The sequence below is a fragment of the Equus caballus genome, chromosome 26 (genome assembly GCF_041296265.1).
Source record: "Equus caballus isolate H_3958 breed thoroughbred chromosome 26, TB-T2T, whole genome shotgun sequence".
NCBI classification, from domain to species: domain Eukaryota; kingdom Metazoa; phylum Chordata; class Mammalia; order Perissodactyla; family Equidae; genus Equus; species Equus caballus.
Genome location: NC_091709.1, coordinates 34,210,314 through 34,354,492, shown reverse-complemented (window position 1 = coordinate 34,354,492; position 144,179 = coordinate 34,210,314). Strand labels below are relative to the sequence as shown.

At 37.1% G+C, this 144,179-nt stretch overlaps 7 protein-coding genes, 1 long non-coding RNA gene and 1 pseudogene across 12 annotated transcripts; 6 read left to right on the top strand and 3 right to left on the bottom strand.

The window, feature by feature from the left end:
* Window positions 1-1,901: 1,901 nt before the first annotated feature.
* LOC100065192 (keratin-associated protein 13-1-like) lies at window positions 1,902-2,802 on the bottom strand. Its single transcript, XM_014736486.2, has one exon. The coding sequence runs from the start codon at window positions 2,750-2,752 to the stop codon at window positions 2,234-2,236; it is 519 nt and encodes a 172-aa protein (XP_014591972.2). The 5' UTR covers window positions 2,753-2,802; the 3' UTR covers window positions 1,902-2,233.
* Window positions 2,803-12,624: 9,822 nt separating this feature from the next.
* LOC100065223 (keratin-associated protein 13-1-like) lies at window positions 12,625-13,429 on the bottom strand. The gene has a single exon (XM_001499263.5). It carries the CDS (start codon window positions 13,362-13,364, stop codon window positions 12,849-12,851), a length of 516 nt encoding a protein of 171 aa, XP_001499313.3. The 5' UTR covers window positions 13,365-13,429; the 3' UTR covers window positions 12,625-12,848.
* Window positions 13,430-31,541: 18,112 nt separating this feature from the next.
* Window positions 31,542-32,325, top strand: LOC100053456 (keratin-associated protein 13-2-like; annotated as a pseudogene).
* Window positions 32,326-34,323: 1,998 nt separating this feature from the next.
* Window positions 34,324-126,885, bottom strand: LOC138920960 (uncharacterized). Of its 5 annotated transcripts, none has more exons than XR_011433082.1 (5): window positions 126,814-126,871; window positions 117,697-117,779; window positions 98,661-98,818; window positions 37,281-37,446; window positions 34,324-34,667 (listed from the first exon to the last, which is right to left on the bottom strand). It is a non-coding gene; the product is annotated as an uncharacterized lncRNA (long non-coding RNA). The 5 variants fall into 5 exon arrangements; XR_011433078.1 differs by lacking the exons at window positions 34,324-34,667; window positions 37,281-37,446 and adding exons at window positions 94,607-95,118; window positions 123,682-123,836 and having other exon boundaries at window positions 126,814-126,885; XR_011433081.1 differs by lacking the exons at window positions 34,324-34,667; window positions 37,281-37,446 and adding exons at window positions 94,607-95,118; window positions 123,660-123,836 and having other exon boundaries at window positions 126,814-126,883.
* LOC100065250 (keratin-associated protein 13-1) lies at window positions 49,222-49,944 on the top strand. Its single transcript, XM_001915935.5, has one exon. The coding sequence runs from the start codon at window positions 49,273-49,275 to the stop codon at window positions 49,789-49,791; it is 519 nt and encodes a 172-aa protein (XP_001915970.2). The 5' UTR covers window positions 49,222-49,272; the 3' UTR covers window positions 49,792-49,944.
* Window positions 57,955-58,797, top strand: KRTAP27-1 (keratin associated protein 27-1). The gene has a single exon (XM_014736485.3). The coding sequence runs from the start codon at window positions 58,045-58,047 to the stop codon at window positions 58,663-58,665; it is 621 nt and encodes a 206-aa protein (XP_014591971.2). The 5' UTR covers window positions 57,955-58,044; the 3' UTR covers window positions 58,666-58,797.
* Window positions 84,575-85,508, top strand: KRTAP26-1 (keratin associated protein 26-1). Its single transcript, XM_001495932.4, has one exon. It carries the CDS (start codon window positions 84,683-84,685, stop codon window positions 85,235-85,237), a length of 555 nt encoding a protein of 184 aa, XP_001495982.1. The 5' UTR covers window positions 84,575-84,682; the 3' UTR covers window positions 85,238-85,508.
* Window positions 113,258-114,048, top strand: KRTAP25-1 (keratin associated protein 25-1). Its single transcript, XM_005606228.3, has one exon. The coding sequence runs from the start codon at window positions 113,301-113,303 to the stop codon at window positions 113,937-113,939; it is 639 nt and encodes a 212-aa protein (XP_005606285.3). The 5' UTR covers window positions 113,258-113,300; the 3' UTR covers window positions 113,940-114,048.
* Window positions 120,160-121,810, top strand: KRTAP24-1 (keratin associated protein 24-1). Its single transcript, XM_014736333.3, has one exon. The coding sequence runs from the start codon at window positions 120,195-120,197 to the stop codon at window positions 120,954-120,956; it is 762 nt and encodes a 253-aa protein (XP_014591819.2). The 5' UTR covers window positions 120,160-120,194; the 3' UTR covers window positions 120,957-121,810.
* Window positions 126,886-144,179: the final 17,294 nt, after the last annotated feature.

Here is a 144,179-nt window from a genome sequence, read left to right as displayed (position 1 = left end):
GGTCACTTGTCCCATGGTCAAGTTTTGTATCTCAACCAGGTCCAAGTGGTATCCGAGGAGCTGATTTTCCAAAGATATGTTAATTCTCCACTGCAGATTATAAGGTCTTGTTCTACAACTTCAGTTGCCTGCATTGGGATTCTCCCACTGGGGTTTGCCACAAACTTCACTCTGCATTTTTTTTGTACCACAGATACCATCAACACCATATCGTCTGCCAGATTGTTTGGCATAACCAATGGAGCTGCTTGCATGTGAGCCCAGACCTACAGAATCCTTTCCTGCCTCTGGCCTAACTAAAGCTGTGTATATAGGCCAGAGAAGTATTTCTAGGTGGGGAGTATGTTCATTCCAGAACCCGAAACACCTACCAGATGCTCTGCTTCATTATTTGTAGTAGAGGATATAAGAGTTTGTTTATTATATATGTTTATATTATGTTAAATTGTGTTCCTAATATGAATGTTGATATAAAATAGGTAAATATAACAATACATTATTTTACATAACATTTAACAAAAGCTTTATTTTATAAAGTATTTAAAAATGTTTAAACAGGTAGAAAATAGAGTGAATGCGATCAAGCAGAAAGCACTTTCAATAGTATGAATAAGAGAAGATGAATCCCAAGACTAATGTGATCCCAAACTCAAGATATCCAAACAATGAAGTGACAGGTACCTATTAAACATCTCAGGCCTGATTTGCCATTGCTATGCCATACGAATTGTAACTTGATTTCCAATAATTCCCTGAACACAAGATCTTTATGCCTCTCTGATGTGTTGATTTTATTTCATCTTCTCAAAATTCTCCTTATTCTCTCCCACACTGCTTGTGTCTTTGCTTCTTATATTAGTCCCCATCTGTCATGAAATCTTGGATCCTGATTTCCTTATAGGACTGGGACCTATAATCAAACCCTTGATCCACTTTGAGTCTTCATTTCATTGAGTGTAAAATAACTGTAGTTCTTGGCATGTGTGTTCCTCATGATTCTTGTCGCTATCTGAAAATTATTATTTGAATAGGAAAATTCTTTGAACGTTGCTCTTTATCTCTGTATAAAGATACTGGTTTTTTGTTATCAGCTTTAAACTTTATCAACATATTACCCATTTTAGCATGTTATTATTTTCTGAAATATTTGGTCTATAAAATATCAGAATATCCACATAAAACCAAGGGGTCTGCAAATGTGTGTTGAGATATGAATGAAACCATTTCTGTTGATATGAAAGGCTTGTTTCTTTCTGCCACGTTTAGTTTGACTCTTAGATACAAGAAAGTGAAACACCACATTTCATGAACCTAATTAATTCTCACCAAGGATAATTGACTTCCTCCTTATGCTTGTTAAGAAATTAATTACAGGGCCAGCCCTAGTGGCCTAGTGGTTAAGTTTGGTGTGCTCTGCTTCAGTGGCCTGGATCTGGTTCCTGGGCGTGGACCTACACCACTCTGTTAGTGGCCATATGAACTTTGCACACAGCCTATAGTTTTTCCCACTCAGTTGTATTTTCCAAGTTGCTTGTTTTTCTCCTTTGGTCAGCAAACATCAAGACCTCATATCCTTTGAAGGAAGTGTGCTCAATACTCTTCCTGAGATTATTATTCACATAAATAATTATTATTCACATAAAGTCTAAAAATGCAACCTAAGTATTCCATAGAACAGCGGTTTTAACAAGGAAATGTTTAAAATTCCAAATAAATCGGTTTGAATCCACTAATATATTAGGTTTCCAAAGTTTACTCACAGTGGTATAGTGAAATTTAATCTAAATACCCCCCAAAAAGCAAAAACATAAAATAAAACTTAGCCAATTAAAACTAACAATAGAATTAGCAGCATATTTGGAAGCCAGAATGAATGAGTTTATTAGATTGTATTCATTTGTGTTTTTATTTATATTGTGTATAAAATTAATTAACATTAACATTAATTAATTAGCATTAATTCATTGTTCATTAACATGAATTTGATTAATTGATTTAGTAATTTATTTCATCAATTCCACCAATTCCATTAATTCACCCAATAGAATTAATCATTAAGTTCAGTATAGGTTAGAGGCAGTTTTTTGGTCAGTTTTTGTGGCTGGAAAGATATTGAAGAGCGCCTGATCAGATAGTTTTTCCCAAAGATCATGAAAGGCTCTGAATCTGATCATGAGTAGACACTGCTTGGAGATTAGACATATTGCTCAAAATTTCTGAACGCTCAGCAAGTTTATTGATAGTAGCTGGATCCACAGATTGGTCTATAACATGATGATTGGCAGCTCCTGGAGGCAAAGTGGGTTGGAAAGCAGAATCTTGATCCATAGCTCAGGGAAGGGAAGCCACAGACTCCATAACCCAGGGGTCTGAAGCCACGGGATCCACAGCCCAGTGAGTAGCAGTTTCTAGATCCATAGCCGAGAGAGCAGCAGCTGCTGGACCCAAAACCCTGAGACCTGGCATAAGTTGACCGGCAGGGACTGCAGACTGTGGAGATCCTTGGACGGTAGCAGGACCTCTGGCAGGGGCTGGACACCACATAGGAGGTCTGGTATCTTGCGGGCTCCCAGCAGGTCTCCCTACAGCCACTGTAGAGAGAGGAGCCCAGCTGGCAGGTTCTGGGAGAGCAGAAATCAGTGCTGTAGACCAGGTTGCTGGGGTAGGAAGAGCCACAGGAGAAGCGTGGGTAACACAGGTAGCCCCCAAGGGAGCGGGAGGAGAATTTTCCAGAGCAGCAACTGTAGGACATGTTGACTGGAGAGGTGAATTCAGATGAGTGACAATGAGAAGATTCTGAGATTTAATGTCACCTCCTGGCTTGGGGCATTTTTATACTCTCAGCCATGGGTGTGGCATTCTAGAAAGTCATCTTTCTCATGCTTGGAATTTGTCATTTCCATATGTGTAATTCAATAATATTTTCTGTAATTGAAGATGAATAATTCCTTCCGACTCATATTTGTGTGTAAATTTATCATGTTGTTATAGCACTAAACCAATGAACTATTCCACTGTCAGAATTCTATGACTATATGTCATTAATGCCATCTAATCATGAGCAGGAAAGCCCCTACTATTCTCCTTGGCCGAGACTCACTGTGCATTTGCCTGTATATTGGCTGGGGGATGCTTAGCTCTAAGGGCAGGGATTGAGGTGAAATCATTTTTTTCCTATGTCAGTGGAAAAGAGACACCTTATTTTTTTCTAGGCAGTCAATCATATTTTTATATTTATTTTATTTCATTTTATATTTTTTATAACATTTTATAAATTTCAGGTGTACATCATTGTACTTTGATTTCCATGAAGATTACATCATGTTCACCACCCAGAGACTAATTACCATCCATCACCATACACATGTGCCCTGTCATCCCTTTTCCCTCCTCCCTCCCTGCTTCCCCTCTGGTAACCACTAATCCAATCTCTATCTCTAAGTGATTGTTTGTTGTTGTTTTTAGCTTCTATTTATGAGTGAGATCCTATGGTATTTGACTTTCTACCTCTGATTTATTTCGCTTAGCATAATACCCTCAAGGTCCATCCAGGTTTTCACAAATGGTTGGATTTCATCATTGTTTATCGCTGAGTAGTATTCCATTGTGTATATATACCACATCTTCTTTATCCATTCGTCCCTTGATGGGCACCTAGGTTGCTTCCAAGTCTTGGCTATTGTGACTAATGCTGCAATGAACATAGTGGTACATGAATCTTTACACATTCGTGTTTTCATGTTCTTTGGATAAATACTCACCAGTGGAATAGCAGGATCATATCATAGTTCTGTTCTTAACTTTTTGAAGAATCTCCATACTATTTTCCATAGTGGCTGCACCAGTTTGCACTCCCACCAGCAGTGTATGAGGGTTCTTTTGTCTCCACATCCTCTCCAACACTTGTTATTTCCTGTCTTGTTAATTATAGCTGCTCTGACAGGAGTGCCGTGGTATCTCATTGTAGTGTCCCTGATAGATAGTGATGTTGAACATCTTTTCATGTGCCTGTTGGCCATCTGTATATCTTCTTTGGAGAAGAAGATCTGTTCAGATCTTTTGCCCATTTTTTACTTTGGTTGTTAGCTTTTCTGTTGTTGAGATGTACTGGTTCTTTATATATTTTGGATATTCGGATATACAGTTCGCAAATATCTTCTTCCCAATATTAGGCTCTCTTTCCATTTTGTTGATTTCCTTTGCTGTGATTTCAGGTCTTACATTCAATTCCTTAATCCATTTGGAGTTAATTTGTGTGTATAGTCTAAGATAATGGTCTACTTTCATTCTTTTGCATGTGACTGTCCAGTTTTCTCAACATCATTTGTTGAAGATACTTTCCTGTCTCCACTGTATATTCTTGGCTCCTTTGTCAAAAATTAGCTGTCATAGATGCGTGGGTTTACTTCTGGGCTTTCAAATCTGTTGTATTGATCTGTGTGTTTGTTTTTGTGCCAGTACCAGGCTCTTTTGGTTACTATAGCTTTGTAGTATATTTTGAAATCAGGGGGTGTGATATCTCCAGCTTTGCTATTTTTCTCAGGATTCCTTTGGTTATTCAGGGTCTTTTGTTTTTCCATATAAATTTTAGGATTTTTTGTTCTGTTTCCATGAAACCTGAAATTGGAACTTTGAGAGGGGTTGCATTGAATCTGCAGATTGCTTTAGGAGGTATAGACATTTCAATTATGTTAATGCTTCCAATCCAAGAGCATGGAATATCTTTCCATTTCTTTGTGTCTTCCTCAGTTTCTTTCAAAAATGTTTTATAGTTTTCAGTGTACTGATCTTTCACCTCTTTGGTTAAGTTTATTCCTAAGTATTTTATTCTTTTTCTTGCAATTTTAAATGTGACTGTATTCTTAATTTCTCTTTCTGCCTCTTTGTTGTTAGTGTCTAGAAGCACAATTGATTTTTGTATGTTGATTTTGTAACCTGCAATTTTACTGTGGTCATTTATTATTTCTAAAAGTTTTTTGGTGGATTCTTTAGGGTTTTCTCTATATAAAATCATGTCATCTTCAAATAGTGACAGTTTCACTTCTTCGTTTCCAATTTGGATCCCATCTATTTCTCTCTTTTTTTGCCTGATTGTTCTGGTTAGGACTTCCAATACCATGTTAAATAAGAGTAGTGAAAATGGGCATCTTTGTATGGTTCTTTGAGGTTCCTTGTCCTTGTCTGTTCTTTGAGGGATAGCTTCCATTTTTTCTTTACTGAGAATGGTATAAGCTGTGAGTTTGTCATACATGGCCTCTATTATGTTGAGATACTTTTCGTCTATACCCATTTTATTTAGAGTTTTTATCATAAATGGATGCTGTATTTTGTCAAATGCTTTCTCTGCATCTATTGAGATGATCATGTGATTTTGATTCTTCATTTTGTTAATGTGGTGTAACGTTGGTTGATTTGTGGCTGTTGAACCATCCCTGCATCCTGGAATAAATCCCATTTGATCATGATGTCTGATCTTTTTAATGTATTGTTTTATTCGATTTGCTACTATTTTACTGAAGATTTTTGCATCAATGTTGCTCAGTGGTATTGGCCTGTAATCTTTTTTTCTGTTGTCCTTGTCTGGTTTTGGTGTCCAGGTAATGTTGATTTCATAGAATGAGTTTGGAAATTTCACCTTCCCTTCAGTTTTTTGGAATAGTTTGAGAATTTGATAAGGATAGATACTAAGTCCTCTTTGAATGTTTGGTAGAATTCACCAGGGAAACCATCTGGTCCTTTCATATTTTGGGAGGTCTTTGATTATTATTGTTTCAATCTCCTTACTTGTGATTGGTTTATTCTCATTCTCTTTTTTCTTGATTCATTTTTGGAAGGCTGTATCATTCTAAGAATTTATCCATTCTAGATTATCTAATTTGTTGTTGTATAACTTTTTGTAGCATTCTCTTATAATCTTTTGTATTTCTGAGGTGTCCATTGTAATTTCTCCTCTTTCATTTCTGATTTTATTTATTTGAGCCTTCTCTCTTTTTTCTTGGTGAGTCTATCTAAAGGTTTGTCAATTTTATTTATGTATTGAAAGAACCATCTCTTAGTTTCATTGATTTTTTCTTTTGTTTTTTTTTTAGCCTCCATTTCATTTATTTCTGCTCTGATTTTTATTATTTCCTTCCTTCTTCTGATTTTGGGCTTTGTTTGTTCCTCTTTTTCCAGTTCCCTTATGTGTACTATTAGCTTGTTTATCTGAGTTTTTTGTTTGTTTGTGAAGGTAGGCCTGTATTGCTATAAACATCCCTCTTAGAACTGCTTTTGCTGAATTCTATAAATTTTGGCATGTTGTATTTTCATTTTCATTTGTCTCCAGGTAATTATTGATTTCTCCTTTGATTTCTTCATTGACCCAATCATTGTTCTGTAGCGTTTTTTAATTTCCACATATTTCTGGCTTTTCTGCTTTTCTGCTTTTCTTCCTGTAGTTGACTTCTAGTTTCATACCACTGTGGTCAGAAAAGATGCTTGGTATTATTTGATCTTAAATTTATTGAGACTTGTTTTGTGGCCTAATATGTGATCTATCCTGGAGAATGTGCCATGTGCATTTGAAAAGAATGTCTATTCAGTGGGTTTTGGATGGAATGTTCTGTATATATCTACTAAGTCCATCTGGTCTAATAAGTCAATGAAGACCAATGTTTCCTTATTGATCTTCTGTTTGGATGATCTCTCCATTGGTGTAAGTGGAGTTTTAAAGTCCCCTACTATTATTGTGTTACAGTCTATTTCTCCTTTTATGTCTGTTAATAATTGCTTTATATATTTAGGTGCTCCTATGTTGAGTTCATACATATTTATAAATGTTGTATCTTCTTATTGGATTTTTCTCTTTATCAGTATGTGGTGCCCTTCTTTGTCTCTTGCTGCAGTTTTTGTTTTAAAGTCTATTTTGTCTGATAGATGTATTGCTACCCCAGCTTTCTTTTCATTGCCATTTGCGTGGAGTATCTTTTTCCATCCCTTCACTTTCAGTTTGGAGTGTCTTTAGGTCTGAATTGTGTCTTTTGCATGCAGCATATATATGGGTCTTGTTTTCTTATGCAATTGGTCACCCTATGCCTTTTGATTGGAGCATTTAATCTATCGACATTTAAAGTAGCCATTGATAAGAACGTACTTATTGCCATTTTGCTACTTTTTTTCAGGGTGTTTTAGTTGTTCTTCTCTGTTCCTTTCTCCTTCTCTTGCTCTCTTCCCTTGTAGTTTGATGGCTTTCTTTAGTATTACGTTTGTGTTTGTTTTTCCTTAGTTTTTTATGTGTTCATTATAGATTTCCTTAGTTGCTTGTGTATTTATTATAGGTTTCTGGTTTGTGATTACCATGAGATTTATATTTAATAACCTATGTGTATAGTAATCTATATTAAGTTGATGGTATCTTTACTTTTTTTTTCCTTTTGAGGAAGATTAGCCCTGAGCTAACATCTGCTGGCAATCCTCCTCTTTTTGTTGAGGAAGGCTGGCCCTGATCTAACATCCATGCCCATCTTCCTCCACTTTACATGTGGGACACCTACCACAGCATGGCTTGCCAAGCAGTGCCATGTCCGCACCTTAGATCCAAACTGGTGAACCCCAGGCCGCCAAAGCAGAATGTGCGAACTTAACCGCTGTGCCACTGGGCCAGCCCCCATGATATCTTTAGTTTGACCTCTTGCTAAAAGCTCTACTCTTTTCTCCCTTCATCCCACATTTTATGTTTTTGGTTTTTTATTTTTGGAAGAAGATGATACCTGAGCTAACATGAGTGCCCATCTTCCTCTATTTTATATATGGGACACCTGCCACAGCATGGCTTGATTAACGGTGTGCAGATTCGCACCTGGGATCTGACCGGTGAACCCTGAGCTGCTGAAGCAGAGGGCACGAACTTAACTGCTATACCACCAGGCGGGCCCCCACATTTTATGTTTTTGATATCCTATCTAACCTCTTTTTTATGTGTGTATGTCATTACCCTCTTGTCATGGAAATAGATAACTTTTGTACTTCTGTCTTTTGATCTTCATATTATCTTCATAGGTGGTTGTTACTGTATATTTGCCTTTCCCAGTTATTTTATTGCTTTTTTTGGATATTTTTCTTATTCCTATTTGTGGTCTTTTCTTTTCCACTTCAATAAGTCCCTTTAGCATTCTTGTAGGGCTGTTTTCTTGGTGATAAACCCATTTAGTTTTTGGTTGTCTGGCAAACTCTTTTATCTCTCCTTCCATATGAATGATAACCTTGTTGGGCAGAGTATTCTTGGCAGTAGGTTTTTTCCTTTCAGCACTTTAAATATATGATGCCACTCCCTTCTAACCTGTAAGGTTTCTGCTGAGAAGTCAGCAGATAGCCTTATGGAGTTTCCTTTATATATAACTTGTTGCCTTTCTCTTTTAGTTTTTAGGATTCTCTGTCTTTAATTCTTGACATTTTAATTATAATGCTTCTTGGTGTGGGCCTCTTTGGGTTCATCTTGCTTGGTACTCTCTCTGCTTCCTGTAACTGCATGCCTGTTTACTTCCTTAGATTAGGAAAGTTTTCAGCTATTATTTTTTAAATAGATTCTCTGCCCCTTTGTCTCTCTCTTTTTCTTCTGGGACTTCTATAATATGGATGGTAGTACAATTGATTCTGTTCCAGAGGCCCGCTAGTCTGTCCTCGTTCTTTTTAGTTCTTTTTTTTTTTTATATGTTCAGCTTGGGTGATTTCCTCTAGTCTTTTGTGATCTTCTTCTATATCATCTACTCTGCTATTGAGTCCCTCTAGTGAATTTTTCACTTCTAGCATTGTACTCTTCATTCTGGTTGGTTCTTTTTTATATTTTCCAATTCTTTGTTGAAGTTCTCACTGAGTTCATCCATTCCTCTCCCAAGATCAGTGAGTAACATTATGACATTTTGTTTGAACTCTTTGTCCAGTAGATTTTTTATTTCTGCTTCTTTTAGTGCTTTTTCTGGGGTTTTGTCCTATTCCCTGATTTGGAAGGTATTCCTTTGTCTCCTCATGTTGCCTCTTTCTCTGTGCTTATATCTATGCATTAGGTAGTTCAGCTATGTCTCACAATCTTGGAGAGGTGGGCTTGTGTGAGTGATGCCTTATGATGCCCAGAAGTGTGCTTTCCTCTCATCACTGAGACACCCTATTTTTCTCCAGTGATTTTTTTCCCTAAATTTGTTTCATACTCTAAAATTATTTCCCATATATTTCATTATATAATATACATAATATGTATGTAATATATATATATAATTCTCAAATACTTTGAGAAGGGGAAAATAGATAAGATAAATTTAATGAGAAACATGGTAGGTCACAGAGATAAGCCAGGACAAATGCTTAGAGGCAAAATGACCAAGGAAGACTAATCTGACACAGACTCAGTGGATATGAACTTGTGCACATATGAAAAGATTCAGTGAGTCAAATGTTCTTGAGATGAGGGGAGACAACTAGTGACTCTATGGGTTTTTCCATCTCTTTGTAATTCAAATTAAAAAGTTCAAAATTGGTACAATTTATGACTTTTTGTATATACCCTGTCATATTTGTCTTCTATGTTTACAATTTGTCTGGGGAGCTTTCTCTTGTAGAATAACTCCCATCGAGCTGTACTTTCTGGACATTTTTAACTTCAAATTATTTCATACAATTTCCTCCTTCATTGTAAAACATACTTTTCCCTACTCTACCTCTTTAAGCTTATTTTTTCACTGTAAAATTTCCAAATGTCCTCTTTTTGTAGAGCTCTGCATGTCAGGCAAAGCTGAGGAAAAAGAAATGCTGAAGGATTTTCTCCAGTTAGATAGACAATAATCTCAGAAGGAAACTTAGAATTGCAAGTGGGAAAAAGAGGACTGAAATATAAGTGAATTATGTCTAAATACTCACTGTGCATAATACTAACAAAATGGTTTGTGATTCTTAATATGTAGGTAGAAGTGAACAGTAATAAATTAAGAATGATCATTAAAAATCTCTTAAGAAATTGCTTAAAAATTAAAAGCTTGGAAAAAATAATAACTTAAAAGAGTAAAAATGTAGCATTAAACCATTTTATTGCCTTCTCCCAAAAGCATGAAAAGAGATAAAAAGGGACATAGAAGATGGATCAAATAATAATAAAATAGTAAATATGTAGGCAGAAACTTGAATACATCAATAATTAAGTTAAATGTAATATGACTAAATAATCCATATAAAAGACTTAGAATATCATACTGGGCTAAAACTCAAAACTATTTTCTACTTATAATAGGTTTTCTTAAATATAAGGAAACAGAAAAGGGAAAAGTAAAAAAGACATATCAGGCAAAAGAAGCAAACAGAAAATGCTACTTCTGCTTTATTAATCTCAAAGTTTGCTATATGATAAGAAGTGTATTATACATAAAGCAAGATACTTATTAACAATCATCCTGTCAGTCTTCCAGAATAACACACATTATTTTATTACTCTTTTAGAAGTCACTCTAAATCCATCCAATAGAGTGGCCACTAGCCACATATATCAAGTTTTATTTACAGTACTTAAACTAAATTAAAATTCAGTTCCTCAGTCATATTCACCACGTCAAGTGCACAACAGACACATGTAGTTGATGGATATCAAATATTGGGAGGTGCAGATAAAAATATTTTAAGTATCACAGAAAGTTCTGTTTGAACAATACTGTCTTAGACATTGCAGAATGCGTTGCTGATTTGCTAACGTATATTAATACTTTTACTGTTTCCTGTACAAGAATGTCAGAAATCTTAAGGCCATTTATCATCACCCCAATATATACATTACTATGTTGGGATTTTTGGTACTTTAATTTCATATATGTTTCTGTATATTGATATCTATTCGCTCCATGTTTTGATAGGCAATTTACCGAGTATATATCTTTTGTTTACCCTTCATTCCTTCCTACTTCTTTTCGCTATATTCCAGGATCATTTTGCTTTTGACTATGTATAACCCTTGTTATCCATTTTAGTGCTGGAAGCCTAGTGACAAAATCTCTAAGTTTTTGATTGCCTGATGATGTCCATGTTTTCCCTTCATTTTTGAAAGATACTCACAAGTCAAGTGTTCTAGTTTTCAAGTTTTCTTTCTTTAGAAATTTGAGTATATTTAATTGTTTTCCTATCTTCCTTTTTCTATCTTTTTAGAATTCAATTGCCAATCTTACTGTTGCTTTTCTTCTTTTACAGATTGGCACCAGAGCTAACATTTGTTGCCAATCTTCTTTATTTTTTTATTCTTTCCCCCAAAGCCCCCCAGTACATAGTTATACATTCCAGTTGTGAGTGCCTCTAGTCGTGCTGTGTGGGTTGCTGCCTCAGCATGGGCTGATGCACAATGCCATATCTGTGCCCAGGATGCTGCTTATTGTTGCTTTTTTGAAGGTAACTTGCATCTTTTTCCCCCTCTCATTGCTTTAAATTTTTCTCTTTTTCTTTCTTGTTTATTAGTTTTACTTCAATGCACCAAGGTGTAGGTCTTTCCTCGTATTTTTCATGCATGAGTTTTGTAACAATTTTTGAATTTGTGAATTAATGTTGTTCCTCTATTGGAAAATTCTCTCTGTATCTGTTTATATTACATGTTACTTTTCTTGGATTTGGTGATATCTTGACTTGTCAATAGCTGTTCATTTTCCATTGAATATATATACACATACATACACACATATGTACATACACACACTTACACACACACAATCTTGTTTCAGGACTCCAATTGAAATTATGTTAGACTTTTCCACATTCTCTATGTTCCATATTCTCTGAAACTCCATTCAATATTCTTACAGTTTTCTTAATTTTTTAGTTTGAACAAATTCTAGGGAATAATAACTAATTCTCTTCTGATGTGTATAATTTGTTTTTAATCTATTCACCAATTCTACATTTAATTTATTGCATTTTTCAATTTTAGAATTTCTGCTTTGTTCTTTTAATATGTTCCAGTGCTCTGCCAAAATTTTCAATCTATCCTTTTATTTCCTAAGCATATCAATTTTAACTTCTATGTCTAATATTTCTATTTACTGAATCTCTTGTGAGTTTGTTTGTACTACATGATACATCTTTTGGATTTAGTCATTTCTTAACTTCTTGAGGTCTGGTAAATTTTCCTTGGGTATTAGGCTATCTATGTCTATATCTCTATCATCTATATATTCATCTATATTTATAAATTTATCTATATATTTATCTATATCTGTATCTATATATTCACCTATATCTATAGCTATATAAAACTATATCTGTAATTATGTCTATCTGAGGACACACATCTTATGAGGGACTCAATCTAATTCCTGATTTTGAGATTTTAATTCATAAAAGCCTATATATTCAAACAATAGTTTTCCACTATCTATAGTTTGAGTCAGAAAAATATCTGAGGTCTCCCAAAATTAGTGCAAATCCCCAACTTCTTAGGATTTCAAAACTTATTTCCATGTGCATATTGGTCTTTTCATAATATCTCTTTCATCTATCAGAATTAAAACTCTAGTTAATAAACAACTAAAAACAACAAACACAGTTGGATATCAGAACTAATAAGTTTATTAGATTATAATGATTGAACCTTTCAAACAATTTTGGAATAAAAACCAATAACATGAATTCCATCTCCAATGCAGACTTTAGACTTTATTTTGAGTTAGTATATTAATTATAGAATTTTTTAGGGAGACCTTTTAGCCAGTGTTTAGGGCAAGAGACAAGGTGAAAATTTGACAATCAGAAAGTAAGAGGATAATTCTTTCTGTAGATGACAAAGGTAATGACGTTTATGAGTCGAGGCATTGATGGTATTGGATAACAAGATTAGAAATTTAATAAGATGATTAGTAGAAGCCAGATCCACAGGTTGGTCTGTAGCAAGAAGACTGGAAGTTCCTAGAAGTCAAGTAGGATGGGCGGCAGAATCCAGATCCATAGCTCAGAGAAGGGAAACCACGAACTCCATAAACCAGGGGTCTGAAGCTACTGGAGCCACAACCCAGTGAGTAGGAGCTTCTAAATCCACAGCGTGGGGAGCAGCTGCTGCTGGATCCAAAACCTAGAGATCCAGAATAAGTCGTCAGACAGGGACTGCAGAGTGTGGAGGTCCTTGGGTGGTAACAGGACGTCTGGCAAGGTCTGGATACCACATAGGAAGGCTGGCATCTGATGGGCTCACAGTAGTTCTCCTGACAACCACTGTAGAGAGAGGAACCCAGCTGGCAGGTGATGGGAGAGCGGGAGGCAGTGCTGTAGAACAAGTTCCTGGGGTAGGAAGAGCCACAGAAGGAGCCTGGGTAGCTCAGGTAGCCCCCAAGGGAGCGGGAGGAGAAGCTTCCAGAGCAGCAGCTGTGGGACATGTTGACAGGAGAAGTGAGGTCAGCTGAGTTACGGTGAGAAGATTTTGAGTTTGAATGTCATTCCTGGACTGTGATATTTATATACTCTCAGCAATGGGTGTGGTATTTTATAGTGTCATCTTTTCCATATTTGAACTCCCTCATTTGCATACACGTAACTCAGTAATCCTCTTTGTAGTTACAATTAGCTAACAACCTTCATCTTACATTTATGGGTGAACTCAGTTTATTTTTATAGCTCTATGTCAATGAATTACATCTATGTTACAAATGCTATGAAGGTATGCAATTAATGCCTAGTCCATCATGGCCAGGGAAACTTGTCTTATTTTCTGTGGCCATGACTACTTGTACATCTGATCCTGTTTTGGCTAAGGAATGTTTTATTCCTAGAATGGAGATTTCAATGTAGTCCTCTCCTTATAGTGCCAGTGGCCAAGAGGCAGAAATCTGGTCTTGATGAGGAACCCTCTGAACATTGCCCCTATATCAAACCATTGATTCACACTCTCCAGTGTAAATTTCCATCTGTTAGTTACTATTAGAAATTCTTACTATGTCTAGTCTAAAGGGAGCATATAAAAGTAAGCCAAAAGGATTGAGAGAGATGACTAGGAATGGGCATGATGCTGAAAAAGAAATTTTTTAATTTAGTGTTTAGAAAAATGAAATAAAATCTAAAGCAAGAAGAGATCAACATGGACACGTGAATAAAAACAAAGTGGGAGCCCTACTGAGATGAGGTGAGGAAATAAATGACAGTGGTGGAGAGAGGGACAGAAATGTCAGGATTTTCTTCTTCCCACTGGACGACCTATGGATCCTCTACTTCTTAGATCAATCAAATCAAAATTGTTTCAAAATGAACTTATTTCATGGATTTTGTAGTGTACATTTATATTTGTAAAACATCCTGGAATCTACCCTCCTATAACATCTCTAGGCCCCCCACCTCAAAATTTTGAATGCCTTTTGAGCATTTCCAAGGTCATGGAAGATCCTGTTTTTCTCTCTACTTGAGGTACACTATTCTGTCCCAACTGTCTTACTAGAGGTGGATCCATGGTCTGAAAATCTTGATGTTTATAATTTTGGGGGTTTTCTTTAAGAAAAAGAATACAATATTGTGAATAGAATAGTAGATGTAAATATGAATGCCAATTAAGAACAAAAATAATATTAACGAATAAAAACTTACAAGTTGACAAAAAACACAAATGTCACAAAATCAAGACAATAATATGATAGCAGCGTCATCATCTCTAACATTTCCCTTACACTTTTTGGCTGCAAAGTCTTTGATCACCTCTACATATGACACTAATTTTGTCAACATGATTTTCTGTAGAAAGAATAAAATATAAATCAGTCTTTCCTCTACAATTTTATATAAAAAATACTTAAATTATTTTTATATAAAAATACTTAAATAATTAAATTATTAAATACTCTCAGCTCCATTCATATGGGGTGTGCTCTCTATAATTCCCTACAGCTCCAACCACTCCCCTTTTTTCCCAGGTCTGAGGGCAAATTTCAGTTGCCATTAGTCATCAAGCTTGAGCCATTACTTTGTTGTGTTAGTTAATGTCACTATCATAAATGGGAGAATGAGAGATGAATTGAGAGGCTTTGGGTTTTAAGACAGTCTGTGATAACAAACTCCCTTGCACACTTGAAGGATGTTCTTCCATGTTTAATAGGAAAATATAATGTGTCTATGTTGATGGATTGAAATATAAAACACCAATCATGACATAAATCACAAGTCAACTGGACCACATCACTTATGTTTATGATCCTTTGACTTAAAATACTTTATATGCCAGCAGAACTTGAGTTGGTTTTTATATACTAGGCAAAGGCTTAAATCAGTGGTGTCTTACTTCTGAATACGCAACAGAATTAACAAGGGGTCATTTTAGAATATACAAACCAACCAGCAAATAAATAAACAATTATAAAAAAACAGATGTTCAAACTCCTCCTGAAGGAGCTCCACATGTGATTCTGATATGCCAGCAATGGTTGAGAGCCCTCTCTTCAGTTAAAGGGTTAACATCCAGCCAGGAGCCCTCAGGAGATGCTCATAGAAATCATTCTACATGCCTGACAATTGTAATCACCTCTGTACAAGAACTGTTTTTCAAAGAATATAAAGCACAACATTAGAAAGAACGAAAAGGAAATCTATTTTCTGTTTATAACATCATAATTCTGTTGTAATGGGTAGTTCTTGCTAATAATATGCCGCGCCCTCTCTTCATGCTATTGCGCAGATATAATAGCTGTTATGAATGGTGTTATTTGGGAATGTTGAAGATGGATTTAGTAGCATTAATATCCATCCTGCAAGACGCAGCATCTTTGGGTTTGAACAAAGGCTGCGTGTCACTACCCAGTGACAGTGTGCAGATGGCCTCATGATGACTAGGAATGGCTCACTATAAATATGAGAGAGAAGAATAGCAATTTTGACAGATTCTGATAGCTAAAATTGGGAGGCAGAATAAAAAGAGCTTTGGAGTTAGAAATCAGATGAATGGCATGTGGAATATGTGGGTGGAACTGAAACAGTCCGTGGCACTCCACAGATACATGTCGTTTGAATGAAAAGGGAAGCTAGATAGCAGATGTCTTAAACTAAATAACGCATGTATGAAAGTTATGTAAATAGTGACTGCATTTTCTTTGTTCTTTCTTTGATTGGGCAGCTGAATGAAGGTTGGCTATATCTCCAACAGATCTGGAAGGTTTCTGCCCAGAAGTTGGAAGCCTCAGCATTGGGTCAGAAAAGACGCAGGGGCTTGAATTTATCCAGCTAGTGTCAAGTCCTGGCCTAGTGGAAAGAGTGGAATAAGAGAAAAGAACATATGCTAGAAGACATGGGAGTGTGAACAGCTTTCTTCCCTTGACACTTTGAGGAGGTCTGGCCTCTTCCTGGTCCTGGTGCCTCCCTTTCCTCATTTCCTTTTTTCCAAAGTCTTTGCTGATGAAGTCGTGATGAGTGGCATACGGAAGGCAACCCCATATTTACTCTGCATTTGTTCATCTAACCTCTGGAAAGTAACACAGGGCTGGGCGAGCTTTCTGTCATTGAACTCCCTCCATCTCTGGTGAGGGGATGCTATGGACAGGAGAGCAGGGGAAAGGAAGCCAAAGAGGAACAGGTTATTTCAAGGTGCTTCTGGATTTTCAAGGGGTTGAAAGTAGAGGATACTTGAGGTTTCTTTGTTTCCGAGGCTTGTGTACCTTTATAATTAGTCAGGAGCCATAGACAGGAATGGAATTGGATTTTCTTTCGACTAGACACTGTTAAGTAGTGCTCAGTTGGCTGAGCAGTGCAGTGGGTGGATATTCGGAGGCGCAGATAGCAGAGACGATGATATCCCAGTGTCTGTTAGAGACAACTGGAGGCGCTCCAAATCTGGGAAACCCAATTTGGGATTCTTGTTTTGGTTTTCTCACTTACTAGCAGTGCAAACTGCTTAACTCAGTTTGCTCATTTTCCCATTTTATTGCTCAAATTCTATGATGCTGGGATATGGTGCCCAGAGAGTAATTCCCTTGCAAGTTCTGTCCCATCCAAAGTAGTCTAAGGTTTTGACGAGGATGTTTAAGGGCTATAAAACATAGTTGAGCCCATCTATTCCTAGGGAAGTGTTATACACAGAGTTCCTTCTTTCCTGTTATCTTTCTTGATATTGACTTTTTAACCAGCCTAATACCAGGATTTGATTTATTTTTAAAGATTTGGAATTTAAAACAAACAAATAAGGTAATCTCAGGGTGTTGTGGAGTGGAGCGTGTTTGATCGCTCAGGATCTTAAACTCTGGTGAGTTTAAATTGTGCCTGTAAAGATGTCAGAATCCCACCAGCACAGTGAGCAGTTTTGAGGAGGGACCGACCATTGTAATTGAGGGACTGAAGGCATGGGCTCTGCTGTCAGAGCACCTCAGGGCAAACCCTGGTGCTGTCTTTTCCAGCTTTGTGATCTTGTGCCACTGACTTGAGTGCTCCATGCCTCACTTTTCTCATCCGTGATGTAGGGATAATAGTGCCTCTCTCACTGGGTTCTTATGAGAATTAATCAGGTAAAATATGTAAAGTACTCAGAGTACTGCCTGGCAGTTAGTAAGGAATACATGTAAATCTTTGCTGAAATAAACAGACGTTTCCCAAGTGATGCCGAGGTATCAAATTTAAGCATCTCTGCTGCAAATATCTTAAGTACATTTTTATTGTCTGGGCCATTCTTTGGCAAAAGAGCAAAATTCTTATAATTATATGAGAAACCTGGGATTTCAAAAAATACTCTTACTTAAAAATAAGAGCATAACAACCTTACCCCAATATAGAAAACCAACTGTTTTGAACCTTTACAACACCAATCAGCGTTTCAAAACCAGTGACAAATGACCTCCTAACTTAAGGATTTAATGTGCTCACAGGCTGTGTTTCTTCTCTCATCCTTCTTCTCTAATTTCCCTTTCTTTCTCATTTCCATTCATCTCTTATTTTCTCTCCCCCCCCCTTGTTTATATTTATTTCGTGAACCATTCACCTTTGTTTAGCTTTCTAAACTGGTAATACTCTCAAACCAAGGAAGGTTTTCTATTTGTTTCATTGATTTAGTAGAATTAACTCTCCTCTTCTTTTATTTTTCAAAAGCAGTTAAGTATTTCTATTCATTTCTTTTAAAATTCTCTAAATTTAATTGGTTTTACTGGTATTTTATTTAATTTTACGTTAGAAATCATTGAATGACAAGTCTCCAGCTCCCATTTTAAATTTTGAAATCTGTGTTATAATGTCTGTTTAATAGAATATTCCCAATGGCAAACAATTCCAAGATGACCTGCAACTGTAGTACCAATGAAAATTTGTTCATGATTGTATGTATCTAGCCTCCGTAGCAATTAGCATGTCATTCCCATAGAGTGCTTTAGGAATCTCCAGCTTCGTACGTCTCATCTTAATCTACCAGACTGAAAGGACCTAGATGACAGGGATGACATCCTTTTTTCAGTTTCTGGCTCACAGTGGACTTTCAGCAATAAATATTGCATTAAAGAGATGAATGCAGGCATTCTTCATATTGACTTTACTATTTTTATTTGTTGACAATTGAAAATATATGATTATCAATTCATGAACTGAGATTTTACTGCCTGGTTCCTTAGGAAACGGAAATAAAAGAGCATGGTATCTTGTCAATGTGAGATGGGAGGGAGTGGGAGGTGGCGAGGATCCTACTGAGTCGCATGGTGATTACCGGATTATTGACCATGAAAATAGCCACCTTCATCCTATATATAAGAAAGGAATTATGTGTCTCTTAAGTAAATGAATAAAACATACTCAGCCATGTCTGTGAAGGGGGGAAATCAATTTCACTTTAATTAGATAATTGATTAGTGAAATCCCAGAAGCCTTTACCAGGATGTTTTCTTCATATATCACACCCAATGGTAAGGGTTTATAAAGTTCTTTAGGAGAAAATTCATTCCAATTCCTCATTAAACCCTAAGAAAATTGCAGTTGGGAGACAATATCTAATCAAAGTCTAATGTGCCTCTTTTTCTACTTTTAATGACTGCTTGCCTCTTGTCATGAGTTGAATTGTGCCACCAAAAAATCATATGTTGAAGTCCTAAACCACAGTACTTCAGAATGTGACCTTATTGGGAGATGGGGTCTTTACAGAGGTAGTCAAGTTATAGTGAAGTCATTATGATGGACTCTAATCCAGTATAACTGATGTCATTAAAAGGGGAAATTTGAGCACAGAGATAGTCATGGATAAAAGGAAAAAGATGTTGAGATATGTAGGGAGAAGATGGCTGCCTATAATCCAAGGAGATCACCCTGGAGCTTCCCTCCCAGCCCTCAGAAGGAACCAACCCGCCAATACCTTGATCTAGGACTTCCAGCCTCTAGACCTGTGAGGCAATGCATTTTTGTTGTTTACCCAGTCTGTGGGATTTTGTCATGTAGCCTTAGCAAATAAATAGATCTTCCATCTTTCAGAGGGGAGTCCTCCCTTCACAGAAATTGAGTGACTGCATTGACTCCCTTTGCGCAGTGTCTGCTAAGTTTCTGCTGGCCACCGGTGAATCTTCCAGCCATCCTGTGCCCACTTATGAGCACCCTTCCTCATCAGTCTATCCAGAGGAGGTGACTATGAGCTTAGGGCTGTAGACTCTGTGGTTTCCAGTTTCTGTGCTGTGGATCGGGGACTTTCCTTACTTCTAGGAATGGATTGGGCTCTTTCAACTCTCCTATTATTTCTTCAGAAGAGGTCAGTCGCTTTATTCCTAACCAATTTGTGTTGAGAGGTCTACAAATCAGCATGTTGCATTTCTAAAATCTCAAACAAATAATTTTTTAAAACTTTATTGCTAAGGAAATTCTAGATCCACCAACTCAGGAGCTGCCTATCAATTTCCAAGAGATGAGAACTTCAAAAGCCATCTTCCATCACTAACTGACGCTTTTTATTTCACCAATAACCTATGCTACAACTAGAAATCTGAAAGTTGTTACTTCTGAAATTCTTTCTGTCTCTCTCTCTCTCCACTCCCTCTTCCTGTCTCTTTCTTAGAACACATTTTATTTTCCCTACCTTCTGGATCACCTCTTTCCAGTATGTCACAAAGGAATAGAAAGATGCCAGCTTATTTTACAATAATTTGCTTAACGTAACATAGAAATCGGGTTCCTATTTCTACTTATTTATTTCAGTGTGTTCTGTGGGCCTTTAGTTAGTTTTCTTTGGCATGAAAAAGCATTAGTCCTGCTTCCCTTAAGGAACAACATTTAACTGCAAGCTACAGAGTGTCAGGAGCATATGCAAGCCAGGTGCCCCAGATATTGGAGTCACTGCTATAGTTAGATTTTTAATTCTCTCTCTTTTTTCTATTTTTTTCTTCTCTTGGTCTCTATCGAAACTTGGAGCCCCAAGCAAGATTTTTTTAAAAAGCCCAAGCAATGATTAGCTTCTCCGCATCCCTCAAGACATAAAGCAAAGAGTACAACTTAAGAAATGTGCTGAGAAATGATCTTTCTTTTGTGTTAGCTGTTCCATTTGTGACCTAAGCATTATCTCAAAGAAGCAGAATCTAAATTCAGCCTAAGGTCAGAAAATATAGTTCTTGTCATCCAGAAATGTATTTCAGGCTCCTAACAGAGTCATAGTTGGGAGAATTCTGGGACAGATTTGGTACTAATAGTTCAGACTGTTGTGACTTCATAGATTTTATTAATTTGCTCATTTGTTTATGTATCTATATGTCAACCCATCTGTTCAAAGTTAATAAATGCTTATTTTGTGTAAGAAACTCATGCTTATGAAAGCAAATGGAATGAGTAGAATGAATAAGTGAATTAGTGAATAGAAAAGAATGGAATTTGGAGTAGGACAAAGCTGAACTTGAATCTTAATTCCATTACTCACAAGAAGTGACTTAATATAAGTTACTAATTTTGTCTCTGCTTCTGCATCTGGAAAATGTAAATGATAATGGCGTGGATATCTTAGGAGAATTAAGTTAGTTTGTAGGTATAAAATTCCTGGCATAGTTTTTTTTTTTTAAGTAGCTATTGATCCTTCTACTTTCTTTCTTTTCCATCTAACTCTTGTGTTACTCCATATCCTTTGTTTTGATCTCTCTTTACCCAGGAAGACTTTTTGGACTAACCTTTCTCAACTTCTTAGTATTTGTGTTGATGCTGTCTCTTATATTAGCTTGCTTGTGATTGTTAGTAGTCCTGAACTTGTCTTTTTATGGCTTTGTATGCTCCTAATCTATGACACATAAACTGGAAATTAAAATGAAGTAATTTTCAGGGTAAGCTCAGAGAATAGTGTTAAGTTGATGAATATCCTTGAACCAAAGGGATCTTGTCAGAGAAAAGCTAGAACAGGCTCCATGAGAAGCATTGTTTTAGGTGGATCTAAAGTTCAACTCTTTGGAGTTTAGATGAGCCAAAAGAAGAGGGAGATATTCAGGAAAGATGCAAGGATTTGTAAAAAGTTAGAGAATAGAGATGGAAAATTGTGTTTTTCCTTTTGGAGATATAGAACATTTTTGATATCATTGAAGCCTCGGGTGGTGCATCAAGTTGCAGCAGACTTTAGGTATTGTTTTTTCTGGTTTGGGTTAATAATGCATAGATAATAGTCTAATTAAAATTTCTTTGCAATAGAATTGGATACCTGGGGCAAAAACCAGGTTCCTTATATGCTCCAACTCTAATTATTACAGTATTTATTATTTATTCTCCTAATATTTCTTCATTCCTTACCCTGTCTCCAATCTTTCACTCTCTATCTTCCCAACCATCTGTATCCATCTTCCTTGTAACTGAGGCAGTATGGTTAAGAGTGTAAACTTGATAAAGTTAAGATGGTTACCTAGTCTCTTATTCATTGTAGCTAATCTATAAGGGGATGGAAATTATTGTAGAACCACTGTGAGTTAAATAGGATAATTTATGTACGATGTCTCATGCTTTGCACAATGCCTGGTCCATATTAAATGCCTATTAAATAATGTCCACTATCATGATTTTATTAAGAGAGAAAATTAAGATTCTGCATGTGTTCCAAAATTAATCATTAGACTCTCTAACCTATTTGACCTGCATATTTAAGAACTAGGAATGCTTTTAGCTATGTTTCTAGTTTCAAAGAACTTTCTAGGGCTTTCACACTGCTTGAATGAGTTAACAATAGTTAATTCAGTGATGTCATGGTTAAGATATTAATAATTACAAGGATTGTGAGCGAAAATTCACATCCTACACCAAATGGCAAACATACTTTACAACTTTAAGTGAACAAATACATCTTAACAAATGTGGCTCTCTATAATAAAGATCCATAGTCTCATGTGTCAAAGTCAAGGGTTCATAAAACTATTACAACAAACATTTCAATATTATAGGAAGTCAATTTGTAAACTTTTTGGTAAATAAATATAAAGAACCTCATCATTATGATGAGGTATGGAGTAGAGTTTGTGACTATTTTTAAACATTTTTTCTTACACGTACAAACAAGACTAAAATCTTTCTCAGATGGTGATTTACCTTTTCAGAAACACTTATGTTGAGAGCTTCTTTTTTTTTCTCTTAAGTGCTGTTGAGATTTCAAAGCTTGTAACTTTAAATATAACTTAATCTGGGATGATTTAAAGATACTGAGATTTTTGCAAGTTCCATATTACTAATACTGTTGAAGTGAAGAAGTAATAAATAAACGAAAGGTGTAGAGTGACAAATAGTTATATTTTTCTGATTAAATAATTGTTTTCGAACACTGTTTAATGCCTGATATTCTGATATTGCTTAATATCTTCATAACCATCTGTAAGGGTTACTTTAATGTTTCCACTTGGCTAGGCTTTGGTGTCCAGTTGTTTGTCAAACACCAAGCCAGATGTGTTTGTGATTATCATCTAAATCAGTAGATCCTGAGTAGGAAAGATTCCCTTCCCCAATGTGAGTGAGCCTCATGCAGTCAGTTGAAGGCCTTAAGAGCAAAGACCGAGGTTTCTTGAAGAAGAAGGAATTCTCAAGGCTGCAGCGTAGAAACCCTGCCTGAGTTTCCAGCCTGCTGTCCTGTGGAATTCAAACTCAAGACTGCCACATCAAACTGGATTTCCAGCCTGTTGTCCTGTTTTTCAGATTTCGGACTTGCCAGCTCCCATGTCACATGAGCCAATTTTCAATAATAAATCTCTGTCTCTGACTATACACACATCCACATATATCACATATATCATTGGTTCTGTTTCTCTGGAGAACTCTAATACACTCTTCAAAGAAATAATTTCCTTAACGTTTTCTCTCAGAGGTACTCTCTCTAACCCAATCGTCCTTGTGCTTCTTGAAGCTTGCTTGAAGTTCACTAGGGAGGGAATGTACTTTTTCCTTCACAACCAGCCAAAGAACAAAAAATAAACAACAAAAGGTAGTCATGGAAACTCATTATAGAGACTGAATTATCAGAACACGAATTTTACTTTGGAGTCACAGAATTTTGCAACTGTCAGGACCATCTACTCTTGCCTCTGACATATGTAATAGCCTAAAGTAAACTGCTGTAACTCAGTGTTGTTTCCATCATAATACACCAAAGCTCGTCTTCATCAGTGTAAGAAATCAGACATTGTAATACATTTGTTTCACACATTAGCGTTTCCTTGGTAGGCAGATATCTAATTTTATGAGATATTTCTGTGCTTTACTCAATTCCTAGTTAGGCTCTATTTTTGTTTTGTCTACAGTGTTGAATTCAAACAAACAAAAGAATAAGAAACATGGAAGTTCAACACGATACTGGACTCCTTTTCTTGTGCCTTAAGATTTTTTTCTAGATTATGCACATCTTTGAAAATTTTTAAGATGAAGATTTGAGGACTATATTTGGAAACAGAAGAGGAGTTGGATATTTCCCAATCCTTTTAGAAGAGTCGGTAGTGTTTATCAACTGACAAGTGAACTGGAGATCGAGGACTTCCACTAGCCTCCACCAGATAAATGATCCATCCAGTACCCAGGGAATAATCTTCACTTCAGATGCAAGGTGAAAACCTATCACCACAATCTGCCACCTTAGTAACACACTGCTCAGTGAGGCACTGAAAGCAAGGAGGGAGAAAAGGGCCATGCATGTCCACGCAAAATGATGGAGAGAAGAAAACTGGGGCCTCTGTTCAACTGGAGCATGTATTCCATTTTGAGGAAATTGAGTTTCATAGGATTCAAAAGATGTTTGATTTCTTTAAAATACTTTGAATAAAAAAAGCAATAAAATTTTATTTGAATGAACACCTGAGAGAGGACAGATATATTAGTACTGTGGCAGAAATGATTGACATGAAAATAAGACGAAATAGAGTGAGATAATAAATATGAGATTGTTGGTTTCATCTCTCGTGGATTCAGTTTTTGCTTCAACCAATAGCATCGAACCTGCCTTGCTTTCTAGCCAAAGTGGTCATCAATGGCTTATGCTGTCCTTGTGGTTATGAGGCAGGTGGCCACAATTTCTGCCTTTTCTACAGCCCCAGCAAATTCATGTGACCACTGTTGCTGGACTCTGAGGTTACTTGCAGGGATGCCATAGAGGAAATGGGAAAATCCTTTGACAGATACAAACTACCAGCTCAATCAAGAATATTAGACAGGCTGGATAGGCTTATACCTATAAAAGAAATTGAATTGGCAGTTAAAAACCTTCCAGTAAAGAAAATTCCAAGCTGAGGTGGCTTCACTGGAAAATTATTCAAAATATTTTTAAAAAAACTCAATTCTACATAAAATATTTCAGAAAAGAGAAGTATAAACACTTCCCAACTAATTTTATAAAGTCAACATCACCCTAAGAGAAAATCAGACACAGACAATATTATAAGAAAATTACAAACCAATATCCCTCATAAATATAGGCATAAGAAAAACCTTAGAAAAAAGTCAGTAAATCTAATCTAGTATTGTATTAAAAGTATAATACATCATGATCATGTTTTTCCCATGAATGTAAAGTTGGTTTAATATTCAAAATCAACCAGTGCAATTTATCACATCAACAGGATTAAAAAAACAACTATGTAATCATCTCAATAAATACATAGAAAAGCATTTGGAAAAAATCACCATGCATGCACTCGTGGTAAAACCTCTTGGCAAACAAGGTTTAGAGCAGAAATTTCTCGGTCTGATAATTGGCATCTACAAGACCATGCAGGTAGCATCATAGTCAATTAAAAAAGACTGAACGCTTTCCCTCACTAAAATCAGGAACAAGGCAAGGATGTCTGCTGTGATCACTTCCATTCAGTGTTGTACTGGAGGTTCCACCCAGTACAATGAGATAAAAAGAAAATAATCGCGCATATTTTAAAGGAAGACAGAATATTGTCTTTATCTGCAGATGGCACAATAGCCTATACAAAGTACCTGAAATAATTCACAAAAATCTACTAGGACTAATAAAAAAATTTAGGAAGATTTCAGGGTACAAAGTCATGTACCAAAAAAATATGTAACTCTCTGTAAACGTGATGAACAAATAGAAATTACAATTCTAAAATACCATTTAAAATAGCACCAAACCCCACAAAATATTCAGTTATGAATCTAATAAAACATATGCAGGATTTGTTTAGTAAAAACTACAATATATTGCTGAGAGCTACTAAAGAATGCTTAAATAAATGAAGAGATGCATCATTTTGTGGAACTGAAGACTCAATACTGTTAAGATGCCAATTCTCCGCAAACTGAATGTAGATTTAATATAACCCCAATCAATATCATATCAGGGATTGTTTTAATAGAAATTTGCAAACTCATTCTAAAATGTATATGGAAATGCAAAGGAACTCAAATAGGCAAATAATTTTGAAACTAAAGAATAACTTTTGGGAATTCACAATCTGACTTCAAGTCTTACAATAAAGCTATAGTAATTAAGGCACTGTGGTGTTGGCCTCAGGATAGACATATCCATTAAGGGAATAGAAGAGTGATTCCAGAAATGGGTCTGTTCTGTGCACATATGATTAATTGACTTTCGACAAAAGATTCTTGGTGATTCAGTGGGAAAGGGTAGTCTTTTCAACAAATGGTGCTGGGGCAACTGGGCATCTATATGCCAAGAAAAAAAAAACAAAAAAAACAAATCCTTGACCCATGCTTTGCAAAATACACCAGAAAAATTTTTTCGTGAGGAAGATTGTACCTGAGCAACAACTGTGCCAGTCTTCCTCTATTTTGCATATGGTATGCCGCCACAGCACGGCTTGATGAGCAGTGTGGATTGGCTGCTGAAGTGGAGTGCACAAACTTAACCACTATGCCACCGGGCTGGCCTCCAAATGTTTTTGATAAAGTGGACTGAACCAAAATTAAGAATATCTACTCTTTAAAATTTTTGATAAGAAAATGAAATGCCAAGCCCCAAGCTTGGGGATAATAGTTGAAAAACCCATATTTGATAGAGGACTTGGATTTAGGCTGTGTAAAGGGCTCTTACAACTCAATTGTAAAAAGAGAAACAACTTAAAAATGATCCAAAGATTTGAACAGATACCACTGAAGGAGAGATATGGAAGGCAAATAACACAGGAAAAGATGTTCAATATTATTAATCATTAGGGAAATGAAAATTGAAATTACATGGGACACCACTACATGCCTACCAGAGTAGGCAAAGTGATAATAATAATAAACGCACAGTGCTGTTGAGGATGTGGAACAACGGAAACTTTCATACACTGCTGTTGGGGATGCAAAATGGTACAGCCACTGTGGAAAACAGTTTAGCAGCTACTTATAATGCTAAACATGCAGTTACCATATGAACCAGCCATCCCACTCCCAAGTAGTTATCTAAGAAAAAATGAAAACATATGTCTACAAAAAGATTTGCATGTAAATGTTTATAGCAGACTTATCCATAATCATTCGAAGCTAGAAATCATTTAAATGTTTGTTACCTGGTGAATGATAACATCCATACAGTGAAATGCCACTTAACAATAAAAAGGAATGGACTACTGAAATATACAACAACATAGATGAATCTTGAAAGCAGTTTGCTCTGTGAAGGAAACTAGGCACAAAAAGCTATATAATGTAAAGTTCCATCTACAGTGCATTTCAGAAAAGAAAAGACTATAGGGACAGAAATTCAGATATGAGGTGGGAGGAGACTGACACAAGAGGGCACGAGGAAACTTTGGGTGGCAAAGGAAATGTTCTGTATTTCAATTGTGTTGGTAGTTACATGACTGTGTACATTTGTCAAAACTCATTGAACTGTACACCTGAAAGAGATGAATTTCATTATGTGTGAATTGCACCTTGATAAAGTTAACTTAAAAAAAATAGTCAACCAACTGGAGAAGTGTATTTGAAACATATGGGAGACAAAGGCATAAGATAAAGAATACGCAAAGAACCTCTAAAAATAAAATTAAAAGGAGAAATGACTCTATAGAATCATAGTGAAAAGATAATTATAAAAGAATAAACTTGAATGGGTCCAGGTTCTACAACCGGTAGTCGGGATTCAAATCCAGCCAGTCTGAATCCAAAAGCCATGATTCGAATTACTACACTAAAATTGAAATTGCACATCCCTAGCAATTTTACCTCTAAATGTATACCTGAGAGAAACTCTAGATATGGACATATGCTCAAGAATGTTCCGTGTCACACAGTCTGTGACAGTGAGAAATCAGAAATAGGGCCGGCCCCATGGCAGAGTGGTTAAGTTTGCGCACTCTACTTCTGCAGCCCATGGTTTTGCCAGTTCAGATCCTGGGCATGGACATGGCACCACTCAGCAGGCTATGCTGAGGTGGCATCCCACATAGCACAACCAGAGGCACTCACAACCAGAATATACAACTATGTCCTGGGGGGTTTGGGGGAGAAAAAAAAAGAAGATTGGCAATAGTTGTTAGCTCAGGTGTCAATCTTTAAAAAAATAAGAAAAGAAATCAGAAATAGTAAGGAAACAGATAAATGAAATGTGGTATTTTTGTTTGGTAGAATTCTATAAAGTTGTAATAGAGAAGAAACTTTATATGATAATAAAGTGGTTATGTCCACAAACTCTGACAATGGTGTTAGTATTTGGGTTCAACTCCCATCTCTGCTACTCACTACATGAATGACCTTGGGCAATGAACTCAACCTGTCATTGTCACAGCTTCATCATCCACGAAATAAGAAGAATAACAGAGTAGGACAATTAGGAAGATTAAATGAGCTACTATTTGTAATAAAGTGCTAGAAAAGTACCTGGCACTTAAAAGTGCTACTAAAGTAATTATAAAAAAATGCACAAATGTATAAATATCAACATAGATTTATTTTTAAAATAATTTTTAATGTCAAAAGCAAATTGTAAATATATGTGCAATCAGATTGCATTCTTATAACTTCAAACAATAACAACAAAACAATAAACTGTATAAATCTATAAATATGCATCAAGAAAGTTCCCTGTAAGGCCATTCAAAACTGAATGCATTACTATTATGTCTTTAGAAAGACAGGAAGGAGAATGAGACTGAGGTTGGCCCACAAAGGGATTATATCTGTAATGTTTTATTTCTTTAACTGAGAGTGAGAGAGAGAGGAAGGAGAGAGAGAGAGAGATGAAGCAAATATGATGAAATGGTAACAATTGTGAATTTAGGCATTCCACAAAAACACCCTAGAGTTTGCTTTATTACTCTATATAGTTTTCTTTATTTTTTCCATTTTTGAAATGAATTGGGTAAATGCAAGTGTAAGAAGATCAGAGAGGTCTGTAAGCAGAGTCCTTTAGAAATCAGCGACACCAGCCTTTGCATTTAAAATAAAAATTATGGATGATGCGGTTCTGTAAGCATAACATGGGTGAGTCTGAAGCAAGGAAAAGCTGCAGGGATACCAAAGGAATGTCAGTGCCCAGATGAATCTCTAACAATGGACAGGTGACCTCTGGGGAACAGCAGCCCAGGCCGACTTGCACCAGTGCCTGGGAGAGAGGCCAGAGCAGACGGGTAGAGTGGTTTCCCTCAAGTCCTTTACCCACAAATGAGTCTTTCAGCCCACTGTTAGCAACAATGTTTAACAGACAGATCACCCCCTGGGGAAGAGAATTTGGAAAGTAAAATCTTACCAAAGAACAGTCGTTATGAAGAAGCATCTTTGGGGACGGGGCAGTAGAAGACCCTGGCAGGTCTAGAGAAGATAGTTTTGAGGATGTAAAGAAAAGTGAACAGGAAGGAAAAAATATCTAGCCTGGAACATATGGACTTCTACTGTTTTGATTACTCCCTAAACTATTTGCCTAATATGAAAGGTATTTAAATATCTCCACAAACATTGCAAAAAGAGACTGTCAACTTGAAGACTGAGCTGCAAGAATAAGGTGACCTGGAAAAACAACCACTGCTCAAGGAACTCAGATCATAGACTGCTTGTGTTTAGTGGGTCCTCAAATGTAGTGGTGTGGGTATTCCTCAATTTCTAAAAGAAAAAAAAAAAGTTTTCCCAAATCACATTTTTCCTCTGACATATCCAGAGAGTGATTTTTTTTTTCCTTATAACACGTTGACTGTGTATATAGAGTACACAGAATATTTTATTAGTTCCAGGATCCACTTCTGAACTATTAAAGCGACTCTAGTTTTGTTGTGCTTTTTCTTCCCTTCAGAGGGAAACATTTATTAGCATTGATGAGTTATTCATTAGCACTTGTACAAAGTGCACAAATGCATTCTAATGAAAAGTGTTCACCTCATTAGGAATGGACTGGGGGAGTGTTAATTGGAACTGACTTGTTCCCAAGTTATTTTAATATTAATTTCCAGACATAGGGAGCTGGCCAGGAAAAGCCAGAACTTGTAGATGTGAGAAACTCTTTTTTTTTTTTTTTTTAACAGAATCAACTTCGAATAGGAAGAGAGAAATATCACCCATTCTAAAGGAGTTAAAGGCTGGCATCATAAGAAGTCCCATGTGTTGGGGATGGCACATACTTCTTCAGTAAATTTAATAGGTGTCTATTCATAAAGCATAGCTTACTTTACTTCAGTGAAACAGAGCGATGGTTTAAGTATTGCACAAGGGCACTTCATGTTATGCATACCACACTTTGGATTCTGCATGGGAGAGATAATCATAAAACAAAGTAGCTAAGTGCTCTGAAGCAGTGTGCTATGAAATAAAGCAAGTTAATTTTCAGGTAGTTAAGGAGCTCTGTCTTCAATGACAATTGTGAATGCCATTTCCCTTAGTTTTGCCAAATAAAACGTCATATTCCAAAGAAGACAAATGGGTACAACCAGATAGGAAGAACTTCTTTGTCTTCTTTTTTCCATTAATCTAAGTATAGATTATCCAGGTTCTTTTCTCTTTTTTGGGCTATGAAAGTAAAACAGACTTTAAACATATACAGATCAGTGATACATGGAATTCTCTTCTTGAACACTGTTCAATGCAAATATTCCTAGGAGAAGTAAATAAGCCTTTATTAGGCTTTTGCATCTTAGTATAAATAAGCTTAATAGATTCTTTTAGGAGACAAATTAAAACTGAATTTTCTTTCTTGTATTTGAGTATCTGAATCTTGACTGCATAAGGAGACCATGGCCCAACTTCAGTTTTGCTTCTATCCTACTGAGAAATTAGGAGAAATTTATTGAACCTCTCTGAAACATAATTTTTCTATGTATTGATTGACCAGAGGATTTTAAAGACCCATATAGCTCTAATACTTGAAGTTAGTTGCTTTAAAAAATGTTCACTATTGCCAAAGTATTATTTTAGGTATAAGTTAATAATTGAAGTTAAGAATCTGTCCTTCCATTAAAAAACAAAACAAAACAAAAAATTATGAGCTTATTTAGGGCATAAGCAGAGAATAATGCCTACTGAAAGAAAGGCTCATCAGAAAACGTGTAGAGAAATTCATTCTAGCAAAGACTTCTCATTAAAGTCCTACTCCAAGGGTTGCAGTTATTGTTTCCTAAATGAATAGCCTCCTGGGAAGCTTTTTAGGCTTCTGTTCCCTTTAAAGAAGCCCATTGGCATGAATACCAAAGATGATGTCTGTACTCCTTAATTCTGATCATGGGATCAAGACATGAGAAAGTCACACACATCACAGAAAAGGCAGGCTGAGTGCTTTGCCAATGAATCCACAATTTAATTAAGCTAAATTCATGGATATCAGGAATTGCGTGGATTATTTCAAAAAGAAAAAGAGTAAAAGTTTCAACTGATGGATTGTTAAGACTACTGAACACAGGTATTTGGAGAAATCCATTCTAATATGCTTGTGGAAAAAAGGACAAACTATTCTGAATAGTAACCTCTGATGTTGCTAATAATTTAAAGGAAAGGCAGAAAAAGTTTATGTAATTCCATTAGTAGGACAAAGGCACATTGTACACATGAATAATAAGGTGGAGGATATTTGTAAATGTGATGACGTATAACTTTGAAGGTCAAACAAAAATGAATTCCTGGGGAAAGAAACTGAGTAACTTCTCTTAAGTGTATCAGAGTGATTAAGTACAATTAAGTACGTGAAGTTGTGATAAGGTGAACTTAAGCAATAACCTAGAGAGGTATTCTTGTATAAAATGGTGAGCAAGAAGAGGGAGCATCTGGACAATGACACATCCAGGTCTAAGAGTGCATATAACTTGGAGTCGAAACCATGACATTGTTACTCAGAGAATCTTCTCACTGTAACTCAGCTGAACTCACCTCTCCTGTCACCATGTCCTACAGCTGCTGCTCTGGAAACTTCTCCCGCTTCCTTGGGAGCTACCTGCAGAACCCAGGCATCTCTTGTGGCTTGTCCTACCCCAGCAACCTGGTCTACAGCACTGACGTCCGCTCTCCCAGCACCTGCTAACTGGGCTCCTCTCTCTACAGTGGCTATGGGGAGACCTGATGGGAGCCTGCCAGACGCAAGATGTCCTGTGTGGTGTCCAGCTGCTGCCAGAGATCCTGCTACCGCCCAAGGACCTCCAGTCTCTGCAGTCCCTGCCGGTCAACTTATGCTGGATCTCTGAGCTTTGGATCCAGCAGAGGCTGTTTCTTGGGCTATGGATTGAGAATTTCCTCCTCACTGGGATGTGGATCCAATGTCTTCAGAGCTCTGGGTTATGGAGTCTGTGGCTTCCCTTCCCTGGGCTATGGATCTAGATTCTCCAGCCCAGCCTACTTGCCTTCTAGAAGCTGCCAGCTTTCTTGTTATAGGCCAAGCTATAGATCAGCCTTCTGTAGATCAACTTGTTGAGTTTTCAGACCTTTTAAGCAAAATGTTTCAGCCTCTGCTTAGAGCTACTATCATAGGGCTTTTCAATAATCTTAGTTAACCCCTCTCACCACCAACTTTTCACCCCTTCTCTGGTATCAAGCACTGGCTTATGGACTACTTCTTTCAGATAGCGAAATTATTCAATGACCAAAATATAGAGTCCAATGTCTGTAATTTTGAAACAATTGATTCAGAATTACATAAATTCTTACAAAATGTATGGAAGTTCAGTTTTGCTTGACCTAATAAACTTATGCACTCTTGCATCTGATATGTTCTCATTGTTCTTTATTGGTTCTCCGAGTTCGATTTGTGATTTATCTTTGGGGCTACAGCCTTTTGGAGTACTTTCCTTAGGAAATGGGTTTGGATTTCCCAAGGAAATCCATTTCCCTAGGCAATGGTTTCTGACCTGGTGTGTAGGGAAACCACTGGGCACTTCCACTGCCTAAGAGCTAACAAATGTACATGTCGTCCACCATAAAAGCTGGTAGGAAGCTTAACAGTATTATTGAGAATACGCCCACAATGGAGTCAATATTCTCATTGTGTTTTCAATGGGAACATCTTATGCTGACAATCATGTTTGATTTTGAGTTTACGTTTTCAAAACAATATTGAATTAGAGTTTGTCCAGAAGATGTCAGCTAGGTGAAAAATACTAATTAAATCTATTATATAAGATATTTGAATAAATCCAATATATTGGCAAGAAAATATTAAGTGTTAGAAGTTGGAGGGCATTATGGTGTTCTTCAAATACACGGGAAAATGGGTCATTCAGTGTGTGTGTTTGTGCATGTGTGTGAGAGAGAGACAGATAGACAGAGTTTTAAAGTTTAAAATTGTGAGGAATGGAAAGAGTTATAGGAAGAAATATGTTGGCTTGTTAATAAAGAAATATATATTTGTGAATTATAAATTTATAGAATTATTATGACAAGGGTAATTTTTTTAAGTTATTAAGTCCCTTGACAAGTAGAAGATGAATCATCCATTTTTTAGTGACTTCTGCATTGAATTGGAGATAAGATTAGATTATTTTCAGTGTTCTGAATCTCGTGCTTTTATATTATTCAGTACTGAGAGAAGACACATTTTGTGTTTATTTTTAATTTGAGCAAGTTATTTGTCTCAGAGACTAAAGGTAGTGTCAGAATTCAGTTAAAATTTTCCATAACATATTTAGTAATAACTCTGCATGAATCAGTGGATAACTATCAAAGATTATCATTTACTCCAATCATGTGCTACGAGTGTTTATTGATTTATCTTCCTGGATCCCTTTTCCTCAAGTTTTTCTAAATGAATCTGAGAAAAGAGGGCCTCTTTTCTCTTATACTCAAGACAAGAAAGAGGTAAGCATGCAGGTGTGAGAACCAGGTCCTCTGTGTCCAGAAACCTGCCCATGAGATAGAAAACAGAGGAACAGGGAAGAGAGGCATAGAAGTTCCTGGCGACACAGGAGCCTCTGGTTCCCATCATATCTTAAGCCAGCTTTACTAGTCCTTCATGCGCTTTGCTTATATGAGCCAATAAAGTCTTCTTTTGGTTTAAAATAATTAAAATAAAATATCTGTCACTCATGTCCAACAAGTTATAGTTAATAAAAATGCGTTATCTACATGCAGAGTTACTCATTGACTTTGGTGTAAATAGGCATTTAAAATTTTTTAGTAAGACAAAAAGAGCCTATGAGTCTGAATTATTGCTATTAGCATTGAGAGTGGACTGCTAATTCTTCTTAAAATAATGTGGAATGAGTAAAATGTAAACTAAAGAAACCATTGGGAAAACGAATTCAAAGGGGTCATGGTAGCATGGCCAGTGAGAAAGTCTGGAGAATGCATTCAGCAAATCTAATAGAACTAGAAGCTTCTGACCTCAAGCAAGGAAGGCACCAGGTCCTACAAGGAGTGATGAGTAGAGACAACTGTTTAAAACAGAGAACAATCCCAAGATGGAAGGAAGGAGTATTCAGTGACAAAGAATCTAGTTCTAGAACGACTAGGAGAATTTCCCCCTTTCTAATGGAATCTTTGAGATGAGAGGCTAAAAATTGAAACAAAGAAGCAAAGGGTAGAACAGGAAACGAATACATTAGAATACATTCAATATTTAAACTTTTACTAGTATTATGTCAAGATTTTGATTTCAGGGATCAGACAAGAGGAATACCCTTTGCATCCTTCATTCTCTGCATAGTAATCTTTTCTTACTATCTCATCACTGCTAATTTCCAACTGTTTTTTCATTTTTCTTCTCACCTCTCTTTGCTTTTCTTTATTCTCCCTTTGTCTCTGTCTCTGTCTCTCTCTGTGACTTTTCACCTCTGATGTATACTCTGTTCTTCTTTACATCCACACTCTAGTGTCCTGTTGAGTTTGGGCACCAGGTAACAGCAGGTTGATGACCAAGTTGGATGACGGTGACAGAGACTGTCAGAGAAGGCTGGGTTCTATAATTGAGCAAGAAAAAGCTGAGAGTGACATGGGGCACTTGCCCCTCAAGCTCTGTCAGTCTGCTCAGTCATAACTAAGCATCAACTTTCTGAATTCAGCTCACTAAATATGTCTTGAGCTTTAACTTTGCATTAGAGTTCTTTGGTGAAAAATACTGGCAGCTTAGAAAAGAGCAAGACATTTGCTATTAAAGGGTTAGTCCACATCTAATGAGAGCCTCAAATTTTCTCCCATTATCTCAGTGTGAACGGTGGGTGTGAAGGGAGCTTCAGGAAGAGGTAACTGCAGAAACAATGGCACAATTGGTTGGAAGAATACAGTGTGGAGTTTGGAGAGGAAAACTACAAGTTCTTTTTTTATTAAACTACAATAACTGGGCAACGAGAGGTAAGAGATTACATAATAATTAAATAAAATTATAATTAAAAGTGAGATTGTCCAACTCTACAGATCCAGAAATAGAGACAGAAGCTTGAGATGCTTGAGAAAGCCTGAGCTTTGGGTCAGGAGCGACAAGATGCCAATGTTAAAAAATAACCTTCCCATTTAATATGCGGGAATGGTTCTTTGGGCTTGTTTTATTCTTGGGTAGAAAAATTAAGGTGTTTATTTATGTGACTGGGGACTCATTCAGTTGCAATTAACAATTTAATAAAATGCTGGGATACACAGGGCGGAGTTCAGGGATGCAGACTATAATTTGAGAGGTACTGCACTCTAAATTAAGGCAATATGAGTTGTCATTCAAGTTCAAAATACTTTGTTCAGCTATTCAACAGGAAGTCACATGTCTTACCATGTCTTACATACTGCTGCTCTGGGAATTCCCCTTACTGTCCCCTTAGGAACCTTCTGATTTCCTAGTGTCCTGCTATGTCTGTTCTCATCCCATCAATTTGGTTTACTCTAATGTCTTATTCTTCAGAGGACACTCACTGTCAGGGTTGTGTAAGTGATTGTCTCCTTAAATGTTGGACCCTAGGCTCCAACTCACCTCACTCTGGCCCTGGTCCTGTATTGTATATACCCCTACTCTCCAATTACCCCCTATGTTGACTGATGCATGCCACCCAAGAATGGCTGCCTTCTCTAGCCCCCACCAAACTGCTGACATGTTGCCACTCCTGGGTTGTAGACCCTGTTTCTGCCACCCAACCTACTTTCTTCTGTAAATTGTATATCTCACCAAGCAGGCTGCATATATGGATTACTCATCAAACTGCTACATGATCAAATTTTTAGTGCAAAGAGTATACAAGCTTCTAGTGATATTGAACCTTCTCTACACAATACACTATTGTCAAATATGGGTATTCCATTATTGGATGGTGGTCTTTCCCTGGATCAATTGTACTTGTTTTAAGATACCCCTTATAACAGGATGAACAACCATCTACTTAGAGAAACGTAGCCTTTTTCCATTAACTCTTCCATTTGATTAATTCACTAAAAACTTCTTTAGTCTGAGTAATGTTTCAGTTCAAGGATTACCTTTGTAATGAAGTAGATTCTTATAAGCAAGTAGAAAAAAAACAGAGAAAAATGAGAGTTGTAGTGATTTAACTTACTGGCACCAAAATTGTGTACTCTATTATTTTTCATTAATGCATGTATTCTGGTGTATCTTTTGGATGTTCTGAGTTTCAAAGAAATATTTCTTGCGCTACCTCCGCAACTATCTGTGAGTCGATAATTATCTCAAAAAATGATTAATGAAAATTAACCATATGTTAAGAACATAAGTAGACTATTGATTGATAAGATGTGAGATAAGGTTTAAAATGGGCATTTCTGGAAGATTCATATAGGCACAGTAGAGTCTCTCAAAGTGACAACATATAGTTATCACTGATGTATGGGATCTCTTAACCTGCTAAGGGTTGATATGGAATTCCTGGTCTTAAGAGATATAAACAGATTAGATACAAAGTTTATATTTACCCAAGGAATATTGGACTAACCAAATTAGTCAGATTTGCTTTCTCCCCCCTTTCACAGTTTTTAAATATGCTTAAGCATATTGCGAATTTCCAAAAGGAGAAAAGAAGATTACAGTTACACACCCCCCCTTTCTCTGCAGTGGAGTTCACAGAGGCAGAGCATGATTTTTTCCAAATTCTTTAGGCCAGATAATATTGAAATTTTTATTCGAAATCAATTTTAGTTGAAATCTATACTCCACATAATAAGTTATTGCCCTTATTTCAGGGAATTTCTGCAAAGGGATAATACCTAAATTTGTCTTGGGTATACTCCCTGTCCGGCACTTTAACAGCAAAATAACCCCAGTCATGTAACTGAAGGAGAAGCTGTTACCACACTCATAATCATAAAAAGAAGTGAGTAGTGGCTGATTCGGTGTTTTTAACAGCTTACTCTTTCTGCTGGGCAAAGGACCACAGAGGTTAATATCTTGACTATAAAATTGATTCAGGGGACTTCACTTTCTGTGTCCTATGGATATTGCAAGGTGAAGAGGTATCATTGATTGCTCATCTTCTCCAGCTTATAAACCAAACTGGAAAAATGCTTTAGCTTCAATAATTTTGGGGTGATTTTTCATGGTCTATTATTGTACCAGGTAAAGCAGAAAAAAACAGTCAAACCACATTTAGTCCATCGTCCGGAGCTGCAGACTTCATTCTGAGAGAATGACGTGGAAATGTTCTCTTAGTCGATGGTCAACATGTGTAGAGGGAGGCCTTGGACCGGCAGCCTACATTTACTGGAGTCATGAGACGAAATTCTAATCAGCAAATTCTTCATTTTCAAATTCTAGACAGAAAAAGCGTATGGTTGTGAATTCTAAAATGACTTGCCTTTTACTTTCCTGCCTCGTATCTTTTGTCCTGTGGTTTAATACTTTGCCTGAAATATTCCCCTCCTTCCCTCCATTTTAATTCTATATTCTGAGGGATTTTAAATGCTAAAGAACTTACTAATGAAACTTCACTTCGTCTACATCACACCTTTGATCCCCAGCATTTTTTAAATTTTATATTGTAGCTTGACAAACACAAAAGGTAGGGTTGGGTAATGAAATATCTGGAGACAAACAGACTTAGTCTCACTTTCTGGCTTTGTAAAGTTTGTATTAAAATAATTTTTAACACTTCACTACATTTTTTATCTGAAAATTGAAAATAATAGTCAATTCATAAGGCTATTATGATAAATGTATATGAGCATTATGTAATATAGAGTGGAGCTTTTAGCGTTTGAATTTATTGAAGGTACTATGCGTCAGACATCTTTGTCCTTCTGATCACAGTCCTTTGATGTACGATGTAATTATCATACCTTCGGCAATTACTGTTCACCTGTTAATCTCCTTTTAGAGAGTAGGAGGAGCATAGAATAACCTTTGGTCTGCGTTACTGAGATTCCAAACTTATGCAAAGGGCATCACTATTTGAAGCATAAGCAAAACAACTGGTGCTCTTTCAAATATAGAGAAAAATAAATTTCGTTTTCCAAAGTTTACTTGTATCTAATTTAATATATTTTCTTGCCTAAATTTTCGCTGATTCTACATCATGTCAGAGTAAAACAGGCAAAAAAATGTGCAAACTTTCCTCAAAGGAGTCCTCGCTTGCTGAGCCACTGCTTTGGATAAACCCCTATAAATCACTGCAGCATATGATGAGAGCCACTGAAAAGTTAGAAAAACATGATATGAAAGCTAAGTGCCACCTAGCACCTATTAGCCCATCAGATCCTACTCTTGGGGGTAGCAGTATCAATCATTGCTTTATCATGACTCTCTTGGGAATGTCAAACAAAATTGCTTATTCATGGTCTTGAAACTCAAAATGAATGAGCACTGAAAGGTATTATCTTTGTCTGTTGAATGTTGAAGTCTTGCCAATATGAGTAGAGAATGAAGGCACATCACCTTCAAGCTGCCGAAACTCTGTTGAACTGATATTGTCCAAAGAGCTTCTGCTTGTTCACAGGCACATGATTCCTCAATGGCTGGGCCTCTTTGATAAGTCATTACTTGATTGTTGGCAGTAACTCCTTCTTCCCATAATGCAACTAGAGCTAGGATAGCTCCTCTCTAGTAGGTACAGAGTGGGAAAGGATCAAGCCCATTAAGAAGACAGAGGAGTCAGGGCTGTCCTATTAACTGACTGACATCCCAACCTGTGCCTGGGCTCCCACGCTGTCCTTCAGGTAACAGTATCACTTGGCCATCAGAATGTCACACTCTGGGTCCCCACTTTGGTTTCTCCACCTAGAGGATCTTCTGAGTTTTTGCCCTTCAGGATCATTCCTTAGAGTATTTAAGAATTTTTTTCTTTTACCTGTGCATATTGATGCGGGGTCGGTGAGCCGAGGAGTCGAAAGAAAGGTTTCTTAGGCTCTTAAGATCTGGCAGTAGTGCACTTTTATTTAGAGAATAGTATAGAATAGCATGGGGACAGGACCCATGGGCAGTCAGAGCTTCTGCTGCTGCCGTGGGGACACGACCCATGGGCAGTCAGAGCTGCTGTGTGGGGACAGGACCCACGGGCAGTCAGAGATGCTGCTGGCATGGGGAGCTGCTGCTGCCGCCGCTGGCATAGGGACGGGACCCATGGGCAGGCAGAGCTGCTGCCGGCATGTTGCTGCTGCCGCTTCTGCTGCCCCTGGCATGGGGAGCTGCTGCTGCTGCCGCTGCCAGCATGGGGACAGGACCCTTGGGCAGTCAGAGCTGCTGCGTGGGGACAGGACCCACGGGCAGGAGGAGCCGCTGCTGCTGCCGCTTCTGCTCCTGCCCCAAGTTGAGGGTTAGAGCTAAATTTAAGGCATAGGTATGTGAGTTATCTCTTTACAAGACAAAGAATATGTAAAAAAGTTAAAATGGTATCAGTGCCTGTAGGGTCCGGCCACTTGGCGGTCCCACAACTTTTAGATAAGAATCAAACCGGATTGAGTAAATGGCAGAAGTCACTGCTCAAATATCATCTTCAGCTAAAGACAAAGGAGGATTTTGGGGTGGGGGGGGTCAGTTACATGAGGTTGCCAGACAGTAAACAACTTAAGTTCTTGCCTTCCCCATTAAGAGTTTCCAGAGATAAGGCCATCCCCCCTTCCTCCTGGTACAGAGAGGGAGGCATGGAGAGTTCCTTCACAAATGCAGCTGTCTCTGATCAAAGGGCAAGCAAATTCCACTCCTCGGAGCCTGCTTCTCATTTGCAGTTTTAAAATTAACCAGCCTAAAATCCTCATCACATATGACACCTGAAGAAACACTATGTATATTGAATCTCAAGCTTGAGCACTTCTTGGCTATTTGTCTTGTACATATTGTAGGACCTCTCAAAAATTCAATCTCCTTTAATGTAAAAGAGAGATAATGATAGTATTTTTATCACAAGGTTACAATGAGGAGCAAATGATAAGATATGTGAGGCAACTAGAAGAGTTTCTTGAATATAGAAAGCATTCCATAAATATTTTAACTATTATTACACCACAAACATATGCAACTATGTTCAAAAAATAAATGCATATGGGTCCCTTAACCTAACTCTTTGGTTGGATGAGCCATAAACATCATGTTCTTTCATATAACCTAAAATTAAATATTTATCCTCTCAATTCCTAAACATTTTGAATATCCAGTAAGCTACACAGTAGTATATTCCATTCCCCCCTTAAACATCATAAATATGCAAATGAGCATGTTTTAATCAACTTCCTTTATAATGTTTTTTATCTTGAGTGTAAGCTAAGTCAGCATTTCCTTAATGCTTTTTCTATTCATGTTCCTTTTTTTTTTTTCCTGCTTTATTTCCCAAACCCCCCTGATACATAGTTGTATATCTTAGTTGCAGGTCCTTCTAGTTGTGGGTATTCATGTTCTTTTGAATGTTTCTTTTATACTTTGATTCTTCTGGACAGTCTTCTCTCATTGCCTTTAACTCTTGGCCTCCATTGGTGTCTGTCTGCTCTGCAAGCCACTACACTGCTATATCTATGTTAGCTGAGGACTTTTAGATGTAAAACCCACCCTCACATAATATGGAAATGTGACTATCTGTAACACTGCTGTGCCACTTTTTATTTGTTCAGCAATTTTCAATATGCTTGAAGAAAATAATTTAGTATTTGCTTTACTGCTTATAAACAGCCCCTAAGGGGCCATTAAAAATTTACACACTATAAATTTGATAGCAGATGACTTTTTAAAAAGTATTTGGGCTGAAATTTCCATCTTCTTAGCTAATATAATTTAAGTCCACTTACATGAGGCATATATTCATTCAACTGGTAAAGAGAGCCAAGAGAAATTATTTTTCTAGAAAACTCATTTGATTCTATGGAGTATCATGATCATGCAATGATATCTTTGTCTTTTATGCACCATTTATATCACACATATTAGTTGTTACTGAACGTAAGTATGTGCTTTATAATATGGCAAAGCACATTAGGAATGACTGAGAAAAGAATTGCAATAAAATATAATACTGTTAGTATGGCGGAAAGAAAAGAGTTATAGCTCAGCATCCTGTAGATGACCCTCTGAGTCACAAATTAAGCCGGCAATGATGACCAACTGTTCTGAGTATTCAACAATTATCTGACGTCTAAGGCAAAACTGAAAACTGGCTTTTAGCTATAAAATAAAAGTAAGCATATTTATGATGGTGTTAATCTATTTGATTGGAATCAGACAACACACAAAGGAGGTGTTCTTATGCAAATTGTACTGTAGAAGGATACTGAAGTTGGCTGTCAAGAACATCACACTCACCCGGTGAGCACATAAGCACTCTAGGCCGTCAGGGAACATTCAGACACACTCTGACGTTGATAACAGATGAATTAGATATAGTAACATGTTACTCCTGCTGGGCTGGAAATGTCTCTTCCTGTTCTCTTATAGAAGTCCTAGTCTATCCACTCTTATCCTGTGGCTCCTCTTACCTCAGCTGCTACTTTGACTACCCACTGACCTCTGTTATCCCAGTCACCACCAAGACAGGTCTCTCTGCTGTGACTCTCAAGACAGCTGCTATAAGCCCACCAGCAGCCAGAAACCATTCTTTTCCAGAGATGATAAAGTCAATGTCTTCCAATCTTTCAATTGTAGATCTTGTGACTCCCCGAACCTGAATTATCATCCTAACTTCTACCTTGGAAATGACTTCTCTACTAGGGACGTTGTGTCAGCTTAATACAGATCAGCCTATAGTGTTGGCTTGTATAAATCCAGTTTAATGCCTCTTCATACTCCTACCCAAAGGCTGCTTTCTATTATACTCACTTACTAGAACCCTCTGCTTCAGGAACTGACTGACAACCAACTACTTCATTTCTCTCAGAGATACATGTCTGTCATCATTATACAGTGAAAGAATGGTCAAAGTTGGGAAACTATCTGTAATGCAAGCCCTGAGAGTTTTTTGGTTGTTTTTTTTTTTTTGGTAACACCAGTGCCTGACTTAAGCTTTGATTGCTGAGTCATCCATTTCAAAGAGGCATCCAATTCAAAGACAGCTATCTCAAATAAACACATTGTCAGCCACAGGACTAGATAAAAAGCCAGGGCACCTCCCCTCCTGAGGCTTCTTTGTTTTAGAGATCTTGGTTGATTTCAATAACTAACCATTTGGGCCATTTGTTTTTTCTCTTCCCTGGCTTCAAATTCCAACTCTTGTGTTTCAAATTCACCAATAGTGAGCCTGTGAAACCCTAGGCCCCCACCCTCAACTCTAACAAAAGCAGAACCCCAGGGGGCTCTCTCTCTGTGTCTCTGTCTCCCTCTCCCCACAGCTTCACTGTGGGGCTTCAGATGAGCTGTGTAATTTCCAGGTCTTGTAGAATAAACCTTTACTTTTTCAAAGTTTCCTGATGGTTATTGCTGAAGGGCGTCTTGCAATCATAAGAACTGCCAGGGCTGGTCCAACCACAACACTGGTTATTGATAGACTGAGACGGGTCAAAACATTATCTTAGAGTTTTATGTCAGATATTGAGAAGTACATATAAGAAAAATTATGAGGTTATTCCATATGTTTTATTCTCCTAAAATGTGGCAGATATGTTTTTATTTAATAAACTAACCTTGTGTAGAGTTTGAACACATTAACGTTTTTTCTTGATCTTTTTAGTGTTATTGGCTTACTGGGGTTGCTTTTTTTTAATATGACAAATTCCTATTTTTAAGCTTTGATTGTTGATTTTGTAAGAAGCAATATGTAAAATGAGATTAAGGACACAGCGTTTGTATAAGCAGGAAGATCCTATAGCCTAAAATGACTTCTAATCAGAGAATGACTATTTTCTGTGTAAAACATAAACAGAATTCAAAGTAATTCACAAGCTGTAAATGCAAAGGGCCTAAGATTTTATTCATCTTTGTATAGTAACTAAGGAGTCTTAAGGAAGAGTGAAAGTGATTGGATTTTATTGCCTATAACACAATTTAAAGTCACTTATCTTCTCTTGACATATTTCTGTTCTTTTTTGGGGCGGGGGGGGGGGGGGTCAGGGTTGCGAGGAAGATTAGCCCTGAGATAACATCTGTTGCCAATCTTCCTCTTTTTGATTGGGGAAAATTTGCCCTGGGCTAGCATCCATGCCAACCTTCCTCTATTTTGTATATGGGACACCTCGACAGCATGGCTTAATGTGTGTAGGTCTGTAACGTGGGCTCTGAACCTACAAGTCCCAGGCTGCCAAAGCAGAGCACACAAATTTAACTACTATGCCCTGGGGCCAGCCCCTCTATTCATTTTTCATAGACAGATGAAGGTGTACCTCCTTTGGATGGGCCATTTCTTGGTCCCCTCCTCCTCCTCTCCACCCACAACAGTGCCTTGCGCATCAATGCATGCTTGTTGAATTGCCTTGAAATGAATCTCTCTAGCTTTTAAATTCCATGTTAATATATTCAAAAAATTAAACAAGATGATTCAGTTTAGCAAGCATTTATTTAGCACCTACTATGTACCAGACACTGTTGAAATTGTGATCTTTTTCAAAGTAAAGAAACAAAAATGAGACAAAACAAAATAAATATGTACATATGTATAGTCTCTGGTAGTGAGATGCTTAAAATCCAGGGCAACATCTATCTAACTTGACCTCCCTCCAACACTGTATAATTTTGTCTGCTTTCCCATATTTTTAACACATTTTTAACTTGATTTTTTTACACTCATAATTTTCTCTTTACTTCACTGGCTATTCCTTCCCAGGCTTTTGTGGGCTCCTCTTTGCCAATTCCTGAAATGCAAGATTTTCTCACAGTGCCACCCTAGAGAAGGCTCCCTTCTCATCTCATCCTACACATGTTCCTGGGCTTTAATAGTCATTTTTATGAGAGGCAACCAAACACTGTTGTTAAGAATATAGGCTATTGAATCATACTGCCAGGGTCTAACCCTTGGACCCACCCTTACTCCTATGTGACTTTTCAATCCATTCTTCACATTGCAGTCAAAGTCATTTCTGTAGGAGGAAAATTTGATCAGTTATATCCATATTTATAACTTATCAATGCCTTTTAATTTCTGCAGATTCACAGTCCCTTATCTAAGCCAATGGAGACAGATAAATTTTGGAATTCAGAGTTTTTCAGATTTTAGAAAGATAATAGAACGGATAAACTGCATATTATATAATATCCCAGGTAGTATCTGGGACAACACCCCATAATCAAATATATTTATTTATTTATGAGGCAAAACATAAGATATCCACACTAATAAAAAGAAGAAAACAAAACTATGCATAGTTTCCATTAATTTGAGCCATGTGATTCCATGTAAAGAGGATAGATCATGTTGTCTTTCACCACCAAATTATTTCTAAAAAAAGTTTGATTTTCAGAGACTTTTAGACCTTTGAAGAATGTCCAAACCCCTCCCATGACTTGCAGAGCTCCTTGCAATCTGGCTCCTGTCTGTCTCCAGCCTCATCTTTCATCTCTTCTCTTCTGACATTCTTTGCTGATGCTGAGCTTCTTGAAACAAAGCCCCTTTGCCTGACTAGCTCCTCCTCTGCCGTTGCCCTTAAGCTGAGCTGAAGCTATCTGATATCTTTTGAAGATAAAATTAGGACATAAAGACACCAGGTGTGAGATAATTGGGGGTCAGATCATAGGATGACATGCGTAAAATACTTAGGAAATTGAATTCGAGTTTGTAAAGGCTGACATAGACTTTTAGAGAAACCATTCAGAGAAATGCACAGGGAAAAGAGTTGAGATAGGTGAGACAAGGCCATGGGGGGCATACTGAAGACCGCCTGCAGTAAAAAAAGGCAAAACAGCTGAGTTACAGCAAGATAGGAAAATGAAGGATTCTAATATATTTTTGAGATAAAAAATAGCAAGACATGCTGACCTGAGATTGGAGATGGGAAGTAAGGAAGAGCGAGGTCATAGATGTCTCCCAGGGATCGCATTTTCAGAACTGCATAGATGTTATAGGTATACTATAATGAAAATAGGATGCAAAGAAACAGAAGCAGGTCTGGGCCAGGAGACTGTTCATGAGGGCAGTTGAGTCTCTGCTAGGTTCACTGTTTTTGTGAAACATTTAAGGGAATATGCATATCAAGGAAATGTTCAAAGTCCTCAAGACAAGATAAAAAAGAAGATATTTAGGTGATGATAAAACCATCAGTTTCCTAGTTTATGCATTAAGTAAGTATTTATGGAGCAACCACTATATAACTTTGACTATTCTTGAGCTGAAGATTCAGTGTTGAACAAGAAAGAGCATACTTCCCGCCTTCCCCGCCCATTAGAGCTAACAGTCAGAGAAGTGCCACTCAAAGAGTGGGTCACAGAACAGGTTAAATCAGGGAGGTTACCAAACCTATGACTTTGTTAAGCTGATGTTTTAAATCATGTAAGACTTCTAATGAAGGAAGCAATTCATTGATTTACTTGTTGATATATGTTATTTCTCTCCTGGCAGATGGTAACAAACTGTCACGGACTTGCTTCAGTTGCACTATTCTAGGCTAGAGGACAGTCTGCAAAATAAATACATTACAAAAATGATAGAATTAAGTACAATGTTGATAGAAATCATCAAAGGCCAGCCTAATTTATCCCGGGATATGTTGGTTAGAAAGTGAGGACAGGCCTAATTATTTTAATTATCCAGATACAGAAAGAATATTCAGGGCAGAGAAAATAGCATGTCCTTGTGGTAGGAAAAACATTTCAGATATTTTCATTGTGGAACAAAGGCAGTGTGTTTGTGAGAAAGGGAAAGAGTACGCTGTGAAGAGGTGGTTGAAGACATGGGCAGGGACGCGATTGTGCTGCCCTCCAGATTGTGTAGAGGTTTTGTGTTTTATCATACGTGTGTTACAAAACGATGAAAAAGTTTTTATCAGGAGAGTGACATGACCAGTTTTTAGTTTTAAGAAGACCATCAGACAGGGATGGAGAGAAAAGTTTGAAGGACACAATTTTTGAAAATGAGAGGCCGTGTTGAAAATTTTTCAACAGTTCTGCCAAGAAAGAAGCTACTTGGAACTAGAGCAGTGGTTCTCCACCAGTGCTTCTTTCTCCCCCACGCAATTTCTGGAAATATTTTTAATTGCCATAATGGGGGGGAGGCATGTGTCACTGGCATCTAGTGGATAGACGCTAAGGATACTGACAAATATCTTACAATGCACAGGATACTCCTCACAACAAAGACTTATCCAGTCCAAAATGTTAATGATGATGAGGTTGAGAAATCCTAGACTAGGTAGATTTACAATAAATTTGGAAGATGGAATGGGTCATACTCAGGATGGATTGCATATGTTAGGAACATTCCAAGGTTTCTGAGTTAAACAACTAGGTGGGTGGAAATGTTGCATACTCAGATGAGAAAAAAATATATTTTTTCGCCCTAAGGAAAAGCAAAAGTTCAATTTCGTTCACATAAAAGCTTGATCCCCTTATGAAACCTCCAAATGGCAATGGCTAGTAGGTAGTTAGATATATGGGTCTAGAATTACAAAAGTAAAAATATCTGTGTACTGGAAATATACATCTGAGTGTCATAGAATACAGGTAGTATTTTAAGCCATGAAGGGGAAGTGCTTCCCCTATAGAAAGACTACCTTGCCGGACCAGGATCAAGCCTCAAGAAACATATCCAAGAACCCAACTGAGGGTAACAGACAATTAGGTGGGTGAAAGTTACATAGAAAACCAGGAGCGTGTTGTAGTGGAAGTACATAGATGAACATGTTTCAAGATCAAGGGCACAGTCACCTGCGTTAAGTGTCATTAACTGTTTGACACCCTAAAATGTCCATTGCATCTGACAGCATCAAGTCACTGCTAACCATGTCAGTGAAATTCCAGAAGATTGTTAAACCAAAAAGAAACAGAGCGGTTATTGAAAAAAGAATAAGTGAGTTAGTTGGCAAACTGATTGCAGAACTCTTTAGAGAATTCTCTCTTTAAAAATAAGAAGAACATGTAATCTTGGAGGTGATGCTGCTATTTAAAATTTTTGGATTGTGGAAGGTTGTTTGTATGTTTGTCAGGCTGAGAAAACAGAACCATTAGAATGTATGAGGATGTAGCAGTTGGAAAAAGAAAGAAAGAATAATAAATTAAGGCCACAACGGTAGTCTTGCTTGGGGTGAGTGTGGGAGACAGAGATCTAAGGTCACTTCAAGCACTGATCTGGTTATGATTAACTTGGGGATTACATCTAAGTATGAAAGAGATATTATATTTACTTAATATTTTATTAAAGATAATTTTTAAAAGAAAAAAAGAAAAAGCAATTAGTTCATATGCACATATTTATTTTGGATGAATGTAAAAATAAAAAGTGGATGATTTGATATATTCTTTCATTTCATAAATAATTTGAAGCACCCACTCTGTGACAGGCACTCAGCCAAAGAAAATTAAGCCTTGTTGCTGATTCTGAGGAACTTCTGAGTACTTGACTCTTTCCACACATAGGACTATCCTGCAAGTTCAAACGACTGAAATCTTAGTCTGCACAGCTCAGTTCAAGATGTCTCTTCCAATTCCTCCACAGGGTGTGTGTGTGTGTGTGTGTGTGTTCACTCAAATAGACAGCTTATAAAATGCTAAGATCCTTATGGCAGAATAGTTAAAGCTTAGATGAGATGAACACCTGTCGGATACAAAGAATTTGACTTTGGCTTTGAGGGATAAGATGGATTTGGGGGAGTGAGCAATACCTTAGGTAGACATTTGTGAGCAAAACAATGGGCGGACTATTTCATTGGTGCCGGATAAGCAAATACTATAGGAGATTAGAAAAAACCATCATCTGCGAGACAAAGAGAAAAGATCAAATTACATACATAGCTTTTTGCTTTTCAATTTCTAAAAGATGCTTTAAGGCAGAAGTTGGATATTATATATAAATGAAAAAAAAGACATCTCTAATTCCAGGACTTTTCTTTATACCATTGATTTTTTTTATAGTGATGAGGATAATTTTAACTACTTAATATGAAGGTAAATTTTATGCTGCTTTGTCTTTCTAGAATGATGAGCAAAAGAGAACTCAGCAGGGAGTGAAGTGAATCACTCTCTGAGGTGTCTCATTTCTCACTCCCAACTGAGTTGGCAAAGGTTAGCACACGATTAAAATTCAAGTTTTTGCAAATGTATTTCATTGGTAGTCAACTCGTTCAAGCTATACCAGTTTTTAGCAATTATTCTCAGTGATAGTCTAAGTATTTGCCAAAGAATTCTCTGCCTCACATGGAAAAAGACGAATGCAATAACTCCATACTGGAGAAAACATGAGTTGCTTAAGGATGATAATCTAAATGAGAAGACAAATAGAAGATAGTTTCAAACAACCATCTCCATGATAACTTTGAGTACGAAAAAAAAATCTAAAAGAATTAAGAAGCTGTTCCTTCAGTGGCCGGATCTGGGGACTTCATAAAAGAATACATAGGCAGAAACATCGGATAAAATGCAAATGTTATCATATTGAAATGTTATTTTTTCCCCTGGGAATTCATTGTTCCTGTGATTCTGGGAGCAAAAGAAGACGAGCTTCTCAAGTTGTCAGCATAGCATTGTGGTTCCTGCTGGCTTTGGAGATAGACCCATCGGGGTTACTAACTTGGTGATAATTCCTCTCTCATAAGGTTGTTGCAAGGATTAAACGATACCACAATTTTCAATGTTTTACATATGGTAAATGCTCAATAAAACATACGTAAATATTTGGGAGGGAGGTGCTGATGACTGTTAGGAGTACATTGCTGGTAACAATTTACACACTCATGATCAAAATCCCCAGAGTCAAGCTCAGTGAACAAGAGAGGACACCATCTACATCATGACCAACATCTTTAAAGGCAAACCACACCTTATTTCTGAAAATTAAAAAAAGAGAGAAGCGGAGTGGCTTCTATAAACGAGAATAATTAAACAGCAGTTAAGAACACATGAATGTGTTCTGTTATAATTATAGCTGAGGTTAATTAGCTATTTTCACGATAAGACATGCGTAAGAATGAGGAGGGTTTGCATCACATCCAGCGTAGAGAGGATATATAAATATGTGGCTGGGAAAAACCAGGGATATCAGAGCACCTTCTCACTACAACTCAGCTAAACTCACATCTCCTGTCACCATGTCCTACAGCTGCTGCTCTGGAAACTTCTCCTCCTGCTCCCTTGGGAGCTACCTGCGCTACCCAGGCTCCTCCTGTGGCTCTTCCTACCCCAGCAACCTGGTCTACAGCACTGACCTCTGCTCTCCCAGCACCTGCCAGCTGGGCTCCTCTCTCTACAGTGGCTGTGGGGAGACCTGCTGTGAGCCCACAAGATACCAGACATCCTGTGTGGTGTCCAGCCCCTGCCAGAGGTCCTGCTACCGTCCAAGGATCTCCACAGTCTGCAGTCCCTGCCGGTCAACTTATGCCAGGTCTCTGGGCTTTGGGTCCAGCAGCTGCTGCTCCCTGGGCTATGGATCTAGAATTTCCTATTCGCGGGGCTGTGGATCCCGTGGCTTTAGACCCCTGAGTTGTGGAGTCTGTGGCTTCCCTTCCTTGGGCTATAGATCCAGATTCTGCCACCCAACCTTCTTGGCTTCCAGGAGCTGCCAAACGTCTTGTTTCCGGCCAACCTGTAGATCTGGCTTCTACTACTGATCAACTTGCTAACGGTTCAAGACTGTGATTTCACAGTTATCTTCCTCAAATTCAATCTCCGCTACTATCTGGCTATAGTCTATACTCTACTACCTAGAAGAGTGATAATTAAAGAAAAATTTTATGAATATTAAAATCATTTATCTGATAGAATACTCATTCTGTTTTCCTTCTGTTTTCTTCTATTTTCTTCCTTACTTCTCAAGTTAAAAATGGAGCAAGAGGTACTTTTTCCTTTCAAATAAACTCATTTAACTTGATATCAAATCACATCTTGCTGTTAATTTAAAAAAAAAAAAGAAAGATGTCTGTTGGGAATTCCAATCCAACTGTTCTTTGTCTAAAAAGAAATATTTAATTTAAGCAGTAGGTTCCCTGGTAGGTAGAATTCTCTGACAACACAGAGTTAGTTCCCTGGAATTTTTGGCAAGTGGAATTAGAGCTCGGGCAGGAAACTTTCCTAAACTCATCCGTGCATGGTCATTTTAGCCTTATCAGGATGCCTTACTTTGATTAAACCACTAATGGGTCTGATCCAAGAAGAAAAGTCCCAGGGACAGCAATGATACTTCAGCAAGTACTACCTTGACTGTTTTAGGTGAGGATATTGTCAAAATATTTTTCATGAACCCTTTTCACAGACTTAAGCAAGCCATAATAATGGAATTTAGAGGTCATGGTATTAACTGACTACAATAACTGGTGCAAAGAAGCAAACATATTAAGTATGAATAAAATTAAAAGTGTATGCATTTTATTATAATAAAAGGAATACATTTTCTAAGAGTTCTTTCTTTCTTTTTTTTTTTAAAGATTTTATTTTTCACTTATTCTCCCCAAAGCCCCCCAGTACATAGTTGTATATTCTTCGTTGTGGGTCCTTCTAGTTGTGGCATGTGGGACGCTGCCCCAGCGTGTTTCGATGAGAGGTGCCATGTCCGCGCCCAGGATTCAAACCAACGAAACACTGGGCCGCCTGCAGCGGAGCGCGCAAACTTAACCACTCGGCCACGGGGCCAGCCCCTAAGAGTTATTTCTTAATTTGGTGCTTCACTGTCTCCTCCTTCTATTTGGTCACTATAAGGCCATCTGTTTTCATAGAAGTCACCTGAGAACTGGAGACATGGCAGTTTCATGAGTAAGTAATACTAACTGAGAGGGAGTTTTTACCTCTTGGTACCTTGGGCTTATATCAGGATGTCATAGTTAGATAGTTTACTCAATTCTCTTGTTTTGGGAAATGTAGTCATCTATACTTGAAAATACCTAAGTGAGAAGAAAAATATGTAAATAGATGTGGGTTGCCCATTGTTCATTACCCTCACAAGTGTTTTCCTCCTCTCTCTTCTTTCCACAAGAACAGGGTTTTGTTTGTGGATCCCTTCTTATCTACACAGTCAGTTCTTTACATTAACATGGATATACCCCAGGTTTCAGCATAGAATCTGGCTATTTAAAGGCACCTTAATTGCTACTGAAAATGATTGGTTCAGGATGGAGCATGTGATCTGACTTAAACCAATGAGAAACAAGGAGTAACATGGAGAGGTACTTCTGGTAAAGTTTTTCTTGTGGCGTTTTTTGAAGCAACCATCACTTCTTTGTCATACCGTATGTGGAATGCTGCATCCATCTGCCATATGGCCTGCAAATTAAACCATCATGTGGAAGAGGGCAAAACTAGGAGAGATGTTGGGGAACAGAGTCTGGACCATCTTATTTTTGGACTTCGGTAGGTGTGCGCCAATAAATTTTCTTATTGCTTAAGTCATGTTGCAATACAATTTCTGTTACTTGTAGCTAATGTTTTCCTAAGTGAGACCTTCATTTAAAACCTGAAATAATCCCTCTTCCCAATAAGGTCCCTTAACATGATGTTAATGACCATTTGCAGCCCCCCTCCACTCTCTTCCAGTCTCTTCTCACCACTTCCCACATACTCCACCAACATGTACTCCATCAATGTTACCTACTCCCACTTTCTTGAACACATTCTGCAGAACTGAGTTCTTACACAGTCTAGTACCTCTAGAAGGAATGGCATATCTCTCTTACCCTTCAAAACCCATGGAAATATTATCTCTTCTCTCATTCCTTGTAAGTAGACTCCACAATCAACAGTGTTGCTTATCCCCTACACCATGCCAGCATTATATATTCTTATATTTTTTCTAATTACAAAATCATTGTTTTTAATATTTCATTTAAGGTTTTATTTTGTTTAATCAGCACTGTTTTATGTGTTTGCTCCTTTACCATGGTTATATCCTCAATGAACGCAATGGAATCTTGTCTAACAGAATCTGGCAAGTAGTAAATACTTGATAAAAGTTAACTTAAAAAACAAATGAATGAAATAGAGCTAGGATGATCGTTTCCAGGATATATTATGTCAATGGCATCAAATATGCATTCATCTTTGCTGGCTGAAGTCTATTTAAATAAGCTCGTTGCCATCAATCTTCTGGTCATCATTATCATCAAAAATGCTAAATCATTGAGATGGCATATTGTCACAACTGAGGTGTTGTAGGAGAGGAAGACATTTCCTCTACCCGCTCTGGGTCCTTCTGGGTGGAAAAGGAATTAAATTCACATGACTCAGAATAACAGGAGAAAAGTAACAAAGCTTTATAACATGTACACATGGGAGAGGCTCAGACAAACTGAGCAACTCACCAAAATGGCTGAAGCCACCACCTTAAATATCATCTTCAGCTAAAGGCAAAGGAGGATGTTGGGGGTGGGGGGAGTCAGTTATGGGACATTACCAGAAAAGTATAGTAAACAAGAGTAAGGTTTTTATGCAGATTTAAAGTCCTTGCCTTCTGCATGATAAGAGTTTCTAGAGATAAGGTCATTCCCCCTTCTTCCAGGTACAGAGAGGGAGACACCTTTATAGATGGAGATTTCCTTTACAAATGTAAATGTCTCTTACAAAGGGTAAGTACATTTTATTTTTCAGAGTTTCTTTCCTGTTTGCAGTTTTTAAAAGTAATCAGCCGAAAATAATCCTCATGACAAAGAGACAGATCTTGGGGTGGCCAATCCCAGTTCCCCACAGTGCCTGGAGGAGAAGTGGAAGAACTCAAAAAGAAAATCACATTTCTGGATCACACAAAGGCAGAAAAATAAGTTCACCAAAAGCTAACCTCAGAGGCAGGCCAGAGTAAGTGCATCTGGGGAAAGGAACAAAGCAAATAAATAATTACTATAATAAACCATGGCACTTTCTCATCCAAGATGTAAAGGAACAAGGGGTTGGAAAATATGGGAGTTAATAATCAGATGTTTGAGATACTATGGTTCATTCTTTTTTCCAATTACTCATTATTAAGGGCTACAAAGACATTGTGTAATCCTCTCACTTTTCTTATTTTTTGTTTTTTGGCTATTTGAATCAAAGTCCATATAACTGAATTGGAAATGACCAAGGATTATCCCCAAATCAAAATTATTTAGAGAGAGTTTCAGAGAAGAAATGATGTCACGTGAATCTTTTTATTACCATATCTAAGAGAATATATTTATCATTAGAAACAAAGAAAGCTGGGAAGAGACCATTTCCATATTCCATATAGGATTATTATTATAGTCGTAGTGTCATAATCTTGGATATTCCAGAGGCTAAATTATTTTTTCTGTATGTATTGCAGTGACCAAGAAGGGTTATATGGTATGTGACTTATTTTACAGAATGTTATATCTGAAAGAAGTTAGTCATCCCCCTTAACACATTCTTTTGAGGTGGACCAATGTGTTTTTGGCCAGAGAAATACTTTTAATTTATTCTTAGAGGTACTCTCAAATACAATAAGACTATTCATTTAAAGTTATGGATTTCTACCAGCATGCATGGCAACTAATAGTCTACTGACTTCAGTCTTTGGTCTGTCCCGTTAAAATTTTCATAAGGAATCTTAATGAAGATTAGATGGCTTAAATGAAAGCATGAATTTCATTCAGTAGGTAGATTTGACAAGATGCCATTTAATGTCCTATTCAACTCTAAGATATTAAGATTCTGATAGAAAATCATAGAGTGCGACAGCTGGAAAGGACCTTAGAGATCTTCTCATCTGAACTCATTATCTTTTAAGAGATCCAGAGAGGCAAAGTGACTTGTCCAAATTCATGCAGTGAATTCATAGAACCAGCAGGGCTAGAAGCCAGGTTTCTTTCCTCTTGGACTAGTATTCCTCAATTGCTATGCTCAGTATCTATATGAGTGACTTTTTGGTTGAAGAAGAGGAATGGATTTAGTTTAATTTAGGCAGTTTGGCATAAGCTTGGCTGGTGAGATAAAACCAAGGCATGACAGAGGAAATAAATTGTGGCAGAACTGAGTTGAATTATGTTACTTAAGGGTGGCTCTAATTTTTAATTTTTTTTTATTTTAATCACTGAAAAAGTGATTAGAAGTCTAGCACAGCCACGTAATCAAATATAAAAGTAATATAAGCTAGGAGCCAGCTCGGTGGTGTAGTGGTTAAGTTTGTGTGCTCCACTTCAGCCACCCAGGGTTCACAGGTTCAGATCCCAGACATGGACCTAGCACCACTCATCAAGACATGCTGAGGCAGCATCCCGCATAAAATAGAGGAAGACTGGCACAGATGTTAGCTCAGCGACAATCTTCCTCAAGCAAAAAGAGGAAGATTGGTGACAGCTGTTAGCTCAGGGCCAATCTTACACACACACACACACACACACAAATTAATATAAACTATTCAACCTTATAACCACCAAGTGCCAAGCTCTTGAGAGATGGAGACAGGTGACTATACTTTTAATTGGAATGATACATACAATTCAACCCTTAAAAGAATGGAAGGTGCAACATTTACAGACACAAACAACATAATCTCAAACGCAAAATAGATACTGTGTTTATTTTACCTTGTGGTTGTATACCAGTCTCAGACTGACGTTGCCATGAGAACAACATCTTGGTCTGCATGAAGATCCTTAACCTGATCAGAAATAATTGCTATTTTTATTCATTTATCACTCACAATATGGCAGGCAATCTGGTTCTTATATACATCACCTCATTTAATCAGTAAAACAAACTTCTGAGGTTGATACTCATAATTTTCATTTTTAAAATGAAGAAACTGGGGGCTGGCCCGGTGGCACAGTGGTTAGGTTTGCACGTTCCACTTGAGAGGCCTGGGGTTGGCTGGTTTGGATCCCAAGTGCAGACATGGCACCACTTGCACGTCAGGTTGTGACAGGCGTCCCACGTATAAAGTAGAGGAAGATGGGCACAGATGTTAGCTCAGGTCCAGTCTTCCTCAAAAAAAAAAATGAGGACACTAAGTTATAGAAATTTAAGGGAAATGTTGTTCAAGATTACAGTTTGTGATTGTAGATCTTGGGTTAGAATCCTGGCAGTCTAGTTTTGGAATCCTTATATTTAATTGCTTCTCCAAAGCAAATGTTGATAGTCTTCCCCCTGGTGTTTAGGAGGTGCCACTGCAGCTGCGAGCTTTCGTGTACTTCTAGACCAGTAAATTGCTATTCAACCAATTGGTAGTAAAGTGTCCAGTCACCATCAGCAATCAGGTAACTATTTCCACCTATTTCTCAAGAATACTAGGAGATAAACTGCATAAAAACAATTGCAAGGTAACCAGGTGTCCTAGCCTTCGTCATTCTGAGGTAATAAGCCAGGTAACTCCCTCTATAAATCCAGCACCAGCCAAAATCTGCATTTACTCATTGAACCAAAATTATATGCTGAAACACCTATTAATTCAGCATTCGATTAAACAGAATGTGCAAGTTAATGCCTCATCTCAAAGAGAAAAGAACTCCTGGAGTGGCCTTATTCACAAATGACAGACCTGACATTACCATCTGACATTTGGGGATTTGGAACTGCACACGTGTTCACTAATTTACTACCCACTGTGAGCTTACTAAGAAGGCTGTGTGCTGGAGACGATTGTGTGAATGCTGGCCTCCATGATGTCCTTCCTTTGCTCCTCAGAATTTGGCAACAAGACTCTGTGCTGACAGTGAAAAGTGGTGCCCTTTTTCAGGGTAAAAGCTTAAAACATGCCCATGTAAAATCAAACATTATTTTAAAATAATTGACTCAGCTCGTGCCATGCTAATAAGCAGCTTCCTTAATGATTTTGTTCTTATTTCACAAAGGGGTAGCTTAAAGGTAGGCAGGGTGATTATTACTTTTTTTTCTTTAAGCTCTCTGCCCTTGCCAATTCTTGGAAATCTTGGATATGTCAAGGTTTCAGAACTGCATCCTTTCAAACACTTAACTATAATTTGAGTAAATTTTTATTTAGCACCTTCCATTCATTAAGTTTTCAATATACACTTATGGAGTCCTTATTAAGTGCCAGCCAGACACTGTGTTCAGTAGTTGGGATATGCTAGTCAGAAAGATACACATACTTCTTGCCTTTATGGAACTCATGGTGGAGCGGCAAAGACTCAATAAAGAAACAAATAAAATCATTATGAACCGAGATAAGTTCTATGAAGGAAAAAGAATACACCCTGAGAACGGAGTCTTTTTCAAGTAGGGTGATGAAGGAAAACCACTCTAAGAGGTAACTGTTAAGCTGAGACACAAAAGATGAGGAAAGGAGCTGTATATAGAGTGGAAGAGGGCAGTGAAGGTGAAACAGACAGGCAACTGTACATGCCAAATACTGAGACAAGGAAAAGCTTGACCTGCTCAATGAGCTGAGCAGAGGCCTGTGAGAATGGAGCATTTGTGGCAGAGGGAAATGATAACATGAGGAGTTAGAAAAATAGACAGCAGCCAGGTCCTGCAAGGTGCTGGAGGCCAGGCTAAGGGGAAGGCATCTTATTCTAAGGGAAATGAGAATCCATTTAATAACTTTAAGCAGGAGAGTCACAAGCTACAGTGGAAGCTTCTGTGCAATGATAAATACATAGAGGCATAAGAATTAAACGAGTTGTTGTAGGGTTCATGTGGAGGGCGTAATGGGACCTTTAATCACACAAGAGTGGTCATTCAAAATTACAAATCACTTGCATGTGTTACAAAGGCATTATACACAAGTTGAGTGTACAGCTTGTCGAGCTGAGTGTATTCAGAAGTGTCCTCTTAAATAGGTAATATCCCCAGTCCATCATATATCAACAGAGTTTGGGTAAAAGTTGTTCAAAATTCTTGAATGTTCTTGGTTTTCCTCAGATCTAAGAAAGGGAGACCAGAGTGCTATGCTAAGTCATAAGCTTAGCTAAATAAATTATAGAATGTGTTATAGAAATTGTGCTGGTAAGTCCTATGCTGTGAGTATGAAACTATGCTAAGTACAGTATGCTAATGTGATAAATGTAGAGCTGATCATCATTCTGCAGTGAAAAAACACTGAATATGCAGATGAGAAGCTTATCTGAAACAGATTTGTTACAAAGGCTAATTTTCAACCTTTGAGAAGCACAAGTAGAAGTAAACACCTACTTTGTGTAAAATATAATCACAATAGAGAATGTGTCAAAATCCATTGGTAATTCAGAGGAAGTATAACTTCTAAATAGGAAGATTAGGGAAAAGGTTCATAAAGAGGCAACATTTAAGTTTGGCCCTCAATAAGATGAGGGGAACAAAATGGTAGGCAAAGGGAAAGATGCTTAAAGAGCAATGGCCTCATTCAGTACTTTGGGTGAACAGTAAGAAGGAGTTTCATTGTAGACTCCTTCTGTCCCTTCTAGATCAACTGGACGGACAAAGATCTGAGTAGAATGAGGATGGGCTCAATGGATTGGTGTCTGACTAAAAATCTCTTGATCACATTATCGTGTTCGGCCAAGGTAGAATCTCTCAAAACTCCAGCGCTAATTTTAATCAATATTCAACTGGCTGTTTCCACATATGTTTCTTATTGTCCATTTACCAACATGGAGAGTCACAGTGACTAAGGAAAAGCAATGTTAGCTTGGGTGGCATGTTGGGACTCATATTTGACAAACTCCACCCTGATGAGTCAGCTTTGGGACCAACATGAAAGCCATTTTGAAGATTCAAAATGGACCAGCTTCTTTGTTAGTAAGACATCATTTTCATATATAACTAAATAAAGTGCTAATAAGATGTTATTCTTCAAATTAGCTTAAGCAATGAGGTGGAAAGGAGTCTTGAGAAGAAGCCAACACCCAGTTTTCCGAGTATATAATCTCCCCAGCAAAGAATCTGATCTTCATACCCAGTATGTTGGGAACTTATGAGCAACTTCAATCAAGTGTTTTAACAATATGCTCCAGAGCCACTGCCACTCACTGAAGAACTTCTACAATGTTCCACCACTCTCTGCCATCATACATAGCTCTAAACCTATAAGCTGTGAAGACGGATTTTTTTTACCCAGCAGCTACCATGGCAGGACCTGGCTCTTGGACAACTTTCAAGAAACCTGCAATGAAACCATCAGCTGCAAAGCACCCAACTGTGAACAGGAACGGTGCACAGAGAATAGCTGTGTGCCAAGTGCCTGCTTCCCCAGAGTTGTCCACACAACTTGCTCTAATTCCAGGCTCTGTGAAAGGACAACATGTCAATCAGGAACTTCTTCTACAGTGTTGGAGTGTGTTTCTCAGCCTTGCCAATCAGTAAGCAGCCAGCAAATGGGTTCTGTAGTCCAGAGCTGCCAACCTGTGAGCTACGTGGCAAAGTGTTGTCCACCCAAGACTTCCGTGTCTACGAGTTGCCAAACTCTGGAATGTGAATCTAACCAATACCAGTCTCAGAGCTCTGAATCCACTTCCTGTAGACCCCTGGTCTATGTAGCACCAGGGCCACAATTCCTAGAATCTTCTTCTAACACTTATGAACCAGCTTGCTGTGTTACTGGTGGTGTGCAATTGCCTAGTAAGTGAAGAATGTGTAGAATGTGTAGGGGAGATAATATGTTCTAATTGTGATGAATTGAATCCTGAGATATCTAGGAACTTTTATGTCTCTAAATATAAATTACTGTGCATGTGTTTGTGCGTGAATGAACATATCTTCTACTGCCTCCAAAGAGAAGAATTTTTTTTCTCTTTGGGGCATTTCTGGTGGTGAGCTGCAATTGAAAAGCATGTTAACTATTTTAGGTCACTAGGACGCTACTATACAGCAATGAAAGTCACAATAGGGACTAACATAAGTACTTAAAAAGTGAAAAATTACACTTTGGCTACTGGTTATTATCGATGGAAACGCTTAGCATCGAATCTGGCTTTTTAACTAATGTGCTACTAATATCAGAAATCCATATAATATTGGAATTTAAGGAGACCTCAAAGCCCATCTAGTCCTGTGAATTCTGATGGGTTCTGCTATATCAGAGGTTGTCCATGGAGTTAATAACATCAGAACTACAACTCAAATCTGTGTCTACTCGTTGTCTATCCACTATTTTGTCTGCTGTGTCACAAGACTCTTCTAACTAACTATGAGATTTAATCTATTGCTTCAAAAGTGCAAGAGAATTTTGAATTTGACCTCCATGGACTTCCTAACCATATAGTAGCCAGAGACCTTTGAACATAATGAGTTCAAGTTTAGCATACTCGCTACATTTCTGCTTATCTTCTTCCTCTTTTCACTATTCCTTGAGTGTTATTTGAGTTGAAAAAATGTTCTTTGTATTAAATAAATTTACTTCTCTTAGAAACTTAATTGTCACATTATTTTTATTCAATGCTTTTATGCGTTTTATAAAATATGCTTTGGGGTTTTTTTCCACCAAGTGAAAAGGTATAAATATTTGGAAGAAAAAAAGAGAACATGTTCCCTTACCATAGTTTGTACAGTATCAATCAGAATAAAAGAACACACTTGTGGTAGTCAGCAAAAGATGGGGAACATGTTCAATATGAATATCATAAATCCACAAAGTTGGAATGTGTGAAGATCCATTAATTTTGTTTGGAATAGCTTGGCTATTCTGAAGCTGTGGGTGTGCTTTTAAATGATCTGTCCTTTTCCAGGGTGACATAAGGTTGTGGTTAAGAGCATGGACTCTGAAGTCAGATTTCCTTGGGTCTGAATCTTAGCTGTGCTGGGTGAAGGCTATTTGAATCTCAACTCTGTGACTACGTGAAAGTTATTTAACCACTCTCTACCTCTGTTTCCTCAACTCCAGAATTGAGAAGATAATAACAGGGCCACTGCGGGACTTGATAAGTTAATAATTTGAAAGTTCTCAACATGTGACCTTGTATCTAGGAATTGCTCAGTAGGATTTAGCAACATGATTAGCTAGCTGGGAAATTCAATATGGAGGGCAGAGGTGGCAATTTGTAGATAAACCCAGAAATCTATGACAGATTAGGAAAGCTAGTCACGCAAAAAATAAGAGATGAGCTGTTTTGTATTTTGGAAGATACAGGCAGCACTTTCTGCTAAAGAAAAAGCTTAAGAAACACATGTCATGCCTTGTTGAGGTGGGCTGGCAAGGATCTCTGTGTCTATGACAAAGCTAATGTTGATTTATCTGTCAGCCCTTTGGTTTGGGATGGCACAGGTCATCCTAAAGAGGAAGATTTGAACCTAAAATCTATGAAACAGCACTTACACAGATGCTTCTGCAGAGGAGTGGAGTTGAAGAGGAGCTGAAGGGTTCTGAAAGAGGCTGAACATTGTTTGATCCCAACAATAGTGACAGAGCATGTGACAGCCACAATAGCAGAGCATTTCTGCAGCAAGAAATATTGACATAAAGATTCCGGCCATAGCAGTGGTGGCAGCAACATAGCAGTAAGGAGACTTCATCTGCGTGGCTGCTTTTCAGGATTCCAGTCACAGCCAATCATGCAAACATAGATGAAATTTATTCCCAGTGAAAATTATTACTAATGCAACTCAAATGGCAGTATCTGGGAACAGTTCAACTCATCTGAGCCATTGTTTCTGAAGAAAAGAGGGAAAACAAAGCCATTTCCTTTGCTTACCAAGTATATGTTCCTTTACTGGGTGCAGCTTGTTGGGAAGACAGGATGTTGGTGAAAAGTGGCTATGTGTGGTATATGTGTGTGTGTTGGGGGTGGGGAGAGAAGGAGTGGTGTGGCAGGAGAAAGAGACAAGAGTGTTAAACAGGGCTTTCATTTCCCAGTCTACTCTGATCATCATACTTGACCTTAACTCATTCTTCCAGGCTGAGCGTGATCACTCCCCTAAGGAGAAGTTAGCTGAAGAAGGGCCAGTATCTAATCTCATCCAACATGGAGCACATTGGACCTCTTTAAAGAGAGAAGTTGTGTGGACTCAGGTGCTAAAGACTCTTGGTATTGGAATAGACAATGGTGTGGCAATGTGAAGAGGTGCTTGGTAGGCAATATAGTGTAGTGGGAAGAGAGTTGGCCTTGGATTATGAGTAGATCTCGTTCAAATCCAAATTCTGCCATTTACTAGCTGTGTATCTTGGGACAAATTAACACTTCTGAGATTCAGCTCCTTCACTGTAAAATGGAGGTAATGCCTAATTCATTGGATGATTGTGACAACTAAATGACATTATGCCCACTAAATGCTTAGTGGAGTGTTTGTTTCATTATACACAAGATATCATTTGATAGTTTATCTGGTACTTGCTTCTTGGACCTCAGCTTCAGTTTATTCTCATGATTTCTCTATACTGGATTTTTATCTTAGGACAGAGACCAAGAAAAGCCCTCCATTTTAGGTACAAAGGACATAAGCAGTATGGATCATGACCCAGATAGTCTATGCAGTACTCTCAAAAACTATAGATATGACTCTACAGAACAAGGAATTTCTTGATCTTGACTTTGCCTGAACATAAAGGCTCTGGTAGGATTTGTGCGTTGACATTACTTACTCTAGGTTCTTTAAGACGTGGATAGCTTAACAGCATGCTTTTCTCCTAGAAGTCGAGCATAGTGAATTTCAAGAACATTTCCGTATCTGTGCAATACTGCGCCATGAGCCAAAAAATTGCTTTTATTAGTTTGTTCTAATTATTTACCAAGCACTGTGTAGGTACTTTATTATTTTAAACTCAAACAACCCAATTGGATAATATAATTTTTAAATCCCAATTTTTTCAGTGAGGATGAAGACATAGATAAATTAAGTAGGTCATCCAAGAGAATACAGATAGGAAATGGTGGAGCCAGGATTTTAATCCAGTGAGTTGGACTTCAGAGCTTGAGCTATAAGGCCTGACTACTTGACGACATTACATTTCTTGTTGTTAGAGTAGCTCGAATGTGGGGAATATTTGTATGCCATGTGGAGAGTCTATACAAATAATGTGATTGAAAATTCTTGGTCTGGCTATATTGTTTTGTGGAATTGGAAAAAGATGGTGTCTCTCAACTTAAGTCACTAAAATGGAGCCAGGCAGACTTGAAGAGGAGATGAAAAAATTCCTCCTTCAGGATGAACTCTTGAATTCACTAGATGACTGAAATGCATCAGCAAATCTTCTCAAGGAAGGTAAGATTATCTTGACAGAGACCTCATTCCTATCAAGGTCATCTTCTACATTCCTAAATTTTAATGGCTTGTTTCAACCAACCCTCACTCCATGACAACCTTGAGCCTGGAATTTGTTAAAAGACATTCCTTTCCCTTTTTCTTGTTTACCTTTGTTAGCCACAACTGTAAAACATTCCTTCTCCCTTTCAGCCATGGAAAACACAATCCAAGGGACCCTTGAATTTGTATTTTTCCTGGGCTGCAGTACTAACAAATCCTGAATAGACACGTTTTTGTTTACATCTATCAGAGTCTACCTCATAATTGGTTGACAGTATTGTGAGTCTGTAGAGGGGACAATCAGAGAACTAAGTATAGTTAATTGGATGGCTTATTTACAGCTCAGAAATAAATGCTGGAAAGGAGCCAGGCATATTGTATTGGGGTTTGTAAAATATTGCACATTTTCAATATCCTAGAAGAGAACATTAACTTCACGTGAAATTGACAGATCTAGGTGCCAGGGAAGGCATGGTATGGAGTCAGATTCTTCTACCACATAAGCTTGATTGTCTTAATGTTGTTAGTAATTCCATTTTGCACACTCATTAGTCCCTACTCCTTTTTAATCAAATAATGTTCTTTTTGAAAATTTTGAGTTTGTTGGAGACACTAATGGGATGTGAGGATGGCATTTTGTTCCATGGTGTGTAAGAGTCACTGACAACTTTCTTGAAGCCAGAATATCCTTCTCTAGTTCTGCTTCCCATTTCTACCTTCAGAAAGTTCTGGTTATTCTCTTAGTCAGAAATTCTTTCATGTCAGGAATTGTTCTATATTCTTCCCCTGGGACCAAAATGGAAATAATGAGAATTGATTGAAAAAATAGCTAAGAAGGAACAACAAACAAAAAGCGAGAACATTATACTTTTTAAATAGTTGAGAATTCACTACTACTGGTTATATCAGAGCTATGGCCTTGATAAGCAAAAAAATATACCATAGACAGAGAGGTACAAATATAGCGAACACCTAAAAATTAAAATAAATTTTGAACTAAAAAAACCCACAGAAAACCTTATTGCTGTTTGCATAATGCAAAATTTTGCCTGTCTTTCTGTATAACTTTCTCTGGCTCTATGGAAATAAATTTACTAATGGGATTCAAAGAGCGTTGCTTAGAACCCAGAGGCGAGACCCATGTGATTGCATCCAGATACAAGAACAAAGAAATCTCAAAGGTAAATATCTGAAAACAGTGAAGTCCATTGATATTCTTCCATTACTCAATAAGGTATTGCTTCAGCATAGGGCCAAGGCCCCTGCACGAGTTCAGTAACTACTAATGACAAAGGTACTGAGAAAAGAAGACTGAAAATCAAAGAAAAGACTAAGAATAATACCTCCTTTAGCAGTACGCTGCCTTGTCACTATTACTTCATGGACAGTTGCGTGCTGCTTACTTAAACTGAGTGTACAGAGTGTTAACCTTGGATTAAAAAGCCCTCTTGCACTATAAACCCTGTCGGCCTTTACAGGAGGTTTATTAGCTCTTGTTCTTGTTTCCCCCTGGCATGAGCTGCATTCACTCTGACACCCTGTATGTTAGGAAACCGATCTAATAACGCATGCTGAAATTCTCAAGAACAAGGTATCTTCCTCTAGAATTTCTGTTTTATTAAATGAAACTGCAAGAGAGAGTGAAAAAATACATTTTAAATGTTAGCTATATTGATATTCACAAATATTATAATGTATTTATTTAACGATCAGCTTTACAGCAACTCAGGGTAAAGGTTTGTAATGGTCACAGGTGTATTTACCAGATTGAAGTTAGAACATTCGTTACCACTGAGAGAAATATTTGTCAGAAATCTTTCTCAGGAAACAGAAACAGGCATCAGTGTAGTTCTTTCATTTTTCAAGTCTATATTTGTTCAGCAGATTGCCTAAAGTGGGTCTGCTCCCAGTTTCCTAATCTCCTGGGGGCAGCAGCTGATGGTGGCTTGGTCCCCAGGAGTCTGGGTTAATTTCCTGCAGTGAATGACTGTAGCAATCAAAGCATCAATCTTGAGATGTCCTGGAGGGGCTCCTGATGTTAGGCCAGTGCTCTGGGGCCCTCAGGCTACAAATGGAATGCTAGGCAATCAAAAAACAATATGCTATGCTCTGGCCCACTGAGCTTTCCTCTGGAGGACAAACATCCTCCCAAGCTGTGTTTTGTTCTGAAAGATGGCCAATCAGAGTTAAGAGTTTCCCAAACCTCCATCAGGTAGCTGAGTGAAATGCTGAGGCCTAAGTATTTGTGGGGAAGACCAATTGACCATTTCTCCATAGGCTCTTCTTATGCTCCCTCATTTCTCTCACAGTTACATTTTCATAGAATCATAGTTATTTCTAAATCTGTAAGAGATATATAGAGAGCTTTACTCAACATACAGTTGGGTAAATATATTCGCTGAGGTGATATGATTGACTCAAGCAGAGTCACGGCTAGAATTCAAGCCTAGTGACTCTCATTCCCATGCCCCGTTGATCATACTGCAAAGTGTCCCTCACGAGAAGTTTATTAAAAAAATTTAAATGTACTAAGCACAATAATTTTTAATGAGCCCTATATGTACGTTAAAGGCCACACATAACACATAAAAAACCTTTATTGGATCATAAAAGTGGCCTATCTTAAATTAATATGCCAGCTGTCATAAACATTAATCTATTCACAGAATTTCAAATATTTTTTAATGAAGGCTGGAATAGCGTTTTCCTAAGAGCATGGTTTGTTGAATGATAAATAAGACCATAGGTCCCTTGCTGGAGATTCAGTGGATACTTTTCTGTGGCTGTTAAGTAGCCATTTTCCCTGACATCTAAATAGCTGAATTGTGTTTATCACCATTTTTGAAACAGTGAGTCAGAATAAAGCCTGCACTGGATGCCAATATTCATTACAAAAAACTTCTAGAAGCCACAGCACAAAAGGGAAAATAACACAAAGTGTGGGTACTTTGCCTGGAATCTGCACTAAGGTCATCTTGTCTTTCAGTAATTGCTCGGCTAAAAACTACAGCTGTCATTCCCTCGGGGGTTATTGCCATGTTTCTGTCATCTCCTGTAATAACTCCTTCCTCCATGTGAGCCTCAGAGATGCCCTCTGCTTAGCCAGTGGCAGTCATTGCAAACCAAGTTCTTGAAGGACTGCCAAGAAACCGAGGGGAACCACCAGCTGCCAACCAGCATGCCTGTACCCAGCTCCTGTGAAACCATTCGCTACACCTCTCTGCTTGTGGTGTGTCCAGAGTCTGCCCCACAATCATTGTCTGTCTTTTTTTTCCAGAGGTCTTTGGTCCCTACCACCCAGCAACCTACACTCAAAATTTTGGGTGACATGGACAGTACATGGCTACATTCACAGATCTCATGGCTGGTCACCCCTGGCTTATCTCTTATGGCTCATCTGTGACTGGGGTTTAGCAGCTACTGACCTCTAGTGGAGTATCTTTGCTTGTTAACAAAGGAGCTACATAGTCCATAGCTTTTGCCCTTAAGATCCCTACCTTATACCTTGAGGTATCTTGACTAATCCTTCATAGTTGCCAATTCTTAATAAAGTACCTAAACATTTCTACCTGGCCTAGTTGAAAGAGGTATGAAATCTTTTAAAATACCATCTTATATATGGCTGTATTGTTTAAAAAAAAATCTGATATAGTCATCTTTTCCTTCACTATGAAGCTTTAAGATGATTAAATTAAGCTGTGGTTTACATTTGTTCCTTTTTTGTGTCAGTTTTTTCCTTTTAATGCTCTTTAAGCTTTTAAGATATGTTTTCAATATGGCCTTAAGTTGTTTTCTTTATCTTCTAATATCTTTGATTAATCTTTACTAGTTGCTGCAGCAGAAATTTATCATGATTTCAGTATTATTACGATTATTGTTTCTACTGAAATCTGTCTTATTAAATGACTGCTAAAAAATAGACTTACTTATGATATTGCAGTGCTACGATTTCAGCTAAAAACCAGAAATGTATGGGGAGCGACAATGAGAACCATGAAAGGTCTGAGATTTTGCCCTACTTGCAAGCTGACAAGTTTACCTGTCACAGCTTCATGGATGCTGGCAGAAGACATGCGACCCCTGGATCAGAGACAGAGGTTTTATTATTCATGGCAATAGCAGAAGCCAAAGTATTAGCATTTGCACCAATTCCCTGAACCTCAATTCCTATAGGGCAACGGGAAGAGGGCCAGAGGATACTGCAAACACAGGAAGTTGTGTTACAGGAGAGGAACTCTGAGCCCAGGAAACCTGGATGGTGGACATGATAATGGACAGTAAGCATGCCTGCCATTTGCCCCAGGGAGATAGACTTTATCTATTTTCCAAGGCTGCTTGCTATACAAACATGCTTGAAAAGATAATTCAGGATAGAAGGAACGAGTAACTCTGCTCTTAAGACATGCAGAAATGCAAGAGACTTTTGAGGACTTTTTCCCCTACAGTATCCAACCCTTTCTCTATACTGTGTTGCTTTGGTAAGTTTTTCTGTGAGTACACCGTTCCACTGGCTATTCGGATTAGTCTGACCAACAGAGGTTGCAACCAAATCTATTCAATGTGTCTCATTCAATATTTAGGTAAGGCTACAATTAACAGGTCTCCAAGGAGTGTTCAATGGGTGGAGGCTGTCTCCCTTTGCCAAAAGCTCCGATCAGCAAAATCCTCAGCCACAGAGACTTGTAGCTCCAAGGGGCTTCAAAGATACTAGCATTTCTTTACTTACAGCTCTTCACAATCAGGAGAATCTCCACTGGAATTTATGGAATGGGTAAGTAACAAGCATATAACCCTTTCATGAACAAAAGTACATTGAATTAGCCCAAAGGGCCCCACTCACAATGTCACATTATCTTCCTTGTCCCACTGTGATATCTTCTAAAGCTTCATTAGCTGAATCCAAGCATTCTCCTCCCCGACACCCCACTGGAGTGGGTGGAATGGTCACTTGGACACCTGTATCGAAAAGAGCTATAAAAGTTTAAATCTCTCTCTTCCCAGAAGTTTCCCAGCAAATTTAAAGGAGTTCATATGGCCTCAGTCTCTCTTGGCAAAAAAGACATTGGTCCTACCCTGAATCATCTTTTTCTCCTCAAAGTTACTGATTACAGGGTAGATGGAAGGGAGAGGTCAGCAGGTGTGGAGAGAGAGAGACAGAACTCAGCACCAGTAAGCAAATTACCTTTACTTTTGGTTTTTAGCAACAAGACATCTGCTAGGGGCTCAACCAACAATTTTCTAATGTTTGTAGTCTGCTCAATGCCCTATATTGGGCAGCAACGTCATTATTACTGACACCATTTACTTAATCCTTGGGAATCCCTTGACTCAGCAATCACAGCCATGTTGCTTTCCAGCTGGGACCACAAGGTCTACACAATAGCAGACATTTTTTTAAGGAATATACCTTAATCTGGAACATTCGCCCCACCATGAAGAAAACATTGAATTTTTACCCACCCAGTTTCAACATTAGAGCTAGAGTTTTCCAAGGTGATGGAAATTCTTGACTGCAAGAATTTACTTAGAATTCTTAGAGTCAGTTTCTCATTCTATAGGAAGTCATCTTCATCAGCTTTGTAACCCCAATCCAAGGCACTCAGTGCCTCATCTATGGTTTCCCACAGGAGTTTGACTATCTCTGGGAAATTTCCCTGAAAGAACTAAAGCTTTCCTATAGACCAGAACCCGGTGTAAAAACTCTGATCTTTTACCGTCATCTCTGAATGGATCTAAGGTAGTCAGCCTGCAGGAAAGGCAGAGCTGGGAGATGGCCCAACTATTCCCACTTCCTAATCCCCCGAGAGAACCAGTCAAAGTTCTAAAAATTTAACTAGTTCCTGATCCTAGCATTAGTGAACTTTCTTTATTTCAATTTCAGTGTAGGTACACATCTCTGTAATTGTTTGAAAGAGGGTAGAATCTTTTGCTCACTCAGATGAATCTTTATACTAGTTATTACATTGGGGAAAACTTGGGATTGACTGCCAGATTAGAGAAAAGTTCCTCCTGCTCAAATCAAGGCACTGTTTGATCAGTTGTCTTTGAATCTGTTTTCCAGGAATTGACTTTTAATCACCTTCCCGTTTCCTCTTTATTAACAGACAATAAAGGGTAGGACCATATATTGCCCCATTAATCATACACTTTAGTCAATATGTTCACTTGATTCCACTAGATTTCCCTCAAATTCTATTAATCAACCTACAAGATCTTCTTCTTCCCTCTTGCAGAAAGCTATGTGTCTGTCTGCATGGCATCTTTGTTGCCAGGGGGAAAGATGAGAATATACATGAGTGTTTGTGGGGAACGGAGCAGAGGAATGGATAAGTGATCCAGAGTAGTCACAGCATAGTACAGAATTTTTGTGACTACTTTACACATTCAACCCCTTCCCAGCCTCTCTTTTTTTTCTTTTGCTGAAAATTGTTTAAACTTATCATAGAAGAAACCAGCCACTTCCTTCTGGTTTAGATATTAGGCCTAGCATTTGTTGATAGGCTGTTTTCTAAGTCAACGCATTAAAAAAAAAAAGTGACCACTGGGCAAGCAGGGTAGTTGAAAATGCTCTAGCCTGAGCTCTTCAATTGCTTCGTTTCTCCGATTTTATGCATAATAACTAAAGCCTGAAGTGAGTTCATTCAGGCTCAAGCCTAATGTTGGAATGCTAGATATTGAATGGTTATTAAGAAAGACACTACACTCTTTAACATAAAATTAGGTTTTCCACTGTTTTAGTGATGTTTCATATCAATTTTAAGGTTCCTACTGATTCGGAATTTTTTTTAAGTTAAAGGATCATTTGCTACATAATCACTCCACAAGCACTTGAGATAGGAAAATGTCCTCTATTCTTTTCAGAATGGCCTTGCACTCCTCTGGAGAAGAATTCTTGGTGAGATAAGGTAGATGAGAGTGGAACAGATCTTCTTTTTCTACTTCCAACATGAAAAAAAATACAATTACTAGTTATGGTAACCAACTCTCAGGTTTTCAGAGTATTTCCACACCGATTAACTTACCTGGATATAAAATAAGAGCCTCTCTAGAGGTATTAGTCAAGGAAAGAGTGAGAAGTTTTCAGACATTATGAGAAAACTCTCAGGAAAAAAAATCTCCCCAGCTTGGAAAAAACTATTCTATCTGGGAATAGCCTGTGATAGAGACCAGGATAAAGACTTGAATCCCTTAAATGTCAGTCTTTTGAACTGAAGAAGAGTGATTCTCTACCTCTTATGAAGTATTATAAAATAATGTTTCAGAGGAAACAAATAGGAAACTCAGGGTCTTCATTTGGCCCTGAGGGCTGTTCTGTCAGACAGGATAAATGTTTTTTAGGGCCAGACTCTCCTATAGCTCCTATTGATTTTAGTTGGAGTGCTGAATTGCTGACAAGACATAGCATTGCTATTTTGATCTCATGTTCTATTAAACAAAAAACAAAATCTTTACACTCCAAAATATTTCCTATTGTAAAGTCTCTTCCCAGAGTTTCTGTGTGCCTGGAGAGAGTCTAGAGTAAAGAAAGGCCAGGAGAGGTGCTCGTGCTATGCAAGGAAATAACTGACTAAGGATCCTCTGTGAGCTGAAGATAAATTGCATTCTTTCCCTGACTGTAAAATGCATTATGTGGGACAATCCAAAACTTCGGTGACAAGGACTATAATAGACCTGTGTTTCCTGTTTTCTAAGAGTTTTGTAGTAAATCTTTGCTTTCACTGTAAAAAGCTCTCAAAGAACCAAAGACAGTGATTGGTTCTAATTTGCAAAACTAAGGGCCAATGGGATGAAGACATGCATTTACCTCCAAATGAACCGATTAGAAAAAATTAGAAAGCATGGCCTAAATTAAGACAGACTCTGGAAATCCCTAGTCAATTTTCCTCAACAGCCATTTACTCTCCTATATATTGATCTACATGAAAGTGTTCAATCTGATATGAGAAAATAAAATGCATGAACTTAATAGAGAAAAACATCGACTAAATCATTTTCATTCATTGTTTGAATAAATATTTACAAAAACAGTATGCTGGGCATCTTTAACAGTGCAAACACAAATAAAGCTATAATGTCTTCAACACAATTATTACTGAAAAGGAAAAATAAGATGTAAATTGAGCAAAATATAAGGTAGGAATTGATCAGTATAATAGGAGATATGTAAATTAGAAATGAGTTCAAAGGGAAGAGAAATTACTTGTGGTTGGGCAGAAATGAATGCTTTCAGGTAGTGATTATGTTTGACTTGGGCTGTAAAGAATAAAGAGTACACGGGTAAACAGAGACTGGGTGGAAAAGCATTCAAAACGACAAAGAGGAAACCAGCAATGTAAGTGAGACAGTTACTGAGAACGGCAAATAGAGTCATGTGGAGTTCCATATGAAGAAGACCTGAAAGGCTTATACTTGGTAATGTGTACTGGACTCGTATTCTGAGTAGCTTTGAATGACAGCTTCAGGACATTTTATAGCATTCTGTGGTTAATAGAGAGGTATTCAAGATAAGCGTAACCAAGGAAAAGACATTACTTGAGCTATATTTCACTGCTAATCTCATGCTTGGAAATATGATAGAGAAAGTATTTGTGAGGATACTTTTGTAATAGTTTAAGCCTACATAACTAAGAGAATATGGTACCATAAATAGAAATATAGATGATGGGAGGAAGAATCAACTTTGGAGAAAGCACTATGTATGTATAAATATTTAATCTGAAGTGTCAGGTGTTCCAGTGGAATGATCTAACAGACAATTGCAAATGCAGGAGCAAAGATCAGGGAAGAGAGCAAGCTTATAATTATAAATATAGAGGAATTCACATAGATCTATTAATTGAACCCTTAAGATTAATGGAATACAGATTGACAAAAATGTGTAAGAAGAGGATTAAGAAGGATTTATATTCTGGGGAATAGAAGGAGAAAAGGGAGGTAGATGTGAAGACATAACAGGCATTCCGTGTAATAGAAATAGAACCATGAGATTAGAGCATTGCTGAGACAGAAATAGGACAAGGTTTCAAAATAGAGAGTATGGACAGCAATGTGAAATGTGCCCTGGAGTTAAGATTGCGGGCAAAAATTTACAGTGGATGTAGGGAATTCATCATTGGTGCTCTTTAAGATAATAGCTTCAAATATTCATGATGATAGAAATTAGATTTCAAAAACATAGATGGAGAAAACAGAAAAAAAAAACCGCTTTAAAACATGAGTTTAAGCAAAGATTTCTTAGATATAATGTCAAAAACACAATCCATAAAGTAAAAATTAATAAATTGAACTTCACCAAAATTAAAAAGATATGCTATTCAAAAAGTCACTGTTACACGAGTAAAAACACAAGCCACAGACTGGTAGAAAATATTTGTAAATCGTATATCTAGTAAGGGAGTTGCATCTAAAATATTTAAAGAACTCTCCAAACTCAATAATAAGAAAGTAAACAACCCAATAAAAAAGGTAAACAAAACACCAGCAGTTCCTTCACTAAAGAAGATATACAGAGGGAAAATAAGCAGTGAATATGGTCAGCATCATCAGTCACTGGCAAATTAAAACCATAATGAAATACTGCTGTAAACTTAATAGAATGAGTAAAAATTTTTTAAAATCTGACTATGCCAAATGTTGGAAAAAACATGAAGAAACTTGAACTCATATGCTGCTGGTGAAAATGTAAAATGACACAGTCACATTGGAAAACAGTTTGACAGTTCCTTAAAAAGTTAAATATTGACCTATCATATGATCAAATCACTCCACTCCTAGGTATTTGCCCAAGAGAAATGAATGCACATGTCTATTCAAAAACTTGCACGCAAATGTTCATAACATTTCTGTGTTCATAATTCCCCCAAAACTGCACATAGCTCAATTGTTCATCAACATATGGATGAATAAACAAATTGTGTTATATTCATACAATGGAACACTACGCAGCAACACAAGAAATAAACTATTGATTCAGGCTACAACCTGGATGAATCCCAAAATAAATATACTGAGTTAAAAAGGGAGAACAAAAGGAGCATATATTGTATAATTTCTGTTCATTTAATAAAACTAATCCAAAATGGCAGAAAGAAGATCGATGGTTTCTTGGGGACAAGGGTAGGGGTAGGCAAGGTGGAGAGTGCTGGAAGGGAAAGACTACAAAGGAGAGATTTTGCGAGATAATGAATGATTATTATCTTGAGTTTTAGTATAGACAAATGTCAAATTGTACTCTTTAAACATATTCAGTTTATTATACATCAATTATACCTCAATAAAGCTGATAAAATATATAAGTAAAAGGAGGAAATTGAAAAAGACCTTGTAAAGGCCTAAAGGACACAATTCAAGGACTTAACTATGAATAATGGAAGGGATACCTCCACCCACACTGTCTTCAATTCAGGTACAAAAGGATGTTTCAATTAATACAAAACAGTTTTCTAGTGTCATTTGCGTAAAGTTCTTGTGTATGAATGAAGTGAATAAATGTGGCAAGTTTTGCCCAAATCATGTATAAACCATAGTTTCCACAGTCAAGAATGTTATAAAGTAGTAAAAATTCAGTTGAAAGTAGATTACAGGAGGACGGTGTGAAGATGGTGATGTAGGTGCATTCTGAACTCATCTCCTCCCACAAACACAACAAATTTACAACTACTTTAGAAACAATTACCCCTGAGAGAGAACTGAAAACCAGATAAAAAGAACCCCAACAACAGGGTACTTTGTGGACTGAGATGGAAGAGGCAGAAATTCTTTTCTAGAGATTAAAAAAAAGACACCTTTGAGCCGTAGCACCTCATGGCTGGCCAGAAGCAATCTTAAAGGGCAAAGCTTTGCTTAGAGGAGTGGGGAATCTGAATGGGGCAGTGTTACCACAATAAGCAACTTTTGGACTCAGCACAATCGGGACAAGTGTCATAATATCTGGCTTTTCTGGCTATTAAGTACAACAGGGAATACACTCAGAAAAGCTATTGAACATAAGGGGAAAAAAAACCCTGCTCTTAAGGGGCCTACACACAAATTCACCCACTTTGAAAAGCAGCCGAAAATCACCCAAAAGAAAAGTGCACAGTCGTTTGGTAAAAAGGAACTCACTTTATAGGCTCCGGGTGCATCTTGGTGAGAGGCGAGACCTCCTCAGGGACTGAGACCTTGGGAGCAGCCATTATTGTGACCTAGTACATGTGTGTTAACACAGACAGTAGCAGATACCATTGGAGTTATTTTCCCGGCCTGTTAGCCCAGGGTCTGCTCCAACCACTAGAGCACTGATTTAACCGAGCTCAGCCAGGGAAGCCCCCTCATCCTAGGGACTAAACCCACTCAACAGCAAGCCCTCTGACAACCTGTGGGCCTGCATAGGCAGGGTGCCTTGAATCTCTGCAGCCAGGTGAGTAGGTCTGCCTCTGCAGAGCAGGGCATGCATGAGGAGATGGTGGAGTGTGTGGGGCATTGGTGGAGTGTGTGGGGCCTCTGTACTTGGGCGACTGGGTCCACTTCAGTGGGTCAGGGTGCACACATGGGGCAGGACTGTGTTGACAGGGTGTGTGGCCCAGTGGGCGGTGAGGCTTGTCAGCTGCAGCAGACTTGTACTTCTCAAACAGACACATAGAGGCTTGGTCCCACCTTCCAAAGCCTCAAACAGCTGGGTGCTCCCATACCTGGGGCCTGCCCCACTCAGCTTCAATCCTTAGAGAGCTGACAACAGCCTTACAAGCCAGAGGCCTATAGTAACTGTGAGCCCTTGAGCCTAGCAACCAGCCATGCTGGGGTCCTACTCACTTAACAGAAAAACTGCAACAGGAATGTGCTATTAGGCCATGCAGCCAAATGTACTGGGGCTTCCCATGCCTGATAAAGTGACTGAAGGGTCCATAGCAACCACATGCAGCTGAAGATTACAACCAACCAGCCAGGGGAACAGCCTAACCTCCCTGGACACCTACAGCAAGAGCAACCCTGCCACAACAGAAGGACACACATAGCCCACATAAGGACACTCCTGGAACATTTGGAACTGATGACCAGAGGGAAGCACACTGCTGGGCCTCATAAGGCATCTCTTACATAAGGCCACCTCTCCAAGATCAGGAGATGTAGCTGACCTACCTAGTACATAGATATAAGCAGTGAGAAGAAGACAAAATGAGTAGAAAAAGGTATATGTTCCAAGTAAGGGAACATAACAAAACCCCAGAAAAAGAACTAAATGAAACAGAAATAAACAATCTACCTGACAAAGAATTCAAACAAAAAGCCCTAAGGATGCTCACCAATCTTGGGAGAAGAATAGAAGAACTCAATGAGAACTTCAACCAAGAACTGGAAAATATCTGATTGGTTCTAATCAGAAATGAAGAATACAATACTGGAAATGAAAAACTCATTTGAGGGACTCAGTAGGAGAGTAGATGATACCGAAGGATGAATCAAACAGCTGGATGAAAGGCTAGAGGAAATCACCCAAGCTGAACAGACAAAAGAAAGAGAATTAAAAAGAACAAGGACAGTTGAGCTCTGGGACAACATCAAGTGCACTACCATTTGTATTATAAGTGTCCCAGAAGGAGAAGAAACAAAAAGGCAGAGAATATATTTGAAGAAATAGTAGCTGAAAACTTTCCTAACCTAAGGAAAGAAACAGGCATTCAGGTGCAGAAAGCACAGAGAACACCAAACAAGATGAACCCAAAGAGGCCCACTCCAAGACACGTTATAATTAAAATGTCAAGAATTAAAAATAAAGAGAGAATCCTAAAAATTACAAGTTAAAGGCAACAAGTTACATACGAAGAAAACTCCGTAAGCCTATCAGTTGACCTCTCAGAAGAAACCTTGCAGATTAGAAGGGTGTGACACAGCAAATTGAAATTGCCAAAAGGAAAAAAATCTACAGCCAAGAATACTCTACACAACAGGGTGATCATTCACAATGGAGAGAGAAATGAAGAGCTTTCTAGACAAGTAAAAATTAAAGGAGTTTATCACCAAGAAACCAGGCTTGCAAGAAATGCTAAAGGGACTTATTTAAGTGGAAAAGAAAAGACCACAAATAGGAATAAGAAAATTATCAAAAAAACCCCAAAACAACAACTTTAAAATCACCAGTAAAGGCAAACATACAGTAAAGCCAGCAGACCAATCACCTATGAAGCTAATATGAAGGTAAAAAGACAAAGTACCAAAACTATTGATTTTCATGATAAGAGGGTAACAGATATACTTGCAAAAAAAAAGAGGTTAGATATTACATCAAAAAAATAAAATGTGGGGGGAGGGGAGTAAAAGAGTGGAGCTTTCAGCAAGAGGTCAAACTAAAGAGACCATCAGTCTAATATAGATGACTACATATGTAGGTTATTATATATGAACCTCATGGTAATCACAAACAAGAAACCTATAATAAACACACAAAAAATTAATAGAAAGGAACCCAAACATAAACAAAGCCATCAAACCACAAGGAAGGAGAGCAAGAGAAGGAGGAAGAAACAGAGAAGAACAACTAAAACACGCAGAAAAAAGTAACAAAATGGCAATAAGCACATTCTTACCAATAGCTACTTTAAATGTCCATGGACTAAATACTCTGATCAAAGGCATAGGGTGGCAGATAGGATAAAAAAAACAAGGTCCACATATATGATACATACAAGAGACACACTTCAGACACACTAAAGGCACTCACAAACTGAAAGTGAAGGGATAGAAAAAGATACTCCATGTAAATGACAATGAAAAGAAAGCTAAGATAGCAATACTTATATCAGACAAAATAGACTTTAAAACAAAAACTGTAATAAGAGAGAAAGAAGGGCACTACATAATGATAAAGGGAAAAATCCAACAAAAGGATATAGCACTTGTAAATATCTATGCACCCAACTTAGGAGCACGTAAATATATAAAGCAATCATTAATAAACACAAAAGGAGAAATAGACAGCAAGACATTAATAGTAGGGGCCTTTAACACTCCATTTACACCAATAGATAATCCAAACAGAAGATCAATAAGGAAACACTGGCCTTAAATGACACATTAAACCAAATGGACTTAGTAGACATATCCAGAACATTCCATCCCAAAACCACAGAATAAACATTCTTTTATGCACATGGAACATTCTCCAAGACAGATCACATTTTTCTGATCACAATGGTATGAAATTAGAAATCAACTACAGGAAGAAAATTGGAAAGGCCACAGATATGAGGACATTAAACAAAATGCTACTGAACAATGATTGGGTCAATGAAAAAATCAACGGAGGAATAAAAAAATACTTTGAGACAGATGAAAATAAAAATATGACATGCCACATTTTACAGGATACAGCAAAAGCAGTTCTAAGAGGGACATTTATTGCAATAAAGGCCTACCTTCACAAACAAAAACAACCTCAAATAAACAATCCAACAGTGCACCTAAAGGAATTGGAAAAGGAAGAACAAACAAAGCCCAAAATCAGTAGAAGGAAGGAAATAATAAAAATCAGAGCAGAAATCAATGAAATAGAGACTAAAAAAAAATAGAAAAAATCAATGAAATGAAGAGCTGGTTTTTGAAGAGATAAACAAAATTGACAAACCTTTAGCTGGACTCACCAAAAAAAAAGAGAGAATGCTTAAAAAAATAAAATCAGAAATTGCATAAAAATTACAACAGACACCTCAGAAATGCAAAAGATTACAGGAGACTACTGCAAAAAGCTATACACCAACAATTTGGATAATCTACAAGAAGTGGATAAATTCTCAGAATCGTATAACCTTCCAATACTGAGTCAAGAGAAATAGAGAATTTGTTTTTTCTAAAAGATGATTTTATTTTTTTTTAAATCTCTGCTCTTCTTGGCTTTCCTTATTTATTTATTTGTGTGGAAGATTGGCCTTGAGCTGATATCTGTTGGAAAACTTCCTCTTTTTTTTCTTTTTCCCAAAGCCCCAGTACATAGTTGTGTATTCTAGTTGTAAGTCATGAAGTTCCTCCACGTGGGATGCCACCATAGCATCACTTGATGAGAGGTGTGTAAGTCCATGCCCGGGATCCAGACTGGCGAACCCTGGGCCATCTAAGGGGAGGATGTGACCTTAACCACTGGGCCACAGGGCCAGCCCCGAAATGGAGAATTTGAATAGACCCATCACCCATAAGGAAATCAAAACAGTAATCAAAAACCTCCCCAAAAATGAAAGTCCAGGAGCAGATGGCTTCCCTGCTGAATTCTACCAAACATTCAAAGAAGACTTAATATCGATCCTCTTCAAACTCTTGCAAAAAATTGAAGAGGAAGGGAAGCTTACTAACTCATTCTGTGAAGCCATAATTACCCTGATACCAAGACCAGACAAGGACAATACAAAAAAAGAAAATTACAGGCCAATATCACTGATGAACATTGATGCAAAAATCCTGAACAAAACACTACCAAATCGAATGCAACAGTACATTAAAAAGATCACACACCAGGGTCAAGTGGGATTTATTCCAGGGATACAGGGATGATTGAACATCCGCAAATCAATCAATGTGATATACCGCATTAACAAAATGAAGAATAAAAACCTCATGATCCTCTTAATACATGCAGAGAAAACTCTTGACAAGATACAGCATCCATTTATGATAAAAACTTGAATAAAGTATTAATGGAAGGAAAGCACCTCAAATTAATAAAGGTCATTTATGACAAACCCACAGCAAATATCATTCTATTGGAGAAAAACTGAAAGCTATACCTCTAAGAACACAAAGCAGACAAGGATGCTCACTTTTACTACTCTTATTTAACATAGTATTGGAAGCCCTACCCAGAGTAATCAGGCAAGAAAAAGGAATAAAAGGGATCCAAATTGGAAAGGAAGAAATGAAACTGTCACTATTTGCAGATGACATGATTTTAAATGTAGAAAACCCTAAAGAATCCACCAAAAACCTTCTGGAAATAATAAATGAATAAGGTAAATTTGCAGGATACAAAATCAACATACAAAAATCAGTTGCATTTCTATACACTAACAGTGAAGTAGCAGAAAGAGAAATTAAGAAAACAACCACATTTACAATTGCAACAAAAAGAATAAAATACCTAGGAATAAAATTAACCAAGGAGGTGAAAGACCTTTAAACTAAAAACTATAAAACATTGTTGAAAGAAATTGAAGAAGATACAAAGAAATGGAAAGATATTCCATGCTCTTGGATTGGAAGAATTAACAGTTAAAATGTCCATACTTCCTAAAGCAATTGACAGATTCAATGCAATCCCTATTGAAGTTCCAAGAACATTTTTCACAGAAATAGAACAAGGAATCCTAAGATGTATATGGAACAAGAAAAGACCCCAAATAGCTAAAGGAACCCTGAGAAAAAAGAACAAAGCTGTAGGTATCACACTCCCTCGTTTCAAAACATACTACAAAGCTATAGTAACCAAACAGCATGATAATGGCACAAAAACAAATGCACAGACCAATGGAACACAACTGAGAGCCCAGAAATAAACCCACACATCTAATTTTCCACAAGGGATCCAAGAACATACAATGGAGAAAGGACAGTCTCTTCAATAAACAGTATTTGGAAAACTGGAAAGCCACATACAAAAGAATGAAAGTAGGTCATTATCTTAGACCATACACAAAAATTAACTCAAAAAGTATTAAAGGCTTGAATGTAAGACCTGAAACCATGAAAATTCTAGAAGAAAACATTGGCGGTATGCTCTTTGACATTGGTCCTAACAGAATATTTTCAAGTACCATGTCTGATTGGGCAAGGGAAACAATAGAAAAAACAAACAAAAATGGGACTACACCAAACTAAAAAGCTTCTGCACAGCAAAGGAAACCATCAACAAAATGAAAGATAATCTAACAATTTGGAGAAGATATTTGCAAACAATGTATCTGGTAAGGGATTAATATCCAAAATATATAAAGAACACATACATCTCAACAATGAAAAAACTAACAATCCGATTAAAAAATGGGCAAAAGATCTGAACAGACATTTCTCCAAAGAAGATATACAGATGGCCAACAGGCACATGAAAAGATCTTCAACATCACTAATTATCAGAGAAATGCAAGTCAAACTACAATGATATATCACCTCATGAGGGTCAGAATGACTATAATTAAGAAGACAGGAAATAAGTGTTGGAGAGGATGTAGAGAAAAGGGAAATGTAATATACTGCTGGTGGGAGAGCCAAGTGGTGCAGACTCTATGGAAAACAGTATGGAGAGTCCTTAAAAAATTAAGACTAGAACTGCCATACAATCCAGCTATTCCACTGCTGAGTATTTTTCCAAAGAACATGAAAACATTAATGTATAAAGATATATGCACCCCTATGTTCATTACACCATTATTCACAATAGGCAAGACTTGGAAGCAACATAGGTGCCCACTAAGGGATGAATGGATAAAGAAGATGTGGTATATATGCACAATGGAATACTACTCAGCCCTGAAAATGGATGAAATCTGGCCATTTGTGACAACTTGAATGAAGGTTGAGGGTATCATGCTAAGTAAAATAAGTCAGAGGGAGAAAGTCAAATATCATATGATCTCACTCATAAATAGAAGATAAAAACAACAACAAACACACACATACAGATAAAGATTGGATTGGTGGTTACCAGAGGGGAAGGGCGGAGGGAAGAGGGTGAAAAGGGTGATCAGGCCTATGTGTATGGTGGTGGATTGTAATTAGTCTTTGGATGGTGAACATGATGTAATCTACTTAGAAATATAAATATAATGATGTTCACTCGAAATTTATATAATCTTATAAAGCAATGTTATTGCAATAAAAATAATAAATAAATGAGAAACTAGATTACAGCCTAGCTGCCTTATCAGTTATCCAAAACTCTACATTGCCAGTCAGGGAATTACTTAATTCTTCCAGTATATCATAATTTAGTGATTTTACACACAGCATCCAACAGGGGGTGCTAAAATTAGGACACTTCATTATGTTGTAGGTTGCAATGGGCTGACTCTAGATAATTGGTTGTCTTCTCCAAGCCAAGCTACGATGAATATTAATCAGGGATATTAGAACAGGGAGGAGGAAAACTAGACAAAGGGTGTTCAGTCCCTCTGAACCTGTTTCTATCCTCATGTTCTTTTATATTCCTTGAACGTTGACTTTCCCTGGTGAAGATGGAAAAATGGTAAGAAAAGTAAATAAAAGAGATTATTGACTTGACTAAGTAAAGGTCAATTTTTATTTGATAAAGAAAGCCTAAGTTATATTTCATGAATGCCATGATGCTAGTGAGCAAATATTTCCTAAGGATCGACTAAGTTTCCTCAGATGTATTGAGGATAATGATCACAAATACTTGAATAGGGATGTTGTGAGGTGAGGATTAAATCAGTTAATACATGTAAAACATGTAGAATCATGTGTAGTATATAATAAGGACTCAGCAAACAGTAACTATAAGAATCTGTAATATAATCAGGAAATAAGACACATACAGAAAGAATGTTTTGCTTGCAACGTAAAGCAGTATGTGTGTGGGTGTGTGTGTTTGAATTAGGTAATGATAAATATACAAATTTAAAGCTGGAGACATTAGGTTGGTAGAAACGTATTTACGAAGAAGGGGCTAATTTAGCTGATGTTTGAACGATAGGTAAAATTCAAGAATTATCCCAAAAGAGAGGAAGAGTAGGATGAATGAGGAGATGATGTGAAATGAGGATGGATGTGGCATACTTGGAGACATGAACAGACAATCCAAAAAGAGAAGAGAATCTCTACTGGGAAGCAGGGGGGGCGCTGATCGAGTGTTTGGACAATTCTCTGTGGACAAAGGGGAGTTATCAATGATTATGAGTAAGAGAATCATAATAAAATTAATTTTAGCAATATTAACCTAAATACAGTAATCAAGCTAAAGGGAAGACAAAAGTGATAAGAGTCTAGATAGCGTAAGAAATGGGGAGCAAAACCCATCTTGAATGATGGCAGTGATAACAGAAAGGGAAAATGGATCAAAAGACATAATTTTAGTGCATCAAGGAGGAAAATCATTACAATAGATTTTCCCTCTTTCCAATCTATGATGCATTTTAATCCCAGTACTCTCTTCTTGAAGTCAGTTATTGGGTCATCATGCCCATAGAACAAAATCTTAACTACTTCCTTGATGAGTGGATTAGATTCAGCATGTGAATCTAAGTTTAGTTACTACAACTTGCCTCTAAGGACTCTTCACTGAAAGAACTGTGTCAGCATTTTTTCTGCCTTTATACTTTTTGCTACAGCCTGAAGTATCTTTCCCTTCCCAAACCCTCTCTCATTTCCTCCCATCCTTCAAAATGAATATCAAACGACAACTTCAGGTGAAGCCAGTGAACAATGTTTGCTCTTCTCTGTATGACATTTATAGAACTTAGTCAACACTGACGTGGATTGTGTACCTGTCTTATCACATCTACAAGATTGGATGTTGTCCAGCAGCGGAAATCAATGGTATCTTGGTATTATTGCCAGCATCTATCATAATGTTTTGCATATACTAGATGCTCAAGAAATATTTGTTGAATGAATGAATGCAAGGTATGTCATTTATAGGCATACCTTTATTGTTGCAATGCTCTGAGGATTCTTTGTGTCCAAAACCGAGAAATTCAGAGTTGTTTCTCCATAGTAGGAGAGGGAACGACCCCTAGTTAATTGAAGAAAAAGCAACAAAATGGGCAAATCTGGAGAAGAAGACAGGATGCCCAGTTCCTCAGCCTCTCCCTGGCTCTTACATCAGAAAAGCCTGAAACCTGTAGTTTTGAAGAGCCTGCTAATGAGGTACCTGCTGTTATGCCCACATAAGCTCTTCTCTTTTAGTGACAGTCACTGTCAAATAATATCAGCTCAATATTTGTTATATTAGGGCACAACTTACGTTCAGGGCACTCTATTTTCTGAAATTCCATGGATATTTGTGCAGTGTTATCTCCCCACAACAACAAAAAATTGAGAGTCTCATGGGGTACTCTAAAGGAATTAAAGCTAAGGTGGTACTCTTTGGAATGGATTAAGGATGCCAAAGCAAGAAAATAAATTATTCTGGTATAGTGTCTTGCAGTTCACATTTAACTTTTTCTTACATCCCAATATATCCTAAAAATGACACTGAAAAGCAGCCATTTCTAATATTCCCATTGTTCCGTGGAATAGTACTGACAGTAACTGGTCATCAGAGAAATTATGCAAATTTCCCAGGGTTGCATAGTTAGTAAATGATGATATCAATATATCTCTATATAATGCCGTGTTGGATAATGGGAGAAAAAATGTTCAGGGGTCAAGTACCCCCAAGCAAATGTTCAAATGTTTGAACCCCTTTTGTTTAAATACTTTTCTTCATATCAATTACTATAACTTTCTATGTCTCAAGTTTTCTCATAAGAATACTTGAAATAGTAAAATTTACTGTAAAGAATTGTGATGACAAAATGACATTGCATATGTGGCTTCCCACACTGCAAGGTGTTGCCCAGAGTAGACGCTAAATAAATGTCAGTTTCCTGTTATTCCACATCCCTTCCTTTCATGGACAAAACATTCATTATACATACAGCATAAACAATACACATACATACATATGTACAAGTATATTGATGCATTAATGATGCAAGTGTTGGGCTCTTGCTTATATTAAAGAAGAGTGGGTATAAAGAGCATCAACATATAAATTTGATAAGCATTCAGTTAAATATAGCTGTACTTATTACTAACGCCATTTAGCTGATGCTTCCAGTATTTCACAAGAAGACTCAAGCAATGTGTACAAAGAGTATCAGGTGATAAAGTTGGTAGAGTGGGACTTGGGTTTGGGGGGACTCCTCAAACACATCAGGTACAAATCACCAAAGGGTAGTGTTCTCTGACCTAAAATACTGGGATAATTTCAACCTGCTAGTACAGGACCTCAGAGACTATATCATTTTCTTTTCATATTTCTATCCCTGGTAGCAAAACAGTCCTATATTGGATCGTAGAGAAACCAATCTTCTATTTCAAAGATTCTACTCCTCCTGGACAGAGGGAGACTTAAGATGTGTGAGCATATCCATTAAACGTTAAAATAGAACAAAGTGCTGTGATTTCCACTGAGTTTCCAGCTAAAGGGAATAGGAACTTACTTTAGATCCAGTAGATAATTAAAATTTCCATTAAAATAGCCACTGGAGTCACTGGTTTTGTTGGTATATGAAAAATACAGTGAGATGGTTGAGGCTAAACACAACCATGCCTTTTGTAAACCAGTTTTTATGAGAAAATATATCCCCAAGTTGCCTTCAAAGTACTCATACTTAGGAAAACTCTACATTTATTCTGATGCTATTGCCCACGTGAAAGAGCTTAGAAACTGCTCTTTGGGAACTGACACCAGAACCGATGTAAGAAGCAAAGCCAAATCCAGGTTCATGTCTTAATCATTATGTCTATTTTTTCCCCAAAGAATATTAGTTTTCAGTTGGAACATGAGTAGCCATGACATACATAGCCTGTAATCACCAAGAGAAATGTCACGACACTCAACTTTCTTTAAGGGGTTTTGTTTATTTGCTTTTGTTCACAGTAGGATCCACAATTTTAACTGAGCCCAATTTATTTATCTATATTAAGAATACTTTAAACATAAACTAAGCTTCCAGCTTGACTAAGGTTATTTATTTATTTATTGAAACGAAAAAAATAAGCATGCTTTTTTAAAATAAAGATATTTTGGTGGGAAGTCACTTTCTACCAGGATTCTAAAATAAAACAAAGCACAAATTTGTGTGCATTAAAATTTTCCACCTTATACTACTTTTAAACTCTTTCTGCCCCAGAGCATATAGGTTACAGGATTTTTTACATTCTTTTGCAACAAACTTTCTTGTAAGTTTCCTTTTTTGACAATTTCCAAAAAGCATAGAATTTTCTTTGCATGAGACATAACATGCCACTGCTGCAGAGAAGTTTTCTACAACTTTTAAAGACAATTCCAAGAGAGGAATTCTAAGAATGTTTATTCAGTGGTGGTTATAATTAGAATAAGAGAATGACCTTCAAAAGTATCAGTTTGGGTTGAATAATTTAAGAAGAAGACATCCTATTAAAATTCAGTCACACTGCTTAAACATATATTTAATCAATGGAAGGCATTGGCAGGAACATCCAGTTTTATGAGAGGTGGGAGCACAACTTCCTGGACTATAATGAAGAGTTCTGATGCGGACTCATATAACAAGGAAGAAAGGAGTCTGTACACAGGATCATCACCTCCTAGGGATATATAAGGGATCAGGCCAAACGAGGGGCACAGCGAAACTTGAGACACTCGCTTCTTTTCAGTCAACCACAGCCTGCTCTCGAAACCTCACCATGTCTTGCCACAACTACTGCTCTGGAAGCTACAGCTTGGGATCCCTCAGAAATCCATGTCATATTCCTCTCCCCTCCTCCATTGCCCTCTGCTCTACAAATGTGAGCTGTGGAGATGTCGTCTGCTTGCCCAGTAGCTGTCAAGACCATACCTGGCTCCTGGACAACTGTCAAGAGACCTGCAATGAACCAACCAGCTGCCAGCCAGCCAGCTGTGAGCCCAGCAACTGTGCAACTTCTCACTGCCCCTCCACTGCTTACTATGTGCCCAGACCGAGCCAAGGAACCAGTTTTCTTCCTGCTGCTTCTTACGTCTCTAGCTCCTACCTCCCAGTATCCGGTAGACCTCTGAGCTATGTGTCCAGCAGCTGCCGACCCCTGAGCCTCCTCCCTTATATATCCCGCCCTTTTGGTTATTTGCCCTGTCGTCCTCAACCACTTAGCATTGTGTCCAGCAGCCTCAGACCTCTGCATCCTCTCTCCGTTGGATACCAACCTCTGACCCACGTGTTCAACACTTGTCGTCCATCTTGCTCTGCACTGGGAGGCCAGTAGCCTCCTTGTTCCAGTTTATAACCATACCGAGGATCCAGGATGAAAATTCAAGCTCCATGGACTTTTGCTGCTTTCCTAGTAGTGACTGCCTTTTCTTGTTTTTACTGTGCCTGATCTAATGCAAGCTGCTCCTTTCACATTTTTAACTCTTCTTTTCATCTCTCCTTGACATAAAATTATTTGGTTTACAATGCTATTCACTGTCACTCTGGTGTAGGAAGAATTTCTTTGGTTTCTGCTGCAATAAATGAGATCCAATGAGAATTAAGAATCTGGTTCTTCTGTTTGTTTTTTATTTCTTCGTTTTAACACAGAAATGACCAACCTCAACTGCTTACAAAATAAGTAAATAGGCCATGGTATACTCAACCATATGTTCTTATCTGACAGTAGGGGAATGGCTTGATGGTTTATTCCTCAAGCTCCTTTCTAGATTTCTGATCCTATGTACCTGAAAGACCCAAAGAGCCCTTGGTGGAAGTTATTTTGAAGAGGCAAGATTAGGAATGATCTCCTTGTCTCTCTCTTCCAGTGAACCTGCTTCCACCAGAATGTTCTCTCTAATTGCAAACTGAACAACTTCTCACTGTTGCTTAAGCCTTTGGTGGCTTCCTATGATGATCTCTTCCCATAAAATAAACATACAAACCCCTTACCATGACATCTGGCTTCCTTCATCATCTTTCTCCTTCCCACTTCTCTGGCTTCATGCACTTCTCTATGTTGCAAACGTTGAGCTGCTGCAATTCTGACTTACACGTATGTCCTCCAAAATGCTGCTTATTACAAACATCCACCCTGTTTGTATATCGTCATCAATACCGGGATGCATCTCTGATCTATTTACCTTTAAAATCCATACTTTTAAAAAGACAGCTCAACTTCATTTATTAAACTATTGATTTATTCAGCAAAATTTTTATTACCTATCTACTACATCCCTAACCATCCTCGGCCAGCCACAAGAGATGCAGAAGTGAACAAAACAAACCTGAACTATCTCAGTATTTACCAGAAGTCATTTAGTGTGGGACATTCATGTATTAATGACACATTTTTCCCTCAATGAACATAAATGTGTAGGGGTATATATTTCACAAGTTAAAATAAAACTAAACTGTAAAGGCATGAATGTTCAACTTTTTGAGGAACTGGAATATCTAGAAACTGTGAAAGTATGCAAGAAAGACAATGATTTTTGGAGCTAACTAGTGGCTCTTCTTTTTAGAGAAGGCATATGCCTCTGGTTCTCAGAATCCATCTCTCCTTATGGACTTTCTCACACTGGAGCTCAATACTGGCTCCTCTTATCATCATATTCATTCTGCTGTTTTAAAATCAATTCTAGTTCATTCTTTAGCCTTACTTGCCTGGCTCTCCTAGATATTTTGAGAGATCTGCACCCTTTATGTTTTGAAGCTTTTCTTAGTCCCTCCTTGCTCCTTACACATTTCGTAAATCACACATTGACTTAGCCTGCCTTTTATCTTAGACATACTTCTATTGTTTGTCTTGTTGCACTTTATTTTTATTTTTGTGTGTGTGAGGAAGATTGTCCCTGAGCTAACATCTGTGCCAATCTTCCTTGATTTCGTATGTGGGATGCCACCACAGTATGGCTTGACAAAAGGTGCTAGGTCTACGCCTGAGATCCGAGCCTGCGAACCCTGGGCTGATGAAGTGGAGCACACAAACTAAACCACTACACCACTGGCCCGGCCACTGGACTGTTTATTTTTTAAATAATTTTAAATGAGATCTTAGTTGAAAAGTAACATACATACTAATTTGTGCACAAATCTTTACAAACGCAGCCATTATTGTGAATTCTAACCCATTTATTAGTTTTGCCTGTTCTTGAACGTTCAAGTAAAATTTTACATTATCTACCCATTTCTCTCTGTCTTCTTTTATTAAATGTTGTGTTTGTGAGATTCTTCCAAGCTGCTATATATACCAGTAGTCCACTTATTTTCCTTGATGTATAATATTCAAGGTAGTAAAACACCAAAATTTGTTTATCCATTCTGCCATTGATGATCATATGGGTTGTTTCCAGTTTGGATTTATTAGAAATAATGTATAGAATACTCGTATTCTTCTACCTGTATTTTGATATACATATGGAAATATTCTGTTGGGTAATATATTCAGGAGTGAAATTGATAAATTGCATGGAATGTGCCTGTTCAGCTTTATTCTGTACCGTGACAAAGTTATACTCTACAGTTGTACCGGCATCAATTTCTACTATCAGAGCATGAAAATTCCAGTTGTTCTACATCCTCATCAATATTTACAATTGTCAATCTTTGTAAGTTTAGCCATTCTAGTGAGTATGTAGTTATAACAAATGTTGATTTTATTCTGAAATTTCCCTGATGACTCATCAGATTGAGAAATTTTTTCAATGCTCCTAGTCCATTTGAATGTCTTTTTCTTTTTTGAAGTAACCATTCATGTCTTTGCTCATATTTTTCATTGGTACATTTGATTTCAGAATGAAAAGAGTTCTTGGCATAGTCTATATATTAGCTCTTTGTTGGTTATATTTTGAATATATCTTCTTCCATATCACTACCTGTTTTTTCATTTTTTAATGGTATCTTTAGATTAATAGAAGTTCCTTATTTTTAAGTTAGTCAAATTTATAAATCTTTTATTTATGGTTAATTTTTTTTGTCCCTTTTAAGAAATCTTTAATACTCTAAATTAATGAAAATACTATATGGTAACTTTATAGAATTTTTGTTTTACCTTCAACATTTAAATATGCAGTCAATGTAAAATTGGCATGTGTATGTGTGTGTGTGTGTGCTGTCTATTAGAAGCCAAAATTCCAGTTAAACCAGCACCATTTCCTAAAAGACACTCATTTTCCTACTGCATAGCAGGTCAGTGCCTTTTTTTTTCATAAATCATGTATCCATATATGAGTGTGTTTATACCTAGACTCTTTATTCTGTCCTGTTCACTATTTATCTGTTCTTACAATAATATCATGCTTAACTTTTCATTCTTTTATTTGCATTTCTGAACTCTTCTCTAGACTTTGGGCTCTTCAAAGCCTATCTTTGTGTCAATATATGACTTAGGCTCTCTGTAAATGATCATTGATTTGAATTTAAGTAGATTATGTTTTGGTCAGATAGTTGCAGAAGCTAGGGAAGGAGGTATTTAGATTTAGGATAGTACTGATGAGGAAATTCACGTTGGTGTTTTTTCTCTTTGGAGTTTTATTCTGCACTATTTTCTTAAGGTTGGCTGGAAACAAGTGTTCACTTCTTATCTCCTCATAGTTCAGAATTCTAAGACCTGGAATTTAAGGGAGATTCTATTTCTGATATCATGTGACTAGATAGGACCTGCTACTATTCATACATTAACCCACATGTGACAATTTTGTGTTGCCAGCTTTGAGTAATATTTTTTATTTAATTCATTTAATTACCTTGACATCTGGAAGGTAGTTATAATTGTTCCTAATTTAGCCAAGATTATACAGATTATAAATTACTCATCTAGGATTTATTTCTAAATTTTCTCAAAGCCCGTGTTTCTCAAGTGAATTATATGATTATAATACAAAAATTTGTTTATTTTGCACCAATTAATTCCAGGTCAATATTTGATGATGTTTATTACCTTTTTCTAGCTTAGTAGGTATATTTTCTATGGTTAAAATAAGTGGAGGATAGGTATTTCAGCTCTATTATCACAAAAAAAATTGGGTATTCTTTATCAATATTGAAACACCAATGTGTTGATTGTGATTAACCCTCTGGGTATAGTCATTTTGAAACTGGATATCATAAGAACTGACTTCCGTTATCAAACCATGAGCTCAAATAATATATTGCCCTTCCTAAATGAACTTTAATCAAGGAAGAATATTAGGTCTCCATCATAACCAATTATGAAGCGTGGTCCTTGAAGTTTAAAATCAGATAGAATTATCTTGCTCCTTATCTCATCTGAAATAGATTGAGGAAAAATAAATATTTAAACTTGAACAATGATTAGATTAGAAACCAGGCAGAAAAAATGGAAGGTTAGTCTAACAGATTGTTCCAATATTTTGAGGGTAGAATTTGGAATCTGGGTCTTTTCTCAAAGCTTAATTCTGAATAATCACTTCTCAATATAATCAGTAGTTTCTTCTTTCTCCACTGAGACATGATTTTTCTTAGGGAAATTTTCTAGAAATTGGCGAAGGTAAAGGTGTTGGGGGTGTCTTCTAAGGTATATATTGTCTTCTGGTTTCAGCTCCAACATATAAAGAGCTTAGAAGTCATCACTTATGTCTTACAACAAGAAAAAGTTAGACAACTTGAAAATCAACAAATTTTCCTAGACCCATCAGACAGGTGAGTTTGTAGGGCAAACAGTCACCTCAAAATTTGGAGAAACAGGCAAATTCGGAGAATCTCAGCTAAAGGCTGCTTACCTGGAGCAGAAGGTTATGCTGCAGACATAACCTGATAGGAACACGATAATTTTGAGGAATTAATGGTGGCTGACTGTGAACAAGTATGAGTATGAGAACATCCTGGTGTCATAGGCTTGGGGATGCTCCACTCTTCGTGGATTTTACCTCCAGGAACCTCACCAGTTACTCATGGTGAAAAATCGAGGAAGATGCCCTCATGGCCATGTCAAAGGAAGGGGAGCAGTAATCCTAGTGAAACATGCACAGAGCCACTTCCTCCATAACAAATTCCCACTCTCCAGGAGAAAAAAACTTTACCAGTGCCTTATCCAACCTCAGGAAAGGACATTTCTCTCTCTCTAGCTCCCACTAGCATTCCTGTCTCACCTAAGTTGTGGGGTTGGGCATAGAAATTAAGAAACACTTGTGAAGGTCAAGCTCGGGGACACAGGCCCACTAAAAGATTGAGATTTAATTATAAGACTATAGACTGCTTCCCCTCTCCCCCACCTTACCACCATACCAACAGGGCTCCAGGAAAATAACAGTGGATTACAATTGAAAGAGCTACGTGATGCAGACTCTTTCTGAGGAGGAGTGCATAGGAAAGCAAAAAGGAGAGACCTAAAATGAATACTAGAGAAATCAGAAGCCCCTGGTGCCTACAGCTATAACACATATTAATCACAGCCCCACTGTCAGATTAACTGGAAACCTCACAATAAAGGCCTATTTACATCAGTTCCTATCACTCTATACAACATATCTGACTTCCTCAAAGTTACAAGGCACATTGAAAAGCAATAAAAAACACAGTCACTAGAGAAAAATTAAGCATCAAAATTAGATTCAGATATGCTATGGATGTTGGAATTATCAGACAGGGAATTTAAAAACCTCTGATTATTATGTTCAGAGCTCCAATGGAAAAAGCACACAGCGTACAAAACACGTGGCTAATGTAAGCAGAGAGAGAGAAATTCAGATAAAGAGTAAAACATGCTAGAAATCAAAAAGATTGTAACGAAAGTGAAGAATGCCTTTGATTATTTGATTAGAAGACTGGACATGGCCAAGGAAAGAATCAGTGAGCTTGAAGACAGGTCAATAGAAACTACCCAAACTGAAATGCAAAGAGAAAAAAGAATGGAAAAAAACAGAACAGAGCATCCAAGAACTGTGGGACAATTTCACAAGGTGCAACTTACTTGTAATTGGAATATCAAAAGGAGAAGAAAAAGAGAAAGGAGTAGAAGAAATAATTTAAGTAATAATGGCTGAGAACTCTCAAGGACAAACACCACACCGCTGATTTAGGGAGCTTGGAGAACACCAAGCAGGATTAAAAACAAAACAAAACAAAAATAACATTATCTTTACTAATATCTTATTAAACTACAGAAAAACAAAGACAAAGTGAAATCTTGAGAAAAGCCAGAGAAAAAGTGCCTTATCTATAAAGGAAAGAGGATAAGAATTATAGTGAACCTCTTGCCAGAAATCATGCAGGCAAGAAGCGAGTGGAGTGAAATATTTAGAGTCTAGAAAGAAAAAATAAAACACTATCCTAGAATCCTATATCCAGTAAAATTATCTTTCAAAGGCAAAGGAGAATAAAGATTTTCTCAGACAGACAAACCTGGAGAATTCATTGCCAGCCAACTTTCCCCGCAAGAAACGTTAAAAGAAGTTCTTTAGGGAGAAGGAAACATGTCAGAAACCCCACTCTAAATACAGAAAGGAAGAACTGTGGAGAAGAAATAAATGTATAAAAAATAAACTCTTTCACTTTTTTTATTCTTAATTGACCTAAAAGAAATTTATGCAGAGTCATGAGTACTTAGTCATTGTTCCTTTCATCATTTAGATCATTAAATCAGTCTTTTGCTTTGGTTTTTTTTTTTGGAATATGTTCCCGGAAATGGTTGAAAAAATCTGCTTAAATATATGAACTGTTTCAGATTTACAACCAGTCAATATTTCATTGTATCATTCGATTAACACATTTGCATCATTCAAAGTTATTTCAGTGTGCGTAATTGTTCAGTAAATAATAAGGAATTCCGATTATGTGCCAAGTTCTATTCTGGGTACTGAGGATACAGTGGTAAAAAAGACAGGTGCTATCTCTTCTTTTATGGAGTTTATACTCAATCTGGGGGAATGACAGAAAAGAAGCAATAAATACTGATAAAGAATATGATCATATTAGAGTATATAAAATGGCATAAAGGGAATGAAAATGGTACTATAAACAGGGGGAGATAGTTACTTTCAACAAGGTCAGGGGCATTTTGTCTTTTAAAAAATGACAAATGGATTGTAACTAGAAGGATTAAAAGGAGAGCATCCTGTGATAAACTGAGCGACTGTGTTTTAGACATAGAAAATAAGATCAAAGGCAGAAGCTTAGGGATTATTGAGAACAAAAGGAGGCTAGTGTGTCTGGAGGGTAGTAAGTGAGTTAAGAGTCATACCAGAATTTGCCAATATAGTCAATATATTAGACACTCTTGCCAACAACAGGGTCATAACCCCTATAAAGTATGTCTAAAATGTGTTTAACAAGCTTCGGCTGTTTCCCAAAAGTCAATTAAACACAGCCAGATGGGTGTCCAATTAGAAATAGATATTTCACCTATACTTATCATGAATAATATCATCTTGTTGAGACAGTAAGACTCAAGATGGTCCATTTTACATAAAAAGTACTGATCCTCTCACAAAATGATCTTTAAAAAGAATTTGCAGCTATAATTTTTAATATTTGTTAATAAGTCATCAATCTAATGTTTCACTGGAGTAACTCTAGGTTCTGACCCAAGATTTCATAAAGTAAACGCCTCTAAGGAAGAGGAGCAGAAGGACTGGTTGAGAATTTTTGCTGTGTGGAATGTGGCGGCAGCCATGCTGGAATGAGCAACAATATTCTCCTCCAGATGTTTTAACATCTTCTGTTACCCCTATTCAAGCATTTATTTCACCAGCTGAATAAAAATACAAACAGCAGAGCTAGAACTTTCAGACAGATCTTTCAGAATTATTGTTGATAGAAGAATATACAATATGTGTAACTCTCAAACCAATGGAAATGAGAGGCATAGTCAACTTGAGGTCATAGGAACATGTGGAAGTGCCCCCCGCAGACAAGTCAGGAAGTATACTTACTTCTCCCTTGCAATGCCCAACATCTTCCAGATTTGTCTATTGTGCTTATTAACCTTCAATACAAAGTAACTCAACCAATAACTTACAAACCTTGTGTTCACCTTTTGAGTAAACAAATCGCAAAAAATTACATATATGTTGCGATGTCAAGGTAACTCCATTTGTAGGCTTCAAAAGAAATATTTAAAAGTAGACATTCTTAATTCTGTCACTTTTCTGACACATTAATCAGGGCAGTACTTAAATACTTTCTTGACCTATTTCAAGTCCAAGGACTTCTCTCCTCTCAGATTATTTGTCTATTTCTGCTCCTTTTTACTGATTGCTTTACTCTTTTTGTATAGGAAATTGCTCAGCATATTTTAATGTACTGTTTTGGTCAAACAGCATATGTCATTAACGGATATTCATTATTGCTAACATGTTTACCATTATCAGTTTTCTATTTTTTGTTGGGAATATAGATGTTCAAAGTTTGGGCGGTGCATTAAAATAGAAGTAGGTTTTTTTACTTCCTACTTATCTGATTTGTGCTGGGACATATCTAAACATGAAAACTAAAGGTCTACTTAAAAAATACAGCATGAGTTTATTTATATTCTAACATATCTAGCAATTGGCTTGATAAATAGGGTTAATTAGGAAAAATCCTGCGGACTAATGAAAGCATCCATGTCCTACGCATACTCTGATATTTTATATTGTAGAAAGCAGTGACCTTTTCCAAATGGATGAATGCCCTTTATGTGACATCTGGGCCTCCAGGATGTCATGAGAAGGCAGTTTACTGCACACAAGGAACCTATATAATGTGTCATGTGTAAAAAATGCTGCTAGCTGGAGGCTGTAGGATGAACTAACAAAAAATCTTCCAAGTTCTTATTCCAACAAGAGTGGACTGAGGAAAAGCACTTCTATACAGACAGTATAGTATCAAACACATCACTCTGATAAAAGTCCCTCACCAGAATCTAGAATAACAATGTTGCAAACTGGACATCTGATATATAGATCTTTCAACCAGATACTGGAATTTTTCCAGTTTTAGGAAACTAATTCAAACATACTTTCTATAGCACTTTAATATAATCATAAGATCATTGAACTCCATGGTCCTTCAAAAAATGTGTTTAATCCTACTTAGCAAATTCCTTAAAGTCTTATGCTAAATTTATCTAAATATGAAGTTAAAAATAAACACCATATCATTATTTATTGCATAACACACAATAGTGTCAAGCTTTTTAAATTACACCTGTGAACGAATGCAATGTTGAACACAGGTTTTGCTTTCTTAATTACAGCTATGCTAGCCAGCTCTATCACAAATTTTGCGAAATATAACACATCCTGTTTTAAACAGAAACTTTTATAGTCAGGTGATTCTAGAAAATAGGCCCACATGAAAATTTAGAGCAATAGACAATTCAATTATAGGAGCTCATCCTTACTTATGTGCAAGTCTCTGTCATCATTTATGATGCATCTATTTTAGTCTAATCAACTGCATATAGATATGAACTTGTAAAGTGTCCTAACTCACAATGAGTACTGGATCACAGGTGTCTTAGCTTAGTATTTTCTCTACTATGGTCTTATTTTCTCATCCAAAGTCCAAAGACACTGCTATTCTCTGAAAAATAAATCTCAGGATAATGAATTTTATTCTTTGACTATTTGCACCTTTTGGCAATTATTTAGAAATTAAAGGAAGGATGTAAGCACTGCAATATAAGACATACTTAAGTGAGCAGAATCAAATTCAAGCTAGATTTTCTTCTGAATTCAAACCAGAGCTTTACTGAAAAGTTAAAATCTTTTTGTTTCCATAAAGCAAAGAAATGGAATTTACTTAATAACGGAGTGTGCATGGAACCTTCAGAGGAGCAAATTAGCTTTGTGTAGGCACACAAAGTCAGCGGTTTCAGAGGCAAATTGAGAGGACACCAGAAAACAATATTTTGCTGCCTCTCAGCTTTTCTATTCTTCTTAATTCCATCTGCAAGTACAAACCACCTCTGGTTCCCAATATAAATAGACCATTAGCAGATCTAACTACACAATGGAAAAGAAAGAAGAAATAACATGTTATGTGGCCCACACAACACGTTGCCTTTTCCTGTTTGAGCTAACAGCAGTTGTATTGATGAGCCTTCGCTCTCCATTAAAACAGAACAGCACTTTCTTTTTGCCGTATGAAATTCTCATTGGTTGATAAATACCCAGTATTGCCAAGTCAGCATGAGCTGCACTTCTGGAGGTGATGATGGCCTGCAAGATATATCTGTAATACAAATTTATGAATTGATTACGGAGCTTTCTCGGCTGCAGGGTGAAAAGATTGCTATATTTTAAAGCATACTTGACATCTTGTTTCTTGCAGAGAAGCCTGTTCTCTATTACTCTATTTACTGTTAGGATGAAACAATGCAGTAACACACAACACTTCTATTTCCTTTCCAGTAGTGTGGGGAGAGGGTGGAAAAGAAGAAGAAAAAGAAAGACAGGGAGAGGGAGGGCTTGAAAGGGAAAAGAAAATTGCCCAGGGTTAGAATCTGAAACTATGTTGAGGAAAGTACAATTTAATATCTTTGCTTAAAATTGAATCTCCAAATGCATTCATTCAACATTATTTATTCAACAAAAGTTTTTGAGTTGTTATTTTATGCTGGGCATTATTCTGGGTGTTGACCACAGTTTATTTGCATGGTAGCCATACTGCTGAATCTTCTATGCCTCTAAACAGGTAGTTTAGTTACCATGTTAATGGTTTGGCATCCGGAAACAGAAGTCTAATAAAGTTGTAACCCAATGTGTTACTCTACAACCTATCCATCAAACACCAAAGCAATATGATATTTGTGGGGGATTGGGGGACATTTTCTGGAAGAGATAAAATCTGCAGAAAGTTGCATGAGAGATTTCACCAGCAATGAACTATTTTCAATGAAAAAGAGTTTCTGTCTTAAGATCTTCTGGAATGCAATGGGTTTGTTTTTATTTTATGTAGTCACAGACAATCAGAAACTTTAAGAACTGATGGATACTTAAGGGATTTTCTTGCCCGGTGGATCCCTAACCAGGCTTTGCAGACACATTGGCAAAGTATATCAGGTACTTGGGTCCGATTACAACTCTCTGAATATGAGCCTCTAGGTGATAGGTCCAGGAATTTGCTTTATTTTTTTTTCATAAAACTCCCATATTTTTCAAGGTAAAGTTTGATTTGGTAATTAATAACCTATGTAAACTACTTTTTCTAGATTCTCATTTTCTTCTGGGTTCCTAGAAGAGGATTCCATCTAATAAAAGATTTTAACAAATGATCTTACAATTGACAATCAAGATCCAAAAACTGGAAACCTAAGCAATCAATAAAAATATACCAAAATAGGAGACCTGACCAGTCATCTACAAATGCGTATTAGATAAATAATAAGACATCATTTTCCATATCAAATTGGCAAAAATAAGTAATGGTAGCAATATCCAATGATATCGAGGATTTGGTGACTGACACACTCATGCACTGTCTTAGAAGTGTGGATTTGGAAACATGTATCAAAAGCCCTTCAAACATATTGTGATTTCAGTAGTTTAGAATTTTTTTACTAAACAATAAACTAAAGGAAGAGGAGTCATTCTTGCTTTGTGAGCTACTAGCCTATGTTTAGTACATTGTACCCACCACTTAAGGATAAGAACACTTACTATGTTCTCCCTCCTCTCTTGCACCATATCCTGGAGAAGGATATGGTTGCGACCCTGGCACTTTACTGGAAGTAATAAGAAGAATTAGGGTAAATATCTGGGACAGGAGTGTTTGCAAAACACAAGCAAAACTTTATGAGAAGGTTGAAGGGTATTTTCATTGGCATCTGAACAACTATTAATGGAATGCTGTCAGATAAAACAATCTCAGCAAGACAGAAGTGAGTGTGTGTGTGGAACTGCCAGGAAGCAGTGAGGATATATAGAAAACTTACCCAGAAGGGAAAAACCGCATTTGAGAAAGTCTCTATAACTCTTCAGAGACTCACTCTGTTAAGTTCATGTCAACAACTGTGGCTCTGGAAATGATAGCTCTTGCTCTTTTGGGAGTCATTGCTATATTCCTTTTTCCTTATCTGTTGTTCTCTGCTCTGGAAGAGTGATCTGTGGAGGTGCCCTCTGCTTAATCTGTAGTTGCCTACGTGGCTCCTGGACTACTGCCAAGAGCACTGTGGTGAGCCCACCAGCTGCCAACCAGCCAACTGTGGGCCCACCAACTGCGAAACCTCTTGATGCCCTTCTACTGATTGCCATGTGTCCAGACCCTGCAGAAATTGACTTTGTTCCCGCTGCTTCCCATGTCTCCAATTCAGGCCAATCACCAACATACACCAGATAGCCAAGGTTCCCAATTAAACAGCTGCCACCCCTTGACCTACCTCTCCTGTGTCTTCTAGCCCTCAACTATTTGTCTGATAGTGGCTTCCCTTTGGTCTATGACTCCTGTTGTTGCAACCGTTGACTAGGTGCATCGCAGTGTCCAGCCACTAAATTTATTGTCCAGTATCTTTAGTCCTCTGACATATGTATCTGGTACTTTCTAAAGCTTGTGTCCTCTCTGAAGCACCTGGCATCATTTATCTTCCAGTAAGTCTGGTTAAGCAGAATCAACATTAGGACTGGGATTTCTTGCTAAAAATGTGTGTCCATCCATCACTTCTTATAAAACTTTTCCAAAGAAAGATAGATAGGTGACAGATAGATAGAGAGGTTTTTTTTTTTTTTTTTTTTTTATCAATTGTTTCAAGATGTGCCTGGACAGCACAGTCTCCAACTCAGTTTTTGTTGTTGTCTCTTCTAGCATGTAAGAAAAGACTTGCTTTAATTCCTAAAAAAGTGCTTTCTCAGGTACTATAATTAAGGATTTTGTTATCAATCATTTGTTGATTATAGTGAATTTATGATGTTTTTAATCGAGAGGGTTCTGCCCACTTGATAATGAATGCCAAATGTATCCTGAGTGATTTTGTGACTTCATTGATTCCTTCAGTGAGTACTGATTGACTTTCAAAATTGTGCTAGGTACTGTGTTGTATCATTTTCTTTGGATCCTTCTGGATGTTAAAGATCCTAAGGGTTTTTTTTTTAATCATATATGAACTACTCTGATTAAAGCCACTCTCAAACACTGATTCTGAGACTCATGGGCGTAGGACTGAAAGGGGTTAAACCTCATTCAGTGTTGGTTCACAGGCTCTGGTGAGGAACACAGTACTTTAGGTTTGTTCTACGCTTTATTTTGGCTCCCAGAGGTGGCAGGTAATTAAAATGCTGTAATCCTGTTGATGAGTTCCAAGTGGCCACTGTAATTAAAAGCATAAAAACTGCTAAACATGGCAGGGTGTAGGTGTGAAAGAGTCGTCAGTGATTGTTGAGTAAAATGTATGTGTAAATCCATCAGAATAAGTTAGTGCGTGTTGAAATTCCATCGACTCTTCCACAACTGGCAAAAGTATGCTAATATTATATAGGAAATAGTATTTTAGAATTAATTAATTGTACAATTACTGAAAAGTATGCATTCTGGGAGTTGAAATAGAAACACAATTTGACAGAGGAGTATATATTGTGTACCAAGGGTTACATTTTTCCCAGGGCTGTATTCACTAGTACAGGTAAATTAATCACCTGAGTTGCTACAGAGTGATATCATAAGAGTCCCATTTAAACTTTCTGGCAATGTATTGGTTTTCCATAATGAGTTTAAAAGAAGAAAATCATGTATTTTTTAAAGTAGTAATTCCAAAATTCATGAAGACATTGAAATACACCTACCAGTGGGGTGGTTACATCTATTGTCCATTCATCACAAATAGAGCCACTGAATTGCCACAAAGGTTAAATTCTTCTTTGCTTGGATCCTCCCTGGTGATATGTTGGGAACTTAATGACGAAGTTTCTCACCATGAAGTTCATTGGATTTACTTCATTTCCTGAGAAACAAAGTATAAGAAAAGCTACAATCAGTTACTCAGCTCTTATTATTAGAAAGAGAATAGAGTAGTGTATGGAGGAGTTGCTTAAGAAAATATATTAGCATCATTGTTTTTCAGGCTACAATAGTGTTATTTAACACTCAAAAACAGTACGGTAACATATTTTTTTGCTCTCTGACCATAGTGAAACGGAAAAAAAAAATTAACAATGGCTTAGTTGTTCTTAAAGGGAAATAACAAGAAGTGCTGGGTAAGATGTCACAAGAGCTGGCTTACAGACCCAGCTCTGCTTCTTGATAATTCTGTGACGTGGATAAATTGAGTACACTTTTAAATTTATCTTCTCATCGGGAAAACAAACCTGCCTTCCTGCTCAGAAAGCTGCCACAAAATTTAAATGAGGCAAATATGAGAAAGTGCTTTATAATGGTTCCAGAATGGTACCAAAATGTAAATTACCGAATGGTAGCTTATTTGACAAAAGAAGTTAAGTCCCAACAGCCTATGGCATAAACTGATGAATGTATGAAATATACAAACCTCTGTGATCTTTCAGTAGTAAGGAATTTAGTCCATAGTTCACATTTCAAATAAATCTTTTATTTTAGAATTACAGAAAAGTTATAACAGTAATACGCAGAGTTCTATATACTCCACATCTAGTTCCCCCATTGATAACAGCTTATATCAGTGTTTACATTTATCACAATTAATGAACCAATCTTGACTTATTATTGTGAATTAAAGTCCATACTTTGTTCAGACTTTCTTAGTTTTACCTAATTCTTTTTTTATGTTCCAGGATCCCATTCAGGATATCACCTTATATTTAGTTGTCACCTGTCCTTAGGCAACTCCTGTCTGTGACAGTTTCTCAAATTTTCCTTGTTTTTGATTCCTTTAAGAGTTTTGAGGAGAGGTGGTCAGGAATTTTGTAGACTGTCCGCAATTTCGATTTTGCCTGATAGTTTTCTCAGGAGTAGAGTGGAATTTTGGGTTTTAAGGAGAAACACCACAGAGGTAAGCTTCCATATCAAGAGTACACACGATCAACATGACATCGTTACTGAGGTTAACCTTGATCACTTGGCTGAGGTAGTGTTTGTCAAGATTCGCCACTGTGAAGTACTTGCTTTCCCCCCATCATACTGTGCTCTTTGAAAGGAAGTCATTGGGTATAGCCCATACTTAACTGGAAGTTAAGCTTCACTTCTTTAATCTAGAAGCATCTACACATATTATTTGGAATCCCTCTGCATAGGAGATTTGTCTATTTTCCCCTACATATTATTTATATAATGATTTACTTATATCAGCGTTAACACATGGCTATATACTTTATACTTCAGGATATAATCTAATATTATTTATATTGCTGCATGAATCTTTCCAGTTTTCGTCATGAAGAGCTCTTTCAGTTGGCTCCTGTGTGTCTTCAACATACCCTCGTACTTGTTTAGTTTACTTTGAGCACTCCTTACTTTCTGGCATGAGAAGATGCTCCAGTTTCATCTTGTGTATTCTCTATGAGGAAGGTACATATTCCACATGAGCATGTCACATTTTAACCTTGCAAATTCATTGGCATTTGGTCCTAAGAAAGTGTTGCTTAGGTGAGACTCATCAAGGTATCCGTAATAGGAAACTTATATTTAGATCATAATTGCTTATCAGTTTTTGATGCTTGATATGATTTCACACTTGATATATAGAGTAGGAAACTTTATAAAAAAGAAGAGAAAAATCTCAAGGACATAGATGACCACACAATACATATGTAGAAGTATACAATGGCAACATCATTCTGGATTGTGCTAACAAGGAATTAAATGTTTGTAGGCTGAGAAGTTACATTCCTTTCAGATTCTTCCTTCAAGAGACTCTTGGTAGAGTATTGCTACTTGTTTTACTGAAAAAAAAAAAGCAAACAAACTACTTTAAAGTAATATATATATATAATATATATAAGTATATATATGTGTGTGTGTGTGTGTGTGTGTATTTCACAGATAAAAGTTAAAGAAGTGGGGCTTTTTTGGCCTAAAATAGAACCTGATTTATTTCTTTTTCATGAAAGATATCCTGAGAAATTGTTCTTTATGCTTAAAGTAAAACAGGAATCATGATTGTTGGGCATAAAAAAGATCTTTACAGTAAGAAGAAATATCACTATAATAGGCTAAAAAGTATGAGATCTATATTTAAATATATTCAAAAAAAGGTAAATTGATTTTCTTTATGTATTAGATATTTATCTATATAAAAGCAGCTTCAAATGAGATGATTTAGACTTCTGCTCCCAGAGAAGATGGAGTAACAGGGACAGGATTTATTCTTCAATCTAAAATAATCACAATCTTAAGCAAAATATTTGAAACATGGGTTTTTTAGGACATTAGACAATAGTCAAAAAACGACAATGATCTCTGAAAGACAGAGAGGAGACAAACAGAAAGAGAGTTCCAGAGATCTGCAGAGGGTCCACCAAAGCCATTACAGAATGTTACTGGTCAGTGCACACATGTGAGAAAACTGCATGGAACTGGGAACGAGCCACCTGAAAGAACCAGAGGAGAAATATTCAGAGCTCACAGAGCTCACGTTTATACCATTGAGTAGAAAACCGGGAGAGAACTCAAAAGGGTTTTCTCATGGTGCTGGGGCAATAGCAGCCCTAGATTAAATGCTGCTTTAGTCCCACTCAATAGTGCTTAAAAGCAAGACCCAAAAGGATCAAATTATTTCCAAGTAACTTAACTGTGGCCCAGAACAAACTCGAGAATATTTATAGGAATACAAAAATACGCAACACACAAAAAGTTAAGTCATAGTATCTGGAATCCAATAAAAACTACCAGACATGCAAAGAAGTAGGAAAATAAGACCTCTAACTTAAAAGAAAAATCGCTTAATCAAAACTAAGCCAGAAACGACACAGATGATAAAATTATTAGACCAGAACATTAAAACAGTTACTATACCTGTATTTCATATGTTTAAGAAGCTAGAGGAAAGACTGTTCTTGTTAAATAGAGAAATGGAAGATGTAAATAAACCCAAATGAAACTTACAGAGATGAAAACTATAATGACTGAGATGGAAAATATAGTGAATGGCATTAACAGAAGATTAGAAACTATAGAAGACACCATTAATAAATTTCACAACAGCAATAGAAACTACCCAGATGGAACACAGAGAAAAAACATACTGAATAAAAGGAACAAACAAGCTAATTTATTTGGGTCTCTCTCAGCTTTACAAATTTGGCATATGAAATACAGATAGAACTACAGTAGTAGACAGAATTTTGTCCTCTCTCGTATTTGGCCATAATTGACTCTAGTCCTGGTCATTTCCATGGCTTATGAAAATCCTGTGCCATCCTGCTACTTCTGTTAACTCCCTCGGGATTATTGTCCTGTCTGTTTACTGCTCCTGCTGTCACTAGTTCACTCATCATCCACCAGGAAGCTCTACACAGCCCTTCATTACTTTCCAAAAGATATGCGTTAGCAATATTACTGTGAAAATTGGTTAAATGGTGGATCACTTAACAGTAAAAATATCATTTCCTTTTCCCACACCAGCTTCTCTGCTCCCATCTCCACATTCTGCTTTTATTTGGATTGATTTTGAGAATTCCAAAATCTTATTCTCCAATGAAAGGAAATTCAGCCCTCTCCAAATCTCATTCCCAAACTTAGATCTAAACCAATCAATGTGCTCAAAAGAACAGACTGACCTCCGTGGAAGTAAACTCACTTTAGAAGGCAGTTGAACAGGTTACAGATAGTGGGTTTTTTTTTCTGTTATATTTATGTGGCCTCAGGGGAGAGAGAACAACATTTCTATCCTTTTATTACTTGGGATATTTTATCCATACAGAAACTTGTAAATATAGTATAGTGGAGGTAAGTTAGTACTATTTACTTCACTAAATATGGACTTGCCTACTAATAGAATAACAAAAAGAAAAAACAATCCTTATTTATAATGAAGTCCAATTAGTTATGCTAGATGGTGTGATCTACCCATGGAGAATCATAATCCAGAATATCCTCTACCTAATAACACAACAGCACAATTCCCTTGTTGGCTATTGATAACTATAAAGGATAAATCCACCCTGTGGCATTAATGACGAAGACACTAGACCTATTTTGTGTATCTGGGAACTTAATTGGTTTGAGGGTCACATATCATTAGAGAACATCACTTTCCAGCAATAGAAAAGATAAGTTGCCTGTGTACCCATCTTCTAGATTAAACGGTAAATTGGTTCATGTTTTAAAAAAACCTCTCTAAACATCAATGTTAAGGAGGGTGGAGTATGTGGCTAGTTACGACCAACACTCTTGTACTCAATAAAGAGAATTACAACCTGACTCATGCCATTTTCAGTTTATCCAAAGATCATAAAATGTGTTTATAGTGCTACCAATATTATAGGGATTACATATAAATGTGAATTTTGAATACACACACACAGGAGTAGATGTGCACTCAATGCCAGCGTGGATGTTTCCTGATATCGCAAATGGGGAGGACACTCATCTGATTACTAAATTCTCATAAATGAGACACGAGAGATTTTTAGAGCTTCTTGCAGGAAAGTTCAGCTATTTGTGTACTCTTGACTGAGGAGTGCCTCTCCTCTCTGGAGGAAGGTTTGCCTTTTCCACAAGCTGCAGAAAAGATAGTGTGCGTCAGCAATCTGAAAAGCTGGCTCCATCAAATCCACTTTGACCATGAAGTGCTGTGCTTCATGCTCAGTCAGAGTGACCTCAAATCCACTTCATTCAGGTTGCACTAGGTGGACAATGGTCAGGGCCTTTCACATTTCTTTAAATTAAATCTTGAAAGATATTAATTACTTGGTGTTTAATGTGCCCATTTTGCACATGAGGAAAGTGAAACTCAGAGAAGTTACACATGAGGTTATTATAACTAGACAGTGCCAAATTCATGAACTCTGGCTGTATTTTCTCTGACTACATAAGCCAGCTCTTGTTGCTTCACTATTCAGAAAGATGGTCCTGGGCCAGCTCTGGTGGCCTAGTGGTTAAGTTTGATGCTCTCCCCTCGGCGGCCCAGGTTCAGTTCCCAGGTACAGACCTACACTGCTCATCTATCAGTGGCCATGCTGTGACAGCAGCTCACATATAAAATAGAGGAAGATTGGCAACAAATGTTAGCTCAGGTAAAATCTTCCTCAGCAAAAAAAGGAAGTTTGCAACAGATGTTAGCTCAGGGTGTGTCTTTCTCAGCACAAAAAAAAAAAAAAAAAAAAAAGGAAAAGAAAGAAAGATGATCCTGGTTTTGAGAACTGGGGGGAGCAAGAATGCGACCCTATAGAAGATCTATTATTTTCCCAGCTCAGTGCATACATCCAAAAGCATGTTTCTAGAGACAATGGAATAAGTAGTCACCCTAAATGAAACTCCTCAAAGATTTCATAAAAGTCCATTTATCCAAATAGAGTGGTAAAGATTGAGTTATAGGGTTCAGTAACATTATGAAGCTAAGACATTTTGTTTTTGGCAGACTAGTCTAGGAATTTCCACTTCCTTTCCACGTATAAATACATTCTGATTCCAAACAATCAACAGAAAAATAAAGCTTTAGAACACAAATCAATCATAGTTAGATTGTCTTTCTTAAAGAACCAGAAAAATGCAAATTATTTCAAAAGCGTTTGTGTATGGAAGCTACCTACTGACAAACAATAATATGGAAACAGGTTATAAAAATAAACTCTCTTTATATGTGCGATAATAAGCTGAAATTCACTTAGATAAATATCCAAGGAGATGTGACATTTTTTAAAATAGAAACTATAAAAATATGTATGCTAACACCTTCAGTTTCATGATAATAAAAGACAGAACAGTGACCCATAATCTCATTGGGTGTGGATCTAAGCAAAGATTGTCAAAGCTTTCCAGGTCACCATTCTTCAAAGCGAAAAATACTCTTGAATGTGATATCCCTGCCAAGTTTCCCAGAAGATGCTTTAGATTTTGAATTCAGATTGCATTGCCAAAGAACAGAAAATAAGTTTTAATTCCCAAGTTAAAAATTTTCAACACTTGTCACTTCTAAAAATACAATATTATTGTTGTTAAGTATTTACATATACATATTTTGATTTTACCAAAAAATGGCTATAAAGGAATTCTCCCCAATTACGTGAATCCATTTGTGGGTTTTTAACAGCAATGTCAAGGAGTTGTCAAGACTTATAAAAAACATGATTCTTAAAGAAGCAGTTGACCTATACTATGAAAGAGATTGAGCAAGGAAGACAAGCTTGATTTTGGAATGACAATTATCTGAAGGATGTGATATAGATGATAGATATTTTATAGGTTGGTGGGATAACTGCTTGGTAGACAAATAAAATGTATGAGCAGGAGGATGGGCTATAGATGGAACCTACACCCAGCAGCCAAGATATATTAGCAATAGGTCTAGCAAGTAATAGTTACACTTCAGCAACCTGTTCTTTGCAATGTCAGCAAGACCTAACCTTCCCACTCCACCATATCTTATAAGAATTGCTGCTCCAGGAACTATGGCTCTCACTACTTTGGGAATTCCTGCTGTGTTCCTGTTACCTCACCCAGAACTCTCTGTTCCACTGAGGTGAGCTGTGGAGATGCCCCCTGTTTTCCTAGTAGCAGCCTGGGCAGCAACACACTCCATAACAATTTCCATGAGCCCTGAGGTGAATCCGTGAGCTGCCAAACAACTAGCTATGAGGGCAATGCCTGTAGCCTTTCTGGCTGTTCTCTTATTGTTTCTGATGTGTTCAGATCCCATCAAGGAACTAGCTGTCTTGCGCTCACATCCCGTGGGTCCGGTTACTGCCATCCAGCATCTTGTAGTCAATCTTTGAGCTACCATCTTTTAAGTTACCAGTCCTGTGGCTGTCAACCACTGAACTACCTTTCCTATGATCATCGATTCCTGAGATATTGTGGATGCCAACCTCTTAACTACATGTCCTACTGCTACAGACCCACGAACTACACATACAGGGAATTTCAACCGTACTCTTCTTTGAGCAACTGGTAATATGTTTATTAAAGTCATAAAGAAAAGCTAGAAACAACCTTATGCTTGCTGTCCCTGAGAGATCATTCAGTTTCACATCAATGGCTCTTCTTATTCTACACGATTTATTCTATCTCATGTAATTCTATACTAAATCTCCTCAATGAGAATTTTCTTTGCTTTAGGTGTTCTTATCACTTACTTTTATTTAAAAAAAAATTTGATGTTCTCAACCTGGATGAAATTCTTTTCCTCCATTTTCTTCCTAATTAAAGTACACCTTGGCATAAAAATCATGCTTTTCATGTTGTTATCATTTATGTGTACCTTATTTTATGTCTAGTTACTCCTTTGGGTTATGTCAATTGCTTTAGGTGACACTGATGATTTTTATACTCTGGATTAATTATGGGGAATATAGAAATTGTCCAGAGGTAAAGAAAACGATTCATTAAAAAGAATCTGTACAATATACACATATTAAAGTAAATGGAGAAATATGCCTTGTTGACTGTTAAAGTGTTCATGCAGTATATGTCTGCATTTGGGGTTTGGCATTAAGATCTTTCAGGTAATAGTAAATTTAGCCTCAGAGGGACTCTACCAGTTACAGTTAAGTGTTGCAACAAATAAGCACTCAAATATATAATGGTTTAAACACATCCTTATCCTTCCAGTAATACTGGACAGGGAAGCAGGTCAGCAGAGAAGCCCTCCTCCATGCAGACATTTCAAGATTAGCTGACAGAGACTGTACTCTTTAAGATGTGACTGCCAAGATGACCCTAAGGTTTATATTCCATTTTAGCTAAGTATGGACTACAACTTCTTGGCCCTACCAACCACAGGGGAGGCTGTTAGATATAATACAATTATAGGCTCAGGAGGAAGAGAGGAACATAAAATTGGTAGAGCATCCGATAGTCTCTGGAACAAGGAATAATTTGAGGTACATTTGGGTAGAAAAAGAAAATATCCACCTACTGCCACATTATATCTAAGATTCCAACTTACAACTGTGGAAAATGTAACTTTATTTGTTTTGCATAATTCTGATATTTGATGCACTTGCTTCAGTTTACCAAATCTTGTTGTGTGCAGTATTGTTTTCAACTTGCACTGTAACTACAGGACTACAGTCCTATTTCCTAACATTATTATTTTTCAAATTTCAGTTTCTCAGTTGCTCATCTCAACTTAAAACTGCCATATCTCACTAATATGACCTTTTGCCAACTCAATTTGATGTCCGTAAGCAGGCACTATGGCTTGATTTTTATCATTGCTGACATGAGTATTTACTACTGCATGGGGAGCACGGAGAACAACTACCATGTGTTGGTTACTTCTTTATATTACCGCAATAATCCTTATCGCCACTCTCTTGGACCAAAATTATCATTGTCTTTTTATTTTTACCAGCAAGAAGACTTAGGTTCAGAGAAATCAAAGTTGCCTAACAATGAAAAATATATATATTAAGTTTCAGAAAACAGTTGCCATTCAAATCCATGTCTGTCTGTTCTCGAATTTATGTCAAATTGTAAGAGTCCTAAAGATGGAAATTCAACATAATTGAATGGTTCACAGTCTACAAGAAAAATAAATATGCTTTATAAACATAAGAAATATGTCACTAATTTTATCATCCGTCCATTTTGAAATGATTCCTTCCATTCAAAAATACAAAATGTAAGCCAATATGGGAAAATGTGATTAGATAATATAAAAAGCACATTTTTCAACTGTGAAATACTTTGAATTTACTGGAAACCTCTCTCTTGAGAAGCTGTAGTCATTGTCTACAACATTTAGATCTCTTTGATGGTCAATACATATGTTATGTGAATCAATTACTCATATCAATTATTTTTTCAGTTCTATAAATATATAAAGTAAGTTACAGAGAATTTTTTTTAAAAGGAGATGACTGTCTCCATTCATTACTACGTTCAAAACATATCTATTGAATAATTAATATGTGACCCACACTATTCTATTTATTATAATACAGCGGTGAGCAAATAGAACTGATTCCTGCTGTCATGGACCTTGACTTCTAGTAAAGTAGATGATCAATACACTTAAATAATTTAATGTATAATTAGAACTCATAATCAGTACTATGAAGGAAATGAGTCTATTTATAGAGAATATAAACGTTGGAGATAGAGGCTACAAATGAGATGGGATGGACTGTGGAGTCCTCTCTAAGTAATAAAATATTAAGGCCTGAAAGAAGAAAACAAAACAGCTGTACAAAGAGCAGAGGGAATCATAATGCAGGAATAGGAAACTAAATGTATTTCAGGAGCAGTGATTAAAAAGAGTTTGGTAGATTCAAGAGCCTGAAAGGAGATTGGTGTGGCTAGAGTGTTGAGGAACAAGAGGAGGGTAGAATGAGACGAGATTGTGAAGGTAGACAAGGCCTAGAATATCCAAGGTCTTGGAATACATATTTTTCATTTTATTTTCAGGAAATAAAAAGCTTATTAAGGTTTTAAATAAGAGAATGACTTTCATTCTAAAAATATTATTCTGGCCTTCCAATTTCCAGTCCAGCACGTAAAGAGCTTGGAAGCAGTCACTGTGGACTGATTATAAAAAGTGTAACATACTTGTAATGAGGATACTAGGAAAAGAAAGAAGGAAAGGAACAGAAGAAATATGTGAAGCCATAATGATTGAGAATTCCCCCAAATTAGTGGTAGAAACCAAACCACAGATCAAGGAAGTTCAGAGAATACAATCAAGATAAATTCCAAAATATCCACAACTTAAGCATATTATAGTCAACTTGCAGAAATCAAGGAAAATAGAAAAATTTTGAAAGGCCAGGGAGAAGAAAAACACCTTACCTATAGAGGAACAAGGAGAAGAATTATGTCATACTTCTCTTCAGACACCACTCAAGGAAGAAGAAGAGGAAACGAAATATTTAAAGCCTTGAAAGAAAAAACCCACCAACCTAGAATTCTGTGTCCAGTGAAATTATCTTTGAAAAGTGAAGGTGAAATTGAGACTTTCTCAGATAAACAAAATTTAAGGGTATTCATCACCAGTAGACCTCTCTTGTAAGAACTAAAAACAATCCTTTGGAATGAAGAAAAATATACAGGTCAGCTATTTGGAAATACGTAAAGGAAAAAGAATTAGAAAATGAATAAATAAATATTACTCTGACCATAGGATAAGGAACAAATTAGAAGCATAAAGAGTGAAAGTAGGTAGGTAAGTTGTATAATTGTGAAGATGATGACAGCTTGGAGGAACTAAGATAAGATAGCACAAATGGATAGAAGCAGATACATTTTGGACAAATGTAGAAGAAAGAAACTTAGTACTTGCTTATTGTTTATATGTGGTAAGGGAAAGAAAAGAATCAAGAGTGACATGTTGATCCATGGCTTATGAAACCAGGTAGATAATTTTTTACTTACTAGGATGGGGAAGTATACGAGAGAAAATTTTGAGGAATCAAATCAAAAATTTGACTAAAATATTTGAGTTGGCTAATGGAGAAAGAAAAACCATCAAAGGTAAGGTATCAAACAGACATCTGGGATTTTAAAAATTCTTATCTCAGTATTAAAAATAATCATTTAATTTATTAAACATTCAAAAATGTACATTAGTTGTCTACATTGTCCCAGAAACACAATAGGTGATGTTGATATAAATAAGATTTGGTCTCTGACCTCAAGGAGGTCAAAGACTTATAAGCTAGAGAGGCTTTAAGCAAACAGATTCAACATCATGTTTAAGTGCATTAATTAATTTGTTAATAAAGTTCTATAGAGGAAAGAAAAAGAAAAACGGAAAGTAAAATGGAGAAAACGGTCTTAGGGAGCACTCACCTTCCAGATATGGCTCATAGTACATGTTATTTGTCTATGTATACGTTGGAATTGTTATATGTTTAAAATATGACAATGTAAGGTATAGTGCTACTAAATCCTTGAGTGAGCATTGCTTGTTCTGGGCCAGGTTGATATAGATATGACAAGAACAAAGAAATTCCAAATTTCCATATTGGGATCAAAATGAAGAAACCCATAGTATTTCAAAGAAAGGATGAATAAGAATTGACAAAGTGGATTTCTTGCCTATCTCTATACACAACCAGGACAAGTAAGCCAATACAAAAATGACTTCCAACTCCTATATTAGCATGGAGAAAATCAAATGGAATATTTGTGGGAGCTGGCCCAGTGGCGTAATGGTTGTTTACGTGCTCTACTTTGGTGGCCTGGGATTCACAGGCTTGGATCCTGGGCGTGGACCTATGCACCACTTATCAAGCCATGCTGTGGTAGGCATCCCACATATAAAATAGAGGAAGACAGGCACAGATGTTAGTTCAGGGCTGGTCTTCCTCAGCAAAAAGAGGAGGATGGGCAGTGGATGTTAGCTGAGGGCTAATTTTCCTCACTAAAAAAAAGAAAAAAGTAGAATGTTTAGGGCATCATGCATGGAAATGAGTAAAGAGATGCAGAAAGTATCTCTGAGACAATGATTCCTGATCTGCTGTAAGGAATGCACAATTGTTCCCAGGAGGCACAATAGGGAAGGGTGTCTAGAAGAGGAGAAGTTTGTGCAAAGTCTCTGAGATTGAAAAAGCAAGGTTTAGGACATTTTGAATGTTTAAATGAAACTTAAATATGAAGATTCTGGAGCAGGATAACAGAGATAGGCTGACAACACATCTTGGTGCCAGATATTGTAAACCCTACGTAGGTTGTTCAGGAATGTGGACTTTATGATGTAGGCAACAGACAGTCGTAGAAATCTGTCCTTTAAAAAAAACTCTAAGGAAAATATAGAGAACTTATTAGACTTATTGACTCTAAATAAGAATTAGTTAATTAACTAAAAGTGTTAATTAACTATTATGTGAAAACAAAAATATCACAAACTCTCAGATGTAATTTTCATGGATTTGAGTTAGTTTCATCATAACCTCAACCAATCATTTCTAACAAAAGATATAACTTCTCAGTAGTTTTTTTGTTATTTTATCTCAAGTTGTTGAGCTTGGCAACTACATGGAGATATAACAAACATAAAGAAGTTCTCTGTAGACATTACGCAGAATTATAAACAGAATTACAAATAATAAATTAGGACACATGTCAGCTAGGTATGTGTATTGGGCCTTTCCTGCATTTGTTGTTAAGATGTGATAAATGGTTGATGATACCAGGCTTCTCTCATTTACATGTCCTGCATCTAACTTACATTTTAATTACTGATGATTAATGATGGCATCATATTTAGCTTAATAACTCCAGCCTCAATGATGTCCCAGTTATCAGTTCTATGGCAGTTCTACAGAGATCAATCTATTTTCACTATGGTATAAAAAATAAGATTTTAGTTTTCTTTTTGAAACTCATATGTAGCATGCCTACACGCTGAGGAAGAGATTTTATAGACTGGTTGATTATCACTTGTTTTCAAACTTTACAAAGAACAAAAGAAGTGAAGAGAATCTTGAACTAAATCATGAGGAATGTAGGCGTGGCACACACAAAAACACTATTTTGGTTGGGAGTTATCAACATGAGAGGAGGAATCTTCTTTGTAAGCATGTAAGAATGTGAAAGATTTCATTTATCTGGAGGGCTTAACGTTCTTAGAGGAGATGGGAAAATTGTCAAATAGACTTCTCAGACTCTCAACTCTTGACTCCAATCTCTTCTGTTATTTTCTATCAGAAACAGGCCTCACACTGATGTGAAGTGATCTGAGGCTTGCTTTGAGGAAGAATGTGGTACAGTGACTTTGAAAATTCCCCACGTGGGATGTCAAATATCTTTGCTTCCACTGCCTGAAACAAGAAAGGTGAAATTCAGAGAAGAGGTGAAACAAAAATTGTGAAATTCAGACCTTACATTCCATCTGCACCAAATGTCATGTTTTTTGTGACTTTTAGAAAGAAATAAAATATCAAAAATAACATATCACAAGTGTGTTCACCCAACCCCCTTTGTGCATGCTTGTATGGGTGTATGATTTCTCCTCACTTTTATGTGAAAAGCTCTATGAACATTTTTTAATATCTTTCTTCAGGAAAAACTGCAGCAGCCTCTAGACTCTTCAATGGACAATAGAGAGACAATGGGTACAGGTGAGAAAAGAGGATTCTGCAGAGGGGAAGTGACTTCACGGCTGCTGATGTCACCCTCAACGGCCGGATTCCTCAAAAGGAACCAGGACTTTGTGCAATAGGAAAGCATCCACCAAAAGGATTATCAAGGACACTCTCAGATGCCAAGTGGCTGCTTGGAATCTTTACTCTCCTCCACTCGTTCCCAAGTACATCATTTTTGACCACTTGGGAAACAGCTTGAAAAGAGATATTTGGAGAACTACTCACTCCAGGAAATAGATGTCTGTAAAGATTAATTCACATCTTTGGAGGAAAATCCAAAATGAGGCCCAGAGATTTTTCCTTCTGTGGTGTCCAAGTGTGAACTTTTCAGACATCTATCTTCTTGTGATATTAAAACCTTTCTTAATCCTTGCTTACTTTAATTGCATGATGACCGAAGTATCTTAGTAGAATATCTCAGGTAAAGATATTCATTAGTTCAGGAATGCTAGCTGATGGCTTTTGATATCGTGTTTATTCTTACTTGAATGCCACCAATCGGATGTATGACATTTTTACTAGTAAATGCAAATATGTCATCAATGTTACCATGTAAAAATATCACATATATCTCTCCAAGTCTTTGGAAACCAAACTCCACTTTAAATATGAAAAATTTCAAGTTGTCAGGGTGGAGTTCTTTAAAATGTACTCTAAGATGCTTACATGAAATTGAATGACAAATATACAGAGAATAACACCACACAATTAAAATCTCAGCTGAGTATTAAAAATAGAAAATAATATGAGATTTTCCATCTGGCAAATCCGATAAGTTTTGATATGTAGGAAGTATTTTAGTACATCAACACTTCCTCCAGGTATTGCAACATTAAGTCTCTTGTTCAAAGATGAAGACTACGCCTTCCTATGTTGTTCCTTATGGATAATGACTACGATAAACATCCATTCAGACTCCTTGTAATCAGGTATAACTGAGGGGTGGGAACAGAACCAAAGCAGAGAATATACAAAGGTGACTAGATCATACATTCTCAAGTCTGATAAACAAGGGAAAGATTGGGATGGCAGATATCTACAAGACAAACACTAGACTCATTTTATGGATGAGTGGGAAGTCATTATTATAGGCAGCACAACAATGAACTAATAAGATGTTATGTTGCAAACTGATCTAAAATATGGGGAGGAGAAGAATCCGAATATATATTCACCAAGGTATTTAAGCAATCTGGTCTAGTTTCCCATAGACCTCAACAAGCTGCTCTTTGCTGCTTTTCTGAAATCCTTACTTCAGATTCTACCATGTCATCCAACATCTACTGTTCTGGAAACTATAACTTCCACTCTCTTGGGAGTTACTGCCATACTCCTGTTAACTCATCCACTGCTCTTTACTTTACTGGTGTGAACTGTGGTGATGCTGTCTGCTTACCCAGCCAAAACAGAACGTGGCTTCTGGACAACTTGCCAGAGACTTGCAGTAAACATTCCAGCTACCAATCATCCAGTTGTGTGCCCAAAACCTGTGAAATTTCTGGCTACTCTTCCACTACGTACTGTGTCTCCAGGCCCTGCAGAGCAACCAGTTGTTTTCCCATCAATTCTTACCTCTCCAGTTCCCGTCAACCATCAATGTGTAACAGACCTCAGAACTATTTGTCCAGTAGTTGCTGTTCCCAGAACCACCACTCATATCGCTGTCAGCAGCAGAGCTTCATCTTCTGTGGGTATCAACCACTGAATTTTGCATCCAGCACCTGCCATCCTTTGAGATATCTCTCCTATGACTGTCAATCTCTAGATTATGTGTCCAGAAACTTCAGACCCCTGGACCATGTGTCTCATAGTTTTCAATTTGTTCCGTACAGATACGGCAGTTTCCAACCAGCTTGTTTTTCTGTTGGTACTTGGCAATCTCCACTTATTAGAAGATCATGCTGAATTGTCATTCCAGCGTCTTGCCAGATAGCTTTGTAAAGAAGTGTCAACTTTAGGCTGAGGAATTGTTCTTTGGCTGATGGATCAATGTGCTTTTAGTTCAGTTACTGTTTTAACCTACATTCTTTTCTTGATCACGTTCTAAGTGATTGTAATTGTTGGCTTATTCACTAGAATATTCTTGCTATAGGCTTCTTGATTCCCCTGCTAGTAACATGTTCTTAAGTAGGAAGAAAATTTTTCATGGTTATTTTTAAATAAACCTCCTTCAAATGATTTAGAAAATAGTATCTTTTTATTATCTCCATGAAGTTAAAGCCTTTTAGTTTTACTAAATCAAATATATTTAAAGAAACAAAAACAAAGAGTGTCTGAAGAAAGCTAGCAAGATAGATATTTTCAAGGTCCTGATTGAACATGTGATACTACTTGAGCATTCAATGTGCATGTGTATTTTCCAACACATAAAAACGGGAATCATGAAGGGCCTTTAATCAGAATAGACTATGTTTCATCACAGTAACTAACAACTTCAAAATTAAAGAAGCTTAAAGTTACAATGGTTCATTTATCACTCATACTACACATTCATTGTTCCAGCTCCAAAATCATTCTCATTCTAGGATCCAGGAATAAAGGGTCTTTATTATCTTGAATATTGCTAGTAGAGGCCAGGGGAAGATAGCAAGAGAATCACCCACCAACTCTATATATGTCTCGTAATACATCATTGAACAGAGCAAGTTACGATGGCCACTCTACCTTATAGGATAAAACACAAAAGGGTTCCATAAATTCTAGCTCTAAACAATGGAAAGCACAACATTATTTTTGCCTTGTGAATCAAACTTAAGAAGCACTTCCTCTCCACCGCCTCACGGATCGTTGCGTAGAGGACATCACTATTACTTTGAAGTTATTTCTCTCTTTTATTCATGTATGTAACTAACTAATTAATTCAGTTTTTCCATGTACTCAGTGGGGGTTTGTTCTTTCTACAAGCAGCTTCTTGTATCCACCATACTGGTCACTTTCAATGTGCTACCATACCATTAATCAATAATCTCCCATGAACACGCGTATGAAAAAATATTATTCTCTTCATTTTTACAAATAAGGAAACTCACATAGGGTAAGAAACTTGCCCAAAGACCCACTTAAGTTGTATTCCAAAGACTTTCCTTTATCCTCCAAATTATTTACAGTCTTTTTCATTTAGGTGGTGATGAATCTGGAAGCCACTTGGAAGTTGTTAATAATTTGGTGACCTTGATCTTCAGCTCCGGGACTGGCAAGACTAAACTGCAAATAAAACTATTTCTTTTCTGCCTCAGCCACAGCTCACCCTTGTCTCTGGGCTGACTAATTCTAATGGTATGTAAACCCACGTCCTCTCTAGATGTCTTACTTCCCATGTAGATGAGAGGAAATACCTTCAACTTATTCAGTTCCTCCAAGTTGAATGTTATATATAAAATTGTATATATATACCACTTATGTAGATTGTAGCAACTTGTCTAGCCTAAAACAGCCTCCTCTGTTGCATTTATTTTCTTTCTTCTTTTCTGATGCACTCATACAAAATGCAATCGATTTTAAATGAGACCCAATAATAATAATGATAATGAAAATAATAATATTTAATAATAATAATACTAACAAAGATTATAGACTGATGAAAATGATGAAAGCTAACAACTAAATACTAACTATATTTCATAACCTTTGCTTGACTATCTTCATAGCCACCTATGGAGAAAATACTATTATTCACTCCATTTTGAAGATGTGGAAACTGAGTTACAGAAACATTTGGTAGTTAATCGATACTCCAAGTGAGCATCAGAGATAAGATTAGATCCCAGGAAACCTGAGTAGTATTACTGAGCACTTATTCCTAACAACTGCATATGCACTCTTCCAGGAACTAGTGAATGACACATGGGACAGGAAAATACGGGTTAAATAAGAGGAATCATTAGTAATTTGTTGTCAAACAAGACATTTTTCTTAACTACATGGGGTAGAACTATTCATTTTTGACATTAACTTTTAGAGGAGACAGAGATTATGGGAGGTTTATATATGTGCAACATCCGAATTAATTAACAATATTTTTCTTTAGTCTGGTGACTGGAATTTCCTAAATAAGAGCTTTAGCAAATTAGAAAGAAAAGTAACATTTAATTTACATCTACTATGTACCATGTACTTTCTTAGGTATTTTCACGTTTATTGTCTCATCCAATCCTCACAACAGTCCTGCAAAGTATGCGCTATTAGCTCTGGTTTTACATAAGAAAGTACTAAGGTACTGAGAGAGAACAATTTTCCAAGGTTGCACACTAATAAATATGTTTCAGTAGTATTCAGTAAGAGAGTGATTCATAACTCATTCAGGCACAATCATGACCATTCCATCTCAAAATGCCACTCTTATTACATCTATATCGCATTCCATTCATGCTGTGTTTTCTGAAAAGGTAAGCACAAATCCAACTCACATTCCTGTCTCTCCACCCACTTATCTTACTATTTTAAAAATGATTTATCTTCATTTACTCCTATTTCCTAAATTTTTGATTTTGCCCATCTGTCCCATTCTGAAACAGTTCATGATCTATGAAGCCAACTTCGCAAATATAGCTAGAATGTCCACCATTGTGTGTAGACTCAATACTTAAAATTTAGCTGTTATGTAAGTATGTATTTGCATACATTTTGCTTTTTTAAATCATGAAATCACTGTTGCATCATTTAACAGAACTCTGGCAAGTGGAATTAGAACACAATTTTATATAAGGTAGCAAAAAAAGAAGATAAAATTTCATCACGACCTAAAAGACTAGAAGGTGACCTCTATTATTTTCTTTAAGGGCCATTTACTGGAAACTTTAGTTTCATTTATCTTCTATGTTTACTCTAAAGGATTTTTAACCTTTGGAAAAAATTGGGAAAGAGTTCCATAACTCTTTTTTAATGAGTAGTAAGGAATTTTCTGCCTCATTAGATAAAGGGAGTTTGTTTCTTATTCTTCAGAAAGCATGAGAACTTCTCTGACTTTCTGATGGCGAGAAAGCTTATTCCTTGAATGTTAAACTTGCCCTAGATACAGAACGCAAACTCCTCAAACTACATAAAGACTATCTGTTAGAGTTACCCATATTTTTCCAACACAATGCATTAGCTTCCTGTGGCTGCTATAATGGTTTACCACAAAACAACAGAAATTTATTCTCTTAAAATTCTGGAAGCCCAAAGTCAAAATTCAGTTTCACTGAACTAGAGGCAGGACTTCAACAGGGCAGATTCCTTCAGGAGTCTCTAGATGAAAATCTGTTCCCCGCCTCTTCCAGCTTCTTGAGGTTGTTAGCATTCCTTCATTTACGACAGCATCACTCCAATCTCTGCTTCTGTCATTGCATTTCCTTCTCTCTGATCTACTGCCTTCTTCTTATACGAACTCCCGTGATTACATCACAAGAGTAATCCACCTCAAGATCCTTAATCACATCTGCAAAGACCTGTTTGACACATAAGGTAATATTCACATGTTCCAGGGACTAGAAGTGGACATCTTGAGGGGGAGAATCTTATTCAGCTTTCCACACATAGAAAATATTATAAATAGGAAAATTAATGGAAGGGAAGATCCTTTTAGTAATTAAGTGAAAACAGAGTAATACATATGCTTCTCCAAAGCCTTCAGAGGACAATGCCACCCAAAGGGCAATGGTCTTTACTTTCTCCTAAAACTTACCTTGTTATGAACTTGGTATTTGCTCTGTTACTGATGCTGTCTGCTCAGTCTCTTGCCAAGATGGAGACTAAAGTAGCAGGCTTCTGTAAAGGTATGATTTACAGAAAATGGTGGGTGAACGGGGAGTGATGGTTACCTATGAGTGTGATGAGTGAGTAACAAGGTAAAACATGAAAGCAAATGAGAGGAGCTGAGCCAACTTTGCCTTTGCAAATCTCAATGTTTGACTGTTTAGAAGATTATTGTACTGAAATAAATTTAAACATGTTGTAAAGTCTCACGCTGTGAATATTGGTTACAATATGTGATGTTCTACATTACTTATTTTGTTGAATTTACACTAGTGTGAATGATATTAATTTAAAATTCTCTACCATTTAATGCTAAGTTGGAAGACGGGGTATGTAAGATTTACAGCTGACTGACCCATTCTTTCTGTTTATGTTTCTGTTTTTCCCTCAAATCTGTTACAAGGAAGCCTAAAATAAAACTCTAGGTAACCATGGCATGATAGAGAGATGCAGAAATAAAGCTCCGTCGATCTCTGGACTCTGCTATATAACACTGGGATCAAGTAACTTAGTGGAAAGTTGGCTGTCAACAGCCTTATGTATTTATTTCCTATTTTTCCTGCCTCAGCATTGAAAATTTCTACACAAAATTCCAGGATGCTCTATCACCAAACAATTTGCTGAAAATATGGTTCCCTGATCTTGACCCTTTTCGCCTGAGAGACACTTTACAAGATAGCAAAATGTGGATAATGAAGAGTTGCTTACAGAATAAATTCGTCACTTTTTTTTTCTTTTGAGGAAGATTAGCCCTGAGCTAACTGCTGCCAATCCTCCTCTTTTTGCTGAGGAAGACTGGCCCTGAGCTAACATCCGTGCCCATCTTCCTCTACTTTATAAGTGGGACATCTACCACAGCATGGCTTGCCAAGCAGTGCCATGTCCGCACCCAAGATCCAAACCAGCAACCCCTGGACCACCGAGGCAGAACTTGTGAACTTAACCGCTGCGCCACTGGACTGGCCCCTAAATTTGTCACTTTACAGAGTAAATACTAAGAGAAGCTCTGAGAAAACCCAGATTGAAAAAGAGATGTTTGGAGACTATCTGTATGTTTAAATTGGTATGTATTTTAAAAATCTAGCTGAGAAGCAGAGAATGGGGAGGGAAATCTAATTGTCTTCTGTGAGGACACTGTCTTTTAAAAACTATTCCTGTAGTTTTTCCTACCTGAAGAAGTTGGTACTATCCTTTGTCTGAACTCATCATGTTAATAGCGCATTGCTGTTTCCAATTCAATAGACGCTGTACAGATGAATTACAGTTTGCACTTTCAAAACCAAAAAGTCAATTCTTTAGTTTAAATTAAAATCTTAAAACTTTTAAGAAAAATCTTAAAATTTCTTCGGCCTTCACCATAAGAGTGAAAAGTGTTGTTTAATAGGCACGGTGCCTATAAGAACTGTTCAGTCTTTCAAATAAAATTTTTAAACACAGTCAATCCCCTTTGTGGGTCTAAACCGAAAATAACTACATTCTTCAAGAGAGGAATGAAATAAAGCCCGTGTGCATGAAAAAGCAAATGAAGAATAAGTAAAACTTACTTTGGGAGAAATGTAGAAAAATGCTATACATCTGACTGCAACTGGGTTGTATGGCAGAGACAATAGAATGTATAGTGTATAATCTTTGTCAATTAGGAAGGTACAATCTTGAGAAACTGGCCTTCTTTGGTGTTATATAGTGCAGAAGCTTTTTAAGAAAGGGATCTCATAGACTTCTTGGTTACTTAGCAACCACTGACCCATGGGGACAAATTCATTTTTGGCCTCGTATAGGTCACTAAGTCTCACTGGGATTGCTGTGAATCTTACAGATGGAATTCTCTAAACACATCAGATGAGAAGTTGTCACCAATACGTGGCCTGGCACAGTTAAGAGTATAGCACATATTTGGGGGAAACAGTTTTTTCTCTTGGTAGTTCAATGCTTTACTCTCTCTTTTGAGCGACAATGTGGAGACAGCCAAAGTATTCAGCTTATTTCAGAATATAGGATCAAGTCTGCAGTATTTTGCAGTAGTCAAAAGAGTGGACAAGCACAGCTTCCTTGTTTTGCTTGAATCCTTGTTAACCTTTTAATAACCATGTCACAGAAGCCTATAGACATGTTAACCAGTGATTGACAGATGGGAGTTTGCCCATTAACATTAAAATCACTGTTCACAGAACCTATGGTCTACAGATGATAACTCATGGGTGATGGTCAAAATGGCTAAATTAGATACCTTGAAGAATCAAAATAAACTTATTTTTATATGAATGTGAAGACGTTAGCAGCTGTAGCTAAACAAGACACTAATGAGATGTTGCTGCGTTGTTGTCCCAGGCGGTGAGAAGGAAGAGAGTCTGGAGACAATCACCAGGGAAGATATAAAAAGTCCTCAGGTCACACAGCCACACCATACCTTCGCAGCCATCACTGAGCATGCACTCGGGTTCCATGTCTCTTCTGGGCTATCCTGGGGATTGCAGTGGCACATCCTACAGAACTCACTGTTACGTCCCTGTGACTTCTTCTGTTGCTCTTTGCTCCAGTGATGTAAGCCCTACCTTCGGGATCTGCTTACCCAGTAGCTACCAAGGAAATCTATGGCTTCTGGACAACTGCCAAGAAACCTATGGTGAAGCACCAAGCTGCGACTCTCCCAGCTGTGAGCCCAAGATCTGCACCACAAGTTGTGACCCATCCAACTCCTGTGTGCCCTGCAACTCTCCAACGGTGGGAAAAGTATGCAATGCCTGTGAAACTACCAACATTGGACCCAGCCCCAGCTGCAGCCCATGCACTCAGACCAAGGGGTATGTATCCAATTGCTACACATCCAGCCAATGTACATCTAAAGCTTGCCAGACCATCAGCAATGGCTTCAAATGCTGTGGACAACTTAACTGCTTATCCAAGAATTTCCGACCCCTAAACCACTGCAGATTGGGTAGTTTGGGGTATAGAAGCTACCAAAATCTTGGCTTCATACCCAGTGGCTTCTCACCATCATGTCATATCACCAGCAGATGCCAATCCCAAAATTATTTAACAAGAAATTGCCAATACCCATGTTATGGGCCCATAAGCTGCCAACCGCTGAGCTATTTTTCTAGAAATTTCCGGTCTCTGAGCTGTATACCAAGTACCTTCCCTCCTCTGAGGTATTTATGCAGTGGTTGCAGATCTCTGAATTACTATTGATCAACTTATTGCATTTATAGCTGCTGGAAATTGTCCAAGGGGGCAGATTTTACTAAGTAGTCACTTTCTCCAATATTCTGCTGAATTACTTCATGTGTCTTAAGACTCTTACTCATTAACTTCAAATATAACTTCAGGACTTATTAACCACAACCATTATCATCTGCTGGCTTTTTTCTGTTGCTCTGTTAATGCCCTTTGTGCTGAAGGCTCACCTTGAAGGTAGTATTACTGTTTCTGAGATTAACCATGATGAACACACTGAAGAGATTCCACATGAAATGCAACCATTGCCAGGTTTGTAATTTGGGCTATCACTGTCACTTGTCTACCAATGTGATTATCACCTACCTTTCTTGATGAATTGGAGCCTCCTTGTTTTGACTGCTGATTCCAGCACATTATTTCAGATCCTTTTACTTTCTACCAATAGTTTCGTCAACTGCCTAACTAGCAAGCTTGCTACCAAGCTAAGACATAACATTCTTCTAAACGTACTGAGTTGGGCCATTTCATCCTTCCCCCACTGACTGATTATAAGGATGTGCAAACAGCAATGTCCAACTAGAGTTCAAAATCAGAAGACCTTGAGCAAATCTTCTCTTCCAAGGAAGCCATGAAACAGAATTGACTGGCACTCAGCTTTTGTGCTCAATGCCTCGGAGAGAGCCTCAGAAGTGGCAGAAGCACAAAAATTGTTTGTTGAAAGAATAACAAAATACCCTTATAGATTCCTTATGATTAGTGATAATCTATGTTCAGGATTCTGTTATAATCCTCCCCTGATGAATTATTCCTTTCTGATTCCAGAAAAGGTCCTGGCTCCTACCTAATAAATTTCTTTTCAGAAATAATGATTTTCATTATGCCTTATTTCATATTCACTAAGGTTTTATCAGTGTCTGGGCAATATGCACAGTATTGTCAAAGCACTAGTTCACTGCCATTTAGTTTGTATTCTAAATTAAAAATATAAAGTGGATAGAATATGAATTCCCAGGACTTTGTTTTGTTTTGTTTTATTTTTAATACATTAAGTGGTATTTCTCTTAGAGTGTCTGTGGTTGAGATTTATACAGAGAAATTTGGGGAAAACATTTATACAATGAATCAATTTAGTAAAAAGTATATAAAGTATTAAATATACAAATATTTGTACACAAAATATGTATATTTATTGGTTTTGTAGCTAAAGTGTGGGCTTTGGAATAGATTTAATATTGAACCCTCTGAGAAGTGATTTAACTTCTATAAAACAGCTATCCAAAAAATGAAAATACAATCATCTATCTCAGTGGTAAAATATAATATCTATCCTAAGAATTTTTGTAAGTAGAAAGTAAGTCATGTTTAAAGTCGAAGCAAATGGTTCCTGGAGATGGGTGTAAACTGGAGATTGGAAGGATCTGAAAGATCATCAGTGTTAATAGTCAATGACTAAAATTAAAACTCATGAAGCATGCAAATGGAGCTACCGTTTTATTTAGTCATTCAGTAGGTCTACTATTATAGGAAAGGCTTATAGAAGGAATACTAATGCATTGCTCCTGCTTGAACACATCTGGGGACAATCAAGTCACTCCTTTGTGAGTTCATTCAATTTTCAGAGAATTCTATTTGTTGAAAATTTCTTCTTTATATTGAGAAAAATCTAATTGTCCTTAGCAATCATTCATTGACTATATAGGACCAGTTTAATTCCTTTAATATAGAACAGATGTTCAAGTATTTGAAAATAACTCCTATCTGTTTCAGATGTGTATTCAGTTGTCCGAACTAAACATACATTCTTTCTCTTAAGAAATTTTAATAGAAAACCTATTCTTTGAGGCGTTGAATGAAACTCTTTGGGAATAGCAAGATTTATAGATCCTGTTCTCGAGAACTATTCAGAGGAGTAATATACTGAAACAAACACAATACTGTCTCAACCATTTTAGGTGCTATATAAAAAGAATCAGGGGAAGAACTCTAACTGAAAGAATGAGAGAATACTTGGTGGAAGAAGTGATATTGGAGTAATACCCGAATGGTGAGGTGCCTGGGATGCAAAGATGCGAGAAGATGCAAAGGAAAGTGAGAGTAATGAACACATTTGGAAAGAGACGTAGTTTAGTTTGATTCAAGGAAAGCAAACAGACGATCACCAGTGAAAAAATTGAGGGAAAATACAGGACATTAGGTTAAGTATATTGGATATGAAACACTTCCTTAAATAAGAATAAACAAATAAATAATAATTATGAAATGAAAGATTTATAAATATGGCTACATCAAAACCAAAAGCTCCTGATCAGAGAAGATATCATAAAGAAACAAAACATAAGCAAGAGTATGTGTGGGACGTGAGGGGCATATGAGAAGTCGCTGTACATTCCACTCAATTATTCTGGAAACCTAAAACGTAATAAAAGTTATTAGTTAGAAAATCAAATAAGCAAACAAAAAGGACAAAAAACAAAAGATTGAGAGAAAATATGCAACATAAAATTACTGCCCAGAATATTTAAGAACTTCTACTAACAAAAAAAAAGGAAAAAGAACAAATGGCTCAGAAAATAAACAAAGAATATGAGCAATTACTAATAAAGGAAATACAAATGGTCAATAAACATATTGAAAAATGTTCAACCAAGCAGTAATTAGTAACTATAAAGATATTATTTTTCCCCATCCATTTGGAAACATTTCTAAGTTACTTACATCAACTTAAAAATGTACTCACACACTGAAGGTGGTAACAGAATTTGACAGAGCTGCTCTGGATATGAATATTTAAAATGCACACAATGTATGACCAGGTAATTCCACTTCTTAATAGTTCCCCTGCAGAAATATTCTTTCAAGTTTTACAATATTCATTTCTGCACTGCCCAGATACTGAAAAATTGGAAACAACAGATAAGTCCATCAAAGGAGACTATAAAATAAAATGCAATGTAGTCATTTAATAAATATTTTATAAGAATTTTAAAAAGTGGCATAGATTGCAACAAATTGTATGATGAAAGACATACAAAAGAAAAAATGATTTATAAAAATGTGATAAAGTGTGACATGTTTTATGCATAACCACACACAAACATTTCTCTATGCAATATATATTATATATACACCCAGAGTATTTTTTATAGAATAAACAACTAGAAAAGCACAACCCAAGTTGTGTCGGCTTTGGGGGAGTTTTAGGAATGGTAGTTGTTATTTCTCAAAGTGACTTTTAGTTCAGCTTTGAGCCCCTGTGTAATTAAAAGCTAAACAAAATAGCAGTGCTGAGAAATAAAGTTGGTCCCACCCTATAACTTTGTGGAGTACAAAACTAACAACCTTCTGTATGCTACTGTTAATAAAAAGGTTGAATAGCAAAGTGAAATAAGCATTAGCCTCTATAGCACATTGCCTTCTAGAAAACTACAGAATGTGAAGATTTATATATATCTGTCCTGTTTGATTTCAGTTAGGCAAAGAATACGCTTAGTAAATAACATACTATGTCCATAGCACCACTGGAAGCTGATTTGTAGAACCCAGTAGAGGTCTTTAAAATTTGCACTTAAAAATTCGTAAGTGAATCACTTCTTTCCCCATACATTTCACTACACAGCTGACAAACACTTTCTGCCTCCTCAATAACACAGACCATCTATTTTTTCATTTTTTTAACTACTTCTAAATTTAAAATATTACTTTCTATAGCTGTGAAAATGTTACAAATCCAAATATAAGCATTCAAGTCTTTTTTTTAAGGCTTATCCCCCCCTTTCATACACAGCAAAGAAAGGAATACAATGAATTCACATGTACATTTACTATCCTAAATGCTATAACTCAAACAAATCTCTACCTTGGAATTTATATGATGCACAATCTACGTAATGGATGATTAAAGTCTCTATTTTAATTCGTACACCTGAAAGTTTATGTGTAGATGACTAACAGTTTACTTTATAATGAAGTTTAAAGAGTAGATAAAGCTACCACATTTGGCATGCTATCAAAGGTGTGAATATTGTGTAATTTTCATGTTTATTTCTTTCTACTATCTTAAAACTGTATTATTAGCCAATATCTTTTTGGACATTTCATTCAAATGCTGTATTTTCTAAAGAATGAGAAATAATTCTACATAATTTCTAAGCTCAATGCAAACATTAATAGATTTTTAGGGGGGCTGGCCCGGTGGTGCAGTGGTTAAGTTCGCACGTTCCACTTCTCAGTGGCCTGGGGTTCGCTGGTTCGGATCCCAGGTGTGGACATGGCACTGCTTGGCACACCATGCTGTGGTAGGCATCCCACATATAAGGTAGAGGAAGATGGGCACGGATGTTAGCTCAGGGCCAGTCTTCCTCAGCAAAAAGAGGAGGACTGGCAGTAGCTAGCTCAGGGCTAATCTTCCTCAAAATAAATAAATAAATAAAATAAAAAATAAAAATAGATTTTTAAATATTTTGTTCTATTGAATTTCTTATTTATGTCTTTTTCTTTGAGCTCTGCATGAAATGCTTATCAAAGTTCTCAATATACAGCTACTGTGATACACATAATTCGCTTAAGGAAAATGAATCTCATCTATCAGGAAGCCTTGATGAATAGTGGTCTCACATGACAGTTCAATTAACCATACTGTCACTCCCAATATCACGAAAGAATATTTCAAAACCATGCAACTCTATATGTATTCATAACTACCAACACTGTACGGTCTGTGCTAAAATTTCCACCCACACTAGTGCCTGCTGAAATCATATTTCCTAGATTCACTTCAGGAGTGAATCAGAAGTGAAGTAAATCCTTGATCAGATGTGTGTATGTGTTGTCTCAGAGCTAATAAAATTATTTCATCAACTACTTTACTATGCTCACTGTGCCTGTTCTTTTTGTCTTTTGTTTTAATGTGATTGACAGTTGGTACTCAGCAAATTACTGAGCTGTGTATCTATAGTCAGGTCACTGACAGATCAGAAGAGAATGGAAGCTCAGATTTCGCCTTTGTTTACTGCACCTTACAGTCAGGAGTCCTGAAAACTCTAGATGATGTGATTGTTGCCTGCTGTCATTCCAGGGCCTCACATATGTAAAGGGAATATTATTCAAAACTAGGAAGTAATTCTCTTAATTTTTTTAAATCAAAAATATACAACTTCCAAATATACACTTAGATTCTGTTACCTAAAAGAATGATGTTAAAGTTTCTTTATCTAAAGAATAAAGATTCTAAATCCGGAATTACTTCTTTCAAGAAATAAAGAGTAAAGATTTCAAGTTCAGAATCCTTTCTTTCAAGAAACAATTATGATGAAAATAATTATTCTTGTCATTATTGCTACTTTTCACTGTGAACCATTTCTCATCTGGAGTGTGGGCACTGAGAATGGGGGGATTAAAAATTGTACTACCAGAGTCTGCCCTTTCTTATCAATCTGCATCTTTTCTCAGTCATCTCTCATAAGTAATAGACTTTTCTGAGCTCATCTCTCTCAGACTGGGGAAAACATTGGCTCTTTGTACTACAAAGACCAGGTGCCATATGAATCTTGATTCACTTTGAGGAATATCTGTTGGCCTACGGACTCAAAGAAATATACTAAGGCTTCTTTGATGGTATATTTATTGTGTGTGGCCTTATGATTCACATACCATGAGTGCAGCAGGGTGATTTGCAGAACTTGAATTTTAATCCTGAATCTGCCCCTTACATGTTGTACAGCCTAAGCTGTCCTTTACCCCGTGAGCCTTTATAAAGTGAGAATTAAGTGAGAAAGTACATAAGATGCTCTGACCCAGTGCCTGAGAATAGTGCTCAACAAATGGCAGTAAATTCTATTATGTTGAAAAGCAAAGAGACCCTGGAACTCACCAACACTACGGGCTTTGTTCTGTAGATAGTATGATAGAGAACCAGAACCCAAGGTCCTAGAGCGAGTCAGTTACTTGGGAAACTAGAATCAGAATCCAGATTCCCTTTGTTCTAGTCCAGCGTATTAGCAGGACAGACTTTTTCCTCACTAGTTCCTATGAGGAGTGAATTTCCCCTAAATACCCTTCTAACTCCTCTTTAATCCTTTACTCATTCAGCTTCTGGAGCGGGGGTGGGGGGCAATAACCTTTATGATTGATAAATGTGAGAAGAATAACTGGGCATGTGCCTTTCAGCCTTGACCTTCTCTCTCTTGGGAGTTTCTCTTCCTTCATGTACAAACTGCCCGCCAGATGATGGTCCCATGGCTTTCTCCACAATGGGAAATTTCTCCCGGACCCATGCTGCCCTGATGTGGATAAATCTGATTCTAGGGTTCAGTATCAGCAAGCCCATTTGTTTTAATAGACCTAACTCTACAACTTGACCTCTGTCGGTAATAAAGGTGATATGTGTACCGACCTGTAATTTATTTCACTTTCAATTTTTAAGTGCACAGAACCCACTTAGTAATAAGGAGTAGTCTCTCAGAACCCCAACATAGCGTTTTCTAAAATAAGTCATCCAGCTTATCACTTAACAGAAGATTATCTATACCCTATGAAATAACTCACTAACGAATATATGTACTACAAAATGCAACCAGGATGCAATTATTTTAAACAGAGTTCATGGTGTAAAGTAAATCAGATAACAGTGCTGCACTCCATTATGGCTTTTTCCATTGTGGTTATCATATTAGGAAGCAAATTGAACTTGCAATTAGAAAATATTTGATAGAAGACCCTTACATTTTTTTAACTCAGTGTTATGAGTAGAAGCAATAAATGATGGAACAGGAAGTGTATGAAGAGAGCACGTATCTTTTAGACCCGATAAAGTTATTATGAAACACCCAACATTGTCACTCCAAGATCAGATTGCGCCATTTACACTTCATTTGATGCCTTGAAGTGAGGAAACTAAGGGAAAGATGCCAAGAACAGCAAGTCTCCAGTGTATATAACCTTTCACTCTAGGCTAAGACATTGTCCTGAAGTAATGAATCATATGAATTTCCATTCTATGACACACAGAGCAAGAGAGTACATGGCAATGAATCAAATGGGTAATACCTACAGAAGAAAAATACTTAAAAAATTGGATACAAGACAGAAGTAAGATCTTTGGAGAGAACATTATAGAGCTTATAAATTGTGTTCCTGATCTTTTATAAATTTGAGGGAAGTAGTGTAGCATGGGAATAAACAAGTTTTCAAACAAAAGGCTAACTTGAGTCAACAGAGCTCTTAATTTCTGGCTTGGAACACACAGCATGTGTCACCACCATTGACAATGAGAGAAGAGGGTGGGGGGGGGAGGGAGGGAGATGTGAGGGGCTGGGGAGGGAGAGAAAGGGAGAGAGGGAAAGGGATGGGGATAAAAGTGGAAGGTTGGTGGAAAAAGAAAGAGAAAGGAAAGGAAGGGGATTGCTCAACCCTTTTCCAGAAACCCCCCTTCCTGCCCCCACATGAGAATCATTAACTTGAAAACTCATAACCTTGACATCCCAGTAAACTAGAGTCCCTCAAACTGGAAACCAGTCAATTGCATCCTGCCCCGGGCCTCCTTCTCATGGTGGTCCACATGTAACCCCCAGACTTCCATCTCCTTCATGCTTATAAATGTGAGTCACAAATGAAGTCTGAATTCCTACTAAAGCCAACAGATCCTTTGAAAATTATCCTGCAACAAGATAAAGGCAGTAACTATGCTAACTTTATGAATAATTGTGAATAAATATGTTTGCTTATAGATATGTGTGTATAAGTACACATTTATTCCTTTTTTATCATGATTCTGCTTATAGATATGTGTGTATAAGTACACATTTATTCCTTTTTTATCATGATTCTTAAACTTCTGTGTGTATCCAGAAGTCATAGCTCTACTGCTTTCGAAAATACTTATTTACCACTTCTTCTGTTTTAATTATCTGTTTAACACTTGGGCATAGCAATCGTAAGAAGTGTGTCATCTCCATAACTTAGAAAACTAATGATAAAGAAGAGAGAACTTAATCAGGATACATGTTTCCTTTTCTTCTTGTCTCTCTTGAAATGCAGGTAATGGAGATTTTAAGCACCACAGCACAATCTGGCCTGAAGCATAGAACATCTACATTTCTCATGCTTTCAGGTAAAATATAGTGCTGTTATAAAATATTAATAGAAACATAGTATAAAAACATTTCCACTAACCTGGTATGACAGCTCTGTTCGACAGAAATGGTTGTGGCAGTTTTCAAGGAAGCTATTGCTGCTCATTCCAGAAGAAGCATAAACTCATTGGCCTAAATAGCTCCTAACCAACCTGATTGCAAAACAAAGATTTCAGGTGATGACAGTTAAACCAAACACCAAACCAGCCCAAATCTTTCTTCGCTAATTTAAATATAGGCCCCAATTTTATTTTTTTAATTCCAATGAAATCCATGTTCTATCCTAATCAAGAGTAAGCAGACCTCAACCCAGAGTCCTAAGCCCTGAAGTTCTATTGTTTCTAATAGTTACTAAACAACATTTCATGTAATCAACATCTATTTACCAGGTTTCATTATTTTATTCTATACATGAATATTTTGAGATATTTGGCATTATTTCCTTGTAAGAAACTTTAGAAATGTCGATGCAACGTGTTCTAAAATAAGCTGGTAAAGGCAGAGGGTTGTCATGATCACTGGCCAAAGGGGTGGCGGTGTCAGTGGACAAGGTTTTTAGAGACAGTGTGTTGATTTTAAAATGTCTGTGCCTGATCCCATGGAGGGCCCTATCCACTTTTCCATCCCGTCAGAGAACATGGAACCAAAAAACAATTCCGGCCAAGTCATTTATGTCCATGTCTTTAAAATACAAAACCAATGAATTTTTTTAAGTGAACAGTCTTTCAACTTTTCTGTATAAAAACTAAAGGCCATTTGGATGGTTACCTGGTGACCTCTGGGAAGCATGCATGTTTGTGGGAAGTGGCTATAGTGTGGCCTGTCACTGCGGCAACAACAGATGGTTGGGGACAATGGAACTGGGCTTGGGGTCAGGGGACCATTCTCCAGTTCTATTTTCTGCTAAATAGTAGTGTGACTAAGACAAAAACACATTTTTCTCCCTGGGTCTCAGTTTTCCTACCAGTGAAATGCGGAGGCTGAACTAATGAACCCTTGTACCTCTAAAATATGATGATACTATCATTCTAGATATAATCTGTGTTAAAATCCTTTATGGTGTGTGACCATGCCTTCCTTCCATATGTTACCTTCCCAAACTACTTATCAGGATCCATCCAAGCTTAGCCAACGCCTTTTAATGATACAGGTGTATTCTAATTACATGTGGCAAATAAACTGTTAAACCATGAGAGATGCATTTAGTTCTGTACATCCTAATCATCAAATTGCCAAGAGTTACCTATGGAAGCTTTGCATCAAACCTATGTGTTTCCTCAAGACCCTGCGTTTTGGCTAACGCTAGTCTACGTTTGAAGGGAAGGAAAATAAAGGAAACACACATAGGAGATCTGAATTTCCTCCATGAGCTAATTTTCTGAGATGGAGCTGCAAACTGCAGTCATTTTAACTCAGAAATTCCACCCTTCTTGTAAAACATGTACATCTAAGTACACTGGTAAAACCTGCCTTGGCCCCCAGGCTAGATTGTTAAAGCGTTTCACTAGACACCAGCCCCTGACGTCCGACGGATCACATTTCACAACTGCATAAACTAATGTCATAATAAGGTAATAATAAGGTAGACCCTAGTGTTGACTATTTAATTTCTACAACTTATTAATCTTTTAAAAGAGTAAAATAATAATAAGTGTGACATATTTTTGTAAGCAATATGTTAACTTGGGTTTGGTTGAGCTGGCATCGGGACTTCTTCCAACAGTTGGTGAAAAGGATTACTGATTCATACGTTCCTTCCTCATTGAAGATCCAGAGGTATTGCTGTTTATTTTTAAAAGTATAAAATAAAAGGAAAACACAAGGAAAGGAAAGGCACACTGATGGAAGCAATCGTCATACGTAGAAACTCAAGGAATGCTGAAGATGAAATGTTTATTGTAACCAAGCACCAGAATATGATCTGATCACAGGGGCAGATAGGGGAGCAGAAAAAGAATCCACAAATAGATTATCTTCAAATGGCGCAATTTTTTACTGGCTATGAAGCAAAGTATAGAATTTTTATTTGGTTTCTAACACTGTTGCACAAATTTTGGTTGCTAGATCACTCTAAGTAATGATCTTTCAATGTAAAATAGGAACGAGTAGATTTTTTCTCTCTCTCTTGATTTACTCTTGCCTGGAGGCAACATTAGTTGCAAAATAACATATCCGAGAAACAATTTTTAATAGTGCATGATTGCTTTAAGCTAATTTCTCAGCAACCAGGTCACATTGCCAAGATCCCTGCTTTTGACCCTCACTCTAATTGGAGATAATCGTGTGGGATATTCTTGTTGCTTTTTAAGCATTTTACTTCTAGAACTGTTGCTGAGCAACACTCTGACCACATAGTTACCTTATTTGATGAAAGGGCAACGTTAACATGTTCTAGACCTCACTTGGATATTGAATTTGTTGTTATCTATCAACTATGGATCCAGAATGATTAGAGAATGACCATTTGGGAGTTTAATGAATGTATAAGGTATGACTGGCATTTTGGTGACTGCTCAGGGTCCATGCAGAAAAACAGAAACCATGACAATTAATTATAGAGAATTGGTTAAACAAGTATTAGAGGACTGAAATGGCAACAGGAAATGTCAAGTTGATAGGGTTAGTAACTGCAGGGAGCAGCCCCAACCCTAGGACTAGGGGACAAAGAGAGGAAGTTGGGGTTGTTAGAACCCAGAAGCTCTAGAGTGAGACTCAGACCTCTGAAGTGGCGCACTGGTTTCCTTATGGAACTTGAAAGACCCTTTCGAGCTGGGACCCAGACCTCTGAGGCAAGGGCATTGCCACTCAGCAGCACTGTCTCTCTGGAGGAATGGGAAGGCAGGGTTTAGTGGGGTAGTTCTCCAATTCAGAAGGTGAAAGGAGGAGATTGGAGCCAACTGCCATTGCCAGGGTGGTGTTAACAGGACAGAAAGCATAAACAGAAAGGAGCAGTCAGTTCTCTTCCTACTCCTCCAGCCTTCTAATTGCCCTCTAGCGCCCCCTATTGACATAACCTACAGGAAACAGTTGACAGAGGACAAATGTGGTTTTCAGATTCTCAGCTATACCATCCCAAAGCAGAGTATAGAATGTAGACCTAAAACTAAGAGACAATACCTTAATAACCATCACAGACTGACTCTGTGCTTTTCTAAATGAACTTTAAGTGTCTATGCTATATAATTGTCATTTTAGACTCCATCTATAAAGTCATAAGTGTGTGTAATGTGGTGCATCTGGCAGAAGATTTTGGCTTTTTCTTAAAGAAAAGAATACTTTAGGCCTTTGCTTTAACTCTTCTCTGAGGGCCCGTGCGATGGGTCACCACTCCATAGCCATATCAGAAAAGAAACTCTTGCAAGAGCTTCAGGATAGACACTTATTATAATGAATGCCTCTTTAAAGAATTATAATATCATTTTAGTGTAAAAGAAGCCTGTTTCTAAAGCAAGAGCAGCCCTTTATTAAAAACAAACAAATAAAATATAGGCAGCCGATCAGAATTGTATGACCTCATATTAGTTATCTGGTAAAACTTTCATATCTTCTGAATCCCTCCTACATGTTTCTGTAGGGCCTTAGACTTTTGTTATCACAGCAGTTGATCTGGATTTCTTTGTTACGGTTTAATGATGGTCAACAATATAGCATCCTTTTTCCTCAGCAACTTTGGAACCAATAGAAAAATAAGACAAAAAGGTAAGCAAATCAGAGTAAACTGCCACTTTTGCTACTAAAGCAATTATACTTTGAGAAGGGGGCTTCTATCTGAAGGTAAGTGGCGTTCCTGATAGGAAGTCCAGAATTAGACAGACTGATGCCTCTGATAGCAGACAACGCTGGTCCACTGGAGGCCAAATCAACATTTACAAGAGAAGCAGGGCAAGAACAGAAGCCCCCAGACAAGAAGGAGAGGAGATAACAAGCAAGGCATGCCCATTTACTCATCCAAATCCAATAATCAGACGGAAATCTCTCTCTATCTGCCAGAAGGGCAGAGGGAGTCCAGGAGCTTAACCCTGGTGGGACTCTTGCTGCATGGAAGTAAACACCAAGAGCTGAGAGAAGTCACTTTCCACGTCCTCTAACCACGCTAGACAGTAAATTCTGTGGAAACAATGACAATATCTGTCTTGCCATCAAATTTCAATGCCTAGGTCAATATTTAGCAATTAATAATACCTTAATAAACATTTGTTGAATGAGTGAGGGGATTAATTCTTGTTTAGGTGGAAATTAATACTTGGAAAACTTACGTTCAAATCCTGGTCTGGTACTAACTAGTAGTGTTAATTTTGACGAGTCATTTGACATCTCTAGACCTCCATCACTCATCTGTCACACGGTGTTGTAAGCTTAACTGTAAATGAATTCTGAGATCCATTCCAGTTCCACAATTCTATGAGTCTTCTCTATCATTAATCTTCTGGATAATCTCTGGCTGATTTTGTAATCGTGGAGCCCGTGGCATAAATAAATGCTAAAATAAACAGGTTTAGTGAGTAGCCAGAAACAAATGGGCTGACTCGATGTATAGGGTTGCCCTTCATTTTCCATCCTCTTGATATTTTATTCTTCATTGAGATTGTACCAGAGGTTAGAAAACAGTACTATTAACCTGGACGCTGCCTTCCATGTGTCTTCTCTGGTCTTTAGTAAAATATTGGAATCCCATTGCAGTATCTTGGTACAGCTGTATGGTGATCAACATGGAATCCTATAAAAGAGTATGATTACTAAGGGAGATTTTTGCAGGATGCAGTGTGGATTAGAAGGAATAGCCTAAAAAAGAGAGACAGAACTTCTGTGCTCCCCTCACACCTTGTAACTAACTCTCTGAGAATTTGTGGAAGTCATTAAAACTCTCAGACACTCAGTTTTCTCGTTTATAAAATAAGAGACTAGAATGCATCTCTATATTGTCTTTCAAGCACAGCATTCAACAATTCAGAAGAACTCAATGTTCTCTGAAGAACTGAATGTATTTCTATAGCTAAAGATTTGCCAGCAGAAACACAAATTTTAAATCTTGAGATATTTTTTCCTGATTAGACAGACAAAAATAAAAGACTACAAGTACCACTGTTGTTAGGTTTTGCTGGGAGTTAAATTTATACAGAGCCGTTTTAAAGGTGATTTTTCGTTAGCTGTTAAAATTTAGAATACGTAGAGTCTTTGGATTGGCACCCCCACACCTAGGTGCAGTAGAGAGTAGGAGTCAAACACAGTCTCTGGAACTGAACTGGCTGGGCTTGGATTGTAGTCCTTCCATCTATTTTGCTTCTCCATGGTCAGTTTCCTCATCTATTAGGAGCAATTTCAGTAATAGGGATTACAATGTTATCTACTCCGTCGAGTGGTTGAAAGAGCTAAATGAGTCAATATAAATGTTTTGGAGAGCTTATAAATGTAGCAGGTATAAAGTAGCCACTAAGTAAATGTTAGCTGCTATTATTATTATTATTGATGAATGTGTGAACATGTTCACAGAATACATGTTTGTGGATTTTTATTCAACAGTGCCTTTAAGGCAAATAGAAAGAAATCAGCTAATAGTGTTTAAATTGTATCAATAATGGAATTAAGATAGGAAGGTGAGAGAAGTTGGATAACTAATATGTGATGCTAACTCTCTCAAAGCCAGCCGTAGGGACATAACTGAAGAGAGGAAGGGATGGGGATACAACTGAGAAAAGTATGTAGAAACTCTGAGAAACACCTGGGGAATAAGAAGATGATTTTGTCCACGTGTAGGAAAATGACAGCTTAGAGCAGAACATTCGGTGCCAAAAATAGAGAGAGAAAAAGGTCAGAGGACATTGATTTATTTGTGCACTGTTCTTACTTCTAAATGTTCTAAATGGAAGGATTGTTACCTGCTCCATGACAGAAAAGATACAGCAACAACAGCTCAACACCTTCATGGAGATCAGATGGAAGGTGGATAAACCAAATCCAACAAGGGAGGATCTTGAAAAGACCAATGATGATACTATACCACACACTAAGAAATGTAAGTTTTTTCAACTTTATGCCCCATAAAAGAATAAAGAGGCAAACTAATTAATTTATAATACAGCCATCTATAAAATAATAGGCCTCAGTGATGAGAATGTGTGAGGTCCACGCCTCCCGAGATGCGATGATCGCCAAGACATATTCTTAAAAAAAACAAAGACAAATGGTAGAAAAGCTTATACAGTACACTTAATATATGAAGAAGGAGGAGAAAAACCCAAGCATTCGTAATTTTCTAAATATTCATAAATATGTATGAAAATGCATAGAAAAGGTTCTGGAAGGATACATAGCAAAGTGTTTACTTCTGGCGAGCAAAGGATTTGAGAAGCAAGTGTAGTGGGAGGTGGGAAGGCTGAAATATTAATGTATCTGTCTTTATCAGTGTGTGAATGTATTTTAGTGCAAATGCCTTATGAATTATTTATATAATAAAAATACACTTTCAAGGAATGATTTTAAATAAAAATTCCAGCTGCCTATAGAATTGAGCTTAAGTTGGTGTGTTTACTCTCTTCTTAGACTTTAGTTGATGAGGGAGTTGATTTCATTAAGTACTTTCCTTGAGCCACTGCAAGTTTTAGCTGATGGTGCAAACAGGTCACATTTTGTGGAGGGCTCCAAGGACACGGTCTTTTTTAAAAAAATATTGCCTCTTAAATTTGTGAATTGTGAATAAGAATTGTAGCGTCTTTACTACAGAGTATTAAATAGAACCGGAAAGAAGTTGTGAATCATGTTAATCAGTGCTAAATCTATGTAGAACGGTCATGATGGTGATTTTTCTGAAGAAAAATCTATCATCCAAAACTTAATTCATGCACCTGTTCAGACTTGCATCCCTCCATCTTTACTAAGCAGCTCCAGTAGACATAGCAGACAGTATACCACACATCCTGTAGTAGAGTGGATAATGCTTACATTGACATGTCTGACCCAGTGTCTGACATTTCAAGGTGCTGCCTATATCCTGGCTCTCTTAGATCATTGTGGATATTGGCTGAGGTCTCAGGGATCACTTAATTTCTAACAATGCTTTTCCCCCTCTGCCAAAATGTTCAAAATCTAAGGCAGGGTGTCCAAAGCAGAGCCAGTAAACATCTAACTTTATTTAAGGAGTTAAGGTAGCTGGAACTGCACTCATTTACCTTCAAGTTTAAAAGGCCCTGGTTACCTATCTCTGATGAGAAGGGCAACTTTAGCTATAAGAAACCATGTATTTATGCTGTATGTTGATTTACTAATAGGAAGCTTAGACAATCAATTATACGAAATTTTTTTCCTGGCAAATGACAGAAAGGGGATTGATGAGTCTTTTCTCTGCTAAATTGTTTGCTTTTTGAAAGACTACAGACTCTCAATTTTTAAGAAGTTAATACGGTAGAATGATCTTCTTAAAACTCAATAAATAACTCCGTAAAATACCTACAAGTTATTCACAGTTGTGTCTTAAGCAGGACTGCAAAGGAATAACTGGAAAATGGCGGAAGTAGGTGGGCATTTGGCCCTTGGAAGGGAAAATCAGGAGACTTACTATATAGGACGAATAATGCTCAGCTTAAACCTGAGAATGCAAAACATTACAAGTTATTCATTGTTTGTTCGTCTGTTTGTTTTCCTCTGTATTTCTAGAATTCAGAAAAAAAATATTTGCTTTAGATAACTCTGCCTTGATAACTCAAAGCCTTTCTTTCATCTGTCCCTGGCTATGTTTCTTCAACTTTCTTTCTCAGAAAAAAATATTTATTATACATCTATATTGCTTTAGGCACAGTAGTGTGAGATAAAGACATATCATAACTGATGATATATTTTCATATCATCTCTCTCTTCAATACTCAACTGATCACAGTGGTTAAGGAAGCAATATTATGGGCCTCGTACTAATTCAGGGCTATAAACATAAAAATAATATAGACAAAGGTCAAACATGTAACATGAAGGCCTCAAAAATGCTAACCTCCCCCAAAATATTTTATCAGACAGAGATGCAAGGCCTTTTATTGAAAAAAATTTACAGCACAGAAAACTATTATTTGGCTTGATAACTTATTAGACATATATCTGTCAAGGATTAACTTTGCACATGAGTCTATGAGGACTAAAAGGATTGTTTAGACCTTATTTTTGCTTTCTAAGAGCAATCTGATTCAACAGATGCACATATGTTTTATTCTTCTGTGCAAAACATAGAGAATTATTCATTTTGAGGGTATGAACCTTTTAAGAATTCTTTGGCTTGCTTCACTGTCCTTACCTAATAATCTTGTAGAATGTTCTGTCTTTTTCCCTAAGCATCTCCACTAGAAAGTCCTTGAGAGTTTTAGTGATCTGCCTAGAGTTTGGACTGAAATAGAAAACAAGTTAGAATATCATGGAATCATGGAAGTATGCCTTCTATTGTCACACTCCTCATCTCTTTGTTCATGGAGCTTTCTCAGAATGGTTTTCCCTTCCCACTTTTCCTTGTTCTAGGTTCTTTCTGTCTTTTCAATGCTATCTGTTATCCCAAGAAAATCAGAATAAGTTCTTTCTTTTTATATGCTCCCCTATCAAAAAGACAGTATGTGGTAATGGAGGCCTATGGAGGCATTGAATGAGAAATATCTAGTTCAGTGTTGGATCTGGTTCTGTTCCTGACTGTGTGGGTTTCAGCGTGTTCTCTAAACTCTCTAAACTTTTGTTTACTTTTATGTAAAATGTGGTTAATAATATCTACCTGGTAGATTTCTCAGATTAGAAATTGAATGCTGAAGGCAGATTAGCATTCAAAATTAGTACCTACTTTTACCTGGATTTTATTTGCCCCTCCCCTTACGTCATTCTGCTTCTTTGTAGACCACCTATCCCCATTAGTACTGAAACATCCTTGAGATTGTGGATTTTTTCACTTATTTACTTCTCATAGTAATTAAAATCTATACTTTGCACCTTCAAAAACACATGTTGATGGGTTGTGATAGGTATCATCAAAATTTATCTTTAGAAAGACTAAGTAACAAACATAAGAATAAGAACACTTTACTACAGATTGAATTTTTCAAATGTTTATTGAATTTCTGCTATTTCCATAGAACTATTTGCTTAAAAGTGTAACAGAGTTTTCCCAAGTCCATAATAGAGCCAAGAATATCAATGTTCTTCCCACCTCTTCTCTATGGCTTACCCTGAGTTTATTTTTGAAGACTACCTATAAATGAAATAAATCAACTACATGCCTTTATATTTCTTTCCAAAAATCTTAGCATCTTTTTAGGTTATTTGCGTTAGAAGTCTCCCATCAATTTCCACATTTGCTTTTTGAACTCATGGCAAGATAACAATTTATGCCCCAACAAGTATGATTTAAAAGCATGTTTGGACAGACTTCAAACTAATTTACTTATTACTATGTGTCAAAAATCTACTTTACTCAACTGATATGAACCTGGGAGTATTTTCTTTCAGGCAAGCAAAATGCTTGGTCTTAAAAAGATGACTTTAAACCACTTATTTATATTTCCTATTGTTTATAACCATTTGAATACTTAAAAAAATTGTTCCCCATTCTTATCCCTCATCACAATAAAGTGGTAATAAATAATTCCTATTCTTATAGCCCCTTTTCCCAGGCTTGCACCCCAAAGCTAAACTAATAATTAGGCAACTCAGCCACAGTTGCCTGAACGTCAAACTGTTGCTAAGTATTAGCTAATTTAAAAAGAAGGGATATAGGGGTACGGGCATATGCGTGTGTATGTGTGTGTACACGTGTGTAAAAGAATAATGAAAGAATAATATCAGAAAGTCTATTTCTCTTTTAAAACCATGGATTCCCTGATTGCTATAATTTCAATAATTATGCCCAATAATCCATAGGATCAGGAAACTATAAATCTTAATTCAGCTCCCTGGCAATTTAATGAATTAAATGTTTGTTTTTCCTAAATAAAATTTCTCTTAGTGTATTATCTTCTTTTAGAGATTAGCTATCATTAGTCCTGGGTAGAGAATACCACCAAAATATGTGCTTAGTGTCTCTTATGCATATATATTTGCACAGAAGCCAATCAAAGCTGCTAGAAAGGAGGGCTGTTGTACAATAAATATGGCAGGGCATGTATATACCTAGTGCCTGTGTTTGAATATGTTTTTATATAAAAATGGCAAGTTTCCATTCATTTCTATAGTTGTCATCTTCATAAGACTTAGGTATGTCAACAATGTTGAAGCAGCATTGTGCTTATATTGCATGGTCTTAAATCATAAATTTAATTTACTAACATTTTATGTAGAGTTGTGCATTAAATGTCCATCACCTTCAAGAATATAAAAAATTGGTTTTTTAGTTTCTAGAAGGTAACTTTGGATAATAATACATGTCTCCTTCCTCTGAAATAATTGGGTGTCTAATGTACCATAATATTAAAGCAACATATATACATGAATATTACATACCCCCTGAGTGACCAATTGTATACTTTGCAGATGTTGGTTTTAGTCAGGATTAACTTAGTTATAAAGAACACCCTTGAGATACTTAAAAAGAAGATTAAAACAAATAAATTATTCTAAAGATGCAGGAGGCAGAGCTGAACCTCACAGGGAAAATGGAACCAGAAATTGTCTCTCTCTCAACTGCTTTCTCTCTCTCTCCATGATTTCTTCTATGTTTTGATTTCTTCATTTTTTCCCCTATCAATAGGTAAGATTTTTCCTCTGTTATCTCCCAGTCTGATCCAACTCTCTCATCTTTTGACCCAAAATGTTGGAATCCCATTTTCCCCTTTCCCATTCCACACCCCCAACTTCATATGCTAAATTTGACTTTACTTTAGAGTCCAACTCAGATATTTTCTTCTCCCAATATTACCTTCTTCTGACTGCCCAGCTGAAAGGAACTTTAAACTGCTGTGAATTTTCAGTGCACTTCATCTTTAATCTTCAATGACTAGCATCATTTTTACATTAGATATGTGTCCCAGCTCTCTTACTAGAAATCAGACACTATGTCTTATACCTGCTTGTGTCCTAACATAAAAATTGCCCTCTGATCTGCTTTGTTGGAGTTATACTGTGTGATCTTAGTAGACTCCCCTAGAATCAGTGAGTGGAGGTTAAAAGAAAAGACATTTCAGCTCAATAAGTGGGGGAAAAAAAAACTATCTACAAGTAAAACTGCCTTCAAAGGGCTCTCTCAGAAGCAAGAAGGATCCTTAAAATGAGCACTATCAAATTAAGGTGTTTATGGCTGCAAGTAACAAAATAGTCAACTAAAGTTGGCTTACACCATAAGGCTATGTTATTTCATTGAAACTGGAGTTCCTCAGTAGGAATTTTCCAGAATTAATTCAACAGCACTATCATGTCATTAAGGATCAAGATTTTTGGTTTTGTTCAGTTTTACCATCTTTAGTACATTGGCTGACTTCCTAGTCTTTTCCCCTCCTAAGTTCAAGACGATTATCATAATGTCGTTATCAGATACAAACCAAATAACTGACAAAGAGGAGAGGGTCCCCTAAACTCACAGATGCTCTGTGCTTCAATCTCACTGTCTAGAACTGGGTTACATGCTCATGGCTAACTCCATCGCCAGCAGAATTGAGACATCTGTAATTTACCCACTAGATCTTGGGAAGCAGTCATTTGAAAATCAGCAGGTAGAAGGTAGGGAGTAGGTGACTTTGCGATATTTCACCAAATGTATTTTTCCCTGAGTGATTCAAGAACAGTGGCTGAATATTGCCTATTTACGTAGTAGAGGCCATCCAACCACTGGATGCCAGAGGGCAGAGGGATATAATCTTTAAAACCTTTGTTAAACTTAAGTTTTTATGACTAAATGAGCAAGTATGTACTTAGATTAACAACCCAGATGGTATGTGTTTATGATACAGTCTATAACTCTGTGTTCAAGGTCCGTGTCCTGGACCTCTTTCTTAAGTAACCTGGATTATAATAGCATGTTTTTTCAGTTCAGTAACCCATAGCTCTCTCCTCTTTGCTTGAGCAGCACAGTCCTGGGGACTGGGAATGCCGTTATCGATCTACCACCACCTCACTATGGGGCCTGTTGATGTCATCTCATTTCTTTCACTTCACTTTCCTTCTACCTAAATTGAGAACTCAATAGCCTGCAAGACACATTCTGATTCAGTGTTCTTTGATCTACATGGCTCGTTCCATTGAAGAATTCTCTGATCCCATGACTTCTGCCAGCAGGAGTTATAAACTATTATGGGGTAGGATGTTACTGCTACCCTGTCAAAAGTGAAGACAACACGCAAAATCTATATGAGTGTCTTCTGAATGAATGCTGTACCCAACAAGACATTCTAGCTAATCAGACTCTGACCCTGGGTGGTGTCAGGGAAGAGGAGAGAGAGGAAAGAATCTGCAATCAACTTTCTATCCTTAGACACAGAGAAACTAATATGCTTGAAGGGCAGTCTGTTGCTTTGTATCATATAATCTCTATAGATCTACAAATATAAAGCAAGTTTCTATTACCTTATTAGGATTTCATAGCGAACATATAAAGTTCTTTGCTTTTTGAGAATATAAATTCTTATGTTTAATCAAACAATATCTCCAGAGTTATTGTTTGATTTGACGTTTTTATTAGGATGAAGTTGTAGAGGAGAGAGATTTTTTAAAGGAGTGTAGACACAGAGCTGTGTCTGAAGTTTCTTTTGACTATGAAGAGAAACTTTTTTCAAGCACACAAGAAGTTGCTTGTAAGAAATGAAGACTAGAGAGAAGACATTAAAGGGATGACATTCATGATTGACTTTGTGAGATACCCGGGTGCCCGTGACAAAATGTGACCCAGTGTTGGAGAAAGGACCCTGCCATGCTCTGCACCCTTAGGCACTGATGACTTTATGAGGACCTAAAGATAGCACACACATCACGTATCTCCAAAGAGACAACGTCTGTAGTGGCAGCAGAGAAAGTCTTTCCGACAGCCCCAAGAATGCTGACTCTTTACCAAGGGGAGCTGAAACAGGAAACAGTATGTTTGCTGATACTCAGTATATCTATTTTAAAGTGATTGGTTTACAAATACACTGCGTCACTCCTTTGGTATCACTTAGGGGCAATTTTCAATTGTGAGAGACGGTGCTGAAACCAAAATTTATGCCAGTGTGTGGCAACGCAAGAAAGATCTCAATTCCAATGCAGGATGATTAAAATTGTATATAAACTTTTTTGTGTATACAATGTACACCTTTGTTTGTATTCCTAAATATATTTTTCTTCTATTTTAACATGAAAAGTTCTTTACTCCTCTTGAATTGAAAATTGATAATAAAAATGCATAGAATAATAACATGTATATTGAATGCTTCTTTTGGGGACACCATGATAAGCGCTTTGTATGGATTATCTCCTTTAGCCATCCCATCACCGTAAGAAAGACTTTTTTTTTTGGTGAGGCAGATTGGCCCTGAGCTAACATCTGTGCCAATTTTCCTCTCTTTTGTATGTGGGATGCCACCACGGCATAGCTGGACGAGCAGTGCTGGGTGCCCGGCTGAGATCCAAATCTGTGAACCCTGAGATGCAGAAGCAGAGTGCACAAACTTAACCACAACGCCACTGGGCCGGCCCTCCTAAGTAAGACTTTTTATACCCGTTTTATGTGTGAGGACACTTAGGCTATAGAGAACCTAATAGCAGATTTAGGATATTAAGTAAGTCTGATTGATTCCAGATCCTTCAAATCTCTATACCAGGGTCTCCCAACCTTGGAACTAATGGTATGTTGGATTGGATCATTTGTTTTTTTGTTTTTTTTAAGAAGAAGATTAGCCCTGAGCTAACATCTGTGCTCATCTTCCTCTATTTTATATGTGGGATGCCTGCTGTAGCATGGCTTGATGAGCAGTGTGTACGTCCACGCCGGGTATCCAAACCAGCAAACCCCAGGCCACTGAAGTGGAATGTGTCAACTTAACTGCTGTGTCACTGGGCCAGCCCCTGGATCATTTGTTTTTTCGGAGGGCTCTCCTTCCTTGTAAGATGCTTATCAGTATCCCTGGTCTCTGTCCACTAGAAAACAGTAAGTCTAGCACCCCTAGAAGATGTGAAAATGAAAAGTGTCTCCAGACATTGCCCAGCATCCTCTGGTTGAGAACCGCTGCTTGACACGCTCCGTCTTCCTTGCTAATTCATCACCTGATAAGGGAAGATGAAAGCCATTTGAAACATGATTTAGGTGACCCCTGGAAGTTTTAGATGACAGAGCTTGGAGATTGTTGGGAACACCTAACTAACTTTTTGTCCATGTTTCTCAATTCCACATCACTTGAGAGTCTGGGATTCCAAAAATTACGATTTGGTCTTAGAGTTTGGCACCTAGGCTGTTTGACTTGTCTTCAGAATTTCCCTTTTCCCAATATATTTGCTATTAAACCTGGCCCAGGTGAGTGGGTTGACCCAAGAGCTATTACGGCAGATCGTCAGAATAACTGAATCAGAACTCAAAATTGAAATATAAAGCAGAGAGATTAACTGAGAGGTTAAGATATCAGGGTTAAAATATCAGCCACCATACATTGTTTTAGTGACCATGATCTTCTTAGGAAAGAATGAAAGGTATTTTTCACCACCCCTAGGCAAGTAGCCAAGACTTTGCTTTGCAAGTTACACACATTTTCCCACCAGGAGACAGTTGTCCACCTTTGAGTTTGCAACGGATAGCCCTGAAAATAATGCACAACCAAGTGTTTTTGTTTCCAAGAGTTAGGCCCCGAATACTGAAGGCACAGAAAATCTACTGTTTCACCAAGGCCAAGATTAAGTTTGTCCTGGGATTGAGGGAGTTAACAATTGGAAAAGAATGCTTTCTGCCCCACGGTGACCACAGCATTTGAGGATGTTCAGAATGTGGAGATCTCTGCCTGGTCTTCAGCCATCAGAGGGAGGGACCCCCTGAGGAAATGTTGGTGAGGACTGCATGGCTTTACTAGGTTTACCTCTGATTTTGTGCACTAGACCCACAGCAGAAAGATTAGAGAATACCTTTTAATCAAATTTTAGGTAACAAAGAAAAAAGGATATAATTGAGTTACCACATATATGTATTTAATTTACACAAATT

Coding starts and splice junctions, on each gene's coding strand:
- KRTAP27-1 (XM_014736485.3), top strand. CDS start 58,045: ATGCTCCAGAGCCACTGCCACTCACTGAAGAACTTCTACAATGTTCCA.
- LOC100065223 (XM_001499263.5), bottom strand. CDS start 13,364: ATGTCCCACAGCTGCTGCTCTGGAAGCTTCTCCTCCCGCTCCCTTGGG.
- KRTAP26-1 (XM_001495932.4), top strand. CDS start 84,683: ATGTCTTGCCACAACTACTGCTCTGGAAGCTACAGCTTGGGATCCCTC.
- KRTAP25-1 (XM_005606228.3), top strand. CDS start 113,301: ATGTCATCCAACATCTACTGTTCTGGAAACTATAACTTCCACTCTCTT.
- LOC100065192 (XM_014736486.2), bottom strand. CDS start 2,752: ATGTCCTACAGTTGCTGCTCTGGAAAATTCTCCTCCCGCTCCCTTGGG.
- KRTAP24-1 (XM_014736333.3), top strand. CDS start 120,195: ATGCACTCGGGTTCCATGTCTCTTCTGGGCTATCCTGGGGATTGCAGT.
- LOC100065250 (XM_001915935.5), top strand. CDS start 49,273: ATGTCCTACAGCTGCTGCTCTGGAAACTTCTCCTCCTGCTCCCTTGGG.